Source organism: Panthera onca, chromosome C1, assembly GCF_046562875.1.
Source record: "Panthera onca isolate mPanOnc1 chromosome C1, mPanOnc1 haplotype 2, whole genome shotgun sequence".
In the NCBI taxonomy this organism is placed as follows: Eukaryota; Metazoa; Chordata; class Mammalia; order Carnivora; family Felidae; genus Panthera; species Panthera onca.
Window position 1 is genome coordinate 28,874,779 of NC_138346.1, and position 144,179 is coordinate 29,018,957.

General features: G+C 40.4%; 1 protein-coding gene and 1 long non-coding RNA gene across 8 annotated transcripts; one reads left to right on the forward strand and one right to left on the reverse strand.

Moving 5' to 3' along the window:
* Positions 1–3,294: 3,294 nt before the first annotated feature.
* CREB1 (cAMP responsive element binding protein 1) lies at positions 3,295–63,782 on the reverse strand. Of its 6 annotated transcripts, none has more exons than XR_009607284.3 (10): positions 63,537–63,768; positions 46,345–46,466; positions 40,498–40,644; positions 39,666–39,707; positions 33,553–33,653; positions 29,588–29,730; positions 24,990–25,172; positions 22,847–22,997; positions 8,996–9,563; positions 3,295–7,695 (listed from the first exon to the last, which is right to left on the reverse strand). XR_009607284.3 is itself a non-coding variant. In XM_060623215.3 (10 exons), the coding sequence occupies exons 3-10, from the start codon at positions 46,456–46,458 to the stop codon at positions 9,419–9,421; spliced, it is 1,026 nt and encodes a 341-aa protein (XP_060479198.1). In that variant the 5' UTR covers positions 46,459–46,466; positions 48,155–48,379; positions 63,537–63,769; the 3' UTR covers positions 3,295–9,418. The 6 variants fall into 6 exon arrangements, 5 of the variants coding, with proteins under 5 accessions (XP_060479198.1, XP_060479199.1, XP_060479196.1 ...); XM_060623215.3 differs by adding an exon at positions 48,155–48,379 and having other exon boundaries at positions 3,295–9,563; positions 63,537–63,769; XM_060623216.3 differs by having other exon boundaries at positions 3,295–9,563; positions 63,653–63,782.
* A 28,964-nt stretch (positions 63,783–92,746) lies between these two features.
* On the forward strand, positions 92,747–139,562 carry LOC132671860 (uncharacterized). 2 transcript variants are annotated; one of them, XR_009607282.3, is made up of 5 exons: positions 92,747–93,719; positions 129,963–130,047; positions 130,593–130,703; positions 132,753–132,960; positions 138,733–139,562. It is a non-coding gene; the product is annotated as an uncharacterized LOC132671860 (long non-coding RNA). The 2 variants fall into 2 exon arrangements; XR_009607283.3 differs by lacking the exon at positions 138,733–139,562 and having other exon boundaries at positions 132,753–136,006.
* Positions 139,563–144,179: the final 4,617 nt, after the last annotated feature.

Below are 144,179 nucleotides of genomic sequence, written 5' to 3' on the forward strand. Positions count from 1 at the left end.
TGTACTGCTACCCCAGAACCTCTATCTAGACATAAGCAGCGTTCTTTTTTTTTAATTTAAATTTTTAATATTTATTTCTGAGAGGGCGAATGGGAGAGCAGGGCGGGAGGGGCAGAGAATCTGAATTGGGCTCACGCTGATAGTAGCTGGCCCGACGCGGGGCTTGAACCCACAAACCATGGGATCATGACCCGAGTCAGAGGCTTAACCCTGAGTCATCCAGATGCCCCGAAAAGTAGCATTTTCAAGGTCTTTAACAAGAACGAGGCAACATGTTGCAGTGAGTAGGGAGAGCCTTGTTCTGGGAAAAAGAGAAACTGACAAGAACTGCATGAAATCAGGGCAGAACTCCGTTCTTTTTTTGTGACTTTAAAAATTGAGGATTTGTTAGCTCTGACGTTTCTTTCCAATCTTCAATCATGTTATGCTTTTCTTTCTACAGCCAGGAAGTGTTAAAACTTAACATTAGAAGACATGGTATGCTGAAAAATTAAGTTTCCTACCTGAGAACTATTTTTGTGGTAGAGGGGAAATCCCTACAACAGAGGTGTGAAAAGGGGGGCCTATCTGCTACAAAACCTTGTGTTGAGGCTGGCTCTGCCACTTCTAACTCCTAAAAATTACTTACACTATAAAGCTTGACATTAAAAAAATACCAACGTGATCTTTTTATTAATTTAGCAAATTATTAATGCTTAGGAAGCAACCTTCAAATATGAAAACCATACTTAATAAACATTCCCACTTCTCAGTATCTATCATAAAGATAAACTAGCTTCTATTTATACTGACTTGTGTGTATCTGGAAGAGTCAAAAGTAACAACCTACATGTTCACAAAAGAGGGTGCTTGTTAAACTATGATACATCTACACAATGGGATACCACACATCCGTTAGAAAGACTGAGGCAGATGTACATAAACTGAAATAGAACTGTCAAGACACATTCAGTGAAAAAGTACCATTTATGTAAAAAGGGGAGAGAGGAGAGAATAGACATTACATTTGCATGTATATGCACAGATTGTCTCTAAAAGGATACACAAGAAACTGCTTTTTACTGCTTCCCCATTTGTCCTATTTTCCAAACGTACATACTACTTAAGGAAACGAAGTTAAAAAATGAGGACACTATCGAGAAAGTGAAACGAAAACTTAAGAGAATGGGAGAAAATAATGACAAATCGTACTACCTGGTGAGGCTCTGGTATCCAGAATATGTAAGAAACTCATAAAACTCAACAACAACAAAAAACACCATTAAAAAATGAGCAAAGGACTTGAACAGACATTCTGAGCATTCTGGTTATCCTCCAAATAACCACAGACACATGATGATACGCGACATCGTTAAGCGTTAGAGTTGCAAATACGATTGACAACGAGCTAGCTCTTCACACCTGTAAAGAGGGGCATAATTAAAACCAACGTTGGTCAGCGCACGGAGAAATTGGGACACTCACGTATCAATCATCATTGGCAGGAATGTAAAGTGGTGCGGCAGCTCAGGAGAAATTTGGCAGTTCCTCAGAAAGTAAACATAGAACTACCATATGGCCCAGCAATTCCACTCCTGGGTATGTATTCAGAAGAACTGAAAGCAGGGACTCCAATACCTGCACGTGAATGTTCATAGCGGCATATTCACAAAAGCCAAATAGCGGAAATATCCCAATGTCCATCAGTGGATAAATGAATAAACTGTGGCATATATGACGGATTATTCAGCCATAAGGAATGAAGTACTGATAAATGATTTTGAGGCACCTCAAAAACATGCTAAGTGAAAGAAGCCAGGCACAAAAGGTCACATAGGATCCTGTACGTAAGAAACAATAGGTAACTATAGAAATGGAAAGCAGATTCATGGTTGCCTGGGGATAGAGGGAGGGGAAAATAGTAACTCTTTAATAGATGGAAGGTTTGATTTTGGAGTGACGATTTGGACCTAGATATGCAGTTGGTGGTAGCTAGCACAACGTTGAGAAGGCACTAAGTGCTACCGAATTATTCACTTAAAAATGGTCAATGTTGTTATGTGAATTGTACCTCAATTTAAAAAAAATAGCAAAAAATAGCATTGCAGTGCCTGGAAATACCTTTCCTCTTCACTTGTTAGGACCTCATCAGAATCCTAAGCCCCAGTTTGGTCAATATGCAAAAGAAAGATGTGGAGAAATGAAAAATGCACAGTGGAAGGTAACACTAAGGCAGTGGTTTTCTGGGATTTTGCCTTAAGCAGCGTAGTGGAATAGTGGCATCATTTACAAGATGGAAAAAGCCAGCTGAGAGATGAACGGATTTAGAGGAGAAATGAGAGGTTCTGTTTTGCAATCTGAGTGGAGATGACAAATAGGAGAGTGTAGCACCAGAGCTAAAATTGTGTGAACGTCTTAGAATGGTTTCTTCGGCTGTGTCCTAGAGCTTCCTGAGGACAGGTACTTCTTAGTGCTCAACTATTGGTGAAATAAGCAAGTAACCACAAAGGTATGGATAAAGAGAGGCACTCTATCCTTTTATTGGAGGCTCAAGCACCTGGACACGGGTTACAAGGAGGGTGACTAAAGGTCCCGATTTGCTCAGCACAATCCTGGTTTACACCTGTTGTCCCTATTAATGTCACCCTTTCACTCTCAAAAATGTCTGCTTGTACAATCACCTTAAGTAGTCACACTTTGTAGAAGAGAAAGAATAAAATGTGTGCAATTCCTTCAATACAATAGCAGGTGTAACAAGCTTAATAAATACGTCATGGCAATTTTTTAAAAAAGTACCTTAGGATAAATGCAACTGCTTATTTTCAGAAATTAAATCAACAGGAGAGAATCTTTTATTATGCTTTAAGCAAAGAGCAGATTAACCACACCTCCTCCCATTTCCTATGATCACAGAACTTTAGAATTACAAGGGGGCCTGACAAGTTAGCTATTCTCATTGTTCTTCCAATTAAAACATGTATTTTCTGACACTGGAGACAGCTGGTCATATGTCTCCATTGGTTTTCTCAATAGGGCGGTAACATCTCCACATCTTCAAATAGGCACTGTTCAATCTTTCTGAACAAAGAAATCTTGTGCTAAAAATGAGGAATACAGTAAAATTAAATAACTGAAGATATGTTCTGGTTTCTCAAATTAGTTTTCCGTTGCCGTGCAACACAAGCTTGTGATATATTCTAACATAAACTTTGCTCATTTAACAAAAGTAATAAACTGAAGTCCCAGAAAATACAGCTTAACACTACTGGCAGAAACCAAAATCGAGAGATCCCATCCCCAAAAAAGAGACTTACAGAGTTTTTAAAAGCATGTTTATGTGACTGCACATAAATGTGTGTAAAAAGGGCATTAGGACAGTTGATACCACAAAGATTACAGTAAGAAAAAGCACTTTCTGACAATATTTCACAAATTCACAAGGATCACTTTAATATACAAAGCAATTGCTACCATTCTGAACACAAAGCAGCTACTATGTACATAGTGTTAATAAAATGCATTATAACTCAGTACATTTTCTCTCTTTACACAGATAGAGCACAAAAAGATTTAGGTAAAAAAATTAAAACAGGGATGTTTCTAGAATGTAGGGAATTTTATTAGAAATGTATTTCCCTCATTATATTTACTTAATATTCAACTCCAATAGTAACATCAGAGTTAAAAATCGATACCCTGTTTTGTGCTGATAGTTTTGGGGGGAGGTATTCTTTACCCCAATCCTCAAGGAAAAATTAAAACAAAAACAAAAACACCATCTTTCTCTCTAGAAACTTCCCTGATTATTTTGTTTCTAAAAAGTCTCAAGTGATACATCTAGGTTAGAAATAATTCCTTTTTTGGGTGGGGAGGACAAGTGACATGTGGACAAATCAGTTGGGGATGACTCTACATGGAAAACTGCTAACTAGCACTCCTCTTTGCCACCCCTCCATAAATCCATACTCACAGAACAATGGTGACAAATTATTTCCCACTTTTAATATAAATAATTTTTATTACATACACAAATTGGAGTGGCACCTGGATAAAAATATGTCTATAAAGCATTTACCAATTCAATTTTAAAAACGTAAGAAAATAAAACCTCCCAAACACAAAGATAGATCATTTCACTTGGCCAACTAACATAAGATTACTATTTGCAGGGATTTTCTTCCTTCCCTACCAATTTTTCAACTATCTCAGATTGACTCTTACATTTCTGAGATGCTCCTCGGAAGCTTGGAAACGCCCATACTTCTGTAGGCAAGTATCACATAATGCCTGTATAAAGGAGGTAAAATCTGATTTTCCTACCATTTGCCCCTTTTCAAAGACATTTCCCAAAGATTGTTCATTTTCCTTTTACTTGCTGGTGAGAATAATTAAAAATGTATCAGGTTATATACCCAGCTAGGACCTGCACCCACAGTACCAGAATGCAGACAGGTCAATATTTTCTCTCTGTGCTAAAACAACTCTGCCTGTTTATATCATCTTCACAGGCTTTGTTCTATTTTTTTTTTTCTATTTTTATTTTTTTAAAAAATAAATTTCAAGCTAAAACACCTGAAATATAATCCCTCCACTCAAACGTTATCTGGTCCCTCTTAGAGTTTGCCCCCCTGAGGACACATACAAAGGCTTAAGCTACATTCACTAATCAGTACGAACTTATCAGAAGCATATGAGACAGATGGAACTTCAGCACCCTGTTTGATTTATTTGAAATTCTTCCATACTGACTCAGCTTCATGATATGTTCAACCCCTCAGGGATTAGTGCCTCTCCTAGCCATTGATTCGAGAAAGTCAAGGAAACCAGTTCCTAGTACATACAGTGACTGTGCAGTCAACTTAAAAAAAGTCAACGTATCAACATTAAAAGTATTCAAGATGTAGGCAAACCATCCAACAAAAGTTCTAGTTGTGCTTTGTACAAGAGTGAGCAAATGTATCCCTCAACTCTTCACCTCCAGGCAGCTTACCAAAGCGCGTTGCGCTTTCCCTTCTCACCGGACCTCAGTCCGATTTAGGTGTTTGATGGTAACAAAGCCAATTTAAAGTGAAAAAAACCTCAGTCAAATCATTCCATGTGGTCTCCATGATGATGGTAATTAACTGCCTTGAAAACTATTTTACTGTTCTAGATAAATTGATGGATATCTTGGCACCCTATAGACAACACTAATGTTGGAATGGGAACAGAGTCTCATTTAAAATTGAAAATAAGTATCAATTTACTCCAGTTGCTTTTCCTTCTATCTTTATCCATGATGTAAAAGAATCCCATTGGGTTCAAACTCATCTTTTAATTAACTGGGCTAGTCAAATCTAATTTCCTGTTACTTTTCTTTCACAGCTATTTATAAGGCTAGCCTTTAGGTGCTAAAATATTTTAATGAAATTTTCCATTTAAAAAAGTCACATGATTTGAAGAGAGGAAAAAGACATAAAAAGCCAGTTGACAATCAATTGATGAGGGAACTTTTCTCAAGTTGCTAACACCCAACAGGGTCATTTTTTAAAAGTGCAAGTTACACCAAACATTTACAAAGAATATAATGTAAATATAATCCAAATAAATATACAACTTTTGTATCAGGTCAACGGGAAACAGCATACCAAAAGTTTTCAGAGCCAAAAAGGCAACAAAATGAAGCCTCTTACAAATAACTGAAAAGGTGTGTAATGACTGTTCTAAAAACCCACTTTAATTCAAAAATCATAACTTTATATTCGCCTTATTTAATCCTGCAAAATGAAGCAGACTTTTTGATCTTCGAAATAAAGAGACCAATTTATGCTAATAAATTGACTGTTGCTGATCACAAAATTAAAAACATTTTTAAAATGTAAAGAAGAAATCTAGATTGAAGTCACTTCAAGTAAGTAAAAGCATCCTGGTTTAAACACACTGGTTGTTTCTTCCTAAGCCTTTGTATGATTCCACATGTCACCCCAAGTGGTCAAAATGATAGTAGGGATTAGGCCTGAGAGACAGAGATAAACTTCAGCCAGATGACTTCTGATCGGACAGCCTGCCTGACTGGTATTGTGCTTTCAGATTCTAGCACTGCTGCTGACCTACCATCAAAACACATTTTTCTGAAAAAAATCCCTGCTCAAATGAAAACACCCAAATTCCTCCCCCAGGATGAGTTTTGAAAAATCAGTGGTACCTTTTAGAAGCTATCTGCAAAATGTTCTTACCACTGTTATAGCTGCCAGAGACAAAGCATAAAAACCAAATACTTTGGGGGGCGGGGGAGTTTTCAAGTGACTAGTAACATACATAAAAGTATCAAGCCAAAGAAAACGAACAGTAAAAATAAAATACTTGGAAGAAAATTAGAAGACAAAAATCAATCATGAGTGCTGGAGTAATGCAGTCCAAGAAACTACCAAACGGGATGCAACAGAACACGCAAAGATGTAAAATTTCATCTGACCTCAATATAGTATAATACTCAGCATTCCTGACTTAGGAGCTCTCAGAGCTTCAGATTATATACTGTATGTATTTATATATATGTACACATATATTATACAAATGCCATTCCCCCCCCCCCCCCAATAATATCTAAACGAACAGAGCACCTATGACAATATGATGGTTGCCAATATGGTACTTGAGTTTGAAAAGAATGAAATTAAAATTAGATCTGATATCAGTTTTTTAATAAGGTGGACACATTGGATCTAGCCCTTTCTAAACCACTTTTCAGCTAAACACTATCAAAGTTTGAAAACTCGTAAGAGTAATATATCAAAAATAAACCCCTCCCACTTCATTTTATTAGAGTTAATCTGTCCTATAGATAAAAGTGCCACATGGCCCTATATTTGCAAAGTAAGCGATACCAAACTTGCTATTTTCTAGGCAAATCAGTAGCATATGTACAGATTCCTATGATGACATTTTCATTCCCTTTTGGCCAATATGAAGAGAAAAAAACATTTATTACTGGTAATGTGGCCATATATGTTCTTGGCTACAAGATTTTTTTTTTAAATTATGTCATTTCCTTAATAAAGATTCTCAAAGTTGCATGCTTAAAAACAAACACCTTTTTTCCAATTCTTGTTAAAAAAAAAAAAAAGTCTGCACAAAAGATGCTTAATTTCTATCTGTATAAACTGAAATTTTCAAGTCTCTTTATGGGTCTAAAACAGATTTAGCAACAGAATATATTTCTTACCTCACCATTAAGTAACTGACTTCAAACCAGTGCAATCATCCTCAAGGTACAAAGGACCTGGTGTTTGTAAAAACTTACAAATTCAACCAGCTAATATGGATGTGACTGCCTTGATTCATCAGGGACTAAGAGGACCACCAACTTTTCTAACTAAACAGAATGTCTCAACTTTTGGAAACATTTTACTTTGGAGAATACAACTTGCTAAATACTAGGCAATTTTCATTTATAAAGTTTATGACATTCAAAACATTTTGACTCATTAAGAAAGAATTCTAGTTTGTGAAAAGATTTGTCACTTTGCTTGGTTTCTGCTGAAGTTTTGGAAAATGACACATCTATGCTGGCATACAAATAATTTTTATGCTACAACTTTCCCCATTAGCTCAGCAGGATAAACATCAAACTTTACAGTCGTTTGAAAGCCTTCTTGAGAATCTGGTGAATTGTCCAAATATAAGACTACATCACTCAATTCTTAGAATGATGCTCCTTCATAAACTCTGTTCATCCTTGAAAAGAGACAATGGTTTGTTACAAACAAAAATAAACCATTAACAAATATTAATTAAAAACCTTACTTTTCAAACGGGACCCAACAATTAACACCCACATCTGTATATTTTGTTAATACATTAACAAACTTTTAAAAATAACCCATGACTAAATATAAAACATTAATTTTCTACACTCTTCTTTTAAAAGGAATAACCTTTTCAAATGAGAAATTATATCTAACATTATGTCAGTCTCCAATTTTTAAAATCCACCTTAGTCCTATTTTTTTAAAGGGTAACTTTTGTAAAGATTTATCAAGCTTAGTGAATGAGTAATTAATAATTAGAAGTAGTATTGGAAACAATGTATGATACATATAAATACAGACTGGTATAGTCAGGGGTTAAAACAGGTAGCTCCTTTGCAGAACAACAAAGGCTATACAGCATATTGGAAAGCTCAAGCACAACTATCCTTTTTAGGAGAAAACCAAAAAAAAAAAAAAAAAAAACTTTTGTAAGAATGACAATCCAAATATTGTAGTACAGCAGTCATTCAAATGTGTCTGAAGAAAATAACTCTCCTTGTGTACATCTAATACTGTACTTTTTATAACTATATCCTTACACTTTCATTAAAAAATTCACTAAGGATACTCTGTTAAAGTATGTTAATATGGAAAAGATTTAAAATCAGTATTTTTCTACAACACAACATTTTATAAACAAATATATCACTTTGTTTTATTTAACATCTTGAAGGCTTTCCTGTTGGTGGTATAGTGTAAGTGCAAATGGGAACAGTTTAATTAGAAATATCTTTTTAAGTAAATGAGTGACATAAGTATTTTTGAAGGCGATGACAAAAACATTTATTTAAAAACCTTGTTACGTAACTCAAGGGGCTGGTTTACTAATGAGCATCTTTTTACTAAGAATTTAGTACTAACTAAAACAAGCTTTGTACTTTTATTTACTTCAGTTTAATTTAAAATTCAAATACCATGCTTTTTCATTCAGTTGGTTACTTCTTTTAATGTATTCAAGAATGTTGAACACATACAGAACTGAAATAAGAAGCAACAACTGCCCTACGGAAGAGCTACAGTTAATACAGAAGGTCAAGGACAAGTTGTCAGTATTGAAGAAGAGAATGTACATAGAAAGCACTTCGAATTCATTCTTAATTTCTTCAACACCACACTAAAACTCTTTTTTAGAGGGTATATCTCTTTGCAATTTTACATAATTCACAATGAAAATGTGAAAACACGTCAATTTGGCAATCAACACTTCTTCATTGCACCTTACTTACTTTATGCATGCGGCCCACACATTACTTCAGCTCAAGAGGCTGGGGTAATTCTGTCCCTAAGGCAATCAAGGAGCTCAGCACAAACCTTGAAATCATTTAAAAAAAGATTTTCTTTTCCTCATTTCCCCCATCAATTTACAAGTAAACAAATTATTACTTCTTGAAGAGGGTGGGGGATGAAAAGCAGAAGTCTCTTCATGATTCCTGGTGCTGAAAATTTCTTGAGGGGAGACGTGGAGGCAGGTGTTGGAACATTCACAGTTTAATGCAAAAGCACAAATGAATGAAATTCTGTAGTTGCTTTCAGGCAGTTTTGCGCATAGAAAAAAAGAAATGTTTAGAAAATAAAATGTTTATTTTGTCTTTCTGCTTGAGGCCAAGCCAGTCCTTTTCCACCATGACAGGTGAAATTTAAATCCCAAATTAATCTGATTTGTGGCAGTAAAGGTCCTTAAGTGCTTTTAGCTCCTCAATGAGAGTCTTATTTTGGTTTTCAAGCACTGCCACTCTGTTTTCTAAACATTTCACATATTCTTTCTTCTTTCTACGACACTCTCGTGCTGCTTCCCTAGGAGCAAAGGAGGACAGGAAAAATTATGCAACATTTATTTCTATATCACTTATTTTGGCTTAGAATGCTTTTAGATATTTAGCTCAAAGCAACAAATATTTTAATATACATTAGGCATTTGAAAAAACTACACAGAAGGACTTGGAAATTGCCTCATGTAACATTTTAATATACCATAGATGTTTGATTTAAAAAAAGGACCCCGAATGTGAAAACCCCACAAACAACCCAAAGGGCTGAATGATCACTTAAAATTATATCACTGGTTATTGACAGGATCTGCCTCATACCTATAAAACTTGAAATTCTATAAATATCAATAACTAAGAAAATACCAAAGCTAAACATCAGTGTGCAAAACATCGTAAATTGAACAGAAAATTCTCACAAACTCATCATTTCAGGGCATTAAAAAAAGACAACAACAATCTAACATGAGTCTCTTCCACAAATGATGTTGAGAACACTGTATATCCACATGCAAGAGAATGAAGTTGGACCCTTAATTATGCCACGTACAAAAACTAATTGAAAATGGATTGAAGATCTAAATGTAAGACCTAAAACTATAAAACTTCTAGAAGAAAACACAGGAGAAAAGCTTCAAGACACTGGATTTGGCAGCGCTTTCTTGGCTATGCCACCAAAAGCATAGACAACAAAAGCAAAAATAAACAAATTGGGTCACATCAAACTTAAAAAATTCTGTTCATGAAAGGGCACAGAAGTTTTACAACTTACAAATCAAAACCACATTGAGATACCACCTCACATCCATTAGGATGGCTACTATTTAAAAAACAAAAACTTAAACAGAAAATAGCGAGGGTTGACAAGGATGAGAAGAAATTTGAACCCTGTGCACTGCTGGTGGAATGTAAAATTGCCCAGCCACTACAGGAAACACTACAGTGATTCCTTAAAAAACTAAAAATAGGATTACCTTGTGATCCAAAAATCCTACTTTTGGATATATATCCAAAGAACACAGGACAGGATATTAAAGAGATATGGGCAAGCCTCCATCCATAACAGCATTATTCATAATAGTCAACATGCAGAGGCAACCCAAGTACTCATCAACAGACGGATACACTGAAAAAATGTGGTACACATACAATGGAATATTATTCTGCCTTAAAAGGAAGGACATACCATCACACACTACAATGTGGATGAACTTTGAGGACATAATGCAGCAAAATAAGCCAGTCACGAAAAGGACAACTGTGGATTCCACTTATTTCAAGTATCTAAAGTAGTCAAACTCATAAAAACAGATAGTAGAGTGGTGACTGCCAAAGACTCACAGAAGGGGAAAAGGAGGGAAGCTGCTTTTAACAGAGGTTCAGTTTTGCAAGGCAAAAAAGTTCTGGAGATCTGTTGCACAACACTGTGTACATATTTAACACTACTGAACTGTATACTTAAAAATGGTTAAGATGGGGCGCCTGGGTGGCTCAGTCGGTTAAGTGTCCGACTTCGGCTCAGGTCATGATCTCACGGTCCGTGAGTTTGAGTCCCGTGTCGGGCTCTGTGCTGACCGCTCAGAGCCTGGAGCCTGTTTCAGATTCTGTGTCTCCCTCTCTCTCTGATCCTCCCCTGTTCATGCTCTGTCTCTCTCTGTCTCAAAAATAAATAAACGTTAAAAAAAAAAAAATTTTTTTTTTAAATGGTTAAGATGGTAAATTTTAAATTTTTTACCACAATTACAAAATTACTAAAAAAAATTTAACACTAAGAATAAAATATTTTTTAGCAAGCTATGAAGGCTAAACTAGTAAACAAACTCTTCTTTTAACTCTATGTGAGTAAGGACCATATATTATATGCTCAGTCACTAGGACTGGCATGAGGTAGGTCCTTATGACTAAGTGAACCAAGAGTTGAAAGCAGAACGGTCCTAAGTCTTTAAACAATGGAAAAAAGCAGCAATTTCTAATCACTCATTTACAGCAGTGGCAGTACTTAGGAGCAGTATTATTATCTTCAGTGTCCGGTTCTTAGGTTTAAGTGGTTACTTCTTACCAATTACATGGCCACAAGCAAATTATTTAACTTTAGTTACCAGACTGTAAAACAGGTAATATTACCTACTTCAAAAGTTTTATGAGGATTAAGGAGTTAATCTGCAAAAAGTGCATGAAATGGTGGCTGGCATTTCCTAAATGCTACCACATATGTGTTAGCAATGACTGTTTCTAGAGAACTCTAATGTCTTCGTGCCCACATAGCCTACTGGTTCAGAAAAAAGGAGCAAGCTGACTTTTGGAATAAAAAAAGCTGCACCTGATGATGTATTATCCATGACAGATACAGACAATATATGATCCACTGCATCACTGTACCACTGGTGAAAATTTTTTTGGAAAGAAGTGAAAAATGGCCCAACATTCAAATGCATGATGGAGATCACAAGTCGAGAAGTGCTACGAGGCCAAGAGTGATCTAAAGGGTCACAGTGGGCTTGATTCAGAGGTCAGGCTGGATGTTCTGTGTATGGGGTAAATTCTAACAAAGAGAAAGCCTGTATTATGTATATACACATTTACAAATCTCATTTTATCCAGGGCTGACTCATCTTGTTTTCCTTGCTTTCTCCTTCTCCATCATCTGAGAATTTACAGTCCACAAATGCTCATAGGAATGCTATATCTACATGCTAGTTTCCAAAAGCTAAACTAACATGATCCTATAGGTTAGTATCTCCTAACTTTGTCGTACAAAAATCAGTATACTATAGTGTTGTGAAAGATTAGACTAGGATTCTAAAAAAAAAAAAAGAACACTGGGCTACGAAAATTAACTTTCTTTCATCTAAGACTTCTGATCCTTTCCATATACTAATGTCAACTGAGACTCTTCAAAGAGCAATTCTAACTAGCATGTCCTAAACTGAACGTGAGTATACAATACTTTTTTTGTGGGGGGCGGTGGGAAGATACCAAATAAATTTCAAGTAACACACAGTCTTGCAGAACAATGCTCAAGTTAGGCTCAAGTTAGGCACGGTTTAAAATAAACAAATTTGGATACAGTATGACATATTAGCAAGAATCCTAAACTGAAAATCAGAAATATTGGGTTCAGATTCTGGCTTTGAAACTAACTAGTTGAGTAGCTTCCAATAGGTCCCATGCAAGAACTGTTTCTTCATCTTTTTTTTTTTTTAACGTTTATTTATTTTTGAGACAGAGAGAGACAGAGCATGAACGGGGGAGGGTCAGAGAGAGGGAGACACAGAATCTGAAACATGCTCCAGGCTCTGAGCTGTTAGCACAGAGCCCAATGCGGGGCTCGACTCACGGACTGCGAGATCATGACCTGGGCTGAAGTTGGCCGCTGGGCCGAAGTTGGCCGCTTAACCGACTGAGCCACCCAGGCGCCCCTCTTCCTCTGTTTTTAAAAACAGGACTAATCAAGATGCCTCCAACCAGGACTGTTAGGTTCGTATTAAGGAGTTTGCAAAATCAGGGAATAAACGTGGCATGTCATTCTAAAGCACCAATTTTGATTAACGGGTCAGAGGGGTGGCAAGCATTTTCATGTTAAAATAAGCATTACTGTATTTTGGAGTAGAATACAAAATACAAATGAGCTTTAAATAAAAATTTTAAAGAAATCCTTAGCTCGGAGAATGCTTCTTAAAGCTTCTCAAAAATTTCTAGCTAAATATTTTTTAAAAAACAGAAGAAAGTGATAGGATTCTCCCAGTGGATTGGTCTGACACAGTGTGAAGATTAAATTGACCACTGAATGTTTCTTCCAGTAGAGAAACAGGATTTTAGGAGTTTAAGCATTCATGCAAACAGATGGCTTATAGATTCTGAAATTGATGTGATAGGCATATTTTTAGAAAAAAGTTCTTTCACATAATGTGTCTCAACATCCTCCTCCATTCACTGACCTAATTCTTTGCCTCCATATGATACTCTTATTCTGTCTCACTTATTCTTTCCATTTTCAGCATCTTCAATAATTCCAAACTACCTGATTTTTTTTTCTTTTGTCTTCAAAGAAGTTTATCAATTGTACTTTTTCTTTTTTAACAACCAATTTTTTGTTTCGCTGATTTTCCTCTATTGGTTTTCTCTTCAGTTTTATTGATTTTAATTTGCTCTTTTTCCCCCCAGTTTCTTAAGATAGAAGTTAGGTTGGCAAACATTTTTTTGGCTTTTTGGACCAAATGGACTCTGTCACAACTACTGCTGTTGTAGCATGGAAGCAGCCGTGGGTAACACATAATTGAATGAACATGGCTGTGTTCCAAATAAAACTTTTTTTTAAGTTTCCTTGTAAATTTATTTGAGAGAGAGAGAGAGAGAGAGAGAGAGAGAGAGAGAGAGAGAGAATATCAATCCCAACCAGGCTCCGCACCGCCAGCACAAAGCCTGATGCACGGCTCAAACTCACAAACTGTGAGATCATGACCTGAGCCAAGATCTAAAGTTGGACACTTAACCGACTAAGCTACCCAGATGCCCCTCAATAAAAGTTTATAAAAACAGGCAATGAGGTGCAGTTTGCCAACCCCTGCCTGACACAGAGGATTCTTTTCTAATGTTAAGTGTTTAAGGATACAAATTTCCCCCTAAGCCCTGACTGAACTGTATCCCACAAATTTTTGTTGTTTTTTAATTTGCACTTAGTTCAAAATATTTCCTTTAAGACTTCCTTTTGACCTATAGATTTAGAAATGTTTGATACTTAATTTCCACACAACTGGGGATATTCCCAGATGTTTTATGGGCCAAGCACATACTTTGTATTATTTCTACTCTTTAAAAAAAAAAAAAAAAAAAAAAAGTATTTATTTATTTCGAGGGAGAGAAAGAGACAGCAAGTAGGAGAGGGGCAGAGACAGAATCCCAAGCAGGCTCTCCACCATCAGTGCAGAGCCCAACAGAGAGCTCAAACTTACAAACCATGAGACCATGACCCGAGCCAAGATCGAGTCAGATGCTGACTCGACTGAGCCACCCAGGCACCTCTATTTCTATTCTTTCAGATTAACAAGTGTCATAAAAATGCCAAATAGGTACAACTGGTTGATGTCATTCAGGTTGTATCTTTATTTTCTATCATTATTGAAGAAAAGAATGCTGAAGTTTTCAACTATGATTACAGATTTGTTCAATTCTCTGTTTAGTGTCATCAGCCCTGGCCTACTATATGTTAAAATTGTTAGGAACATACACCTACTCTAGTAGAATTAGAGGCCTATGATAATAATGATATTATTATTAGAGGCCTATAATGATAATAATTTTATCATTATACAATGTCCTTTATCCCTGACAATGTTCAACTTCCTTTAGGTTGCTATTTGCATGGCCTACCCTATTCTACCCCTTTCCTTCCAATCTACCTATGCTTTGTATTTGAAAGGAGATTCTTATAAATAATGTATAGTTAAGTCTTGGTTTTTTAATCTGGTTTGTCTTTTACTTGGGTTAGACCATAGTTAGCAACCTGTGACCCATGGATCAAATCCTCATAGTCTGTTTTTAATAATTTATAAATTTCTAGCCAGACTAACCAAGTAAGTGTGTGTGTTTGTGTTTGTGTGTGTGTGTGTGTGTGTGAGAGAGAGACAGAGAGAGAAAGAGAGAGAGACAGAGGGAGAGGGAGGGAGGGAGAGGGAGAGAAAAACCACAGATTTTCAATATTAGGAATCAAATCCCTACTAGTCTTCTATATCCATCAAGAAAACCAAAACCAAAAATCCAGAAGTATTTAGTTATAAATGTAACAAAATGTATGTAGGATCTATATGCTAAAAAATGTAATTGTATTCATAGAATGGAAGATACATACTTTGAAAATGCAAAGGAAAGAGAATAGTCCAAGCAATTCTGTAAAAGAGCAAAGTTGGAGGACTCACATTATCAAATTCAAAACTTACTATGAACTACACTAATCAAGACAGCATGGCATCAGTGAAAGCATAAACACAAAGACCAATGAAACAAGCTAGCCAGAAACAGACCCACACAAATACAGATACATGATTTTTGACAAAAGTACAACGGGAGTTCAACAAAGGATAATCTTTTTAACAACTGATGCTGGAACAAATGGATGTCCACACACAAAACATGAATCTTGATACACCTCACACCTTATACAAAAGTTAACTCAATAGGGATCATAGACCTAAACGTAAAACATACATTGTAACACTGAATAGAGATCAAAAGTAGAACTCTCAAACACTGCTGGTGGGAATGCCAAAATGATACAGCCACTTTGGAAAACAATCTGGCAGTTTCTTGTAAAGTTAGATATACACTTACCATTCCAGCTGGCCAGCCCACTCCTAGATATTTACTCAAGTGAACTGAAAGTTCATATTAACACCTGTATATATTTATAGTAACTTCATTCATAATGCTCCAAAACTGGAAACTATGATGAACGTCAAGGTCAATGGACAAACAAACCACAGTAAAATCATACGAGGCAGTACCAGGGGTAAAACCAACTACTGATCCACGCAAGATAATCAATGAATCTTGAATGCATTCTGCCAAGTCAAAGAAGCCAGATCCTAAAGGCTACACACTGTATGATTCCATTTATATGAGATTCTGGAAAAAGCAAAATCCAAAGGATAGAAAATAGTTCAGTGGTTTTGAGGGTATGGGAAAGGGGGTAGAAGAGGATTACCATGTGGGTATTACATGGGATTCTTTCTAGGATGGTATAACAGTTCTGTAAGGCACTGTGGGGGTAGAAACCTGGTACCATACATCTGTGAAAACCAACAGAAGATAAAAAGTAAACTACATGCAATCCCAGAAATGAATGAAGATGATGACAAATCTAACCATACTACAAGTGTGATATAACCTCACTGAAGAAGGTAAAGAAAAAAGGAAGAGACCCAACTCAATAGCTTTGAAAACACTGGTACTTTAAGGCTAAGAACAAAAAGAACTGCACATACTGTATTGTAATTGGTGAATCTGTTTCTCATGGATGTACAAGTTAGCAATTCAGTAACTATTTTAGGTGTATACTACACTTAAGTGTGTAAATATACTTAATGGGAAGCCAAGTTTCTGGTCAGAGAAAGAAGTTATAAATAAGCAAAGTGGAGAAGACTAAAATGAACCCTGTGGCTATAGATCAGAGTCAGAGAAGCTAGTATGAATTCATATTTATTTTAGTAATATACAAACACAGAAATTTAGATGTGTGCATACATCGGCTAGTACACATACATATTTAGTGACACCACCTTTTGAGAGGGCCCAGAAGTGCGATACCTGGTAGCAAAGAGCATATGTGATGCCCTCTTCTTGACTTCTATGTACCATTTTCCAATAAAAGGAACTTAGGAAGAAATGGTTAGTTCCAAGGCTAAGGCAGGGAACACACAAATAAGAAGCTGAATCTGGACAATCTTGTAGTGTCAGACAATAAGGACATGTTTAAAAAAGAGGGGACATGTCAAAAGGATAAAAGGAAACCAACTTGCAAGAGCTCCCAAAAGTCAAAGCTGGAATAATCTGAACATAACAAATAAATAGTATTAAGTTATAGTGCGAATTATAAAGTAAGTATCCACAATATATTTATTTATACATATAAGTAAGTAGGGAAGAAGGGACAGATTTTCCTTATAAAAGAATTCCAGTTAATAAATGTATTAGGGACAGGGGAAATAGAAAAACCCTCATCTGAATATCACTAGTGAATACTAAAATTAATGGGCAAAACTTTAAAGAGAAATAAGGTATCTGCACAGCCTTCAAGTCTCTCCCCTCAAATATACCAATTACTATGGTGGTTTTTTGCCTATGACCATAAATTCTTTGATATTCTCCTTTTTGACTTTCATCTCTCTTTGAATGTGGGCTAGATTTAGTGATTTGCTTCTAAGGAATAGAGTGTAAAACTAGAAAAATGGTAACTCTGCAGGAGACACCTGGACCCCACTTTAACCAAGGAATCAAAGTTAACATCACGACCACTAACAAGTCATACTGGTATGCGCTACCTCAATACAGTATGACAAGAAAGGCACGTTACACCTCTGTGGTATTATCCCTCCAAATCCATTACCTCAGTCTGTAAGAAAATGTCACATAAGCCCACCCAAACCGAGGGATATTCTAAAAGAAACCTGACCACTACTCTTCAAAAGTGACAAGGCCATGAAAGTCAAAAGAGAAAGCGTCACAGTTTGCAGGACATGAGTAGGCATGGTGACTAAATGCAGTGGGTAGGAACCCTGGACTGGATTCTGGAAGAGAAAAGGAATATAAGTGGAATAACTGAGGATATCTGAATAAAGTGTACAGTCTGTTTAATAGTATAGTATTATGGTATACAACACTACGTTGTATACTACACCATATAACATATTGACTGTGTTAATATAACATATAATATGCTGTCATATACCCACAATATATGACAGATGTTAGCTTCTTAGTTTTGGTAACTGAAGCCTGGTTATGTCATATGCTAAAATCAGAGAAAGCTGGATAAAGAGTATCTAGAATTCTGTACTACTTTCACAACTCTTCTGTAACCTAAAATTATTTAAAAATAAAAAATTAAGAACTATACATTAAAAATATATTATTTATTTTTGCACATATATATTAGGGAAAAAATTATACTCCAGAATGTTAACATTTTGGGTGGCACAATTAGTGATGATTAAATTTTTAGCTTATGTTTTCTAATGTGCTTGTATAATTAGCATATTTCACATGTGTCATAAAAACAAAAGTAGGGGTCACCTGGGTGGCTTGGTCAGTTAAGCGTCAGACTTCAGCTCAGGTCATGATCTCATGGTTCATGAGTTCAAGCCCTGCATTGGGCTCTGTGCTGACAGCTTGGAGCCTGGAGCCTGGAGCTTGGAGCCTGCTTTGGATTCTATGTCTCCCTCCCTCTCTCTGCCCCTCCGCTGCTGGTGCGCTCTCTCTCTCTCTCTCAAAAATAAACATTAAAAAATAAATAAAAAAAACAAACTCCCCCCCACCACCCGAACAAAGTGGGATTACACATACTCTCTGGTAACCTGCTTTTTTCCACTATGAACATCTTCCTATCTCAATAAAAATGCCATCTATCTATTCTTAAATTTATTTTTTTTAAGTTTATTTGAAAGAGTGTGCGCGTGTGAGAGAGCGTGAGTATGAGTGGGGGAGGGGCAGAGAGAGAGAGAATCCCAAGCAATCGCCAAGCTAGAAGCATGGAACCGGATGTGGGGGCTGATCTCATGAACTGTGAGATCATGATCATGAAACCAAGAGACGCTTAAGTGACTGAGCCACCCAGGCGCTCCCCTCCCCCCATCTATATTCATTCTTAAAGGTTGACTGTATGTGGCTGAATGTATACAATGTGTACAATGAACATGCCTTAATTTACATAGCATACACTTCAACTATCTGGAATTTTTCCAAAACTTTTTTTTTTTTTTTACCTCATTTCTAATTCATTTTCTATGAATTTGCCTATTCATATCCTTAACTCTCTTCTGACTTGTCAAATGTTCCTAGTTTGTTTGCTTTGCTACTGTATCTTTTGCTTGGCTAAACAGGGGTTTTATATTTTCATACATGTAGTCAAACCTATGTAACCTTTACGTTTATTACTTCTGCCTTTAGGAAATCTATTAAAATCCTCCTGCATTCTAAAATTATACAACAAGGATAGTGAATTGTATTACTGTCATAATTTTTTACTCCTCCCTCCCCAAGCGAAGAATACACAAGTGGATGCCATGTTCACCCCAGCAAGCAGATGATTTAAAAAGCATTGCCTTTTCCCCTTTGCTACACAAGTGACATGCTTTGTCAGAAAAGGTGCTTCTCCTTTAGTTGGGAGCATGTGGAAGAGGGCCAAGCAGCTGGCTAGCAGCTGTCAAATGTAATGTGAGGAAGAGGCTTTGTTGTTCTCAGACACTGAGATTTGGGGGTTTTTGTTATTGTTACTGCAGCAACAAAAAGTAAAATAATAACCATCTGTCCTTTCTTTTAGACTTCTTATCACTTATCTTCATTTTTGAGTAAATGGTAACTTGGACGGTGTAGAATTTAGGGGATGACAACTCTTCTCATCAAAGTTCCATTTAAGACAGGCTGTGTTTGAGGTACATAAGGGACATTCATCCTAGGGAGTATGCTCAGGACAGCGCTCCTCTAACTTTTCCACTGAAGTACCCTTACTGGGCAGAGCAAACTAGAAATGGGGATTCTGGGGACACAAGCCAAAATACCACTGCTGGTGTGAATTTCTTTTAAATTTCTTACCTTACAAATGTTTATTTTGCTCAAATTTTTGTGAACTAAACATTGGAGGAAAGCATTCCAAGTTTACTTCTTGGGGCTACGTATATCTCAGCACACTGGCATGTGCTCTGGTTTGAGAGGCACAGCATGAGAGAGCTGCAGGCTGGAATCCGAGAAGCACCATGCCCACAGGCTTTCGCGCCAGACATAATAGGCTCAAATCTCAGCTCTACCGAGTTTTTTTTTTTAAAGATTTTATTTTTAAGCAATCTCCACACCCAATGTGGGGCTTGAACTCACACCCCCAAGATGAAAAAGAGTCGCATGCTTTACTGACTCAGCCAGCCAGGCACCCCTGCACCAATTTCTTAAAAGGTGTGACCTTGGCAAGACAGTTAACTTCTCTCTGAAGTATAGCTCCTCTGTGAAGTGGAGATAAGCTTCTACTCATTGTAGGTAGAACTAATATGTAAAGAAACTAGGTACAGTGTCCAGCATAAACTGGCCCCTAATATTAAAAGTCCCTCAGAAAAAAGGTCAAAGCTAAAACATAGAATCAGGAGACAGCAACATATAGGTGATGCCTGAAATAAATACACGGGTATGAACGAATGTCTCAAGGGAAAACTTCAAAAGTAGTCAGAAAACCAGGTGAATAAACCAAAGAAGAGTTCAGGAGAAAAGAGTAGACAAAAATGTCAAATATTCCATAAAGGTAAAATGAAAAGAGAATACTAGATTGCCAAGTGAGAAGGAATCTGTATCTTTTAAAGACATAAGAGTGGTGTGGTGGTCACAGAAGCCACATTCTAATGAATGAAAGTTGGAAAAGTAGCAGCAGCAGTAACATGGGAATAAAGGGAAAAGGGAACCATAGCAGAGTCAATGGGAAGTTTCCTTATAGTGAAACTAAATCCAAGACAAAGTATTTTATTAAAGAGTCCGTGGTAAGTCAGGTAGCTTCCCTGAAGATCTCAGGCCAGCAAAGGTTGTTAGGAACTATAGCTATGTATGCCCTATCCCTAACTTGGGGTGTATGTATATGGGGGGAGGGGAGGGGGTGGGAGAGGAAGGGGCGAGACATAAATTACATGGATAAAAAAGGAAATTTAGTCTGCCAGCCAAATTAACAAGTTTTCATACATAGGCAGCTCTCTGCTATATACAAGAGAGAAGACAAGAAGCTAAACGGTGCTGCCTCCTTACCCACTAATTACACCGCCTCTTAGTCTTTTCTATATAAGGGGAAACATTTCTGTCCCACAGAGCCCAACTACACAGACACAACATGAAGTCCTTCTGTTGTTTTTATCATCAAGAGGGTTTATCTTCCATCTGATTGCTCTACTGTGTCTTGATTAGAACTGGTTTCTTTACTAAGCGCTACTGTTTTAAATTTTACAACCTGGCCTTTACTAAAGACTTCTTAATCAGACTTACTTCCAAATTTTTGAAAGGGTTAAACATTTCTTTACAAACATTTTAAAACTGAAAGGATTTAAATACAAAGTTTAATTTATATTTTAAAATATATTTAAATGAATGCAGCTTTTAATGCTTCTGTTGTAATTCCTAAGGAAAATCACAGACTGATGGAGCACAAATAAAATAAGCCACTTGGCATATTTTGAACTCTTTTCCTAATATCCCAGAAAAAGCCCTGCCATTTCTCATAGCTTAGATGTAATTTACTAACACTCTATAACAGCTAAGAATATTTTAGGAACAAAAGAGGCTGAACTGAACAGAAACAGGAAACTTCATAAAAACAAATATTTCGAGGGGTGCCTGAGTGGCTCAGTCAATTAAGTGTCGACTCTTGGTTACAACTCAGGTCGTGATCTTATGGTTCGTGAGATTGAGCCCAGCATCAGGCTCTGCGCTTGACGGTGTGGAGCCTACTTGGGATTCTCTCCCTCTCTCTCTCTCTCTCAAAATAAATAAATAAATAAATAAATAAATAAATAAATAAATAAGTAAATAAACATTAAAAAAAAATTTCAACTGAACATTGCAGTTACAAAGTGCCTTTAGGGGAATATGATATTTGTCCCATAGAGCAGCCCTTTGGGCAGGTGGTGGAATCTCGTTTTACAAAGAAGAAAACTGCAGCTGAGAGGGTTAATGTATTCTTCCAAAGTCATAGCAAAAAGGGCAGTCCAGGACTTGCATCCAGACAATCTAAATTCACTCCCTACATTTCTTTTATCTCATCACAGTGTTTGAAAAATCTTGGGATGAACAGCAGAGGAATATTTTCGCCAATATCAAATGTTTAGAACTTTATATATACCTTTATTTTCATTCTCTTTGCTTTGTCTTAAAGTCATTTCCATATTAAATCCTAAGCTAAATAAATAAAAAATACTAAAGTAAATATAATAAAAACATCTTACTGTTTTTTTATTGACAAAACTACTTACAGCTATGAATTTACTTTATGAGAATTACTTTACCCACATTTCATAGATTTTGATACGTAGCAATTTCATTGTTGAAGACTAACTCTAAGATTTTATCTAAGAACAAGGTATTAGAATTAATCTATTTCTGAAGAAACCTTTAGGTGTTAAACTGTTAATTTTCAATAAAGATGGTATTCATTAAAACAGTGGCCATCATACATTTACTTTATTACAAGTAACTTAATATAAATGAAACAATTTTAATATCCATACTTGAATTTCTTGATCTTCTCGAATAAGACTTGTCATGAAAAGAAAACAATATTTAAATAACCTAGCTAGTTGGTTAGAGCATAGTGAAAATATAGCAGAGTTGTGTATTAAATCTCTCATGGAGAAATTACACAAAAGAAAACCATGAGTAAAGATTGACCCATAATCCCATTAACCATTTCGTAAGTGCTGCTTATTAAATAAAGAAGTTTCAGCAACATCCATCAATTCTACCAGAAAAAAAGCTCAACACCAAGATCATATTCTCAGCAGACTTAAAAGACACACGTCTGGCGGAATCTGAAGACAACCTGACCTCCCACAATCTGAGTAAATGCATTGTATGTACCTGTTCTTCATGAGGCGAACCTCTCTCTTTCGTGCTGCTTCTTCAGCAGGCTGTGTAGGAAGTGCTGGGGAGGATGCCATAACAACTCCGGGGGCAATGGTGCTAGTGGGTGCTGTGCGAATCTGGTATGTCTGTACATCTCCAGAGGCAGCTGAGAAGAAAAACCGTGAACGTGGTGTAAAGACACTGAAGCACCGTGACTTGGTAAAACTACGCTGTGTCAATCATCAATCTAAACATACATTTTGGATTGCAAGGGAAAAAAAAGAAGGAATGTGATTGTAACTAAAACATTGAACTAATCAGCCCTCTTTGGGTCATTACTGACAAATAATTTCCAATTTAATGTATTTATTAGTATAGACACGTGGGTGAAAGAGGCCTTCACCTATGTCTTCTGGGTCTTGTATTTATCTTTCATTGGAATGCAGTTCTATTCTGTTAACATGCTTACCAACCTTAAGTCTAAAAGGTAAGTAGGGCACAGCTTGGATGATCTTCCTAGATAGAGTATACTCCTCAATGTCTTCCTTTGATATTGGTAAATTCATATTAAAAAATTTCAAGTAGACTCTTGCCACGACATAAAAACGACCATGATTTTTCATAAAATAGCAAAATGGAAGAGAAAATAAAGCATTATGGTCAACTATTATAAATTTCTAATTGAAACAAAACTGTAAGTATGAAAACGTGTACCACGTGATGCCAATTATATTACTTGTTTTAATGTAAATGCTAATGGCTAAATAAACCGAAGTTTATTTTTCTACCTAAATGATCTATCACTTGTGAAAAGAAACACAACCATTATTTGTCAAACTGCTTCTAGAAACAGCTTAGGAATATGCCCTCCTAAGAATAAAGAACCTAACACTATCTGAGAGAATTTAAAGGTCTGTATAAAATTAGCCATGTTAGTCATTAATTTCAATTAAAATGTGTAGTCTGAGTGGAAAAGATTTATATACTAAACATGTTACCATCTTCAAACTGACGTTCAGAATTCAAATTCACTGACATCCTGCTTTACAATTTTTGAGTACCTGCATGTAAAGTGAAAAGGTGTTTTACTCCCATTAATAAACAAAATATTATCTTCTTCAAATATTATTTGTTTAGTAATAGAATATATTCTGTAAATACATTAGGGCCTTTTAAATAAATGATGACTCTCTAGTTGGGTGTTTTAGGATTATTCAAAAATTATCATCTATGGTGAAGGGGTAAGATGGTCACTACCTAACAGAGGCAAAATATATTATTATTAATAAAAATATTTTAAGAAACAGATTTTAAAAGTATTTCCTCAGTATGCAAGTTTCAATCTGACATAAATCATACTCTTAAAATATTCAAATAGATTCAAAGAAAAACGGTCAACTCCTATCCGTAAAGATTCCTAAGACCAATAAATTATTTAATTTAAAAACTAAAACAAAGCAAAAAAAGCTATTTCTACAGTCATCAAGGATTTAACTACTACTTCTTCTCTACAGACCAGTAGACTTACAAACTGGTATAAGATATTTCAGAACATACTGTTTTCATTTGAAATAAAAAATGATGATCTTAGAAATGAGGATGTCAATTTCTTGAGTAAGAAGTAGAGAAACAGATTATTTAGTAAGTTCTATACCCGATGTGGGGCTTGAACTCACAATCCTGAGATCAAGATTGCATGCTCTACCAACTGAGGCAGCAAGGTGCCTGGAACCTCTGATGATTCTTAGCAGTGATTTAATAAAACTTTTATTTGACACATGAATAAAAATGAGGCCCAGAGAGGTGAGTCCTACTCAAGATCACACAGCAAAACTATGCAGTTAGATATAGAATCTAGCTTTCCTAACTCCTGATTTCACTATCTTTCCTTGTAACCTACCCTTGTTTCTCCTATCCCCAAACGCTGGAAGTGTTAAAGAGGTTATATTTTTTAAACTGAAAATAGTTGTTTTTATGCCATGACATTTGGGTCCAACTGGAAAAATAGAAGAGTTTATGGAGAACATTATCTATAATGAAAACAAAATTAACTACATTTTCACAGTGCTCTGCAGTATCATACTTACTTTATCTGAGTTTATAAAATTTTTACCCTTTCAAAGAATTTACCACACCTATGAATTCTGAATTCTCTTACCTTGAACAACAACTTGGTTGCTGGGCACTAAGATCTGCTGTCCGTCAGTGGTCTGTGCGTACTGTAGAATGGTAGTGCCCGGCTGAGTGGCAGCTGCATTGGTCATGGTTAATGTTTGCAGGCCCTGTACCCCATCGGTACCATTGTTAGCCAGCTGTATTGCTCCTCCCTGGGTAATGGCAACTAAAACCCAATGGATTTTATGGTTATCAGTTTAATTAATACCATATCAAACTTCTACAACACACTACATTCAGCAGAATAATGTGTAAGACCTGATCTAGGGGAAGTTATTATAGCAAATGACACGGCCAAGAAGGATTTGGTAGGATTTGGTAGACTCAAGTAACTTTCTGCTCAGGAGACCCATGTCCTATTGCTAGAATATAAACGCACTCCATGAACCATATTGTAATTTATAGTAACACCTGTTAATAATTAAAAAAAAAAATGAATGAAAAAATGTTAAATTCCTTTCTAAGTGGTTGGTTCAGAGGAGGTACCACTTTGTGATCCATATTTCCTTTATTCTAGTCTTAATTATGCAATATTTTAATTGTTTAATATTCGCTATCCCACTAGAAAGTAAATTTCTTGAAGGTAGAAAATGTGATTTTTCTTCTCTATTTTCACATAGTTAGCAAAGAAATGGGCAGTAATAGGCACCCAATAAATGGCTGTTTTAATACACAATTAAAGCAGTTCAGTAGCGCATTCTGTTCTCTAACTCAGCTAGCAATGCTTAAACTGTAACAAACGTCCACTCAGCAAAACTGATACATCCTGTGAGACTCATTTATCATAGAGTATCTCGCAAAGTTAAAAATTAGTGCTCAAGATCAATCATTTAGAAAAACTATTTAACTGCTATTTCTGTTACATATCCAAGCATCTCATACAGGATCCTTTGATTATTCACTAATTAACCACACTTGTCATTCACCTGTTATGAAGTAATCAACTTTGGCTCATACTAAAAGATATTTCACTTTATTAAAAAAAAAATGAATTCACCTTTATACTACAGTAGATGGAAAAGTTAAGAGAAAGAGGTAGGTTATTATTTTATTTGAACAAAGCAATCCTTTAGCTACCAGCATTAAGTTGGTGGTTGGATCCTCTCGAGATACTCTCCCTCTTAAAAGTTTTCCAGAAAGAGGACTAAAATCACAATATTACATATAAAATTGCATAATGGATTTTAACTGAATAAGTCAACATGTCTTATGCATTTTACTTTTTTATTTTGTCTGTTAGAAGGGAGTTATTTGGGATCAATTATCTCCCAGCTCTAAGAAACTAATATGCTGAGTCATCTGTATGAGCAACATTGATTAACTACTGTTCAGTCAAGAAATAGTAACAGTAAGTAGCTATGATTTGCTTTAGCAAATGAGAAATGATACCTATTGGAAATTAAGATACTGGCATTTATAATCCATCTACTTTAGCTAAGTCTGTAAGTTTTACTTCTCTTAGGCAATTAAAAAAAAGGAATATGTAAGAACTGTATTGAGATTAAAATGGCAGGTAACTTGAAAGAATCAGAAGGGGAACAATCAAACCACAATTTCTTCTTGGCTACATACCAATGAACTCAAGGTGGGAAAAAAGAAGTAGGAAACTAGGTATCAGCAGATCTGGGTTCTAGTCCAGGTTCCATCAGTACACTGTTATTTGAATCTGTCATCTCTTCTGTAAAAATATCCGGTTCTAGCCATGCTAACTACAACTATAAAAATCAAATGAAGTCATATATATGAAAGTACTCTGAAAACAAAAGTCTGATCCTATCAGACATGTTTTTCTCTGTACTATTTATTTATATACTTGATTATTCCCAAAGGATTTGGGATGGCTTTCAATAAAACTAAATTCATTAAAACAAGAAGAAAAAGATAGAAGTCAAGTAACTGATGTGTCTCTACCCCAGAGATTCTACCAGAAAATCTAGAGGAAGAATACAATTAAACATAAACTCAGCTGAGATTCTGAGTAGTTAAAGTGAACATGAGGAAAACATCATAGGTTTTAGTTGTATTTAGTGAAACAAAAGATTCAAGTTCCAAATGATAGACACTTGTGTTTCTAACTTAGAATTTCTCAAAAAAGACTTTATTTTTCTAGGAACAGTGAACAAAGTAATGGATAAAACTACTAACAGCATTAATTAAAAAAAAAAAAACAAAAAAACAATGTATGGAAGGAATACAAACTGGTGCAGCCACCGGGAAGGGAAATTGGGCAGGATGTGCTTTGATTCAACAATTGCACAATTTAAAAAAAAAAAATTTTTTTAACGTTTATTTATTTTTGAGAGGGAGAGATAGCATAATATGGGGCTCAAACTGGGAGATCATGATCTGAGCCTAAGTTAGACACTTAACCGACTAAGCCATCCAAGTGCCCCAACAATTCCACTCTTTGGATGCTATCCCACTGAGACCTTATCACATATATAAGAATGTTCATGTCTTACTGTTTAAAACAATAGAAATGTCCTAAATGTTTACCAATGTGTGTGTGTATGTATATGTGGGGGGAGGGGGGGCGGGGGATGTTTAAATAAAAGTTACATTTATATAGTGAAACACAATGTAGCTGTTGAGGAAATTATATATATAGTACATAAGTAATGTAGGTCTCACTTGTATAAAAATACTGTACATTGTAACATATTTATGTATAAATAAAATGAAAAAGAATGGACAGATATATACCAAACTCTTACTACTGGGGAGAGATGAAAAGGATTAAGTTAAGAAACATATAAATGTTGTATACGTGTCAAGAACATAATGTTAAATCAATTCCATCAAGGAAATAGGTGTATACTCTAAGAGAATAATGGATAATGCAGTAAAATTTTAAAAATCTCAAAGTATGAACTTTCTAAAAGTAGCAATTTTCAGTTGCTGGGACAGAGTGGTATGCCAAATTAAACATCTACATTTCTGAATTTCCCTTCCCTATTTGAGATTCTATATGCCTTTTCTCTAAAGAGCATACTTTCTAGTTCAAGTGAGATTCCCTGCACAACTGAATTACTGTTACTAACAGGAGTGTGGTGTATCCCTCAGGTTTCTGTTGAAGTACAGAGAAAAGTACATGTCATATATCAATGTCTCAGAACACACATCTTGAATACTTCAAATTATTTGGATATAAGGGTTACAAAAACCACATACATGTATATAGATGGTACCTGTTTGTCTCTGCCAACAAAGAACTCAAGAAGGAAAAAAGGTGACTGAACTCCAGTAAGCACAGTGTGGACAAGAAGCTTAGTCAAAAAAATGCTTTCCTTCTACTCACTTTCAAAAGTTTCAGCTTCAGGACAGCTAAAAAGTCTGCTACTTAGGAATATGTTTTTAATACAGTTGGAATGCAAATTAGTTACGTAAACAAAGGCTGAACTATGCAAAAACTATTAATTTGGGACTCAAACTTTTATACACATTCCTGACACAGACCACCCCTGGGCATTAGAAAATTAATGCAACAAGGGAGTGTCAATGAGTACATTTAATTTGCAATAAGGAAGAAAGGGGGGGAAACTACATAATGGCAAGCAATGGATTTTTTTCAACTTTATTTTGAGACAGAAAGAACACGTGTGGTAGGGGTAGAGAGAGAGAATCCCAAGCAGACTCCGCACTGTGAGTGTGAAGCCCAATGCGGGGCTCAGACTCACAAACCATGAGGTCATGACCTAAGCTGAAATCAGGAGTTGGACGCTTAACCGACTGAGCCACCCAGGTGCCCTTAGGAAGTACTGGATTTAATGAACACATCAAAATGAAGAAATCTACGTGTGAGGCACTTAAGGAGGCAAAAGATACTGGGAAAAGACAGAAAAACACCATTCACACAAATGCCTCTGATCAAACAAAAGCAGAGCTCAAAAGTACTTTGTAACAGATTTGGGGGAAAGATAAGGAGAGAGACCTAAGTGTCAGATAGAGACATGACAGAAATGGAAACTTTGATAATTTTGCAAAAGAAATCTTTGCCTTCTCTGAGCCCAAAGGCCAACTGTGCTCTAATTTTGGCAGTCCTTATGTTTATGCTATCATAATTCACTATATTACCTTTTACATTAAAAAGAATAATGATTTGAATGTGTTGGTAGACTATAACCAAGCCTGTCGACACCCACCACAAAACATTAAATACGATTTTAAAATGCTACTTTTAGAACGGAAAGTGAATAAAAATAAACCGTTTTTATCCTTAAACATAATCAGAGAATGGTTATGTTATCTAAAAAAGTATGTCCTCTATGACCATCATATATCACACGAGGACTACAATCTAGAGCTCCAAGCAGCGATTCAAAAAACTTTCAAGACTCTCCTGGTGTCCGCACAAAACAAAGGACCACCTAAAGGGCTAAAGTGCTTGGGTCATCCCAACAAAAACCCCGAAGAAAAGACAATACTTCTGTTCCAGAAGTCTGCATAGTGAACAGTAAAGGAAGTGAAATTGATCGCATCCAAGACTGAGGAAAGAGTTGGTACTTGCAGGATTCCTTTAAGGAGAATGCAGCCATTAGTGTTTTGGTCTCACTTTCCAAAGCAGAAATATCTTCTACTCACTGTACTGTCCGCTGCTCGTTTGGTAAATTGGAGTTGGCACCGTTACGGTGGTGATGGCAGGTGCTGAGGTCTCCTCTTCAGACTTCTCTTCTTCAATCCTTGGCACTCCTGGTGCGTCTGAAGACAAGTCATTCAAAATTTTCCTAGAAAAAGAGAGAACTGTATTAACTAAAATAAAAGTAACATTTACTGGCTAAATACAAATAACAGGAAAGGAAAATGAGTGGAAAGCTGCTAGTGCTTAGGACAGCAGTTTAAAATGTAAGAACAAGAATAAACCATAAACGGATGAGGAATCAATGTGTCAAAATGAAATCATATGAGGACTAGAAAAAACGATGAATTTCTCTTTAATTTGAATGTAAAGGGAAGCAATCATTCAAAATCTAGGTGTAAGCAGAGGTTAATAAACTTGATTACAGAAAAAAAAAGCACACACAAAAAAACAAAACAAAATAACCTTTTGTAGGGCAAAGAACACCAAAACCAAAGTCAAAAGATGATCAACAACACTAAGAAAAAAATGTTTACATATATTACAGATGAAGGAGCAATAGCCCCAATATATAAAGAACTCTTAAAAATTTAGACAGGGTGCCTGGGTGGCTCAGTTGGTTGAGCGTCCGACTTTGACTCAGGTCATGATCTCATGGTTCATGAGTTTGAGCCCTGCATCAGGCTCTCTGCTGTCAGCGTAGAGACCGCTTTGGATCCTCTATTCCCCTCTCTCTCTGCCCCACCTCACTCGCTCAAGCTCTCCTTCTCAAAAATAAACATTAAAAAAATTGAGGCCAAAAAAAAAAAAAAAAAAAAGAACTAAAAACCTGACTTTAAATGTCTCAACTTTCAGATTGGTAAAAAGTAAAAAACCTGTGAGAAAACAGACACTCTCATTGGTGTGAGTATAAAATTGGCGTACAACCCTTATGGAATGAATGTGATGATGTAACAAAACTATGTTTACACAGCAATCTTACTTGTAGGAACTCACCCTTAAGATATACTTCCTACAGTACAAAAATACATACACGTAAGGTTATTCATGGTAGCGCTGTTTGTAACTGCAAAATACTGAAGACTATCTATATGCCAACACGTTGGAGTGGCTGAATAAACTAGAGCTCATCCAGGTGAGGAGTAAAGCACATACGTTTTGTATACGAAAGAAAGTGAAATAACATATGTTTGTTCTGCTATTCTAGAAAAAACTCAGAAAGGATAAACCAGATAGAGTTTCATGAAATTACTTAATCTACTGGGGATGGGTAAGAAAGAAGTAAAAAAAGAAAAAACTGGGAAAGGGCACTTATAGGTGTGTGGATGTTTTTGTACAATTGTGACTTTTGGAACCATGTTAATGTTTTGCATATTAAAAAATAGTATCAACAAGAATGGAGGAAACATTCTAAAAAGGAATACAAATAAAAGCAAATTAACCTTATTGTTATTTCAAACGAGTAACATAATCACAGAGGAGGGGAAAAAACTCAACTCATGCAATTTTTGACATCTTAAATTTCTACATTCCATCCAAACTCTGCGCACACATTTTGAATAAGTACTGGTCTTTAGAGCAACATTTTTCAAACTCAGGTCACAACCCGTATGTGGATCATGGAAATGGTTATGTATGTTGTAACCAACGTAAAACAAAAAAACAACTGAACATCACACGTAATATGGTGCTGTATTATTTGCTTCAGATGCCTATATATGTGTGTACCTGTATATATATACACCTATGTGTATACGAATATGAATTTGAAATAATAGTATGTATACAGAGAGAAAACTATAAAGATTATTTCTTATTGTGGATTGTAGTAAAAAAATAAAAGTTTCAAAGCTACTACTTTAGACCTGCATATAATATAAATCTACTTCTCTCTTGCCTGAAGCTAGTAATCATTCTTGTCTTCTCTTTCCAGTTTCTAATATTGTTGCTCCAGACCGTCTTGGTCATTCTTGTATCACAGAGATACAATTCACTTTCTCTTAAAGTAGATTCAAGATGTGGTCTGAGCAGTGGGATTAATTCCTTCCCTTAATCTAGACATTAGGTTTTTACCAATGTAGCCTTATGGTATATTGGCTTTTTTTGGCAACTGTATGTATCTGTTAATGATAATTAAATAACATAATTACGTTTCTAAAACAATTTTTTTTTTTTTTTGAGAGACAGAGAGGGAGGGAGGGAGGGAGGAAAGGAAGCAGGGAGGAAGGGAGAGAGAGAGAGAGGGGACATGCTTGAGTGCAAGTGTGTACCAGGGAGGGGCAGAAGGAGAGGGAGAGAGAGAATCCTAAGCAGGCAGGGCTCGACCTCATGACCGTGAGATCATGACCTGACTGAGCCACCCAGATGTCCTGAAAACAAATTCTTAATCGAGAATCTTGCACTTGAAGAACTGGTTTGATTTTAAACTCAAGTTCAGAAATTCTGTAATTATCACCAACAGCTGACAGTCTGTTTCTCCGGGCTGCTATGATCCTTCAAAGTACTTGTTCTCCCACCCATTAGGGTATTTCTCCCCTAACATTCTGTCACTTGCAAAGGTGATGAGCTGGCTTTTCTGTTTTTCAGGTGAACTGCTGATAAAAATACCAAACCAGGTGAGACCAAGTAAGAGTGCTTTAAGATAAGAAAAACTTATCTTGAATTATCAACTAATCCCCATTTCTCCAATCTTACAAAAGCACATAATAAGGACTCTGTTAAAGATCTCATTGGAGTCAAGACATAAAAGCTAGGTTTCAAGAATTTATAAGCTTAAAACAAAATAACAGATACACAATGACTATAAGGAAAGATACAGTATTTCTCATGAATGTAGCCCCTTCTCTGCATGTGCGCATCTCAGGCATTGTTTATTTGATTACGAATTAAGGTGTTACTATTTAAGTGATCTTTGCTAGGATACGGGCTACAACAAAATATTTTCTTCCCACACAGAGCTCTTATATTATAAGGTCTACAACTAGAATCTACAGAATTTATTTACAACTATTTGCCTGGAATTTATAGACAGAGAAGCCAAGTGGCTCGTCAACACCTGGTTGGATCTGCTTCAGGATCAAATGTGTTAAAATACTAACACGGGATGTATTTTGAAGTTCAAATCTAAAACTAGATGTATTTAGGAAAAAAAGAAATGAGCATAAATGCATACAACACATACTTGGTAATATAAAATTTCTTAAGATCTCAAAATCAGTTTATTGGTATTCATTTAGGATCCCTCATTTAATTGAGAAAAGGGCTAGCATAGGAGCCAAGTGAAAAAAAAAATTTAACCATTCACTGAAAAACAGAAATACCTTAGGCTAATAACAAGAAAGAATATTAGAAGTTTGAAATTTATTAAACTCTCAAGTAAGCTTACAAAGATTTATGGAATGGCTCTTCCTGGAGATACTGAGCATGGAGACAGTTTCTACATATAAAAAAATGGTTTGGGTCCATGATAGAGGCAAAGCAACCTCTATAGCTGAACACAGAAACTATAGTAAGGTGTCCCTAAAATTAGGGAATATCAGCGAAGTGTCACGCTGCAATAAGGATTACATTAATAAACAGTTATTTACTAAGTACGATGGCGTGAGAAATGGTCTGCAAATGTGATGCTAGGTAGATAAACAGTGTAGTGTGTCAGAACTGACAAACTAGAAGTGCTATAATCCTATCAAATATTCCAAACTTTTTAACATAAAAGCAGCAGCTGGCATGGTTTACAAAAACAGAAGCAAAAAAGAAAAAAAAAATTGTTTATCCAGGACTGTTCAGAGTAGAAAGTTCTCTTACTCTGTACGATAAACTTCAACTTGAGAAGTAACTCAAGATGAAGAGAAGTAACCTAGACGGTCCTGAATTGAGCAGCTAATTGGTCTTCCGACATCTTTTCATCTGCAACTACCTAAAGCTTCCTGACATCTTTGATTCTGAATCTTTTAACTATTAAATTCCATACCTGTAGGAAGGCCTCCTTGAAAGAATTTCTCTTCGTTTTTGGGAATCAGTTACACTATCCACTGACTCCTGTGAATCTTCACTTTCTGCAATAGTTGAAATCTGAAAACAAAGAAGAACTTTATCTTGATAATCGAATTTAGTTCCCATAAAGTTTTTATGAACTTTAAGAAAAAATCAAATATAAAACGATGTATATAAACCTTGCACATGCTTCAGTAGAAAAAAATCAATTTTTATGGGAGACAACCACACCAATCACATTCTTCTCCCCTTTACTTATCCTATAGAAGTCAGTTAGTCCTAAGATTTTTTTGGTCAAAACCAAACTTTTGTGATATACAAATTCAGCTTCATCTCTTTCAGGACTTCATGTAACCAATCTTGAACGCATCAGTATTACTGTCAGTTGTTTTCTTACAATTGTCAGAACAAAACTACCAAGTGAAATAAGACTTCTGACATGAAGAAAAGAATAAATGACTAAATATTTGGTCATAAGTCTATACAGTGACATACAAGTATTATCCTTTACTGTTAAACACTTGTGATTATATTTATAACTGCACCAATAAGATTGGTGATCCCCCAGATGGTTGTTTCTAGCAACTTAGTCTACATACAGACCTTCAAAGTTTTTACTATGCAAAAACTCAAGGTAAAGAACTGTGTATTTCTGGCAAGTATCCCTGGACTGAAAAGTAATGAAGTTGAACAGAGATTTTACATGGGATAATGATAATGGTAACAGCAACTAGCATTTATTGAGAACTTACTATGTGCCAGGTACAATGGTAAAGCACACAATGATAAAGTATTATATTAATACTCACTAATACAATAACATCAGGTACTAGCTAAGTACAGTATTTAAACCCATTTCATAGATAGAAGAACTCAAGGTACAAAGAGGTTAAGTAACTCACCCAAGTCACAAAGCTAGGAAGTAGTGGAGCCACTGTCAATAGTTGGCATCTCAGTTTTAGACATCCTTACCAGCATCAAAATCCTGTTGGTTCCAATCTCACACCAGTTTTGTCAGAAGCAGCAACCCAGAGGTGTTTTTAGACCATTCTCAGACTACAGTTCACTCGCCTAGTAGGTAAGCCTGTCTGTCAAGATGATCTAGCCGAGCTTCTCTAGTCTGCTTCATTCAGCTTCCCTTCTCATCAGCAGGGGCCTCCTGCTCCTTCCTGAACTAGGTGTGCATGGTGCTATCAGAGTGAGAATTAGGTTTAATGAAGGCAAAAGAGTCTGTGTGGCTCAGCTCCATGTCAAAATTTAGGGCAATTGCAACAAGAAAAAACATATTCAGAGGAACCTGACAAATCCCACAGGTACTCTGTATGTGGTCTGGGCCTATGGGTTTTGGAGAGTGGGGGCTCATCTTGACAGGGCACTTTGTAATAGGCACTCACTCTCAAATGAAATCAGGTAAATGTAGTAATTTTTCACAAAATTTATCTACAATAAAGTAATGTGCCCCATCCAAACACTTTCAAATGTAAGAACTTTAAAGACCTACACATTAGCAGGCAACACTTAACAAATCCAGAAATGACAGATAAAAAGCTGTGTCAGAGGCTGAATTTAGTCTGTGATTCTCTGCAGAGTAATAATGCTACAGTTACAGCACAGAGAACACTCCCACTAATCTGTAGCTGCTGTAACTAGCCCGCTCAGCATAGTCTCTGCACAGACTTTCTCAGATACACAGCAGATGAGGAGCTATGAAAAGACCTTAGCAGAGTGTCAGGATTTCCAGGAATAACAAGACCCAACTCAAGTGGACAGCACTATCACAAGTGTTTACCTTCATTAATACTTCTCAGAACCTCAGTTCCTCTGTTCTTTCTGCCTCCTTTGCATGACCCTCATCCTTACAACCTTCTTGTAAGGACAGATAGTGACTTAGGCATACTCTTCCAAGTTGAAAGGCATTAAAACAACAGTTTTAAAATATACTGTATAAACTACCCATAAGGGAAGTTGTGAAATGAAATAAATTAATGCTGCTTTTTAACATGTGACCTTTAATCCTACCCCCCCCCCCCCCCAAACTCAGTGGTTCTATTGCTCTTAGCAGGAAAAAAGCCTCCCTTCCTCTGATCTGTAAGATTTTGTCAATGGAGTCAAAAGGAAATTAACTTATCACTATGTAGTGATTATAACCATTTTAAGGGAGTTCAGAATTACTCAATAAAAATAATAACAACAAGTGTTAACATTTCGTCTTTGGGAATACTATCCAGGGAGAACTTAAGAGCTATGAAGTCAATTCCTACGGACTATCTACCAAAACAAACAAAAACAAAAACAAAAATCCCATATGCACATTGGATCCACATTTCTGAGACTAATAAAAATCATGTCAAAACTCCTTTTTATAAATAACTATTAATTATAGGTTATAAATAGGTTATTATAAATAACTATTATTTAATAGGTTATTAAAAATAACCGTATGAAAAATTATATTCCAAACTACCACTACCACAGTCCAACGATAGAGACCCTTCCTCTGGCCCTTACCTCTTATCACCTCTCTTATTAGCCCTTTCCTCAGATCCTTATATAGGTCTTTAACCTTGGCCACTTAGAAGTTGAGACATTTTCAAAAAGTCAAACCACCATGTGTAGATGTAAAGTTTTAGATCTATATTCCTCAACTTTCTTTAGTTTATTAAAAACCTGCACCTCCTATTAGTAAGAGGGGAAAATCTTCCTATTTTGAAGTTATTTGAAATTTTAAAATGAAACATACAGTGCCAAAACCAAATCAGATGCTTTTTCAAATAATTATTAAATTAAATTATTAGTAAATGTAATTGAATATGCTTCATTAAGAAATCATTTAATATTTCATAACAGTGACTCAAACATCTGGTTCTAAGCTTGGGCTTTTTAAAACATGATTTAACATTTGGCATTGTTGAAAAAGAGAACTCATGAAAAAGTAAGTGCATTTTTGGCTGGGCTTACTAAATACTAAATCAGTTTTCATTTTCATCTATCAATTATACAAACTTTTGATGAGATTTACCTAGTATATTTTCATCTCCCTGGCTCTCAGTTATTGTATGCTAATAATAGGTGTTGCAATTTTATATTTATTTTAACAAATAAGTGCAACAACTACTGAAACTCTAGAAGACACCTGAATAGTTTAGAGAATTCTATTTACAGGGTCTAAAAGTATATAGATGTGAGTTTTTAGGTGACAAATTTATATGGTTTGCAGTTTAAAAAAAATAAAAAAACTATGAATACATTTCCAAACTTCTTTCAAAATGGTCTCTCCACGGCACAACTTTCTTTCAAAAACGTCACTTTATCCCAGGATAGTTGAAAGGGATTTCTTTTTTTCAAAAATATGTTAGGTAATATATCCCTTGCAAATCCTTGCTTACCATCACTGAAAAGATCAGAAACTCTGGAACATTTGTCTCGCAAAAAACAAACCAGCAACTCATCCCTATGTTAGATAACTCTTAAGTACTTTGCTGCAGGAGAGCCACTGAATCCCTGTGTTGCACAAAAGGTTATTATTGTTCCCATCATATTACAAAGTATTGTGAAGATTTTATCACGTTTCATCTAACCACTCTCCCTCTTGCTCTATTGGAGCACATCTTTTTACTATTCCTTGATATGTAAAACATATTCTTACTCCTAAGCCTTCAGACTTGCTTTTACTATTTGCATGGTTTAGCATTCTGCATTGGCTTCTGGTTTCTGTTCACTGTATTCCCTGACCACCCTACATAAAAGAGAACACCCTTCCCTCCACATTATCTATCCCTTTCCCCTGCTTCAATCATCTTCCCAGCACTTATCCTCACCTGACATATTTTATTTTCTCATTGTCTCTCTTCGCTCAAATGTGATCTTCATGAGAATAGAGAAGTATTATTTGTTCACTGCTGTCTTTCATAGCACCTAGAACAGTGACTGGCACATAGCATGTGATCAATAAAAATTCATTGAAGGAATGAATTTAATAATTTAAGGTAACATAATCCATAAATCCTGACATGTTTAAGCTGCACTGTATTAAAAATGCATTCAAAATTAACAAAGGAAAAGTGAAGATGCCACTGTTAACTTCTATCCATTTGCATAAATCCCATTATTTTGAGGGGATTCTGACATAATCTGTGAGACATTAATATATATAAGGATAAAGGTAGGGCACTAATGTCAAGTCATAAATGAAACAGGAGTACAGCATAACTTCTAATATTTGTAGACTAAAAAATATAAAGAGATGCTAATATCTAACTCTCACATCAAGAGAAATGTGTCTTGTAGATTTTGAAAAGGCTGTTCTACACTACTCGTATTTTCCCATCTAGAAGTTTGAGGGACCATTTCTCTCCTTGTTTGAACATCTCTTCTGATGTACACTACTTCCTAATTACTAATATACTAATCACAGTTAACCAGCTGAAATGGCCATTAAAGTCTAATATATTCTCCCTGGTTGTTTTCCTTTAAAGAAAAAAAATAAGATAAAAAATTTAAAGAAGTAGAAAAAAAAAGTTTGTGTCTCTCTATTCATAGAATTCAGGCTTTCAATGATAAGCATAGCCCACCTCAACGGAAAAATGTGCTCTTGAAAAGATGAATAAGTATTTCTATAAAGTTAACAGCCATGCAACCCTCAGATCCAAATTATTACTGTCACAAAGATTAAAATTAAAAATAGAATCAATAATTAAATATCACATATTATGACCAAAAATTATAATTTTAACAAATTTGGTAATTTTGGTGTATTCTTTATAACACACCAAACTCTCATTACAAGTGAAAAAGAGAAAGTGATGAATCTATGTCTTCTGACTAGCAGGTCAGGTTCTTTCTACTGTTATCAAGAAGAAAACATGAGTGGGGAATTAGTAATGGCACAGTATAGAAAATAGTAAGGTAGCATTCAATGAAATAAAAACTGAGACAAAAGATAGGAGACTACTGTTCAGTAGTGCGATTCCACAGAAATACCAAATACTTCGATTGTCACTGGGACAACACTGTCTCCATCTTGTTAACAAGTTCGGTCCCCAGTGTCTTTCATTATGGAAATTCATATACCTTGATTTTTTTTTAAGTTTATTTATTTATTTTGAGAGAGAGAGAGAGAGAGAGTGAGAGAGCACGTGAGAGTGGGGGAAGGGGCAGAGAGAGGGAGTGAGAACATCCTAAACAGGCTCTGTGCTGTCAGCGTGAGCCTGATGTGGGACTCAATCTTACAAACTGTGAGATCATGACCTGAGCCGAAATTAAGAGTCAGATGCTTAACAGACTGAGCCACCCAGGCGCCCCTACCTTGATGTTTTCACATGAAAACATTTTTTCCCCCCACATAAGTGTCCAAGCAAACCAAAAGCACCAGAACAGAATGAAGTAGAGGTAGGGAACAGTGGCTAAATGACTCAATAGTATAATATGGCTGACTGGATCTAGTATGTCCTTTGAGGACATTAACAGAACGCTTCCAGAGCAGAGGAGGCACTTCTCCCTCTACAAATATCAATCAGTCTGGCTACCATACTCAAGGAAAACACAACAGCTCTCCTCCACAGGAAGATAGCAAGGATGGTAAGGAGCAATCAGAGATATACCATATAATAAATGGCTGAAGGAAAACAGACATTTGTTTAGTCTGGGCATTTTTGTAAAGTAGAAGGGTGTGGGAGATAAGGGAGAGGGAGTGGTCCAACAGAAAAGGAATTAAATTTGCTTAACCAGTTTCTGAGGATGGAACTGGGACCACTAAATAGAAGTTTTAGAAAGGTATATTCTGGTTCACTACAGGAAGAACAGTTTAGCAATGACCCCTATTTATAAACTGTTTAACTCAGGAGACACAGCTTCCTTTCTCAAAGTAATGCTGGACTACCATTTGGAGGAGAGAAGAAAGGATACACAGGGAAATTAAGCAACGCACTAAGGGCTGGGCAGGTTAACAAGTTCGGCCTAGACCTAGAAGATCTCTAAGATCTTTACGCAAACCTTAAACTGCATGTTTATAGAAGGAAAAAGACATAAAGAATAATTTCTCACCTTCCTTTCTAAAAATAGTTCTCTCCAAATCTAGGACCTAGGACTCACCTGAGTTCCGGAGAAAAGTCTTTTTAAGTCCTTACAGGAAGACTGTGAAGCAAAAAATATGAAATGGGAGGCTGGGGTTATGGCCTACTTGAATGAACGTTCAAGTCTTTTTTTTTTTCTTTCAATAAGCTCACTGCAAAGATGTATACTGCTCTAGGTTCCAGTTCAGCAGTCACCTGCGGAGCTCTAGGTGCCTTTATTCCCCATGGATTCAATCCAAAGGAACAAGGTCTCCAAAGAATTAGGTAACGTGCATAGTGTAATCCCTGACCCTTAAGGTGAACTTTCTGAATATATAATTATTTCAAAGTTATATACTCCAACTTACATGCCTAGACATAGCTGGTTTTACAATGCTTTAAATGATCTCAAAATTCAGGTAATAGCTTAGGTAAGGTTATTAATTTTGACAAGGGTTTAGTTTTTTCCAATGGCACATTTAGAAAATAATTACTAAGTTATTATTTTTGTATCTTAATTTTCCTGAACTAAGGTATATCAGGTTAGTCTTTCCCAAACATTTCCACTTTATCCCACATAGTTAATGATTTCCCCAATCAATTCTTTTTCCTCCATATCTTAAGAAAAAGTCTTTTAATTGGGTCTGTTCTTGTGTATATATATATATGTATATATATATATATATATATATATATATATACATATATGTTCCTATACGTAAGGTGACTATACAGACGCAGCATATTCCTTACTGTAAAATGAAATAAACTTTGAACTAGATATGTATCTATTTTCATAACTACTGAAAGGAGAGAGATATGGCTATAAATGACAGTTACGAAAGTGGATGCAGAAGTTTTTATACACATACCTGAACTGTCTGGACTTGTGGAGACTGAATAACTGATGGCTGGGCCGCCTGAATAACGCCATGGACTTGAACTGTCTGCCCATTGGGCAGCTGTACTAAAGTTACGGTGGGAGCAGACGATGTTGCATGAGCTGCTGGCATAGATACCTATGGTGTTGAACATGGAAAAAAATTACCATCACAGATAACCTCCTTCGAGGTAGTCATGCTCAATATGCACCAATTTTTTAGCAGGAAAAAGATGACCTTTTTGCTAGATAAGTATTTCACTGGTGTGAAAGAAACTAATGATTAAATTTAATATTCTTTAAAAAAAAAAAAAAAAAAAGGACCATAAATGCCCCCTCCCTTTCAAATCCTTCCAAATGACAAAAAACCAAAAAACTATTTTAATGCAGTATCAAAATTTGTAACACAGACTTCCTCTGAATACCAAATACACTTTAATTGTATGGTGCTTTACATTTTACAATTTCCTACCTGCTTTCATGTCCAGTTTCTCCTTTTGCTCTTCGAAGAAATCAAGACTGGGTAATAAGGATTATCTCCATTTTAGAGACAAAAACATCAAGTGCTCAAGAGATTAAGTAACTTACCCAAGGTCAAGAGATATGCTAGCTTTGAAGAAATATAGAAGTCTTCAGAATATTGTGTGTTAAATAAGCCACATTCTAAAATATACCTGCTCTCAAACTTAGGCAAAACTTCTCTAAGTCTAGAACAAATATACATCTTAAAATATACAGCATAGTTTTCTCTCTTAAACTAACTACAAGCATGCCTTTCATTAGTGAGAAAGTATGAATACGTATTATAAACTCAAAGTTCCCACTCCCCCAAATCAAACTGGTATGATACTTGGTATTCTAAGGATTTATTTTCCTCTTGAAGGAATAAAAGCAGAATTGAGGGAATATAAGAGATACGAATTTTCTCCTGAGGCACAAAGGCAATTTTAATGAGTCAATATCCAGGTTCAAAGGGTTCTTATGTCATATGTGTCTATTAGATGGTATTTACTGTTCCTATGTTTGAATACATTCAGGGATTCATTATTTTTTGTTCATTCAGTAAACAGTTATTGGGGACCCAGGTGCCAAGGGTGGTGTCAGAACTGAAACTACAAACATGAAGAAAATAACTGGGGCTACATGTGTGAAGGCATCAGGAGAAGAACATAAATAAGTATAATCCAGTGAAATAATAAGGCTTGCCAAAAGAAAAATGAACACACTGAGGAGAGCTACCCACTGGCACCTAAGAGGAGGGGAGGCAAGAATGTGAATTTGAAACAAAGAATATACATTAGGTATATTATGACTCCCTGGGACAGGCACAGACTTTCAGGGAGAGAGGGATGGAAAGCAGTCAGCACTACTAGACTGACCACCTAAGTGTGTTACTTTATGAATGTAGGAACCGGGAAGAGAGAACACTGTAACAAAGGAAGGCTGGGGCTAGATGAGCTAGTCATGAAAAGCCACCTATGTGTCACCTTAAAGAACGTGCGTTTTTTCCTGAGACTGGGAAAGACACTGAAGAACTTTTGAACTCTGGAGTATCATGGTGAGGTTTGCATTTTAGATAGATCACTTCAGTGGCAGTATGAAAGATGTTCATTTCAGAGAAAGAAAAAAGTGGAGGTGAGGGGATTGAGAAAGATTATACAGTAGTTAAGGTGAGATGATAAAGCCAGAAGTAAAGCACTAGTGGTAGGGAGGGGGAATGAGAGAAGTGATTTAATGAAAATTCAGGAGGCAGACTAGAAAGGGCTTTATGAATGATTGGTTGAAGGAGGTGAGAGAGGAAATCAAGGATGACCCACATAATTCATGTTTGGGTAAAAATTGGTAAACTATGCCACCAACTGAAACAGAGAACACAAGAAGTAAGCTTTGGGGTGGTTGGGGGCGGGGCAAAGGGGAATGGTGGAATTGATCTGATATCCAAGAAAGTAGAGATTAAAACCATAAGCATCCATGTTTGGACAGTTAGGAAGTCCCTCCTTATTATCATTTTCTCTCTGACTGCCATAAATCTTATCTAGTTTTACGTGGTTCTCAAAATGTGGTCCATGGACTGCCTCCATTAGCATTACACAGGATGCCTCTTTACAAAGTCAGAATCTCAGTGGACCCAAGGACACTTTCCCCTGCACTTAAGTTTGAGAGTCACAGCTTAAGTTACTCAGAATATCTCCTCTTAGTTCCATACAAAAGCTCTTCTGATATTTGAAGTAATTATTACATCTTCTCTATTTTATAGAATAAACGTAGCAAGCTAACTCAATGAATAATCCCTATTCTACCCTGATCATTCTATATACTGGCTCCTCTCATCATAAGTTTACAAACAGTACAGATAGACAAAGTAAGATAAAAATCACTTCTGTTCCTACCATCCACAGCGAATCGCTGTTAATATTTTTTGCTGTAGATATATAGCTGTTTTTATAACATACTATCATGGAATCTATTTTATTTTTTGAATCCATTATAAATATCTTTCCATACCAGTAATAATTTTCTTTAGTGGTTCTAATGGCTGCACAATAAAATCACATACTTTGTTTAATAAATTCATTATTAGATATTTAGGTTTTCAAATTTGCCTATTACAAAAAGATTCAATGATCATCCTTTTACTTCTTTAAATCCATAAAAATTTACATTCTCATAGTCAAAACCAAGATTATTTTCCTTTCCACTTTAAAAAATCTCTGTTAAATTCTCAAAGTAAAATGAGGCCTCTCATTATTGTTTTAGATTGATTTTCTTCCTTTACTAGTTGGGCTGAAATTTCTTCTGTTCCTTGACCACTATAATCATGGATTTGACAATTTTTATTATATTCTGATATTAAATATGACAATAAAAAATACTGGGTATCAGACTTATGAAAGGAAACTATGACAAAAATGTGAAACGTATGTGTTAAGGACATGGATGAGCAAATGAAAAAAACTCTGTAATTAAGAATAAAAAAACCAAAACTATACAAATGGGAAGAGAAAGAAAATTAGCTTTCCTAAAGCTCAAACATCATGTCATTCTGTTCTAGGTCAATCCTAAAGGACTGCCTGATGAGGATGACAAATCAAACATACGCATGTAATTTTGCTCCTTCCTAATCTCCAATTAAACTTCATAAAATTGACTCTGTTTTTACAGGCATAATCACATGAGCAAAGAATGAGAAAGGCAACAGGAAGAGTTTTGGAGGCTGGAAAGATGGATGAATGGTACTAAAAAAGGCCAACTCATGAGGTAGATGCAGGGAAAGCCAGATTTGCACCACAAAATCCTTCAGAGGTTCAGGATCTAAGTAAGTCACCCTGGAAGGTGGAGTAAAGGGAGAGCTAAAAATAAGGAAGGCTGGTTGAAGGCTCTTTGAGAAGCAATTGGATCCCCTCTCCATAACTCCCTGTGGAAGAATAATTAATCTACTCCATGCTGACAGAAAAATGGAGATTTAATTTCTGGATAGGGGAAATTACACCAGACACTGCTGAAGGTGGGGTAACTAACTTTCAGTCTTCTTCTCTCACTTAGCTCCCAGGCCTTTACCCTGTAAGCAAGAGATTAGTAAAGCTTTCCCCGAGGAACTTAACCAACCACAAGGGGCTTGAATAAAGACTTGAAAGATACTGACATTGGGAAGGCCATAATCACCCTACACTGAAAGCTCACAACTTATAGGCATCAGGCCCCAAACATATCCAGAGCTTTGGGTACAGTTTTGCGGTCCCCTACTTGAAACCTGAGCAGACAAGCACAAATTATAAACATCTGAGGAAAGCTTCTTCTAACATTAAAGATGGAGAGACCAAAACAAATTGAAGGGCAAAAATCTATACAGAGAAAAATCTATATGGGGAGAAGAAAACTTAAAACCTAATTAATATTCTCAGAAATGAACGAAAATATTGCCTTTGTGAAACATAAACAGGATGCTATTAAAACACAAAAGGACAACAACAACAACAAAACACAAAAGGACTATTCAGAGAACAAAAGGAACTGTTGGAAACATGACAGCAGAAATAAAAAATTCAACAAATGGATTGGAACACGAAGCTGAAGAAATCTCCAGAAAACAAAGCAAAAAGACAAAGAGAAAGAGGAAGGAAAAGAGAGTTAGAGAAACAATCCTATAGTGTAGCATCTAGATCACAAGGATCCTAGAGAAAAAAATCTTCAACCAAATAATTTACATTGCTCAGAATCGAAGACATGAGTTTCCACTATAAAAGGGGCCATTGAATGAATATATATATATATATATATATATATATATATATATATATATATATATGGCACAATGGATGAAAACTATTTAAGCCAAGGTCCTAATAATGAAATGGTGAAGCACTGTGAAGAGATACCAGAGAGAGAAAAAAAGTGGTTTAGTCCTTTCAAACAGCAACACTGCTTGGTGATTGTGGATCAATGCCTTCAAACTTTGAAAGAAAAAGGATTTCTTTACCAAGACTTCTTTACCCAAACTTGCTTAAGAAACCACTGGAAAACGTGCTTTACTATGTCAAGAACACAAACTCGATTAAGAGAAAGACAGTAAGGGGAAAGGAATTTCCAGGAATGCATCATATAGCAGACTCAGAGGACAACCAGATCAGACACAATAGTGCCATCCAAGAGACAGATAAGTGGAAGGTTTTCATCACCAAGATCCCTGCTGGCACTGTACCTTTTTACCAGGCCAAATGGTTGGATAAACCCAGTGGATAAACCCAGACTCTCACCTCTGCATGTTTGCCTTGACCACGTTTTGATGAAGCCCTGGATTTTCCCCCTATGTTTCTGCACCTGCCTCATCCAAGTATTTACTTCACCCCCAGATATATTCTGCTTTGCCTTAACTCCTGAGGGGTGGAGGTGGGCCCTAGTAATCAGGAGAAAACAGACAGCAGCCCACTCCTTGTGACTCTCTCCTGCTGGAGCTCCAGTATTTGGCCCCCACTTTGGCTTAGTGTAGTAGCCCCCCCTTAGTCTGTGGTTAGCCCCCTATTCTCCAAGACCCATTCAAACTCAGGGACTCCCCTAGGAGGGCTTTTCAGTTCTTCAGGACGCTGAAGTTCAACATCCCAGAGCCTCTGCTAGGATTATATTCTTCTGGGAGCCTTTATCAGAAAGAGACAGTATCACACTCTTTTATCTAGCAGGTTTATGTCTTATATCAACTACCTTTCTCACTTATATGCAAATAATGGTTAGTATTATTTAAAATATTTGAGGAAAAATACACCAGAACAAAAAATAAGGATGAGAGAATATGACTTTAGAGATAGAATGTTTAAGACAAAGACAAAGTTAAAGAATCGTGAATTATATTTGAAGGATACAGGAAACAAACACCATTATCATCCTTGAAATTTACTTGTGTGTCAGTTTGTTTATCCTATTTTTTAGTTTAAGCACATGGAAAACTTAGCCTGTCAGATTATCTAAATTCCCATGCCTCAGAATAAATCTGTGTGATATGAAAAAAAAAAAACAAAAAAAAACCCAAATAGTTAACATTACCAGGTTTTCTTCCTTGGTTTAAGAGAGACAATCTACCCATTATTAAAATGTCATTATTCTGAATCAGGTCACTACAAATAGATAACTAGTGTTTAAAAATACGGTTTTCTGTTATGTTACTAAATTAATTGTATCATTTCTAAAATTAGGCTAATAATACTAAGTAAACAGGAATTTTGATACCCTAAGAATGTCTCCGCTCGTTCTATGCTTATCTCTATAATAAGAACTAAATCTTCCTGTCTGAAACATACTCCTCTTAGAAGAGACATAACTTGGAATCTTCTCCATGTATTTTATATACCTGGGCTAATGTGGCAATCTGTGGCTGGGCTTGAACTGTCATTTGTTGGTTTTCAGCTTCTGTTACAGCCGCATCTCCACTCTGCTGGTTCTCTGCTCCAGATTCCATGGTCATTTAGTTACCTACAATAACATGGAAGAGTGTTACAAGCACTACAGTGCTTTGTGCTTTTGTGACTTTAAAGGCAAATTTCAGGTTATGAATAGGTATATGTACTGGTTACATTAGCAAATGCACTCAAATCTAGTTCAAAAAAAATAGTAACCTAGCTGAAATACTGTCAAACTCATCCAAATCTGCTGAGCTGTATAAGTTCTAGTTCCTTCAAAAAGGAAAAAAAACAACCACCTGTCTTTTCACTTGTCACTTCTTCCTAACGGGACAGTATTCCATCTAGAAAGAAGAAGGGATTCCTCCCTTCCATGAATCTCCTCTATGAACAAGGGGAGGAGCGTACCAGTAAAACTGTAATTTTTTCAAACTGTACTAATTAGGTATGGAAAGAAGGTAGAGAGTAGAAGTGAGCTGATGACAGGGTCTATGAGATGTATCGGCTTCATGGTACCTCCTATGAGGGTATTCCCTCCTATTATAGGGAAGAAGCAGAAAATTATATGCTACTTCCACAGGAAATGTTGGGACAAAATCAGCCCGAGTTGTGGGGTATCGAGATAGAAAGGTGGGATAAACATCCACAGAGCCAAATTAGAGGCCGCAGACACTGCAAATATTAGTGTTCTGACTCCTCACCCTATGTGTAGTGTGCCACACTACACATGCACACATACAGGAAACAAAACTGAGTAAGTTAATGAAGGCTGCTCTTTTTTACTTTGGGACCCTACTTTGCTGGTATATTTGCTGGGTAATCTGGCACTGACTGGGAGCATAGGTAAGCAGAGAACAATCCCTAGCAGCAGCTACATGCTGAGGAAAGATTTCTGACAACAGAAATAAATTTCTGGTAATAATTGTGTCTAAAGGATTCACAATCAAAGAGATTACTTCTTACTTGTGTACCACTGTTATCATTTAGTGCCTGGCATATTACCTGTCAAAAATGAATTTACTAAAAATAATGACTACCTACTATGATTCCATAAATAACACAAAAGCCCCAATGCTTTTCCAGAATTTATTATATTTATTTTATAACTCTGAAATTGATAGATCATCAAAATTGTGACTGATTCTTATGTGATTATTACATGCCATCGTAATGTATAATATACGAATACATTTTGCCATCATTCAGAGTTCTAGAAAAAGTTTTACAAGTGACAGTTAAAAAAAAGGAAGTAAAAATATCTCTGTGGAAATGAGTATAAATAATATAGAAATATAGAATCCACAAAGGAGATTACAAATGAAAAGATCAACAGACTTAACTGCATAGTTATTTACAACATTCATATGACAAAAGACACTAAGACAAGTGCGTAGGGAGAAAACATCTGCATATATAATTGACACAGTAACATCTAGAATACAGAGAAACTACTAGTCAACAAGAAACTCCTTCCTTATTGACTAGTTCACAAAAATACATGCTCGAGAATATTCACTGTAGTATTTTTTGTAACAGTGAAAAACTGGAAACAAGTATCCATTATCAGAAGGACCATTAAAGAAATTACAACAATGAAAAAGGAGTCTGTACTATAACGACAGATAAAGCTTTCCAAGGCTGAGTGGAAGCGCAAGTCACAGAACACACCGTAAAGGAGAATTCCACTTATGTAAAAAAACAAGTCACACTGTGTAAAACACGCTGTATGTAGGCATCGAACAAGTATGGGAAGTTACATACTAAACTGTAAGCGGTGGCTCTGGACAGAGGAAGATGTGGTGGAACTGGATAGGATGACGACTTTCACCTTGTACTTTTTACATAGTTTAGCATTTTGTTTTCTTCCCATCAGCATCACTTCAGAATTACTTGTACAATTTAAAAGATTTTAATTCCAGAAGTCATGAACAACATTTTGAAAACTATGAACCAAAAAACCGTATTTCAATCATGATTTTGAGATACCTGTTGAAAAAAAATTTTTAATCTCAGATATTTTTATATGAAATTACCATTTTTATTAAATCCTGCCTCAATTGCTTACCCCATATTTCTAAACAGCAGAAATACTATTCTTAAAAATTATCAAGTAACTTTATGATCACTTGTGATAACTGAGTTATATACTTACAGTCTGTGCTCTTTTAAACTAAAAAATTTAAGAAAGACATTAACAACAAGGCAACATCAACAACAAAATGGTTTCTGTACCCTAAATGTTGTCCATACTTTTGGTCAGCAAGAAAATAGCATGTGAAAACCACCTAATCGCAATAGCATGCAAGTGAATCCATTTGAGGACAAGATTGAACTCAGTCAAGCTAAGTATGGGCAGAAATCCATAAATTTTTCTCCGTCTTCTCCCCCATGTCATCATTTTAATGCGAATAAAGATAAATATAACTTTATCATCATACCTCCTTTGTAGACAGAGTATACACCAACCATTTTTAAAAAACTTTATTCCAGGCCACATTTTTTTTTTTAAACCTGTGCTGTCATCTATATAGTTTCAATCCCCCATTTGATTAAAAGCAATCTAAGGTACGGATCATGTATCTTTTTTTTCCCCCCACTATACAACATCAGGACTACTTAATTTTTTTCTGACATTTGAGGTATAGAACATCTTTATAACTTTTTGTTGCAGAAAAGAAAATATATTATAATAAACAAAACCACTAGTTAACATCAATGATTATAGCTACAAGGACACATTCAAAATAAGAATGGGACTTTCATCCTTCTTCCCTTCCCAACTAGGTAATATTCTTAAAAAACAAAAACAAAAAGTGTAATATTTTCAACAGGTAGGATTCTCTCATCTAAACTGCCACTGTTTTATTTTCATTTCTTTCATCCAGGAAGACTACCAATCTTTTTCAGATATGGGGACAGCCTTCTTAATGTTTATAACTCTTAGCTTAAGGAGGTATCAACATCTCAAGCAACAGCACAAATACTGTCTTTCATCAGAAAATTCTCAATGTGCTTTTCTCAAAGTGTAAGTGAGAATTGTTTAAGTAATAACAATTTGTTTCGGATTAGAAACTCACTGACTGAACTGAATCAGACACTATTTTACCATCAAGGTACTGAAATAGCAGTCTCTCAACTAGACTAAACTGACACTTAAAGTTGGTGCATTCTTTCTGGACTCGGAAAACTTTTGCTCTTTTTTGTTTGTATCTTCAGGTGGAGAGAGAAGAGATGTTAGAGTATCATATGTACAATCTTCAATTTTGCTAACATCCCAGGAGCAGTCTAGCCAGAAGTGCAGTATGCAGACACAGGATCAATGACTACAGCCAATATGTGGGTGTCCAAAGTCGTTTGAAGAAAGGAGATTCTTAATTCATTACACAAATGAATGCTTTTCAGGAATACAAAAATTAAGAACGACTGAATACTGCTATGAAATAAGTAAAATATTAGGTACATATAAGCTCAGAGAGAATGTTGTATAAATACTGGGCCTGGAACATCAGTAACAGAATGGATCTCAGATATCACTGAAAATGTAGTATCAGCTTGACAGTCTGGGGGTTCTTCTTCCAATACTCTCACAATTATAAAACTCTGGGTTACTGATATTTAAAATTTGGAGATTTTCCTGATTTTTCCCTAAAAATTAATATAATCCTTTGGAAACCCTAAGTTTATAACAAATTTCAAAACAGTATCATGCCTAAAAGAATCAAAAATATTTAAGCCAATTCACAAGGATACATACCATTTTGCTATAATGTCTTCTAGAGTTCTGCCTCTCATTACGAAAAATAAAGTGAAGTGATTCTTTGCATTATTCACCCAATGTTCAGAGAAATAAACAATGCGGCTGTGAGTAGTGGGGAGAGGGAACCTAACACTTGGTGGGAAGCTGGATCTGTCACCAAGCAGTCACTGGAAAAATTAAACTTTTTGATTTTCAGTTTCCTCATCTATGAAAACAAGGAAGATGAATTAAAAAGAATTCTTTCAATTTTAAATGCTCTGACCCTGAGAAATGACACAAGATACATGTACACACACGTAATTATGCAGGCCACTTAATATAAATGAAGTATTTCCTTTTACTATATAATAATATGTACACAGTAAAAGAAGACAGCTCACTAGGAATAGGTCACCTAGCCTGCCTCTTGATCTTGGATTAGTACAGGGCTATTACCACTTACTGATTTATAAAATCATGAGAATGCAATACAACTTGAGATAATTAGCAGTACTTAAAAAAAAAAAAAAAAAAAAAAATGCTACGAGACCAGACTACTAGTCAACAAAGATTCTCTTTCAATGTTGGACAGCGTTTCTTTTATCATTACATTGCTCTGGTCACATTTATTGTTAGTTATCAACTAAATAGTTATTAAATAGTTTTATAGTCCCCTTTCTTAATTCTCAAAGAGGATAAAGAAGTTTTTCCTTTCCATCTTAGAAAGCTTCAAGAAATTTATCTAAGATGGTATCACTTTGTACCCTTTACATGGTAAAGACAGTAGATACTGAAAACTTCACAATGTAGTTTAGAAAAACATCCCAGTAAAGCGTCAAATGAGTGCTTCCATGACATTTAAAGGAAAGGAAAATGTTCTGCAATAGTCAAGAGAGTGGGGGAACTCCAAAGCAGCACTGAGGATGGACACAGAATTCAAAAATGTGAGGAAGGAGGGTAACTTTTCTGGTAAGAAAAATGGTATGAGCCAAGGCTGACATTATAGTATGCTTTTAGAGAAATGAGTGAATCAGTGGCTGGGGTCAGATTCTGTACAGAAGCAAGGAGAGAAGGCAAATGAAAACAGAATAGTCACTCTAAAGCTATCAGCAATCTCCTACTAGGACAAAATGAGAATTGAGAATGATGTCTCTTTAAAGTTACTGGGTTTAGAATTTCTATATTGCAATGAATTTCACTTCTACTCTATATAGCAATATATCCTGAGAGAATTCACCACAAGTAACTAAATAAAACCAACAACATCTCCAATTTTCACAACTTACATTATATACGTTATACTTTTATTAGGGTATCAGACCTGAACACTTACATGCCAGGCACGGTCAAATCACTCGGGAAAAAGAAATACACAAATTTTTAAAAACACTTTCCTTTTGTGGAACTTACATTCTAGTGTGTGGGAGCAGGGAGAGAAGGTAAGTAAAATGTATAATAAATCAGATGGTGAGAGGTAGTGTATAAAAAATAAAGCTGAGAAGGAAGTTGCAGGGATTTCCAAGATTCTAAAAGCTGACCAGTGAAAACGTCATTAATAAAGCAGCATTTAATTCACTCAGATTAGCTAGACCCAGTATATCATGTATACATTAGTGGTAATTTTTTAAATCAAATTGTCTGAACTTGTCAGGAATTACCTTCTAAATAACTGTCATAGGAATCAATATTATGGGAATTACCTGAAACTGAAATTTGGTAATAAATGAGTTTTAATGAAAATTAATTAATTAATTAATTAATTAATTCACGTACTTAGCACCTCTACAGAACTATACTGAATCAGGGACAGATTTCTGGCAGCACTATGTTCATATCTATGTGCCTCTGCCAACTTAAGCAAAGCTCAGCAAACAAGAAAGCAAGTTCATACTGTCACTTTTGCTGAAAAGTCATTACAAAAGGAATGAATGCTGCAGATTTTAGCTTGTTCTGCTTCCCAAAATATTTTGACCTTCAAGAAGTGCCCCAGTCCTTACAATCCTAAACATTCTATTCAGGTTCAACTTTATAAAAAATAAACCCATCTCCTCCACAATCTAGTTTACTTTTTAATTCCTTAAGTCTATGACCAATTTAATCCAGGATTTTGATTTATGAATAACGCGGCCATAACTAATGGAACATAAGATTACATGCTGTGATTTTTTTAAATGCAAATGACCTTAATTATAAATGAGAAAAAAACCTCACCCTTACCCTAACAAGTGGCTGATGCCTCCTAACCTCAAAGCCCAGGGATTTAAGGAAAGCACAACTCTAAAGTCTCCAGGGTAACCTCCTTGATGTGTAAAAGGTACATTTGGGCACATGATTTTAAAACTATATGATTATTTTGGGGCGCCTGGGTGGTTCAGTAGGTTGAGCGTCCCACTTCAGCTCAGGTCATGATCTTGTGGTTTGTGAGTTCCAGCCCCGCTTTGGGCTCTGTGCTAACAGCTTGGAGCCTGGAGCCCGCTTCAGATTCTGTGTCTCCTTCTCTCTCTGCCCCTCCCAAGCTCATGCTCTGTCTCTCTCTCAATAATAAATGAACGTTAAAAAAAAAAAAACCAAAAAACTATATGATTATTTTGTTGTCATAGTCAAATATATTACTAGAAATATTTTGCAGAAGTGTAAGTAGAAACATCTATGGCGATACTGAATACTCTCTACATGTTTTGTACCTCTTATTTCGTTTTTAGGATATTATGACTATTTAAAAAGCATTCTAACACATTCTTAACAACTCCAGCATGTCTTGATTAATTCTCTAAAGTGTTATGATTAATTTACTAAAGAAAGTAATGAAATGTTCAGGTGCTACACAAGACTTCGGCTTTCCAACAGTCAATAACTATGCTGTACTGCCGTTTTTTCTATTTTTTTTCCCCGTACATTTTTTGGGGATTGTTAACTTTGAAGTACTTGTCATGTCACTCTTTAATATGCTCAATCTAGTGGAATGGAGATGTATGCAATCAATACTGGAAATTTAGCAATGCTTCAGGTTTCTGATGCTAGTAGTAAATGGTCGTTTGGTATTAAAAATAGCATATCTTCACTAAAACCAGAGAGGAAAACAGCATATTCAAATGCTGTATGTGTATACATAATGCGTATATACGTATATATACACATTATAGGTATTATATAGGTATATATGTACCTACACACATACCCCCCCCTCAACAGGTACCAACTTCAACTGTAAAATTTTATTAGAATAATCACACCCTAACAAAATGAAATTATACATTTTTTGAAAAAGAGTATGAATGGGAAATGTGACAAACTAAAATAAATTGGTGTCTTTATCAAGTTAAGTAAATTCTAACACAGTTTTCAGAAACAGTTTACTCTGTGCTCCTACCAAGGTCTTTCTTCCTTAATTGGGAGAATAAATCTGCCTCTAGTCCAGATATTAGAGGAAGGCAAGAAGTTGTACATGAAGTTAATTCTGTGTGATTTGAACTCAATGAATTTTAAACATTTTTAATACAAAAATAAAAGCCTAAAGATTGCTTATATATTTTTATAATTTCTTTTTATCAGTAGTAAATATCAGTATAACCCAACCACCACTACCGAAAAACGAAGGCAGCATACAGGAAAGGGAAATCTTTTCAATTTTATTTAATAAAATTAACTTATTTATTGGACTCAACTCAGAGAAACTGCTTTAAAAAGTTAAATATTTATATTTTATTATTTATTGCAGTTTCATAATTACCACAGTATTTGGATGCTATTTTTAAAGTCATTTTTAAATGTGTAGCATGTGCTACAAGAAAGACACTGTTCTCAAAGTACTTACCACGGTGAATTAGAAAAATGTTACATGATTTATAGAAATGCACTGCACGATGACAGCCTTCCTAGGACTAATTCTATAGTACCTTTCAACAGAAAAGCTTTAGTGTTTTCTCAAACCAAAGTCATTATTTTTTAAGTATTGGCAAAATGTATTTGCCTCGCTTGCCTTCACGTAAGACTACTTATGGCTCTCAAACAAGCCTTCATGTATCTGGTCACCAAGAGACAAACAGTGTTGCTTAGCAAGGAAGCAACCATGACTGTGCATTATTTTAGATAACATTTTATCCCATTACTTCCCATTCTCCTTTCTTTCCCATGCAATACTGTTTACAGCTTTTTACACCTAAGCATTTCAAAGAAGTGAGCCTATATAAACTTCTACATATGAAGTTCCACTAAATGGATGTTTTGGAGCTGAATTTTTTTTAAAGGACTTAAGGATAAAAGGATTACACACCACCTACATGCAGTTACTTTTAGAAAAGCAATTTCTGTGTTGACTAAAGAGTGAAACTCTTAAAATTTTAAGTTGATTCATAAACTAGCTCAATGCTAAAACTGTAAGGACCCACAAAAGTTATGCTCTGAAGTTAAATATTTAAAGCCTACTACTTCATTTACTCAATAAAACCTGAGAGACTATGTGAAAATCACTACATTCAAATGGAAAATGAATATCCAAGTGTGTTTATAAAGTTAAACATTTATTATTTTGACAGCTCTGTTTTGAACTAAATTTTGAAATGCTATTCTTGGTGAATTATTTACAAATTAGACACGGAAGAGTGAAAATTCACTTTTCCTGAAGTGAGACGGCACATGTTACAGGAGAAGTCATAAGACAGGAATCCTGCTTTTAGTTCTGACTTCACAGATGGAGAACTAGACATGTTGAGAGATTTGCAAGGAATCTGCAAGACTGTGCAGGGCTGTACCACACAGCCTCCAATATTAGAAAATGTGAAGAATTCTTTGTATATTTGGCAATGGAACTGCATGAACAATTAAGCCACGTGCTAAGCATTTTTATTATGTTTTGCTCACTAGAAAAAGCCTGGCACCTAAGGGACCAAGGACATACTGGACTACACTGAAAAATTAGCCATGGTTGGGGCGCCTGGGTGGCTCAGTCATTTGGGTGGCCGACTGCAGCTTTGTGATTTCGAGCCCCACACTGGGCTCTCTGCTGTCAGCACAGAGCCTGCTTCGGATCCTCTGTCCACCCCTGCCGGCTCACGTGCTCATGCTCTCTCTCTCAAAAACTTAAAAAAATAATAATAAACATTAGCCATGGTTAAGCTACAAAGCTGATAAATTACAAACAGACAACAGCAAAGTTTTACTTAAAGATTCACTTCAATTTTATGTATCTTTATTTTTACTCCTAAAAGAATCAACATGAAGTCCAATCTTTCAGGTAGATGTATTATTTTAAGTTTATTTACTTAGAGAGACACAGCATGAGTGAGGGAACAGGAGAGAGGGAGAAAGAGGGAGAGGGAGGGAGGGAGGGAGGGAGGGAGGGAGGGAGAGAGAGAGAGAGAGAGAGAGAGAGAGAGAGAATCCCAAGCAGGGCTCAAGGGGCTTGAACTCATGAACCGCAAGATCATGACCTAAGCCAAAACCAAGAGTCAGACGCTCAACCGACTGAGCCACCCAGGAGCCCCTTTTTATAAAGCTTACTTATTTTATTTTACTTATTTATTTTTTACTGACCTGGTAGTGATTTCTGGTAAGGTCGTTTTGATTTATACAATCTTATGCCATTTCTCAAGTCTCAGAGGCAAAAAGTATTAGTAAGGCATCAGAGGTTAATGAAAACTCAAAGTGGAAAAACTTTTTAAGCTATGGGAAAATGAGCATAATTTCCTTGGCTTTAAAAAAATAAATCTTTAACTTCAGTAAGTTTTAATTATCTAAAGCATGTATGTCTGCTTCCTTTAATCTGTGCAACTCTACAGGAACTGTTTTTAATCCTGCCTTTCAAAGCTGTGACCATCCCAAGAGGGAATCATTCATTAAACAAATACGTTTTCTGTGCCTATTACATAAGAAGTGTTCCACCAAAAACTATGGGGACTACAGTTTAAAACAGACAAGAAACTTTCTCTCAAAGCGCTTACAAGCTAATAACAGATAAAATATGTGTTATATACAAAAGGGCTTGGCAATTATAAACTAATCGTTATGACCAGTTTGCCTATAAATTCCCTCCAAAAAATATTTAATAACAATGATTTAAAACCATAAACTTCCAGTTTGAAATGACAGAAATACAACAAATTATGGAAAAAAACAAATCATGTCTTTCTACTGATGTAGATCTAATTAGTAAGATAATGAAACCAGTATATTTTTTTAATACCTTGGCTAGAATATTTCCTCCAAGTGAACTTTTATATACCTATTTATACAACTACTATATAGTACTATCATTTAAAAACAAAAATTCTAGATCATTAATAAAGCTAGAAACGTGAAAACTTTCATCACAAAAAGACAATGCTACAAAAAAGTGATGAAGCCTATGCTTTACTGTTATTTCTTGCTCAGAGAAAAGGCTCTTCCAGCAAATAAATCATTTAAGTTCTCCAGAGCTCAGTTTAGTCATCTGCAAAAAATGAAGGAGTTACTCCCTCCCTTAATGGTAAAAGTTTGTTAAGCGTGAATTCCCCCAATATGGTAGAGTATTATGAGTAATACACTATACTCATACAAGCATCATAATAAATTCTTCATTAGAAATAATTCTCAAATATAGTGCTTCAAATTAAAATGTTTCATTCAAAGTTGTTATTTCTTGATTTATACCTCATTCTACTTCCATGTCTTCATTTTGGTTGTCCTTACCACTGCCTAGAACACATTGCCTTTCAATGCTACCTATCCAAGTTCTTCAGTATTCAGTTTAAATTCTGTCTTTCTCATAAAACTTTTCCTCACCAAACTCTTTCTCTTCTAAACTGTATAGCCCTTCAAGACAGTAGTGAAAAATTGATATTCCGTCATGTATAAATCCTTCTTTCTTACATGATTTTTGTCATTTCTACTATACTGTAGGTTCCTGAAGGTTCTCCAGCTTTACTGTTTACAGCAACTAGCATGACGCTTCATTTAACATCTACAAAAATACTTAACTGAATAAATCTTCCTATGATTATTTCACTCACTTTAAAGTCAATGGTCAATAAATGTTCACTGAATAAATGACTAGGCTGATAAACGACAGTAAGTAAAACCAAAGCATCATTATTATTCGTCACAGCAAACAAAGCTGCTACTGATAACTTTTAAAGAAATGATACCCCTTTAAGAATACAAATAGTTCGGAACAAGCAATAATTTTCACTTCAGTGATATTTCTCAGTCTCCTATTGCCAACCATCTACACAAATAGGGATAATGACCCTCAGAAATAATGGTTACTCAGCTTTGGCTGAATTACAAACATTTTTAGTTACATTTATATGGTCATAAAATCATAACCAGAAACTCACACAGATAACCAGCTCATTAGATATACTCTTAAAGTTGAAGAAAGCAATCTCAGTTTCAGAGAAGATTCACTAACCTTTCGGAAAGAAATTTCCTATTACCATTGGTGTAAGTCAACTTTCAGACCTACCCTCTACTCCTACACCAACATCATTATCAATTTTAACTTCCTACTGGATTCTCTCTTCTACAACAAAAGGTCAGTCTTTACTTCTCCCCTTGAGGCAAGAAACTCACCAATGATCCCTCAGACCTTTTACTCTCCCAATCTTGCTCTTTGTTAGATTATTCAGAGATCCTAGATTAATCCAACAACAGAAAGAAAACTGATAAATGCTTTTCATCTTTGTTCAGACAGCCCATCACATTCGTGGTAAACTCCTTTTTTACTTTTACCCCAGCATAAGAAAAAGCAACTCAGACATTTAAAAGTTTATCAAGAAGTACTACTTTTTTTAAATTGAAATTCATGAGCTAGCCCCAAGAACTGATTAAATATATATTGAAGGTAATTTTTCATCACTGGAGATGTAAAATACTGTCTTCTACTTATCTATAGGAATACATACCAGAATATGAATGACTAACCTTTTTCCCCCTCTTCTTTCTGATAAACTAGAAAACAGGTGAGTAAAACTCTAGGTAAAATATAACATAACTTATCTTTATGAGGCCACATCTGGCAGAGCTAAGAATGCAAAACAAAACAAAGAGGAGTATGTATACGTTAGGGGGGAGAAGCATTCTGAATGTGAAGAAAATCCAATGGCTACTCTTTATCCAAGTTACAAACATGTCTCAAAACCTACATTTACAGATATTATGGTACAGAATAAGACTGAAACCATCTTTTCTTCTTACGGATTCAGAAAGTTGACCAGGGTTCACCTCTTAAACCATGACACGTAAAACTGGCAGCAGAAAACAGTCATTTTCACATTATCAGTTTGTCCATTTAGTTCATGATCTTTACTTCTACCACAAAAGGCAATTTACTGATTTCAGCATACTGTGAGAAATCATTTAATTCCCTGTCGCCCACAGATGTGTTCCAGAAGGAAAATTTTCTGCCTTTGCAGATTTCACTAATCTACCTCCAACTCCCCAAACCTGTAAAGATTAGTGTTTTTACTAACTGAGCAGGTAAAAACAGAAAATATTAGTACTTAACATGAAATACTAGTAAATCCTCAAAATAATAGTAAGGCAATATTCTTACACTAAGAACTTCAGCTCAAGTAACTGGCAATGTGAGCAAACAAAAAATCAGATACACCACAACAGCTTCATTTAATGACTTGTTTTTTGAAAGATAAGGGCCTTAAGTGTGTCCCTGCTGCAGGATTATTAGTTATCATTTTCTTTCTAAGTTTAATCAACTTAAAATACTTACAGCATGTGTATTTTAAAGATAAATACACTAACAGCATGTAAAACGTACCAAATAGTTAAATGCTACCTAGAAGAGCCAAAAAAAAGAAAAAGAGAGGTACTGAAACCTGTTTTGTGTTCTAGCTGAAATGAGTATTACTTGGTCCAACTGGATGACCAAGGACTTACACACACACACACACACACACACACACACACACACACACACCATGTAAGCAGTAAAGTCTAAGTAGACAAGCATATAGACAAGCATTCTTTCTATTTATATATTAGCTATATTTATTGCTACTTAATTAGGTATAAAATATAAAACTCACTGATAATTACACTAAGAAATACTAGAAAATCATCAAAGAAAAAATTAATGTGAAAACAAAATGCCACAGGGACAAAGCTAGTACTCCAATCAGCATTAGGAGGTAGTAATATCGCATGAGAACAGTCTGCTTAAGTGGGAAAAAAAAAAGTACTTGAGGTGTTCTTTCTCATTTAGAGAAAAAACTATAGACACTTTTTTGGTGCAATAATAGAAGTAGTCTGTTCAGGGTGTAAGAATCTCAACAAAAGAGTTACATTCAGACTAAACTCATTTTGTGAGTTAACTCTTACCCACCTTACTTGCCTTTTCATGCACATCTGGATCACTTCACTAAAACTTTTAAAAACTGGACCTAAAAAGGTAGTAAGACAGTTCAAATAACCACTTCCTGTCAGAAACTGGTATTTCTTATTCAAAAGAAATGTCTTTCATTTAAAAAAATAAAGGCATAATGACAGATTCCCTTAGTTTAAAAGGTCATACAAGACCCAAAAATAAAACCAGTTCACTAACCAGTTAATAAACACAGGCACATCCATACGATGAACTGTCTCATTAAAAAAAAAAAAAAAAAAAATGAAGCCCTTAATATACTGAAATAAAACAATTACTCAGCTGTATTAGGTGAAAGAAAGCAAGATACAGGATAGTGTATTTAGTATATAATACCATTTGTAAAAAGAAAAACAATGTGCAACACAGGGCGGGGAGTACATACAATATTTGCCTTTACATGGATAGAATTAGCTACAAGGACAAATTGGTAACACTTGAGCAATGGGGATGAGAGTGAGGGTGTATCACATGACCACCTGCTGTATTACATTTTATGGTGAATCATGGACTATCTGAATGAATTACTAAAAAAATTAAATTGAAAATATAAATACATACATTCTGCCTTATTAGTCGTCATGTCCCCCAAAGTTTCCTGAGGATCGAGATAAAACAGTGTAATCCATCTCTGGAGTCTCTGTAGCTTTCGGCCCAGTGGACTAAACATACTACTACTACCACTACTGAATAATTTTTAATATTTTAGGCAATATTTGATGAGCACTTGTGAAGTGCCTGATATTTAATATGTATTAACTTATATAATATCTCCATTTCTATGAGGTAGAGTAGATTTATGACGAAGGAAACTGAGGAATGAAGAAATCTGAAGGTCCCATAGCTAGGAAGTTAAAATAAAGCTTAAAAATGAATAGCTATCATTAATTGAGTCCCTAAGGAGGTACTTTATAATTATCTCACAGCCCTATAAATTGGGCGGTATTCTAATTTAACAGGTAAGGAAACTAAGGTTGAGAAAGATTAAGGCACTTCCGTAGGTCACAAAATTTCCTGAGGGTGGGCACATGACAGCGGTGGCAACAGCAGGAATGAAACCCAGGCCTGTGAGTCCAAACCCCGTGCTCTTTCCACTAACTACATTGTCACAGTAAATGCTAACCAAATATTTGAATTACCACGAACTATTGCCTCAAGTGATTCTGTAGCAGAGATGAGTTCACACAGGACTAAGAAAAAAGAAATCCTTGCATTTTTTTCCATTTGCTGTTCTTAAATTCAGATTTGAGCTCCGCAGCCATCAGGAAAGTGACACTGTACATCCAGGAATACACGTTTGTAAGACTCTGCCACAGGCTGCTGTAAACAAGTCTTTATAACCGTCTCTACAAGTTACTTTATGGAGTAAGTGAAATTATAAATTTTAGCGATACATTGTAAGCATTAAGATACAATTTTCTGTACTGTGGAAAAACAGGAAAAGATTTTTTAAATGAGGTGAAGTAGGGAATACATACTTGGCTTTACTATGACCATATGATATCCAAAAAACAAAACCCAATGTCTTAGGATGAGAGCTAACGTAAAGCTACTTCTCTACAAAAATGAAAAATGCTGTTAATTAGATACAATCAAGAAAATGAATGTCAAAAAGCAGGAAAAGGAAGGTACCATTTTATGGATTGGGTTTCTAAGTTTCCTTAGGCTCTCAGGTGAGAAAAAAAAAAGTCATTCAAAAAGGGGTAACACCAGTTTTAAGTGTCCTTTTAACATTTTTCAGTCTGTCTCAGTCAAAGATTCATTTGCTTTCTGAATACATGTGTCCAATAAAAAAAAAAGGCGCAAGCATATTTAACTGTAATTTCTACTGACCTGGGAAGTGACATAAGTATAACTTATGGCCATGCTCCAAGTGAACATTCAAATATTAATGAATATAAAAGTTTGAAAAGTTCCACTTGGAATTGCTAAGAATTGCAGACTATCAATCTGTAAATAAAACAAAACGTAAAAGATCTTCTGGATACGAGAGGAAAAAAAATCCATCAGGACACTTTTTTTTTTTTTTTTTTTTAATTCACAAAGAGTCATTGTCACACATTCTCTGTAAGGGACAAATAGTCTACTCAACTGATGCTGGCTTGCAGAAAATCTTCAGGACACACAGCAAACTATCGCATCATCAATACTATAATTTCTTCAGTGTTTGGAAGTAAGATCATCTTCCCAATCCTTATGTAAACTCTTTACTGCATCTTAATGAAGTTTCCCAGCAATGATAAATTTCTAAGGTTTTTTTTTTTTTTTTTAAGACTTGCACTAGGATAAAGTAGGTTTTGGAAAAGTGACTTGGATACAGAAAAAAATCAAAAGACAGTGCTTCTATTACCAATCAGTATTTATTCTGAACAAGAAACCTTGTAGTATCCATCACAATGCTATCACACTATGACAGTAAGTATTTTCAAAACAAATAACGTGTTCATTTTTTGTATCACCTAAAATAACCGTTTGGGCTTTACTTTTAAATCAGGAAATGAGCCGTGAGTGCAAAAAGATTTCAAGAGCTGGCAACCGAAGTTATCTTTTAAACCAAACCTTTAAAGGCAGAACTGATGCAAACGAAGTCTAGGATGAAATTCCAACTTCTTAGGAAGGTATGACAAACTTAAATAGGTCATATTCCAGGTCCCTTAAAAACTGTCTTTTAATCTTTAACGTGTCAACGACTTTTCTGCGGTTCTTTTTACCAACAGGCAAAGAAAAAACAAGCCTTGTGGCTTCAACTATTGTCCGTCTCCTGCAAGGGTTACTTACTGCATGGGAAGCAAACACTGGACACTTCTAAATGCTTATTTTTAGATTTAGTATTAATCTCTTACTTAAGTTTAGACAGAGACATGTGGGAAGCTTGGTTGGGGGTGGGAGATCCGGAGGACCAAAACTCGGTTGGCATTGTTGGCCCCCAAAATATAAAAAATTGATGTAAAACAAAAGTGAATCGCCTAATATTCGTTTCAACGAAGTGCTTCAGAATGATAGATCTCAAGTGATTATTACCTTTTTGAAAAGGGTTAAAACCGAAACTGTTTTCAAACAGCAGCTTCCCTTTTACAGGATCCCAACAGTTTTTTAAAAAGTTTTACAAATGTTTTTCTTAGCCCCCCCCTTCCTCCCCGAAAGAATGCATTTCCATGACTACTGCCTTAAAAAAAAAAAAAAAAAAAAAGAGCGAGGGAAAAGAGTCAAAAATTATATTAAAAAGCACGGCTCTCACCATCTCAACTAAGCAGAAAAGAACAGAAAACAGTATGTCCCCAATGGGGTGGGAGCGGGGGAAAAGGGCATGAATAAAATACAGAACGAGAGGAAACCTTTGGTTTCGAACTTTATTGCACAAAGAGAGTGGAGAGAAGAGTAGGTCAGACGTTGCAGCGCTTCCCCTCGCGAAGCGGGCATGGCAGACACCGAGGCTACCGGGAAGGCAGGCACCTTCACCTCCTCTGCCCTCAACTGTCGCCTTCTTCCTCCTCCACCCCCCGCGGGCACCCCGGCGGCGCTGCCCCGGCGGACGGCCGGGCCAGATCGGGCCGGGCCGGGGGCGAGGCGGGCGGCGGGGGCCGGGCGAGCGGCCGGGCGGCGCGGGGGGCAGCGGCGGGCCGGGCCGGGCGGGCGGCGGGCAGCCTCCCCCGGGGCGGCTCCGGGCTCCCGGCTCCCGGCTCCGCGCCCGGCCCGGCCCGGCGGCGGCGGCGGGAACGCGGGCGCCAGCTCGCCGCGGCCGGCCGCCCGCACACACCCCCGGCCGCCGGCTCCCACCCCGCCCGCCGCCCGCCGCCCCCCGCCATGAGCGCCGCCGCTGGCTGCAGGCAGAGTCGCTGCCGCCCCGGCCGCCGCTGGCTCCAGTCCGCCGCCATTATTCTTTGTTCGCTGCGAGCGGCGGCGATGTTGTGGGGCTCGGGCGGAGGCTCCATCTTTACCGCGGCCCCTCCTGCGAGGGGAAGGCCCCGAGCGCGGGTGTCCGGCGCCTCCCCGTCCCCCCTCCGTCCCCCCGGCTCTCTCCGGCTCCTGCCTCCTCCTCCTGCTCCTCTTACCGGTGGTACAAGCTCCTCCGTCACTGCTTTCGTTCGCGGCCCGGATCTCGCTGGAGTTTTATTCTCTCCCCCACGTAACACACCGCGTCAAACTACACCTCCGCCGCGTCACTCACCAACACTCCGCTTCTCCCAGCCGCCCGGGCCACAGGCAGCAGCAGCCGCCGCCGACTGAGGAGCCGCAGCCAGGGAGCCAGCCAGCGCCGCCCAGTGCCGAGTGCGCAGCGGCCGCGCACGGAAACAGCCGAGCTCGGCCCGGAGGAGCTCGAGCGGCCCCGCCCCCCGCGCTGGAGGCGGAACTCGCCGAAGGCCTTCGGGCTCCTTCGGCCAAGGCGAAGGCGTTCCGCGGGGAGTGGGGAGGAGGCGGCGAAGGTGGGAAGGGACGGGCGGAGGGAGGAGTGGTCTGAGTCCCGCCGCGCCGTTTTGGCGGATAAAAACCCGGCGGCGGAAATTTGCCGGAGGAAGGTGTGTGTGAATGTGGCCCCGTGGGGAATTCCCTAGGGGTGTCGACGGCTGGGTGGAAACCCCCGCGCGGGCCAGCCCCTGCGGCGGTAAGCGGCGGGCTCTAAGGCGGCCGCGGCGGGCCGGCCTGGGCCCTGGGCCCTGGACCCTAGCCCCTAGTCCCTAAACGCCGTCGACCCCGGGAACTTCCGAACGCTGCGGGGACGTGGCCGACGCGCCGCGGGGTCTGGAACGCGGCTCGGTGCCGGAGTAGGGCGAGCCGGGAGGAAGGGCGGCGGAGGCGCTGCAAACGCCGCCAAGCCTGGTGCCCGGCGGCCGGGCCGGGTGCTGGGACCCGGGGTCGCTGCGCTGCCCCGGCGTTGTGGTAGCCCGGTGGGAGGGGTTTGCCCGGCCGGCGGCCTCTCCTCTGCGTGAGTGAGCGGAGAAACCTGGAGGCCGCCCGCCCTGCTCTTCGGTCTCCGGGGGGTAGCGGGGGCGGGGGGGGGGGGGCGGGTAGGGGGTTGTAGCTGGAGCTCCAGGGACTTGTGGCACCTCGCAGGGTGCAACCGGGCAGCCAGGCCCGGGAATGATCTGTTCGGTCCTCGGGGGCCTCCGAGCAATCACCTGTCCAGACCGAGGTTGCTCTTGGACACTCCGAAATATGACCTCCCTCCCCCCACCTGCCCGCTTTTTTTTTTTTTTTTTTTTTTTTTTTTGGCACCTTCCTGGCCGCCGTCTTTTCATAGCCGTTTTCCACCTCAGTGGTTTACACCCATTGTGCCCTTTTCTTCACCACCCCACTCCCACTCTAAACCCGACAGTGTGACTAACGTTCCCTCGACTACCGAAACTGCTATCTCAGAGGTCGCTCAAGGCCACGCTTCTGACTCTTTATTCTTTTTACTGAACTCTGCGGTCCTCTCCTAGGGCTCATGTCTATTATAATTCTCCTGTCCTCTATCTTTTGGAAGCTGAACGAGAGGGTTCAAATCTGAGCCCCACCCCTTACTGGCTTCCTGTTACAAAGAAGAGTTGCTCTTCCCAGTACTCTAGATCCCCTTCTGCTTTCTCGGGGACTTTGGGCTGAAGAGGGGTCCCCTTTCCTTCTGTTATTTTCAACCCTTCTTTCACTGCTGGCTTTTCTATCACTTGAACATGCTTAACTCTCTCATTTATTTAAAATGTTTCTCTCCTTCAATCTTTCTCCAGCCATGACTGCAGCTGTCTCTTCCCCAGGGGACATTCTCACATGTTCCATTCCTCAGCCCTTTCCAGTCTAGGTTTTGTTCCTACCACTCACCTGAAGCAGCTCTGAATTGTCACACGCAAGCTTCCGTCCCCTCATCTTACAAGACCTCATTCTAGTTTTTGACACTATTGACCACACCCCTCATTTAAATATGCTCTTCCTTCTGCTCTTATAGCAAAGTTTTCTTCTTATTTTTCTGATTGTTCTTTGACAATCAGCTTCTCCGTTATCCAGATACTGGAATCCTGCTGAGCTGAGCCCTAATGTGTACTTTGTCGGTGGTCTCATCCGCATCCAGTAGCTTCAGGTACCCTCTGCCAAAGACTGTCCAGCCCATAACTCAAGCCTAGATCTTGCTCTTGGACTCTGGATTCATATTCCTAACTGACCTTGCTACACTTCGTTTGGATGACTGCGCCATGTCAAACTCAACCTGTATATCATATTCCCTCCAAAATCCTCTTCCCAAAGCCCTTGGATTAGTAAAGGGATCTACTCAGTTCAAGACAGAAACTTAAGATACTTCTGACACACATCAGAACCCCCTAAACTTGTCTGCCTTAGAAAATTGGATTTGTGGCCTCTCTCCTTTCCTGTAGCCACTTTTCATTCTCTAGTATAAACAATCTTCATTCTTCGAAGTTCCTGCAATAACTACCATCTAGGTCCTACAGAACTGTTTCTGGGGTATTCCAATCCATTTGCCATACCGTAGCCATAGTAATATTTTTAAAAATATAAATCTGATCTAGTTACTACTCTGCTTGAATTCCTTTAATAGTTTCCCTTTGCTTACTGAACACAGTCTAAGCTCCTTATCATGAACACCAGACCCTCCACCATCTGGGCTTCTCATTCTCCCCAGCTCCCCCAGCTGTCTCCCTAGCTCTCAGCACTCCAGCCATATTATTCTTTTCATTTTTTTCTAGGCTGTTCCCTCTCTCTCTCTCTCTCTCTCTCTCTTTTTTTCCCTACTGTAGGCTCTCATTTCAAGGTATACGGTTGTTTTTCCCTACCCTCGAATTCTTTTTACTACCCACTCCCCCTACCAAACGGTAACTTCTCACTTTCTTTTCTGACTCACCATACATACTTATTTGTTTAATGTCCATGTAAGGTAGGCATTATGTCTGTCTTGTTTACCACCGGCTTTTTCCCTCCCTTCCCACTCCTAGCACCAGCGCCATTTCTAGAATGTAGCAGTGCTTGTTAAATACTTATTGAATAAATAGTGAATATGAGTGGTCCTGGGCAAAGTTTTTTTTTTTAATATTTTGGTGTTCAGATCCTTGCTCAGCCACTTACTAGCTATGTGACATTGGGCAATTAATTGTTCATTCTTGTGCCTCAGTTTTCCCATCTGTAAAATAAAGACGATCATAACACCTACATCCTAGTGTTGTGGTAATTAAATGAGACCATTGCCGGGAATGTGCGCTTGGACCAATGTTTGGCAGGTAGCAAGCATTGATTAAAATGTTGCCTATTAGTAGCTTTTCCTTGCAGATCTCAGCCTTGTGTCAAATACATTTTCAAAATTGAGCTCTTCTTGCTCTTCTTACCCCGTACGTAACGCCAAATTCTTGGAATTATTGCCTCATGGCCTATTTTTATCACCCAGCAAAATGGTCATTTTTTATAATTTGTAGAAATTTCCGCATATTCTTCCTGTCTGGTCACACTGACCTTCATGTAGGCTCTCTCTCTTCATATCGTACTTTGCTAACTTCGTAGGTGCCTTCTGACTGAAGGCCCACTTCCCTTCCTCGCCTGTGCCCTGCCTTCAGACCCACAGGCCTCAAACCGTGTATTCTTGAGTTCTGCTCTCTTGGCCTCTGTACTCACCTAACTTTGTACATTCAGTCCTCCATTCATCCAAGTGCAAGTTATATTTACTAAACTAAATCTGGATCCACTCCAGATTTGAAATCGAGTCTCGCAATTTAATCTGTTCTTCCCTACCATCTCCATGAACCATAAAAAATGAACTAGGAATGTCAAACTTTCAGCATCCATTTTCTGTCTCTGGGACTTAGAAGCTACCCTTATTTTCGACTCAGTTGTACCCCTGGAAAGTATCTATATTGGGGAAAGTAGAGAAGAGCACATAGATATAACTTGACTTAATGTAATATAGATAAGACATAGAAGTGCCCTCATAGAGATCCAGAAAAGGGGAAGGTCTCATGAGATGATTATAAAAGTCTTCAAGGAGAAAGTTATATCTGAGAGCTTTTCTCTAACCACGGCTTCCTTTTCCTGTTATTTTTCTCTATTATTTATACTGTTGAACCTAATTTTCACTTTCACTACAAACTCAAGTTCAACGAACCCTGCCTATTCTAATTCAACACCTCTCATGACTTAATTTGCTTTCCTACATAACTCCAAGGCCATGGTGATCCATTGCATTTATTCTAAAAGTATCTGTTAAATACCTGCTTTGTGCCATGTTTAGAAACTGGGGCTATAGTACTGAACAAAACATTGCTTCTGTCTCAAAGGTACTAAAATTTTCATCCTCTCGTCTTTCGGACATTTCTTTTTGTCCACTCCTTTGTGCTCCCAGCCAGTCTCATGGTTGCAAATACTAGGTCTATGCTACAACTTTCAAAATTATACCTTCCCTCCAAATCACTCCCCCAAACTCCAGGCTCATCTAAACAAGTACTTACTCACACCTCCACTTGGTTGTTGACTTAGCCTGGGTACCCCCAGAAAGCAGACCTGAGGCATAAGCTCTGTGCTATTATTTTATTTGGGAATATAATTCCTGGGAAAAGAGTAGGGAAAAAAAGTGTGTCAGGGGAATTGGTCAAGATTCTGTCAACGCAATGATAATGCTACCGTCCTCCCCAAAACACAGATACTTCCATTTTGTATGGGCCCGAACATGAAACAAAGCACTGTCAGGCGGTTACGGCCTGAAGTGTGTTGGCCATGGCAATGGGGACAGAAAAAGGCCAAAGGCTCCACAGGCAAGGAGACCAAAGGGATCTGAGATGCTATAGACATCTAACAGACACCTCAAACTCAATGTATCCAAATCTGAACTGATTTTCCCCCTCACATCTATATCTGACAGCCTTTCCTATCCTTGTAGCCAAGATTAAAAATCTTGGCAAGATTCTTAGTGCTTTCCTTTCTCTCATACCCCACATCTATTCCTTCAGGAAAATTTATTGTCTGTCCCTTCAAAATGCATCCCAAACCTGCCTGCTTACTACCTCCTCTGCAAGTGAGCCTAGTCTACAAGAGCCTCATCTCTTGTCTGGATGACTGCAATCGCTTCTAGAGAAGTTCCCTTCTTACCTTGCCATACACCAGCCACACTGCTGCCTTAGCGCCTTGGGGCTGTTCCAGTGCGTAAAATGTTCTTTTTCCAAATATGGAGAGAGCTCACTCCCTCATTTCCTTCAAGTCTGCTGACATGTCACTTTCTCACTAAAGCCATGATCGATCGATCGATCATCTATCTATTTTTTGCCTTTATTCATGAGGTTTTACATAGAGTTACTTCCTCATGCTGGATGGAAAATTACTGGAGCAAAGATAATGAAGCATTCCCAAGTCCTTGGCTGTCAAGTTGCTATTTAGAAGGGCGAAAGCAATTTACACTCCTTTGTATGTCCCACCTCAGTCCACCTTTACTCCAATTGTTTATTTATGGGCGAAAGAGGGTACCTCATTTTGGGGTGTTTTTTTTTTTTTTTTGACCATACTGTTTAAAATTGCAAATTGACACCCACCCCAACCACTCCCTTTCCCACCCCACTTTTCTGGAATCCCCATGCCCTGTTAATACTTTTTTTCTGTGGCACTTATTGCCTTCAAGTACACTATTTTACTACTTTTCATGTTTATTGTTGACTGACTCCCCTGCTAAAATACAAGTTTTCAGAAGCAGCATCTTTGTTTTGTTCGCTGATGTATCTCAAATACTGGAACCCTGCCCTGACATATAATTAGGTGCTCAATATATATTTGTTGAATGAATTTCCAACTTGCCTGTTGTTGGTATTAGATGGCTCATACTCTTCAGATTTATTTTCTTGGTTGCTTTTGCACTTAAATGAGGAGGTATATAAAAGGTTTTCTTATTTGGTAATTTTCTCATGATCTCAATGTAATAGATATCAACAAATATTTCTAGTTCAAGAAGCAATTGGAATCATTAATATCCCTCTTTATAACAGCAAAAAGAAAAAAATTGAATGGCCCAAATATCTCCAATACCAAATAGTTAATTATTTAATTCATTTTTTTGTCCCTTAAATGTATATGTACCTCTTTTTTTTCTTTCTTTCTTTCTTTCTTTTTTTTTTTTTTTTTAGAGAGAGAGGGCGCAACTGAGCAAGGGGCAGAAAGAGAGAGAGAGAGAGAGAGACATCTGAGGAGAGGCACAGGGAGGGGGAGGGAGGGAGGGAGAGAGAGAGAGAGAGAAGCGGGGCTCACCCGAAGCGGGCTCATGTTTTACACAAAGCAGGGTTCATGTTCACCTGAAGTGGGACTTGAAGTGGGAGAGGTTCCTTGCCCAGTCAATGCAGGCTTATGATCTACTGAGTTCTTCCCCTGCAGTGTAGAGGGATGCTTGAGGCTCTTCATAGTTGGAGAGTCAGTGCAAGTTATCAATGCTCACGAAGTCATCTTGTGATTTTCATCATACTTTCCAGATAGTTTTCCAACAAAAAAGAGGAAGTACTGAACTGTTACAACTATTCCTGGTCTGTTTACCAGTTATAGTTCTCCATGTAAATTAATACATTGCTTCTTAAAATTAATCTTTTTTAAAAAAAAATTGAATGTTTATATATTTTTGAGGGCGGGGAGGGGCAGAGAGAGAATCCGAAGCAGGCTCCAGGCTCTGAGCTGTCAGCACAAAGCCCGACACGGGGTTCACACTCATGAGTGGTGAGATCATGACCTGAGCCAAAGTTGGACATGTAACTGACTGAGGTGCCCCTATAATTAATCTTAAAGAACAACAACAACAACAACAACAAAACAACTCGTAACTTCACTTCCTCCTCCAGCTACTGTTGCACTTTTTTCTTTCCTTTTCTCTTTTTTTCCTCTCTCTCTACCGTAAATACCCTTGAAAGGGTTCTATGTTCACTGTCCCAGTTTCCTTTCTCTTATTTTCTGTTAAATCCACTCCAACTAGCTCTTGCCCCCCCAGCATTCCACCCGACTGCTCTCCATGTTACTTAATCCAGTGACCTGTTTTTAAGTCTTGGTCTCGCTTGACCTGTCAGCAGCCTTCAACACAGGTGATCCCTCTCCCCACTCCCTGTAACACTTTCTTCACTTGGCTTCCAGGACACTATGTTCTTCTGGTTTTTGTCCTACACTACTGGCCACTGTTCTCAGTTTCCTTTGCTCACTGACCTCTTAGTGTTGGAATGCCTCAGGACTCTGTCCTTGAACTTCTTTTGTTCTTGTACTCTCTCCCTTGGTGATCTCCTTCAATCTTACTGCATTAGATACAAGTAAGTTCACAACTCCCTAGTTTCAGACCCAGACTTGTATAACCAAGTACCTCAGCATCTCTACTTGGATGTTCGATGGACCTCTCCATTCTGTTATATCAAAACTGAACTCCAGATCTCCTCTCCCCTCAAAAACCTCTCCCTACAACCTCTCCATCTCAGTTAACGGCAACACCATCATTCCTATCGCAGAGGCTGACTCAGCATCTTTTACACCCCGTGTCCAAATCCTGTCATTAAATCCTGTTACCCTTTCTTCAACATATATGGGCCCTCTTCCCATCTTCTTTGATGACACCACTGTCAGCTTTGACTATGATTTTGTATCAGTCACCCTTAATTTCATTCGATTCTCAACATAGCAGCCAGAGCCATCCTTTTAAAACGTAAAGCAGACCATGCCATCACTGTCCAAAATTCTCCCACAGGTCCGTATCTCACTCAGAGTGGAAGCCATGATTCTTACAATTAGCCTACAAGCCCCATTACCTCCCTGCCCTCGCTCTCTGATATTCTTCCCCTTACTTTTCTGTTTGGTCATGTTGGCCACCTTGCCGTTCCTCAAATATCTCGGATACACTCTCTCCTCAGGGACTGTGCAATTGCATGGAATGCTCCTTCCAGACATTTCCACATCTTTCTTATCTCCTCAGATCTTTGCTCACATGTCCCCATTTCTGTGAGACCTTCCCTTACAACCCTGATAAAAATTGTTTACCCTACACCCCACCTCTCTTCTTTTGCCGTCCTTATCTCCCTTTGCCACTTAATTTTTCTCCATGGCACCTACCACTTTCTGGTGTGCTATCTACTTAATTCACTGTGTTTATTGTCCATCTAACCCCTCTGCGGCAGGGGCTTTTGTCTCTTTTTTCACTGCTGTGTCCTTAACATCTAGAACAGTGTCTTATATACAGCTAGTGTTCAAATATTTGAGTGCTGTTGAAATTCAGGATCTAATATTAATCTCCTGGCGTTGGTTGGCAAAACAGATCCCCTTCGGCCTGATCACCTCTGGGTGCGTCTAAAGATAAATGAGTTTCCGTATTGCAGCCTGAATCATGATGGTTCCCCCAAGGTACTGCCTTCTTGTGGGGCTTGATTTCAGCACGGCCACCCTCTCTGCCATCTCTGTCTTGGTTCTATATAACCTGAAAGAGATGAGGACCTCTTTGAAGCTTTCTGATTTTTCATGTCCCAGAGTCAGAACGGGGGATCTGGCCAGCAAGATTCTGGTTACTTTTAATTTCTATTTTGAGGACTGAATGGTAAGCTTCCAGTACTGCTGCATTCTCAGCTTCCTGTGACTGAACGCAATACCATGTAAACAAAGTCAATGGCCTCTTCTCCTCCTAGAAATTGCCAGAGGGCCGGTGGTTGGCATTTGAGGTCAGTAGTGGTAACAAGTGAAGATTTATTGAGTGCTTACTTTGTGCCAAGGGCTGTTCTATACACTTTGGCTGTATGAATTAATTTAATCCTCACAACAACCCAATGAGGAGAATATTAGCATTACGAACATTTTATAGATGAGCGAGCTGAAGCACAGAGGGGTGAAGAAATGTCTCTGAGGTCTTAGAGCTAGTCAGTGGAAAGGTCAGAACGTGAACCCAGACAGTCTGGCTTTAGAGCTTTGCTCTTAACCACTGCGCTCCACTGCCTGGTTGTAGAGGGAACAGTGGGGAGAGACTCTGCATTGGAAGGAATGCAAAGTAATTATGGTTTCTTCATTGTAATTTTACCATTCTGAAAGTACCATCGTAACCCAAACACTTCCCGCACCCCGCCCCCCCCTCGCTGCCGACATCAGCCTATTGCCACTTTCATCCATGCCACAAGAATCAGGCCAACTAGCTTCTAAGATATCATGCTTCCTAGGCAAAGAGTAAGCTCCCTGAAACACTCTGCCAAACCACTCCCTTCTCTCTTTGCTTCACTGGCTCCTACTCTTTAGCTGAGCTGGGAAGGGTATATCATTAGCTCCGAGTTCGTCCTAACCGTTCTCCCCACCATACCAACACCCCGGTCTGGTTTAGGCGCCTCTGGTTTTGTTTCCATCAAAGTGCCTATCACACTTACTTGTCATGATTTTAATTGTCTAGTTCCTTGCTGCACTATAATCTCTATGAGGGTAGAGATTACATCTGCCTTATTCATTGCAATATGCCTGGCATGATGTTTTTCACATTGGAGGGGTTCAGTAAAATTGTGTTGAATGAATAAAAGTGGTTTTTCTATAGAATACTATATCCATGCATCAAGGTGAGTTTTCTTATGGCGAAGCAAGTTCATCTAGCCTGAGATGGCAAAGATAATTTTCTTTTCATCTGCCTTTTAGCTTTTGGGTTTTCATGCTATCTTTGACTATGCCATAATGCTAGTTTCCAGTTGGTGTTTCTTTCTGACTCAGATTCAACTATCATTCAACTGCTATGTGATGTCTCACTAGGGTCTTTCACATAGGTGTACTAATTCAAGCTGAGATAACTTCCCTGAGTTTCAGTTTCCTCACCTATATATCCAAGATACCTGGTTTACTTGAACAAGATAAAACTGTAAATTTGAGGATGGAGTTTAGATTTAGAGCTTCCAATTCTAATTTTTTTTAATGTTTATTTTTGAGAGAGAGAGAAAGAGAGAGAGCTAGCAGGGTAGGGGCAGAGAGAGAGGGAGACACAGAATCCGAAGCAGGCTCCAGGCTCTGAGCTGTCAGCACAGCACCTGATGCAGGGCTTGAACTCACCAACCCTGAGATCAGGGCCTGAGCCCAAGTTGGATGCTCAACCACTGAGCCACCCAGGTGCCCCTAGGGCTTCCAATTATAACTGTTGCTTTCTTTTTTTCATATATAATGTTGTCTTCCTAGTCCCATCTCTGGTCTGTGTCTACTAGGCCCTAGGTAGCACCCACATTATTGAGTGACAGCCATATTCCATAATCTTATCATACGTACCTCCTCCACAAACCTTTTCTCCCCTCCCCTTGGTTCTGTTTTTTACATTTTATTCATTTCCTTTCCATTTCCACTCTGCTAGCTTCTCTCCCAGACAGTAGCACTCGGGGTTTATGAAAACATTGTCAAGCCTATCCTAATCTTATATACGCGTTGACGGCTTTAGTGACATTTGGTTATTTCTATTGTATGTTCTCATTACTTATATCTATTTCAGAGATACGAGAGAAGTTTGAGAGATTTGAACCAGGACACATACTATCTGGGCTCCTGATCAAACAAGATGATTAAACACACGCTTTGTGCTCTGTTCTTCCCTGACACTCCACAGGACCAGAATAAGAAAAGTATGAACCCTTGTGGTATAAACAGAATAATGCCACCCCACCCCCAGACACTCATGTCTTTCTTTCTGAAACCTGTGAATATAGTAGCTTACATGGCAAGAGAGACTTTGCAGATGTAATAAAGTTAAAAGATTTTGAGAAGGGGAAGATTAGTTTGGATTATATGGGTGTAATCACAAAGATCCTTATAAGGGCAAAAGGAAGGCGGGAGAGTTTGAGTCAGAGAGAGAGAAAAAAATTTAAAGAGGTTCTGTTTTGAAGATAGATGGTGAGGTCACAAGCCAAGGAATACGGAAACCTCTAGGAGACAGAAAAGGCAAAGAAACAGATCCTTCCCTATAGTGTTCAGAAGGAACGGAGCCCTGCCACCACCTTGATTTTAGCCCACTAAGACTGCTTTTAGACTTCAGACCTTCAGAACTGTAAGATAATACAGTTGCGTTTTGAGCCTTAAGTTTGCGGTGATTTGTTATATTGGCAATACTAAATTAATTCCGCTCCCTAAGGACAGAAAAGAACAAGAAAGGAAACCATAGGAGTTGAGAGAATCCACACATGTTTAGAAGATGGGATAGATGGAAGAAAAGTAACAGATGGAAGATGGATGAAGCTGACATCTGAGTGTCCACGGTGGCGGGGGTGGGGGGGAGGGGGGATATCAATAAGAAGGAAGTAATTTGTCCTATAGAAATCCAGAAGGTCTCAGGGATTAGAGGTCATACCTAATACATCCCATTTACAGAGCCCAGGAAAAGAGTACAAAGGAAGGCCTACAGAACATTTGGCTAAATATTTTAAGTTATAAATCCAGCTAATAAACCACTATCTAAAGTATATTCTGTCCTATCTTGAGAAATGCAGAGAAGGGACCTCCATTTGGGGGCACACCAGTGAATTTAAAGAAATTGTTCAGCATGAAACAGAGGAACCAACAAACTACTCAACCAACTAACCAACCAAACAGAAAACCTGCTACGTCTGATATATTGAGCTGAGAGTTAAAGTGATGGAGAGTTTTGAATGAGTGATATGTGCTTAAGACAACCACTAAGTGACAAGAACAGTGCAATTATTAACTCCAGGAAAGACAAAAAGTTGGGAAGAGGAGGAAAATTAATTATAGCCTATTATACAGCTCAAAAAGAACTGGAATACAAGGCTCTAAAAATATAACCACTAATTATTAATCTAATTAAAGTTATGATATATAATGAAAGAGCATGTATGTAGTGGGCATGCAGAGAGGGAGAAAAATAAACCCTCATTTCCATAATGCAAAGTGAATAATGCCTAAAGCAGAAATACCAAGTTACCACAATTGAAATATGTGTAGGGGGCGCCGGGGTGGGTCAGTTGGTTGAGTGTCTTGACTCCTGATTTCAACTCAGGTCATGATCCCAGGGTTGTGTGTTTGAGCCCTGCATTGGGCTCCAGGCTGAGTGTGGAACCTGCTTAAGATTCTCTCTCTCCCTTTGCCCCTTTCCCCTGCTTGCACTCTGTCTCTCTCTCTAAAATTAAATGTGTGTGTGTGTGTGTGTGTGTGTGTGTGTGTGTGTGTGTGTAGAGATATGGAGGTCAATTTCAAAGAATTAGCTAAAAAAATTCACAGTGACTATCTCTAGGGAAGGGTAAATATTCAGTGAGAAGGCTGTGGACTATTCAAACTATGAACATGTATAGCTTTGATAAGGCTAGATTCTTTTTTTCTTTTTTAAGTATATTTATTTTGAGAGAGAGAGAGAGTGCTAGCAGGGGAGGGGCAGAGAGAAAGAAAATCCCAAGTAGGCTCCGCGTGTCAGTGCGAGCCCAAGCTGATGTGGGGCTCAATCTCACAAACCGTGAGATCATGACCTGAGCCGAAATCAAGAGTCGGATGCTTAACCAACTAAGCCATCCAGGCGCCCAATAAAACTAGATTCAAAAAAGAAAAAGGGGGGTGGGGTGGGGAGAAATAAAAGATGATCTTAAGGGGAAAAATTATCAAAGATGCTTTCCTGAATTTGAAAAACATGAGCATGAAGATTGAAAGAGATGCAAAAAGGTCATGTCTGAGCACATGACCATACAGTTTTTAAAAGTTTTAACATTTTTTATTTATTTTTGAGAGACAGAGTGAGACAGAGTGTGAGTGGGGGAGGGGCAGAGAGAGAGGGAGACACACAATCCGAAGCAGGCTCCAGGCTCCGAGCAGTCAGCACAGAGCCCGATGTGGGGCATGAACCCACGAACTGTGAGATCATGACCTGAGCCAAAGTCGGACGCTTAACCGACTGAGCCACCCAGGCGCTGCAACCATACAATTTTAAAATGCCGGTTTATAAAAACAAAAGAGATAGTAAAAGCCTCCGGGAGGGACTGAAGATTCCTACAGAGGACTAGAAATGAGAATGGCACCGGCCTTCTCAACAGCATCATCGGAAGCTCGAAGACAATGTATCAATGCTTTCCTTATCTTGAGGGAAAAGTATTTCAAATACAGTATTCTGTTTTTAGACTTGTCAGGTTTTCACACTTTCTTAGGAAACTATTAGAAAATATGCATCATCCAAATGTAAACCAATAAAGAAGATCCGGGAAACAAGTGAGTATCTGTCAGCTTAGGTTATGAGACAGTCACAACCAACAGGAAAAGTCTCCAACAAAGTTGAACTTGTACTCACCCAATGTGTTCATCAGGTAGTTCTGTTGTCACCTTAGTGGGGCGGAGGCTGATGGAGTCCTCTATCTGGGACATTATGGCTAGTCTTGCGGCAGACGGAAAAGAGAGAAAGAGGTAGTAGATCTTACACTTCCACCTTGGAGTGACACATGCCATTGGCCAAAGTAAGTCACATGGTCACTTCTGAGTTTAACATGGCGGAGATGTACAGTCCTTCCATAGAGAGGAACGTCACAAGTCATGGCCTAGGCCATCAAGGGGGTAAGGAAGTATAATTCACCCCAGGGCAGGATTAGCAGATATTTTGAATGGTAATAAAATATATCCGAAAGGAAACCCCTGCATTGGAGAGAGGCAAAGGGAATACCAGGACAGCATCTGTGAGAAGGAGGAAGAGAGCTTCAGGCAGAAGGTCAGGTTGGGGGAGGGGGGGTTGGAAACTGGCACTGGTAGCTTTGTGACAGGTTTGACAGCTAGATGCCGGCCTCTCTGGGTGGGCACGAGAAGACAGAGTGGCGAGGTAAGCAGTCTCTTCGAAAAATTGTAATGTTTCGAAAACTGTTTCTCGTGTGAAATTTTTCGAATACAAATTTAAATTACTTGTTAAGTGGATAGTTTACCTCAACCGTGTCTTGTGTGTTTGTGCCTCTGATGTGCACGCATCCTGTGTTTGTGTTGTGTGGGATTGGGCGGTTCCTCTCAAACTGTAGTTGGGAATTTTTGTTAACCTGTCTGCCACAAGGTCAGAAAAGAAATTAAGAGTAAGCTATTATAAACGTTAATAGCAGGGCACCTGGGTGGCTCAGTCAGTTTGGGTGACTGACTCTTGATTTCAGCTGAGGTCGTGATCTCACGGTTTGTGGGATCGAGCCCTGTGACAGGCTCTGTGCCGACAGTGTGGAGCCTGGTTGGGATTCTCTCTCTCCCTCCCTCTCTCCCTGCCCCTCCCACTTTCCCTCTCTTTCTCTCTCTCAAATACATAAATAAACTTAAAAAAATACTTTAACAGCAACTCAACAGAGTAGTGTATGTCTATTGAAATCAATAATGCAAAATGTGGAGGTTATGTCTTATATTCTTAGTTTTTAAATTTCTTCTAGTAAGTCATTTCTACCCTCTTTTACAAACACCTGCATTGGACTGGATCAGAAAATTTGGTCCTTCACCACAGTGTTAGAAACACTGATTGAGGGGATAAAAGTAAAGCTCTAGGATGAAAATATTTAGAAATGCTGCCCTAGGACAATCAGCAAATGACCATGCTATACTTCTGACTGTCCTGCCCCCTCCGCATTATACTCAGAGAACTTTATGTAGAAAGAACAGAAGCATATTGAGGTCAGCTTTCCCTGTTCTTCTGTGACAACTTATTTGCGACAACCTCCTCCTCATCCATCTTGGCCCCTCAGTAAAGCACCTGGAAAGAACCCAAAGAAAACAGTTGTGTTTTCCAAGAAACCGTGGGAAAACAGCATTAGCAGGCCCGAGGTGAAGACATTTGACTTTCTAAGGATAACAAGCTTACTTTATGCAGTCCTATCCAAATTCTGCATTTTTGTCTGCGCTGCTCTCATGTTAACAGTCAAATACCTTAGGTATTAGCAATAATAATATAAAAAGATGGGGATTCTCTTGCCTTTTTAACTAGTTCCTTAGGTTCTTGCTTCTTTCCTTCGGGCTTTATGCTCACGCTGCAGGTGCCTATTCACAGGAAACAAAGAAGACGTCCATACTAACTGTCTTTGGGGGCTTCAAAAACTTGATGCTTCCCTGTGATTAAGTAAAATACAATTTATCATAGGATGCACCTCATAAATACCAGAGCACATTTCTTCTCCAGAATGGTGACATTTCTCTTCAATATATGAGCGAAAATGATGAAGTGGTCAGTAATTCTGTCGATTTTAACGCTGAAGTTCACATGTGTCTTGATAAAACACTTCTGGGCTCTGTCAGTTGTGGGTTAGTCATGAATGTTGTCTTGGTGACACTGGAAAACAACACAGCCGACTCATGTCCAAACAGGAATTGTTACTACCTACACTCAGGTAGAGGATATAGAGGTTTAAACCATGCCCCGAGGGGCATCGCATCTCTGCACAGTGAAAGGCTGTCAAAACCCGGTTAGCTTCTGAGAGAGGAGTCAGTGGGTCTCCTAAAACTAACCATATCGAGGTATTTGACCTTTGTGGTCTGGTACTTAGTGAGGGGCTCTCAAGTTTCTTTTTCTCACACAACACATTTCTACCAATAACATCCAAAGCTGATACCGGGGGGAAGGGGTGCTGTCCATTTTCAAAAGCTCCTCCCACCCACGTTTGAAATCCCTCCCCACCCTCCCCCCTTTTACAAGGAATTTAAAGAGTATTTTTATTTGAGTGTGTAATGATGATAGAGAAGGAGGGAATAAATCTTTTAACCCATACACATCTCCAGGCAGCAAATGAGAATAAGAACCCTTAAAAATTTCAGTGTCATGATTGCTAGTGTCCCTGCTCTGTGTAGACTTAGCAAGGAATCTGGTCTTGTCAGCTAAATTCTTATATTTCAGTATTTGACATACTTTTTTTTTTTTTTTTTTTTTTTTTTTTTTAGGGACTTGTCAATGATGATTTAGTGTATGTTTCTGCACGCTGCATCAACCACAGTGTTGCTTCTTTCAGGAAATACCTTCTTGCCAACAGGACTTTGAGGAGGACACATGTGCACAAGCGGATTTTATATCATTAGGGTTGTGCATTTGCAGATCAGAAAAGCAACTTTGTTTCCTCCTAATCCGTGGGTTGGAATGAATATCTTCACAGTTCTGAGATCCTCTTAAACTAGCAGGTCCCTTAGGGGCGCCTGAGTGACTCAGTTGGTTAAGCATCTGATTTCTGCTCAGGCCATGATCTCACAGTTTATGGGTTCGAGCCCCAAGTCAGGCTCTGTGCTGACGGCGTGAGCCTACTTTGGAGCCTCCGTCCCCCCCTGCTCCTCCCCTGCGCATGCTCTCTCTCTCAAAAATAAATTTAAAAATAATAATAAAATGAGAAGTCCCTTAGTAATCTATTCTCAAACTACAAATGAGGGTTATAAACAGAAGTGAAATGGAATTGAACTTGCTAGAATTTGGTGTGCTCACAGCCCTGGCTCTTGACAGGATGGCTTCTCATTCTAGGTTCATGGAGTTTTCCTATCTAGAGATGGACAACACCCCCCTGCCTCCCAGTACAATTACCTTGTGTAGCTTCATCTAATGAATCTGCAGGTGTTATCATCTAATATGTTACTCTCTAACACCCTGTAAATGTTACTCATTTCTATTCTTTGGCACAGTTGCTAAATCGTTTTTGTAACTGTGGTTTTGAGATGAACCAGTAGAATGCTTTTCTATTTGTGTGTCAGAGTTTCTCATACTTCTTCCAGGAAGGCAGAACTGAATCATTTTCAGGACTTTTTTTTGTTTTGTTTTTAATTGAGTTATAGTTGACATACTATTAGTTTCGCTTTTATATGACCTACTCTGTCATTGTCAGTCCAAGATTAGACAGATAGCGTTTGCTCTTGTGGCCTTCGTGATGCAAAGTGTGAAAAGACTTATGATCAAAACACTCCTTAAGCGGCTTGCTGCAGCCCGAGAATGTTTACTGGAATTACCCATAGCGCAGCATGAAGCCAAAGGAGCTTAAAAAACACCCTCCCTTTCTTTCCATGAGGGCTTGTCCTAAGTTGTGGCTTCACTGTCAGAGCTTGCTGCACACATACAGGCAGAGCTCCTCTCTTGTGGTAGGAAGTGTATCACCCATTCAGGCAGTAATCTGCCCAACCAGATAGACTCTAAGTGCCTCCAGGCTGGGGACAGAGTCTTACTCATTGCTCTCGTCCAGCACCTCCTTCTGTGCCTGGTTATTGACCTGAGCAGAGTGAACCAAACTCAACACCCGAAACACAGAACACAAGAGACTAGAATCAGAGAGCTGAGTGGAATAGAGAGGGAGGCATGGAAGATTTGTGCTAAAGATTGTGTTCTTAAAATTCTTAAAGGTGAGGATTTATTAAATAAGAGGCTGAGGATTTTTTCCAAGAAAAAAATGGCAAAGTACAAAGACTGTTTGGGGCATACAGGAAACATGGTAGTTTTCTTCACAATTTCGAGCTTTCTCTACAAAGGGCGGGGTTGAGGATGGTAACTACATCCCTAGGTTGTTATGAGGAAGAACGAGAAGATCCATGGATCTCCCTTAGCGCTGGGTCCCTGACCCACTGGGAGTGATTAGTGTTAGATATTCTTACCACCATATTCACTGCATGCAGTTAAAGGGTAGTTTTGTGTCTCGAATTAAAAAACTGCCAATTAAACTGTTACATGATAATTTCTTACCGTCAAAATTATTTTCTACATGTTGAAAGATTTTAGACTTATATAGACAGATTTTAAAAACCATGTTCCATTCTCAGGCCACATATAAAGAGGAACTCTCTCGCATGTTCAGAGTCTAGTTCGTTGAAATCACTTTTTGACTCAGAGACGTTGATTTCCGTGTGTTTTTTTCTTGCAATGTTTTCTGTGATAGCAAGTGTTGGAAATGAGAAATGCAGCATTCCTAAAACGTCTCATCTGCCGAATCCCAGATTTTCTCACCAACCACTGGCACGGACCCTCCTTGCACTTGTTTTGTCTTCCCAGAAAGTCCAGAGGGCATTCTCAGGCGACAACCAAATTCACATTCTTTCCTGAATTGCTGCATGTCACATCCTAACCGGCTGCTTCCATGGTCTTCCCCATTGTAAGAGTCGCTCAGAACACAATCCCTGGAGTCACTTTTGGCTCTCCTCTGTTTGTTACACCCCTCCAGCCCCACCAAGACTCTAAATCCAGAACCTGGCTCCCATCTGTCTTCCTCCACTGCTGCTTCTCTAGCCTAAGGCATCATCGTCTTTCACCTATAATCACCCCCAACAGGTTTTTCTGCTTTTGTCTTGGCCCTACTACAGCTCTGTCGTCAGCGCGCAGTGGCCTGAACAAATCTTGCAAGGCTAAGGCAGCTCTCCGTCCCTCCTCTACCTGAAACCCAGCAGTAGCTGCGGCTCTCACTCAGAGTGAAAGCCGAAGTCTTTGCAGTGTTCCCCTCCTCCCCTGGCCCTGCACAATGGATGCTCACCACTTCACCCTTCTCTTCCCCTCCTACTCCCTTCTGGGCACTTCCTCCAGACTCACTAGCCTCCTGGCTGTTTCTTAATCTCACCAGACATGCTCCTGCCTAAGCGTCTTTGCCCTATCTCTTCCCTCTTCCAGAAAACCGCCTCCAGGATCTGCAGACTTAACTCCCTCACCTCCTTCGGGTCTTTGCTCGTGTGCTCACTGAAGCAAGCCTCCCTTGACCACGTGAATTAATACTGCAGTCCGGGCCACCCCACCCTCTTTAACACACTCCACATTTTCTTTTTCCACAGCACTTGGCAGTGTAACATTCTATAAAATGGACTCATTGATTATGGTTGGTTGCTTGCTAGATTTCTCACAAGGGCAGGCATCTTTGATTTGTTCACTATGGTTCCCAAGTGCCCAGAACGGCGCCTCAGAGGCATCCATTGAATACTTGTTGAATTGTACTGAACTCTGATAAATCTGCTGACTGAGACCACCACAAGGTGCAGTGGAAATATATGGAAAATGGCCTGCACTGAGCAGGTTAAGAAAGACTTTGTGAAGGAGCTAATGTCTCAGCTGGACTTGTTTCTGGATAAACAGAGTGAGGAGACCCAAGGAACCATGGGAAGCAATGAGATCACAGATGCAAAGTAGTCCCTTGGGTGTTGTTTCAGGTGGAAATTTAGATCGGACTCAACTTATATTACCGTTCTGAGTAAGGAAGTCAAGCTCCATTGGGAAAACCCTTTGTAAACAAATGTGTCAATAAAGCTTAGGTCTGTCTGGCTGTACCTCATTATCACAGTCAGCACTGGTAACATTTCATGGTCAAACTGCATTGGCCAGGAATTTCAATCTGACTAGCCCCAATCTTCGTTTTGGTCAGTAGAGTGGCTGGTAATGAAATGATAAGGTTCTGCTAGCCAAAGTAGCAGTTAAGGAAGTTTATAATGAATATCTTTAGAAAGAAATGCAATGGCACAGAGCTTTTTCTCATTTGAGGTGTTCTTTCTGTGCACACCAGGGTTGCCTCAGAGATAGAGTCCTAGCTATTCAGTACTTGGGACACAAATCCACTCTCAAATCAGCTTTGTAACTTACAGTGTATGATTTATGTGTTCTTGACAATCTGTGCCATCTGGTGGCTTCATATTAAATAATATTCTTGATAATTAGACATCAAGCTCAGTTGTTTCTAGCTGTTGGAGGAGTGTATGTGCTGTCAGCATGTAAATATAACACATTTTAGAATTGTACATTCTTTACAATGCTTAGCTGCGCCCTTGGAATTTCAGTAGGCAGATCCAAAGCCCTTTCTGCCTTCCCAGTTTTGACTCTTTTCATAGAATTACCTAAGCTCGGTCCCTGGATGACATACATTAATCAATGTGCATTATTTAAATGACTACATCAAATAAATTTTGATCCAGAAGAAACATATGGCTTAAGCCTCAAGGTGCCGGGGAAACCGAACTTAGTGTACTTTTTTTTTTTTTTAAGTTTTATTGGGGGGGGGGGGCAGAGAGAGAGGGAGGGAACGGAGAATCAGAAGCTGGCTCTGCGCTAACAGCAGCAAGCCCAATGCAGGGCTCGAACTCATGAACTGCGAGATCATGACCTGAACCGAAGTTGGACACTCAACCAACTGAGCCACCGAGGTGCCCCTAAACTTAGTGCACTCTTGTGTCTATAAGATAGGACTCATCATAGTACCTATTTAAGCCTTTATGAGAATCAGTATGCCTAACAGGAGTTAATATATGGAAGTCTTTGTTTTTATTAGTAGATTTAATTTTTTAGAACAGTTTTGGATCCACAAAAAAAGGAAACAGTATGGAATATATATACCTATATATCCTCCCCTCACCCTGCCTCAAGCTCAGTTTCTCCTTATTAACATTCTGCAGTAGTAGGTATATTTGTTAACAATCAATGAACCCATATTGATACGTTATTATTAACCAAAGTCTGTAGTTTATTTGGATTTCCTTAGTTTTTAGGTAATATCATTTTCGGTGTTAGGACCCAGCCAGGAAACTCTATTGCACCCAGTAGTTGTGTCTCCTTAGGTTCCTTTAGCTGTGACAATTTCTCTGACTTTCATGTTTTTGATGACCTTGGCAGTTTTGAGGGATACCGGTCAGGTATACTGTAAAATGCCCCTCTTGTGAAATTTGTCTTTGGCACCTTTGAAGGCTTAAAAAAGTGTTGGTTATTAGTATTATTACTTCATATTCAGATTAAAATGTGGAGCAGAGGTGGGATGTTGAGGGGGAGGTAGTTTTGGTGGAAGGTCAGTGTTTAAAAGAAAGATTTATTTTGAGGCTTGGTCATTTTATCAGTGCTATTAAACTGGACAGATCTGGTTTGCCTACATCCACCCTTCCATCTGTCCATTCGATTCAGTAAATATTCACCAAGTCTATTGTAAGGGTAGACGTGTGTTAGATGTTGAGGACTGGATGACAAGGAAAACAAAACTCTCCTCATGGAGTTTCTGGTTAAATAGGGAGATAGTTAATAAGCAACTAAAGGAATAATCTGAAAGATAGCCTGTGACAAGCAAGGAGAATAAGACATTTGTATATTAAAGAATAGCTCAGTAGGGGAGAGGAAGGAGGACGACTTTATTAGGCTACTTTATTAGGATGGTGTATTAGTTAGAGTCAGAGCTGACTAGGAGGAACAGAAAACAAAAAACGGAGGCTTAAGCAAAATGGGAATTTCTTGGTCCTGTTCAGGAGGTCAAGGAGGTGGTCCAGAGCCAATGTGGCAGCTCCACAGCGTCAGGACTCTCTCTCCTTCCCTCTTGTTGTTCTGCTGTGCATGGCTTCATTCCCAAGGATCATCTCATGGCCTAAGACAGTTTCTGGGGCTCCGGCCATCACATCTGAATTCCAGCCAGCATGAAGGTGAACGACACAGACAAGGGGACAGCCATTTTCCCATTTTTGCTTACTTCTTGCTGACCTAAACTTAGCTGTGGCCTTACCTGGCCATTTTACCTAGTCTTTATCCAGGTGGCCAGATATTCCAGTTAAACATCAGAAGTGTGTTTACTACAGGGGCGCCTGGGTGGCTCAGCCAAGCGTCCGTCTTCAGCTCAGGTCATGATTTCAGGGTTTGTGGGTTCGAGCCCCCCATTGGCCTCTGTGCTGACAGCTCAGAGCCTGGAGCCCGCTTCAGATTCTGTCTCCCTCTCTTTCTGCCCCTCCGCCACTCATGCTTTGTCTCTCGCTTTCTCTCTCTCAAAAATAAACAAGTATTAAAACAAAACAAAACAAAACAAAAAACCCAAAGAAGTGTTATTGCTATGGAACAGCAGTTGTAAATGCATCAGAATCACCTGCAAGGCTTGTTGAAACACAAGTTTCTCATTCAGTAAGAGGCAAGAAATTGCATTTGTAGCAAGTTCCTAGGTGTTGCTGCTAATGCTGGTCCAGGACCACCCTTTGAGAACCACTCCCCTAGAAGATGGAGAGCGTGAGTGTTTGGGGAGCGGTCTCTGATTTGGAGCGTAACTTGGTCTTTGATCCTTCACGTGTTTGTACTGAGACAGATTATGCTTTCTGAGGTCAAATGTCTTTAATGTGTCAAGTCTGGATAGCTATGCATAATTTAGTCATTTTTGTAAGAGCTTGGTGTTTTGGTTGTCTACTGCTATGGAACAAACTACCCCCAAACAAACTGAATTAATCCGCTTGTGATTTTGGAGTCTGCAATTTGAGCAGGACTCATGGAGAAGACTTGCCTCTCTTCTCCATATGTGGGCCGGTTGTGACTAGGGCTGGAGGGTGCAGTACGGCTCCACTCACACAGCTGGGGCTGGGCGCCTTGGTGCTTCTCCAGGAGACTCTTTCTAGTAGTATAGGCTGAACGGCCTTACCTGGAGGCTTGGGGCTCCAAGAGGATGAGATGGAGATTCTAAGGCTTCTTAAGTCCTGAGCCTAGAAATCACACTGAGTCAGTCCCTCCTGCCAGATTCTGTCGGTCAGAGCGAGTCACAAAGCCAGCCCAGATTCAAGGGGAGAGAGGAAGTAGACTCCAACTCCCGCTGGGAACAAAGAGTGGCAAAGTCACCTCAAAAAAGAGCACGTGGTTGAGAGGGATTATTGTAACTGTCTGGCAATAGTCTGACATAATCGGGAATGAGGATGTCAATTTTATAATCGGAATCCCTTATACTTGTAACTATGAACATAGACCATTCATTGTATTTTATCCTTACCAGGACCAGGCACTTCCAAAATTTTTTGGTGCACCACTAGAAAAGAAGTGTGGCAAGATCAACAAGAGGTAAAGAAATACTCTTTGTGGAGATGTGTTTAGAAACACACACACACACACACACACACACACACACACACACACAATGTATGGTATCATATTACAATCAGGATAGCAATTACTTTTTACAATCAGGATTGTAGAAAGTCTTGTTGGTTATTGTAAAAAGTTTTCCCATGCCTTTATAGATATAAAAGTTCAAACACGAGGAGAACGCGATTTGGAAATAAATTCATAAGTATTTTCCTGTTGGCCTTCTTTAGGCACATGGCTATTTTGATTGAAAGTTGTGATCTCATGTTTTGAAAGTCAGCATTTAAAAAGTAATGTTCTCATACCCGTTCACTGTGAATTAATGCTCTAAAAGAGGTCAAGTTTACAGTATATTTTTATTTGTCGTATGATACAGGCTAAGGGTAAGAGCCTCTCCTCCCACCCCTAATGAAATCTCTACAGGTGCTTGAAATTTTATCGGGAGTGACTGTGTGTTCAGGCACTGCTCATCTTTGCCGGATTCTTACGTAGCAAATACTTCTGGGAAGGGAACGGTGGACGTAAGTGGCACTGGATTATGAATAATTTAGAGGAACAGTCTTCTCAGAGAATCCTGAGAGTCCTGGATGCCTTTGGAAGAAGGGGTTGCTGAAGGCAGGCGCTTGGCAGGATGGGGTGGGAGGGTGAAGAAGGCTAAGATAGAGTTACCAAGCCCCAATTTCTCTGCCTCGAACAGACTGCTGCCTAGGTGGCATGCATTAGGCTTAGGTGATGTTAAAATAACCAATTCCATACTGGCTTTTTATTGTGGAGAGAACATTTTGTTCCTATCATATGATATCATACATTCTGTGTGTGTGTGTGTGTATGTGTGTGTGTGTGTTTCTAAACACATCTCCACAGAGTATTTCTTTTTTTTTTTTTTAATTTTTTAACATTTTATTTATTTTTGAGACAGGGAGAGACAGAGCATGAACGGGGGAGGGTCAGAGAGAGAGGGAGACACAGAATCTGAAACAGGCTCCAGGTTCTGAGCTGTCAGCACAGAGCCCGATGCGGGGCTCGAACTCACGGACAGTGAGATCATGACCTCAGCCGAAGTCGGACCCTTAACCGACTGAGCCACCCAGGCGCCCCAAGAGTATTTCTTTACCTCTAAAATAACTCCAGCCTCCTGCTTTGAGGTCTTTCTCCTATAAGAACTTTCAGCTTTTGTGATTTTCCTTTGGCATGGAGTACCTCTTCCAGCCCTTCCTTCTCACCCTATTTTCCAAAGGCCAGCAGACAGTGCTGGCGTGCTCCTGGGCCTGTAAGGTTGCTGGCCCACTGTGGGAAAATTCCAGCTCGGGCGGGGACCATGCTGGTTGTTCACCAGGTGTTGAACGGACCGCAGAGCGGAGCTGCCCCACAGCCTGTGTTTTCCTCGTTTGAATAGCAAGCTTATTTCCGTCTTTGATTTTCTGAAGGGCACTTGGTCTCTCCTTTTCATGTGTGCCTTGGCCTGGGGAAAACTAATCCAACTCCAAAGCCCTGAAGAGTTACATATGAGGGAGCTGCCTTTGTTCAGGGAGCTAACACAGTGTGATTTTATTATTCCCGCAGAAAGCCAGGGCCTGCTTGGCGGTTCAGATGAAAAGCTCTGTGACTAACAGGATTCTTTCTTCGTTTCTTTCTTTTTTTGGGTTACATTTCTCCCATTAGCTGCCAGGTTGTTTCACAACATTTCTCCGGGCTGAAGTGATTTATCATGCAGGGGGAAAGAGAAGTGGGGACTGTCTGCTCTCCTTTTACCTCCTGCCAGCAGGGCTCCTGCTCCTGCAGGCAGGACAGGCCAACAGCCGTTACTTAGGTGGGGTGAGGCGAGAAAAGGAAAGTTGACTCACAGCGGTTACCGATCTGGAGAAGGCCCGGGATATGGGGCAGTGAGCCAGTTGGGGTGCAGTCTGCCTCCTGGTTCTCCCTCCTGGAGCCAAAGGCTCTTGGAAGACTGGGCTTTGTTTTGCAGCCAAAGTCAAGATGGAGGTCCTTCTGCTGTGGTCCTGGGGATCTACTCCATACGGATTTTACAGTGCGCCAGAGGCTGCTGACCTGGAACCGGAGTGGCCAGGCATTCTGTCTCTTTTAAGCCTCCGTTGCAGGCTTCCTCCCCGACCCCCTAAGCTGCTTGGCGGGATCCCAGGGGATACCCACAGGCTGTTGAAGGCTTCTCTTGTTGCAGTGTCCTGTCTTGCTCTCCTCAGTCACTCTTTTCTTCCCAACTGCTTCACGGAGGCGAGGCGAACATGTGTTTTTGAAAATAAGTGGCGGTCGGGCAAATCCAATTAGTAGCTTAGTGTCATGACAATAGCTGAAGAGCCAGGTGATAAAAGCCTCTCTAGTCTTGACAGCTTGCAGAGGTCCACCTGAAGACCAGGTGAGCCTTGGGCAAGGAATGAATTGGAGGAAGGCGCTAATTTGCTAACAAGGTGGCCCAACCAGATGTCAACCAGTGCAGAACAAATGTAAATATGGTCCCTGCCCCTGCCCTGTATCCCGCTTGGGGAAATCTGTGCTGATGAGTCCTCCAGCCTTCAGCCTCTGTGGGTGGGCTCCATCTAACCCCTAGAAGCACCGCAGTTTCTGAGCCGGTCCTGACGAGTAGAGAGTGTACCAGTGTTCTATAAAGGTGTAACCGGAAAAGAGAGACCATGCTGAGCAGTTGAAACAGAGGGAATTTAACGCAGGTAACTGTTTATACAGGAGGGAGGGGTGGAGAGCTGAGAACCCAAAGAACAGTAACAGCTGAAAGCCACAGTTACTTCTAAACTGGAGGCCAACAGGGGGGAGATGCTTGTTTACTAAAGCGGGGGAGGCATGAGGGTCGTGTGGTGGAAAACTACCTCGGGTCTGTCTGGTGAAAGCCGGAGCCAGAGAGGAGATGCCAGAGACACTGCCTTCGGCAGGGGGGGGGGGGGGGGCAAAATACCCCGGGAAACACAGCTCACAAGGGTCAGTCTCCTGGGATCCAGCACAGAGCCAGAGATAAGGGCTGACCCAGACAAGGAGGCTGTGTGTGTAGGTGTGGGGGGTGGGGGAGAGGGGGGTAGGGAGACATCACGAGAGAGAGCGCTCCCACTCAGAATCGAGTCTTCCTGGGAGCAAAGCTTGTGTGTGCAGTACCAGAAATGACTCCTGGCTGCCATGAAATGTACCACTCCTGTCAGCGGCTAGTACGGGAGAGCGGCTAGTACGGTCAAGAGAATTACTGTATATAGTTCTTGCTAGGAATGTGGGTCACATGGATGTATGCATTTATTCAAAAAGCACTGAACTATAATATTTAATCTATACCTCAATAAAACATAAAAGTATACACACATAAAGAACATCAGGCTCTGGAATCCCACTGTCTGTTTGCGAATAGCTGGCTCCAGACTGAATTGTGTCTCCTCCTTCCACCCCCCAAGTTCATATGCTGAAGCCTTAGCTCCCAATGTGACAGTACTTGGAGACAGGGCCTTTAAGAAGGTCACTAAGGTTAAATGAGTTTATAAGGGTGGACCCCTAATCTGATAGGATGGGTGTTCTTATAAGAAGAGAGAGAGAGAGAGGTGGCTCAGTCGGTTAAGCGTCTGACTTCAGCTCAGGTCATGATCTCATGGTTCGTGAGTTTGAGCCCCGCATCAGGCTCTGTGTTGACAGCCTGGAGCCTGCTTCAGATTCTGTGTCTCCCTCTCTCTCCACCCCTCTGTTTGCCCTCTGTGTGTGTGCGTCTCTCTCTCTCAAAAATAAATGAACACTAAAAGAATTTTTTTAGTAAAAAAAAAGAAAAAAAAAGAAGAGAAAGAGAAGCCAGTGATCTTTCTCTTCCCCACATGAAAGAAAGGCTGTACGAGGGCGACAAGAAGGCAGCCGTCCGCAAGTCAGGAAGAGAGGCTTCACCAGAGAACGACTCTGCCAAGCACGGCCATCTTGCTCTTTGAGCCTCCAGAATGCCGAGGAAATGAATTTTTGTTCTGAAACCACCCAGGCCGTGGTGCTGTGCTGCAGCAGCCTGAGCCGACTAATATACTGGGCTGTGCGATTTTGAGCAAATCACACATCTGTCTACCTTAGTTTCTTCCTCTGAAAAATGGAGATAATAAAAATTCCCCCCTCACGGGGTTTTTGGGAGAATTAAGTAAAATACGAGCACTTGCCATCCAGTAAGTAAGCACCTATCACTCTTGCTGTCCAGACCCTTGAACTTCTGCCTCGGTATCCCTGCCTGGAATTCTGGGTCCCACCTATCATCAGGTGCTGTCTCCAGCCCCTTAGCCTCACACAAGATCTTGCTGCTCTCCCTGTGTCCTCCTCCTGGCCTCCTCCAGCCAACATTTGGGGTCCAGCCGGCATTGCTCAGAACTGTCACCTGCCTTTCTTTTAGCTGTCTGTGCTCCACTTGGTGACACCATCTCCACCCCGAGAGTGTCATGTCCTTAACAATTACCCACTTTGGTCCATTTACCTAGTGGCTTGTGGCTGAGCCAGCCGTATCAGTTTCCCATGACCCCTTCCTTTCTGGTCCTGGTTCCATCCCACCAGCCTGGGTGCTTAGGTTGGCCCAGCATACTGCTCACCTCCTTGAGTGATGCAGGCTACTTGTGCAGACGCACGGGGCTGTGGCCGCTCTAGATTTTTCTGTCTAGAAATGCACTGGGCTGGAGAGGGGTGAGTGGATGAGCTTGCTTTTATTTGTATAACAAACATGCTGTTTTGTTTGTTTCTTTGTTTGTTTAAAACTTACACTGTGGACTTACTAGGGTTGGCTTTTGGGGAAATGGAAACTATGTGTGTGTGTGTGTGGGGGGGGGTTGGGGGGCCGTAGTCAGAGGCAGATTGGATACAACTTCCCAGCCTCAGTCCCTTACTGGGCACGTTGTTGCTAGTTTTATGTGGTCTGGGAATCTGTGGTTGGCTGTCTGAGGTTTGCTGGGTCGTTTGTAAAGCAGGGGATCTCAAGTTTGTAATGAATCGCGCCTATTAGTTTCCAGTTACCGCATATCTCAAGTTTAATGGCACAAAGCAACACACACTTATTAGCTCAGGGTTTCTGAAGTTTTTAGCCTCTTAAAATTGCATAAATGGTGCAAGCTGGTAAGAACAAGTTTAAACATCGAGAAGATTATAAAGTAAACATGATGCGTGTGTCCTGAACCTACTCTGTTCCAACTCTCCCAGAGAAATGATGACCCAGTCTTACTAGTTACTGTCAGTACATCTATCTGCATTTTTTTGCATGCTTAGAGGAACATATGCTCACACACTACACTCCCTCTTTTTTTTTTTTTTTTTTTTTTTAACAAGGATGCTCTCATACTTCACTTAGGTGGGACTTCTGTTTGCAAGTGATAGAAACTCTACCTCGACCATTTGGGGCAAAAAGAGGAACTCACTGGCAGAAGAATTTAAACCACAGGACTCAGTCTCTTGGCCTTTTGTCTCTGCTTCTCTCAGACCAGCATTCTCCACAAGCTGGAACTCTGGTCACGAGAAGCTGCCTGGCTCCCCACTCCAGGCTTCCCGTGCAGAGGGCTTATCCCTCGCCTTCAACTAAATAAAGCATTCCCAAGAAGGATGTTGATCGGTCATGAGTATCATTTAAGGTGTTTTTGGGAGGAACCTGGGTGGCTCAGTCGGTTAAGCATCTGACTTTGGCTCAGGTCATGATCTCTCAGTTTGTGAGTTCCAGCCCATCGTCGGGCTCTGTGCTGACAGCTCAGAGCCTGGAGCCTGCTTCGGATTCTGTGTCTCCCCCTCTCTCTGCCCCTCGCATGCTCATGCTCTGTCTCTGTCTCTCAATAATAAATAAATGTTAAAAAAAACATTAAAGTACTTTTGGCTGCAAATAACAGAAACCCCAAGAGCGAGTGACTTGATAGGGGTTTATTCTTTTCATGGAACAAGATGTCTAGAGGTACACGGTTGTTCTTGTAGCCCAGTGATGCCATAGATCTGGGTCAGTTTCTTGGCAATTCTCTTTGTCTTCCCCTCGGGGTTGCAAGGTGGGTACAGCAGCTGTAAACATCATGTTCTCATTTGACAGTGTCTTTTTTTTTTTTAAGTTTATTTATTTGGAGAGAGACTGAGACAGTGTGAGTCAGAGAGGGGCAAAGAGAGAGAGACAGCGAATCCCAAGCGGGCTCCGCGCTGTTAGCACGGAGCCTGATGTGGGGCTCGAACTCATGAAACCGAGAGATCATGAGCTGAGCCAAAACCAAGAGTCAAACTTAATTTAACTTAACTGACTGAGCCACCCAGGCAGCCCAGCTTCTCTCAAAAGCAAAATCTGAGACAAAGGCTTTTGTGATGGCAGGGAGATGATGGCAGGGAGCAGGGGTAAGGACTGAGGGAGTGAATCGGGGAAAGAGGGACAGCCAACAGAAGGATGCATTACTGACCTGCTGGCACCTCCCGAGGGGCTTATGAACTACATCTCAGGACTGTCTGCTGGGGGACAAAGAGGGAAACATTTTTCTATCCACAAGCTCCCTCCTCCCCTAACAAAACAATATGACAATAAATATATTTTCCAGTCAGCGTATGTGTATGTGGTATACACAGTCCATAGCCACATCATCATACAGATGAACCACACTTACGTATTCTATTAATGGATATTTACACTGGTTTTATATCAAGTTGTCATAAACATTGAAAGGGGCTCCCCCCCGCCCTGGTCTGGTCCCAGAACCAAGGAACTTTCATCCCATTTCGGGACTTTGGCACATTGAAAAAATACAGCAATATTTCATCTTGCCAAAACATAACTAATTCACACTAACCTATTCAGAGCAAAAATAGAAAAGAGGTAAAAATAGCTTCTAAGTAGCCAAATAGGTGTCAAAGAGTCACAAATTCCAGCTGGAATGGGCAGTCGTGTGTGCGATGTCACTCCAGCTTGGGCTGAAATCTCACGTACTTGTAAGAGACAGCTTTTTTAGCCTGTCCAATCTCACTTTGCTTACAGTTCTAACTAGCTTGGTATCCTAGTCACTATTTCCACAAATGACAAGGGGAAGGAAGCCACTCAAGGAAGCCACACTGCCAGCTCAAACCAGAAGGGGGACCACAGACGGCAACAAAAACAACACAGCAGAAACAACAACCCAAAACCTTTTTTTTTAAATGTCCCAAACATGCAAAAGAATACTGGTATTTTACCGACTCTGTGGAACAGGAAGAGAACGGAGGTTCACAGCCAGAAAGAATTGTCGCAATCACGTTTGGAGTGCTCTTTCCAAGGCGTGGAGATGAAGGATTTGTTTTTTGCTGTTGTATCTTTTCACGCAGTATTGATTCAGTACCATTGTTCTTGTTGCACAATATTTTGGAGAGATTTCCCAATATGTAGGTTTCGAATGATGAAAACGTTGATTCTAAAATCTCTGGGGAACATCACTGTCCAAACAACTGGTTTCCATGGAGTTTTAGCCGAGAAGTTTCAACCAGCAAATTGGTTGGGTAACCACAGAGAATGATTTCTCTGCCTCTCTGCACGAGGGGGTGATGCTGACCAGACTTCGCCTGTAAACCAGGGCGGTGGTGCTCCATTTCGTGAGTACGCGGGGACAGTCACTGGCCATCCTTGCACAGTGATGGGTTAAGGCAGGTAAGCAAGTATTGAGACTTTTATCCATCCTCCTAGAAAATTTCCAGAAATGCTAGAGGTGAGCTGGAATGGAGGGGGCAAGAAAATAGTCTGTCTCCAGGAAGAAAGGAATTTGGGAACTTTTTCTGCAAAAGTTCTATATATAACAAAATGTCACTCATTTCTTGCTCAGTTTGTCTAATTAGGAAATGGTTATATCCCAGCTGCGGCATCAGTTAACCAGGATATTAGTGGCTTCGTGAGTGTGTGTGCATGTGTGTGCTCCCAGTGCTCCCTTGAAATTTAGTTAGTAGCATTGACTAGAGAATTTTTTTTGCTTTGTTCCAGAATCTTGTTACTTATTATTGTTATTAATGTTACCACTCCATTTTGGCCATTCACTTCTTGCCCAGTATTTCTTCCTCTGTTCTTCCTGGGTGTTTTGTTTTGTTTTACATGTTGTGGTAGACCAAATAAGGGCCCCCTGCAAAGGTATTCCTGCCCAGACATGGTGTGTATGTTTCACTACATGGCAAGAGGAATGGAGGCTGCAGATGGAATGAAACTTGGTCATCAGCTGGCCTTAAAATAATGAGATTATGCTGGATTATCTGGTGGGCCAATGTAATCATGGGATTCCTTTACAGGGCAAGGCAGAGGCAAAAAAAAAAAAACCAAACAAACAAACAAAAAAAAACCCCAAAACAAAACACACACAAAACAAAACAAAACTCAGAAACAGGGAAATGGCACTGTGAGGAAGGCCTCCCACGGATGACTTTGAAGATGGAAGGGAGCCACAAGCTAAGGCATGTGCAGCCTCTGGAAGTGGAAAAGGGGAGAAAAATAGATTCTTTTCTAGAGTCTCCAGAAAGAAATGTAGCCTTGCTGACACCTTGGTTAGTCCAGGGAGACCCATTTGGAACTTCTGACTTCCCGAACTCTGAGATAATCAATTTCCGTTCTCTTAAGCCACCGAGTTTGTGATAATTTATTCCGGCATGTGTTTATAAATTACATTTAAGACGTATTTATGAAGTGTTTGCTGTGTGCTCAACATTGTGCTTGGGGAGAAGATACAAAAGTAACGGAAATGTTGTCACACCTTCTCACAAGTGATTGGTATTTCAGAGGATGAAATAAAGTTTATTTCTGTTCTACACACTATTAGCTATCATTATGTAATGCTCATAGTTGCATAGGCAACGTGATTGATCTAATCATCCATGTTTCTTGGTGCCTTTTCTGTGCCAGGCACTGTGTGTGCAATAAGGGAGATACAGTGCTGAACAGATACAGTTACTTAATATGACCAGGAAGAATTGTTCATTTCTACTACAACCCAGTCTGCTCTTCCTGCAATCTTTTCCTAATCTCCCAGTTCCTCAAACTCCAGATCTACAAAATCATTGGAGCAGAGGTTTTCAACCGGTGGTGTATGTGATTGCTGTGGTGGATGTGAAGGGGCAGGTGAAAATACAATGCCTAGCCCTGCCCCTGGAGATTCGGACCCAGTAGTCTGAACAACCATTGGGCTATAGGTTTTTTGGTAAAAGCTCCCAATGGAATTATTTACCTTGTTTTAGAGAGTGAGATAAATAGAGCCCTAATGGGCTACAAAAGAAATTACATGTTAAATATTTTTTTAAATCCTTATTTATTTTTGAGAGAGAAACAGAGAGAGAGAGAGAGAGAGCGAGAGAGAGAGCAGGAGAGGGACAGAGAGAGAGGGAGACAGAGGATCCAAAGCAGGCTCTGCACCAACAGCAGAGAGCCTGACGTGGGGCCCGAACTCATGAATTGTGAGCCAAAGTCGGGCGCTTAACCGACTGAGCCACCCCGGCACCCCTTGTCTTTTATTATCATATAGGTGGTATCATGTCATTTAATTACAGTGTAATATGATTATAAATTAACAAGAGAGTCACTCAAAATCTATACATTTGGGAATTAAAGCACATTCCTAAGTAATTCGGTTTTTGGATAAAAGAGGGAGTCAGGGGGCGCCTGGGTGGCTCAGTCGCTTAAGCGTCCGACTTCGACTCAGGTCACGATCTCACAGTCCGTGAGTTCGAGCCCCGCGTCGGGCTCTGTGCTGACAGCTCAGAGCCTGGAGCCTGTTTCGGATTCTGTGTCTCCCTCTCTCTGACCCTCCCCTATTCACGCTCTGTCTCTCTCTGTCTCAAAAATAAATAAACGTTAAAAAAAATTTTTTTTTAAATTAAAAAAAAAAGGGAGTCAGGGTAAAATCGCAAAATATTTAGAATGAAACCCCAAGGAAAGTAGCAGGTATCAAAACCGTAGAAAGCAGCCCACGTGGCATTCAGAGAGAAATTTCTCGCCTGAAGGTTATTAGAAAACAAGAAAGATTGAACATCAAGTACCCAGCTTAAAAAGATACAAAAGAAACAACAACAACAAAATCCCGAAGAACGGACGAGTTTGCAGACGTTTAAATACAGAAGCAAAATTAATGAAGCAAAATGATCTTAGTGGAATTAAGAAGACCCCAAATATGTTCTTTAAAAAAAAAATGAATGAAACAAACTTCGGTTTTAATAAATAAATGGTATTCGTAGTGACAGCAGCGACAGTGGTAGTAATAATTCAAAAACGTGTATATGATGCTCGGTGTCAGACATTTATTCCCCGCTAGGCATGCGTGTGCTTCCTTACGTTTCCGGGCCCTCTCACCCGTGAGTCAAATGCTGGCCCTTGAACTGTCAGCAGAGTAGCAGATGTGCTGGTCAGAGCCTGTGTGGGATACTGTCGCTCTGTTTTTTCCGCTCCCGGTGCTGCTGTGAGCTTGCAGGCCAGGTGCCGAGATAGTGAAGCAGCCTGGATGACTGTGTCCCCAAAGAAGGACGGGTACTCTGGGGAGTTGTTCAGTTGACATAGCACTCTGTGGGAACAAGAAATGTAACTTTCCTGGGCGAAGTCACTGGCTCACGTTTTAATGCAGCATAGCCTGTCTCCTCCTGACTGAGCCACGTTTCATAAAATGTGTGCGTTCTAGAGTACCTCTCGGTCATTAGATAGATAAACACCTACAACTTGGTCAATGTATTGTGAAAGTGTAGCTGCAGGAAGAGAGTGGAAAAGGAAGAAGCTGAACTCTTCAGAGTTTGTTAATTTTCCTGCTCATTGCCAGACAAATATGGCTGAAGTCCCAATCATTTACCGAGACCTACTGGCCCAGGTTGTTTGTGTCCACAAACATACATACACCTCAAAGCCTGTAGTAGGGAAGGGTTTCCAGACACCTTCTTCACTGTCTTCTGTTTAGAATATTGCTTTGAATTTGTTCATGTACTGTTGCTTTAGAAAGATAGTAAGACTCGCCATCAGCTCCTTTTTTGAATGTCTAACTCCGATAGGCTATTAATGTGATTTATCGCAATGAACTCGTTATAGCATTTTCTACCAAAATGAGAAACTGGAAATAAAATACAACTGACGGGTCCCTGCGTTAGGTGACTTGTAACTGAATTTGATCTGATTTCAATGCTAATTCTCATGTTCAGAGTGCAAAAGGGCAAGCCACTCATTCACATTCATTGAGACGCTAGTTCCGTATTATTTGTGTAAGTACGTTGGAAAGTCTCATATTTCTGAAATGTATGGAATATTGAAGCATGCAGTGGTTTGGCATATGAAGTCAGCTTGTCTGAGTTCATATCCTAACCCTAGCACCTTACTAGCTAGGTGAACATGGGCATTATTAAATCATTATTAAACTGAGACTCAGTTTCCCGTTCTGTAAAGTGGGAGCGACAATAGCTACCACCTCAAGGAGTTATGGTGGGGGTTAGAGGTGACCCTCCATGTAAACTGCTCAGTAGGTGTTGTTATGGATGCTGGTGGTGGGGTGGTGACGCTTATGACCGGGCAGGTTTGAGAGTAGTCCGGTCACACAGGGCTGGCCCTCAGGAGCAGCTCTGCCTCTTACTGGCTGGGCATCTTTGAGGAACGTACCCTCTCTCATTTTCCATTTTCTCACACATGAATGAGGATGATTATAGTTATCTGGTACACCTGTTGGGAAGATGAAATCAAATAGAGTATTAAAAATAGTGTTTAGCAAAGAGATGGGTACACAAGGCACTTAAAAAATGATAGCTATTATTATGAAAACCGAAAATTGGAAAACTGCTATTTAGTTTACCTATATAGTACAGATATCATTCAAACTAATATTCCCTCTTACCATGACCTTCCACTCCTTCCTGTGGCATTAGACATTGCGATTATTATTTTCTGAATTACAGGTTAGATTCTGATACCAAGAGTTCCAATATGCTATCTGATTTTTTTTGGTTTTATATTTTTTTAATACCTACGTTTCATGAAGTTTCATACTTGGAAATTTGAAAATCTTTTTATTGTCGTGATACAGACTTGAATTGTCCCCTCTGGGTTTCACTTGCAGTCCACGTTTTTTGCTTTTCCTCTTTTTTCTCCTTCTTTCCTTTTCCCCTCAGTCTTCCTTCTAATCTTTCATCCTTGACTTCTTCCCTTTCCTCTTTATAATTAGAGACACGTCCCCACTATAATCCTGGAAACTCCCTGTAACACGAAGGACTAGATCTGTTCTGTGGAACAGCAACACTGAGAAAGCAACCTCAAGTGAACGCTGACCTTTTTGGGTACCATATGTCCATTTAATGATCATCTACTCTGCCACACAGAGGCTACTATGGCGCCTATGGTTTTTGCTCTCATTTCTGCCTAAACTTGACATTCTTCCAATGCACTGTTAATTTCAGGTTGCGAACGTTGGATACTTTTTTAACCTATGCTTCTTTCTTCGATGCTACTATAAACCTATTAGCCCTCAATTGTCTCTTACTTACTAATTTTAAGTCTTTAAAGAAGATGACACAACCAAATCTAGTTTTGCAAAGTACCTCAACAATATAAAAAGGTATTATTGCTTTTGGGTCAAGTCCTGGCCATGCAGGGAAAGTGTTCCAGGCAAAGCCAACAATTCCTTCCTCAGTTGCCAAGACTATATCCATTTGTCTATTGGCACCAAGTTGTGGGCGAAGCTGAGTTATCTAGATTGCCTCCAATAAAGAAGATTCTCACTTTCTGAAAACGGTATGTTTCATTTCTGGAGAGGAACAAGTACCAATGGTGTTGATGCTACTGTTAATATTAACAGGTATCGTGTGGGGCTTCTTGCCTTTTCTCTGAAGAAGGGAAGGTCATCGTGAGGTTCGGGGAACTGTGCAGGGAATCCTTTCTCCAGGCACATCTGACAAGGCTCTTGGGAGAACAAGGGTGGGAGAGGCAGGAGCAGATTTGTGGTCAAGGGGGCAGAGTTGTGCCCATCCATTTTGGGGGGGCAAGATGGCATAATGGGGAAGAGCCCAGGCTCTGGAGGCAGACCTAGCCCGCTTCAAGAGCCAGCTTTACTGTTTGTTAGTTGTATATGACCTTGTATAATTGTCTAACTTCACCAAGCTTTGGTTTCTTCATCAATTATTTATTTTTTTTAATGATTTATTTTTTAAAAAGTTTTATTTTATTTATTTTGACACAGAGAGAAAGCAGGGGAGGGGCAGAGAGAGAGAGAGAGAGAGAGAGGGAGAGAGAGAGGAAGAGAATCCCAAGCAGGTTCCGCACTGTCAGTACAGAGCTCGACGTGGGGCTCGAACCTCGAACTCACAAACCATGAGATCATGACCTGAGCTGAAAACAAGAATCAGACACTTAACCGACTGCACCACCCAAGCGCCCCTCTTCATCAGTTAAATAAAAGCAATAATGGTGGCTTTCCTTCAGGGCTGTGGTGAGGATTGAGAGAGAGCATGCATGGAAACCATTCAACACCGGGCCAGGCACATGTTGAGCTCAGTAAATGTTTAGTATTGTCATGGCTGGTTTTAGAATTACTGTTATTGTTCCTATCCTTACTAAATTCTACAATTTAATAATTTAGGTGAGGGATGAGGGGTTTTTGCCTCTTCCAATCAGTTGTGTGATCCTTGACTTCCACCCCTGGCTTTAAAACAGGAATGGCTTATTTCTGCTCATGTGTTTTTGTTTTTGTTTTTTTCTGTCTGTTTGACTATAAAGAGGATAAATCATCATCTGTCCTTCCTTCCCACTCTTTTTCTTATCCATTTGAATACAATAAAACACCTTGCCTAATGTGGGTTTCGCGCTAAGCCACATAGACATCAGAGAAATGTGGTCGCTTGCTCCTGCCATTTGAAATGGGGATTTGGCTACAGTGAATCCCTGCTGATGAGAGAGAGTTGTAGAGGTCTCAGGGCCCTGACTGTTTGGGTCTGAAGGACTCGGGCTCTCGCTACCTCTAGGGGTGATTTCATTTTTGGAGCCTGGGGACTCTGATGGGCTGTTTTTGGTCTGGTGTCAGGGGACTCTGCAGACATCTGCGTGACCTTCCCAAAGGCCTCTTCCTCCCTGATTAGCACATGCTGGGGTGTAAGGTGAGTGTCATCTCAGTTCTCCCTGGCCTTTGTTGGCTGCATGGATGCTGGGAGCCTCCGGCTGAAACTGAGAGGTGGCCAGGAAACAAAGGTCTGACAATAGACGGAGTAAGGTCAGTAGTGAAGCTGCAAGGCTGAAATCATAATGTGTGCACCGGGATCTTTTTGGCTTAAGTGACCTGTGGTTGCCATATCACTTCATTTTGTTTTTATGAGTATATTTCTTTACTTACAGAGTGATTTCACATTGAGTAGAAAAATTCAGTCTTTTCCTCCCTGTGTTTTCCTTTACTGTTACGTGCCTATCACATTTGCAATGCCTCTGACACATCGATCACCAGATATGTGACCCCCACCAAGCAATTATCTGACACCAGTGGGTGTTCTACAGTTCGACTTAATTCTGATATTACTTACCTGGAATTAGGGTCAGATCCCACAGGTCAACAGTTCGGTCAGGAAACGCAGATTGTAGGTCCCCAGGCTACCCACAACTTCTATCCAATTGACTATTGAAGTTCTTATGGCCTCTTCCTCAGGTTTGATTAGTTTTACTAGAGCGGTTCACAGAACTCAGGGAAACACTTATGCTTAGCAGTTTATTGAAGGATCTGATGAAGGAAACAGGTGAAGAGCCGGGTGAAGAGATACATAAGGTAAGGTCGGGGAGGGTCCCAAGCTTCTGTCCCCATGGAGTTGGGGTGTGTCACCCTCCAGCACATGGATGTGTTCACTGGCCTCGAAGCTGCCTGAACCCCATTACATGGGGATTTCATGATGATTTCATGAGACATGATCAGTGATTAGCTACATTTCTAGCCCTTCTCCCTCCTCAAGAGAATGGAGGGTGGGGGGTGTGGAGCTGAAAATTCCAAGCTTCTAATCATGGCCTAGTCTCTCCTGTGACTTCGTTTCATCCAGGAGATATCCAGGAGCCCACCCAGATTCACCTTATTAGAACACAAGACATCCCTATCACCTAGGAAGTTACAAAGGAGCTCTGTGCCAATAATTGGGGGGCAGAGACCAATATGTATTTTCCATTACCTTACATGCACACATCAACTGGTATGATCGTCACAATGACCTTATTTATTTATTTATTTATTTATTTATTTATTTTAATATGAAATTTATTGTCAAATTGGTTTCCATATAACACCCAGTGCTCATCCCAACAGGTGCCCTCCTCAATGCCCATCACCCACCCTCCCCGCCCTCCCGCCCCCCATCAACCCTCAGTGTATTCTCAGTTTTTAAGAGTCTCTTATGGTTTGGCTCCCTCCCTCTCTAACTTTTTTTTTTTCCTTTCCCCTCCCCCATGGGTTCCTGTCAAGTTTCTCAGGATCCACATAAGAGTGAAAACATATAGTATCTGTCTTTCTCTGTATGACTTATTTCACTTAGCATCACACTCTCCAGTTCCATCCACGTGGCTACAAAAGGCCATATTTCATTTTTTCTCATTGCCATGTAGTATTCCATTGTGTATATAAACCACAATTTTTTTATCCATTCACCAGTTGATGGACATTTAGGCTCTTTCCATAATTTGGCTATTGTGGAAAGTGCTGCTATAAACATTGGGGGTGCAAGCGCCCCTATGCATCAGCACTTCTGTATCCCTTGGGCAAATTCCTAGCAGTGCTCTTGCTGGGTCGTAGGGTAGATCTATTTTTAATTTTTTGAGGAAACTCCACACTGTTTTCCAGAGCGGCTGCACCAGTTTGCATTCCCACTAACAGTGCAACAACAACCTTTTGAGGCAGTCAGGGGCAGTCTTGGCTCCTATGTAACAAAGAGGAAAATGGAGACTTTCCCTAATAAGTCTTCCTAATTAGGTGGCTCCTGGCTCCCGTTCCAAGTGTAGAGTGTTTTTGGCTGGGCTGACTTTATTGCTAGGTAAAGACAATGGTGTGGCTTGAGGTCCATTGGGACAATCTCCAGGCACCAAATTACTTCTACTTTTCTGTAGTGATTTTCTGAAATTCTATCATTTTGAGTCAATCATACCTTTGATTTAGCCAGTGTCTCTCCAAGCCCTCTCTTTCAAAATGCAAAGACTCCCTAGCAGGGGGAGATAAGTCATAAATGGCAAATCAGTTTGTCCAATTAATTTCTCTCTTGGCAGCCAGCTGAGACTCGGGTGGTTAAGGATGGAAATGTCGGTGGCAGATGGGGAGAAGGAACCTCTGGAGTTTGAAGCCCTGTCTGAGAAGAGCAGACCTCAGAGAGTGTATTGGTTTTCTATTGCTCTGTAAGAATGACCACAACTTTGTAGCTTAAAATAACACACATTTATCATCTTGCAGCTTCTGTAAGTTAAGAGTCAGGGCATGGCTTAGCTGGGTCCTCTGCCTAAGGTCTCACAAAAGTCCAAGCAAAATGCTGGCTGCGCTGCATTCTTTTCTGGAATTTTGGATCTTTGTCCAAGCTTACAGGGTTTGTTGGCAGAATTCGGTTCCTTGGACCTAGGCCTGAGACCCTCACTTCCTAGAGACTGCCTGTAGTTCCCTGCCCTGTAGCCCCCTCCACAGGCAGTTCACAGCACAGCGACTTGCTTCTTCAAGACCAACCACAGATTTTCTCTCTCGAGTCTCTGAGACAGAGTGTTATACAGCGTTAAGGCCACCAGGGGAGTGGCATTTTGAGATTTCACCTGAAAATCTGGATCTTGTTGGGCCCACGTTCTCACTGGGAGACAGCTGGTTGGTGAGTAGCAGGTGTCTACTTGGACATGGAAGGACTCTTTGGTTTCCCAGACTCCTTGCCTTCCTCCGATGCTGCACTCACACCACCACAATCTGTTCTAGTCCTTCCCTGTGTCTATTGTGGGCTTTTGAGTTCGTGACCCGGGATTACATTCTGAAGAGGCTGAGGAAATGTATGACTCTGGGAAATGGAATAAGGAGGCTGTGACTCAAGACGGGGGGTGGGGCTGCAGCAAACATGGCTCCACACCCCCTCCTGTGTCTAATTACAGCATCAAGGCAGTGGGACTGAACAAATCTGGGGTCTTTTCTTGGCTCTGTACTCACACGTATGGATGTCAGTCTATGATTTAGTCTCTTTGAGCCTCAGTTTCCTCGTCTGGAAATCCTCCCTTCCCCCAGAACTGCTGATTCAAATCGGGTTGGGTTGGGGCCGAAGAATCTGTAATTTTGACAGGTGCCCAAGGTGACCCAGTGGTCGGGCCACTTTGGGTGATGAGTCCATTCCCAACCGGACATTAGCCGGCAGCTGTGGGCTTGGGAAATAGGAGCCTTTTTTTTTTTTTTTTTGAGAAAGTCATTGACAGTTGGGGCTTACCCTAAGCTGGCTAGAACTCGGGGAAAGACTTCAGTTCCAGACAGAATATTCCATGGAAAAAATATTGAGAAGTTAAGAATCTGGGAAGGTGGATACAGTTGCCTGCTGGATCACTGTGAGGACTGGAAATTTGTGTCTTATGTCTCACAGTAGTTTCTAAACCGCTGATGGGGCAGGGCTACCCAGCAGCAGAAAGCAGGGGCTCAGTAAATGTTGGTTGAATAAGCGAAGCAATAAAAAGTAAACATTTGCCAGGATCCACCGGTCGGCATTCTCTCAGTGTGAACCTCTCCGAAAACACTCAGAGAAGTTCTCCTCTGTCTCTCAACAAGCTCCTTCTATTGAACTGAGTGCAATCTATAGAGAGATTATAGTTAAGGAGGGCCCCAATTTGGAGACAATCTTTTATTTCCAAGCCAAGAACAAATCAAGTGCCTCCAATGTCCTGGTTTGAAAATGCAAAGCTCTAATTTGTCAGTGAAAAAGAAATCCTTTTGGTTTCTGAGCTTCACATTCTGGAACATATTTTCCCAACCAAGAGGAATTTCTAGTAACTAACAGGTGCAGAGAGCCTCCATTGTAGGCAAACTTGGGTTCTATCATTTCAGGATCATGTTTGAAAATAGAAGGCAGTTTCAAGTAGTCTGATACAAATGCTGGTTGTTACAAAGCTTTGTGGTTAAGAGAACATGAGATTTATCAAACTGCACACTTTAATATTGGGCAGTCAGTCTCTTGTTTGTCAATCATTTCTCAATAAAGCCATAAAAACAAAAAGACATGAAGTGTAGAAGGGCACATATGCATTATGAAGTCCTGTTTAGGCTAAGTCTTTGCTTCCCTTAAAATATATTTTGGTCAATTAATTCATATATTTTTGGTCCCGTCTCTGTTTAACACACAACATTGGTTTGGTTTAATAACCCAAGAGAGCCTTTAAATATTTCATAGCTGATGGTCCTGATGAAAACTTAACTCATACCAAAGTTATTTTTTATTTATGGGCTTCTGAGGGCATCCATGGTGCTCCACGAAGCATGAGAAAGACAAGTTTATGCTCTGGGCCTTCTGTGAGTACTTAGCATTTAGAAAGCAGTGACAAGTATGAGCGTGAGTGGCTTTGTGAGTTATTTGGGGTGATAGCCTCCTGGGAGGAACGCCATGCTGTCCTGCTTGGAGCAAAATGATTACACAGGTATGGTCACCAGTCATTGCATTTGGAGTCATTTTTCTACAAGTGGTGATGAGCATTTAAGGGACAGAAGAATTGGGGAGGGGAGATGGGGAAAATAAAGGCATTTGAAATGAGGGAAACAGCATGATGAAGGCACAAAGGTGCTGTGTCTGGTGTATTTATGGACGCATTTGGGGAACAGAATCTAATGAGGCTGGGTAATGTGGTGAGCCTGGATTATGAAGGCTCTGGAGAGGGAGGCCGCAGAATTTTAGCAAATGGAAATAGAAGGTTTTCTATTGAAGGTTTCTAAGTACACAAATGCTATATAGTTTAAATGTTTTAATTGAAGATTCTTGTATATAGATAATGGTATAAGTACTCTTGTAATACATTGACCCATAGCAACCCTGTGATGTAAACACTCTTTTCAGTGTCTCATTTTTTAAGTGAGGAAACTTGGGCACAGGAAAGTGGTTGACATAGGATTTGAACCCAGGCTACTTGGCTCTAGAGCAAATGCATTTAATCAGTAGTGTGTTTAGGACTCCTATAGTGATAAGTCGTATATAAGGAAGGTTAATCTGGTGGTGATATTCAGGGTTAATTGGAAGGAAAAGACTCCTGGTGGTGAGCAATCCAGTTAGGAGGCTATGGCAATAATCTGAGGCATACCAGAAGCCATTCACATCTTTGCTTCTGGCCGCCCCTCCATCACTTGACTTCATCCGTCCCTACTAGTCCTATGCCGATTCCAGGCACCGTTATTTTCTGCCTCTGCTTCGCTCTTCTGCAATCCATTCTCCACTCTGCAGCCAGAGGATCTTTGTAAAGAGCAAATCCGAACAGATTGCTCCTTTGATTAAACTTTCCTTGTAAAATCTCATTCCTTCAGGAGCTGGCTCTCATTTTCTTCTCCAGCCCCATTTCCAGGCACCTGCGTCCTTTCGCACCAGTAAATGTCAGCTGTTATTATTACCCTGCCGCAACCCACTTATCACACCATTGTATTTGCTGAATGAAGAAAGTCAGTGAGTGGGAAGAGAGATTAAGAGATGGATATGAGTAAGAGGCAGATGTCTGGCTTTAACACTTCCTCTCCACCTATGGGCCTGAAGCAGAGAAATCCAGAGGAAAAGGATCTACCTTTCTATTCCGAGGCCTTGGCAATCTGGCCTTCCAGATCTCGTCCTGCAAATGCTGTCCTTTTTAGCAGCGCCCTCTTGGGGGGGAGGGGGTCTGTTTCCAGCCCTGCATCCTGTGCATCTCCCTGGTCTCCTGGCTCCCCTGCCCGGAAGCTTGGGGCCTGGCCATGCTCACTGCATGCAGCTCCAGCTGTAGGAAGCTGGCCTCGGAGCCCCCGCCCCTCTGCTGCCCTGGGAAGGGAATTCACCTCATTTCAAGGGAAAAGGAGAGGATGATTCAAAGATGAGTAGATAGTTTCAAGATGGTTGACTCAGAGAATGATTAAGAGGAGAAAGCCGGAGGGGTACAGAAGGAGGACAGAGGCTGGGCTGGTGAAGGGCGGGGGGCCTCTGGTGGCCGGCCACGGGGCTGGGCTTCAACCCCGTGCCTGACCTCAGGCACACCACCCAATCACCCACAGCCTCAGCCCGCTCTCTCCCTCGCTGGGGCCAATGACAGTAGCTGCTTTACAGGAGTATCAAGGAGATCAAAGAAAAAGTGGCCCTCAGGCACTTAGCGTGACGGCCCGGGGCAGGAAGCACCCTCTAAAAGTCAGCTGGCATTACTTTAAGTGGGCAGTGAGAACAAAAGTGTGTACTCTATCCAAGCGACTTCTCAATTTTTGGGTCTCAGGAGGGCTCCTTGACACTCTTAAATATTACTGAGGACTTCAAAGAGCTTTTGTTTATATGTATATCTTGTGATATTTGTTTACATTAGAAATTAATACCAAAATAGTTAAAGTATTTATTAATTCATGTAAGAACGATAACAAACCCATTATGGTACCGTATTTTTTAAAAATGAGAAATCATCATCTTTGCCAAGGTAAAAGTCCTTAGAAAAGTGGCATTGCTTTAGACTGTTGCCAACCTCCTTAATGTCTGGCTTCAGAGAGGACAGCTGGGTGATCACGCAGTCTGCTGCATCTGTGCCTGTCACGGTGCCTCTGGAGAATTCCATGTGTACTTGTGAGAGACTGGGAGTGAACGAGGCAAATAACGTCTTGGTGCTCTTAGGAAATAGTTGTGGCCCCAACGACTGGCTGACGGGGTCTCAGGTGCCTTTCAGGGTTCCCGGAACACACTTTGAGAACCACTGACCTAAAAGAGAATTTTGAAAAAAATCCTTTTTCAATTTGTGAAAAAAGATCGTGCCCAAAATGAGGTTGCACGTCATGTCCATCACGTGGGCAAAAAACGAAGGAGTCTGGCAATACCAGGTGTGTCTGAGGTTGTGAAACATCAGGAAGTCCCAGCCACTGCTGGGATGCTCCTTGCTCAACCGCTATTGGACGTTATCATCTGCTCTGTTCGTGCTGTACCACTCAGCTGTTCCACTTCTGAGAACTGAGGGACAGACTATGGTATCTTTATGTAATAGAATACTACACTTAAATACCACAGTGAAAGGAACGGGCATAGAACATGGAACACGGTTGGCCCTTTGGTGTGGTTTTGGACTGTGCAGATCCACTTATGTGCAGATTTGTTTCAATAAATACGGTACAGTACTGTAACTGCATTTTCTCTTCCTTATGGTTTTCTTGGTAACATTTTTTTCTCTAGCTTACTTTATTGCAAGAATGCAGTATATAATGCATGTAACATACAAAATATGTGTTAATCTACTGTTTGTGTTAGGTAAGTCTTCCGGTCCATGGTAGGCTATTAGCAGTTACATTCTGGGGGAGTCAAATGTATCCACAGATTTTCAATGGTACGGGGCACCCCCCGTGGTTGTTCAAGGGTCAACTCTACTCTAATAATAGTAATGTGATGTATTTACATAATAGAATGCTACAATTGAAGATAAATCCACTAGATTGGGGTGCTTGGGTAGCTCGGTTGGTTGTGTCTTACTCTTGATTTTGGCTCAGGTCAAGATCTCATGGTTTGTGAATTCAAGCCCTGTGTCAGGCTCTGTGCTGACAGTGTGGAGCCTGCCTGGGATCCTCTCTCTCTCTCTCTTTCTCTCTGCCCCTCCCCTGATCATGCTCCCCCCCACTCTTAAAAAAAATTTATGCACCCCAGTGTTTATAGCAGCACTATTGACAATAGCTAAAGTATGGAAAGAGCCCAAATGTCCATTGACAGATGAATGGAGAAAGAAGATGTGGCATATATATATATATATATGTATATATATATATATATATATATATATGTATGTGTATATATATATATATATATATACACATACATATATATATATACACACACATACACACACACATACATACAATGGAGTATTAAATGTGGATAGAACTAGAGTGTATTATGCTAAGTGAAGTTAGTCAGTCAAAGACAAATATCCTATGACTTCACTCACATGTGGAATTTAAGATACCAAACAGATGAACAGAAGGGAAAGGAAGAAAAAATAATATAAAAACATGGACGGTGACAAAACATAAGAGACTCTTCAATATAGAGAACAAACTGAGGGTTGCTGGAGGGGTTGTGGGTGGGGGTATAGGCTAAATGGGTAAGGGGAAGACACTTGTTGGCATGAGCACAGGGTGTTATATACATAGGGGACGAATCACTGGATTCCACTCCTGACATCGTTATTGGACTATACGCTAACTAACTTGGATGTAAATTAAAAAAACAATAATCAATAAAAAAATAAATTCACTAGGGCCATGTTAATATGAATAAATCTCAAAAACAATGTTGAGCAAAAACTAAGTAACAGAGATGCAAGTCCAGAGCGCCATTTGCATCCAGTCTGAAAATATGCAAACAAACCTATATGTTACTGATGGGTACGTACATATGTAGTGAAGCTATCGAATCATGCATAGAATGAGAAAGACCAAATTCAGGGAAATGGTCCCACCTGAAGAATAAGGATAGGCAACAAAATCAAGGAGGAGTTTTGGGAGGATTTAACTGTATCTGTAGTGTCTTATTTATCTATTTTTAAAATCTGAATTAAAAAAATAAATTTCTGTTTAAGCAATTATTTGCTGGGAAAGAGTATGGCGAGAAAACGAGCCATGGCAATAAAAATTAACCATCTGGCAAAAGCCTGTGGGCAATGACCAACAAATTCCTCACTCACGTTGATTGTGTGGACAGGGTCCAGTTAGGGGCAAGTGAGTTCCAAAGGCTCATTTGTAGTTGGTTCTTCAACGTTTAGCATGGATTTTCCCATAGAAACAGTTGAGCAAGTTGCCTAAAGACCTAGACAAGGCTGGTCTGCCCAGCCCACAGAAACCCATGAACTTTGCAACCTGCCTGACCCACGGAAGGAGATGAGCAGGGCTGAGAAGGAGTTCCCTCAGAAAGTTTCCTCTGTCTTGGAGAGCTGGGAACTGATCCTCCCTGGGAGCCTTGGCCTGACCCTCCCTGGACCTCCCTTCCAGCCCAGTTTGGGGGTCAGGGATTCTCACACTTCTGAGCCAGTCAAGGTTGGTGAGGTAGGATCCCTATTTGGCAGGACAATCTGGAGTATGTGTTTCTGGGGGTGGATGGCCTTGGGGCCAGGAGGTACGGGGAGGCCAACCTTCCAGCACAAACCTTTGAGTTGAGACCACTCTTTATCCTCATCAGCTTTAGAGTCATCTCTCACTGACTTTCTGCCAAGACCTTTTTTATTTCCTCTTTCACTGCCACCCTGGTTGTTTCAGACCCAAGATTCTCTCTTCTCTCCTCTGTTCCATGGAGGAAAAAGCCTCCTCCTGGGGCCTGCTATACAGTCAACATTCTGCTGCTGGTGACTCCAGAATTTCCTTATAGGAGGGCTGAGGGGTGCTGGTTTGGTTGGAAGGAAGGGTTTGAAGTTGTATTTATGCACCATTTTATTTTTTTAATTTTTATTATTATTTTTTAAATGTTTATTTATTTTTGAGACAGAGAGAGACAGAGCATGAATGGGGGAGGGTCAGAGAGAGGGAGACACAGAATCTGAAGCAGGCTCCAGGCTCTGAGCTGTCAGCACAGAGCCCGACGCGGGGCTCGAACTCATAGACCGTGAGATCATGACCTGAGCCAAAGTCGGACGCTTAACCAACTGAGCCACCCAGGCGCCTCTATGTACCATTTTAGACAAGACGGAGGCAACACCGGTTGTCCCTAGTCAATAGGGTGGGGGCTAATGGAGAGACGAAGGCTGAGGCCAAGTTACTGCCCCAAGCCCCAGTCTTCTTAACCAACTCAATGAAAGTCGATTCTCTTCCCTCTTTTCAGTGTCTAAAGCGAGAACTCTGCTTGGGGGTTTGGGGGAAAAGGGAGAGACTAAAAATAAAAGATGACGGGAAAGTAAAGAATGCTCTAAGAGGAGCGCCTGGCTGGCTCAGTCAGTCAGGCTGAGTCACAACTCTTGATCTCAAGATTGTGCATTTGAGCCCCATGTTGGGAACCTACTTAAAAAAAAAGCCTACTTAAATTAGAAAAAAATTTCTCTAATAGAGTCTCATATGTGTTGGCCTTGATATTCATTGAAACGTATGTCTAGTTCATTGGAAGTACATTTCTATATTACAAGCTTTTATCAATAGCAATAGCATATAAAAAAAGATACTATCCATCATTCCAACCTAAGTGCTCTCATTTTTGGACATTCCCTTTCAGTCCTTATTACATGTTTGTATGGCTGTAGATTATAGGGGCACAGACTTTTTATCTTAGCATTCTTACTAATGAATACACGTTTCTCTATGCTCCTATGTACCTGTCACATTTACTTACTTACAGTAAAACCTTGGATTGTGAGTATCTTGTTCTGTGAGTGTTCCGCAAAAGGAGCGAACATTTCTCATAAATTTTAACTTGATAGACAAGCGATGATTTGCAATACGAGCAGTACGTGATGTCAAATGTCACATGATCACAACTGGGCCATGGTTCTCTCTCCCTTTCTCTCTGCCTCTCTCTGTCTGTAGGATTGTGGGTGATCGTCTCCCATGCTCAGATGCTTGGTCTCAGGCCACAGTGTTTGGCTGAAATCAGTGATTTTTCAGAACGTTGGGAGGTGCCCACAACCAGCACTAGGGTATTTTTGGTCACTTCAAAGCACCTACATACAGTCCTTTGCTTGTCCATACAAGAGTAAGCTTAGGAATGCCTTGCTTCATTCTAGGTCAGGCTGCCTGCAGATAGAGACCCTTTCTTCTGCTCCTTATTGCCAGTTACATTCAATATAGTATATGACAAGTTTATTAATACTGTGCTACAAAAAAGATTCCATTCAGCCAACAGATAGCAATGATTCCGTTAGTGATAGTGGAAGTTGTCCTACACAATAACTCTCCTCTCTCTTGTCTCCCTCCCACCAGCCACGAAGGTTTTCAAAAGTAAGTTCAGATTAATTTATTTTTCTTTAAATTTTGTATTTTCTTCATTATTTGGTATTATATTACAGCATTATAACCATTTTTATATGAATATTTTTGGGGTGTGGGATGAATCATCTGAGTTTCCATTATTTCTTATGGGGAAATTTGCTTTGATATACAAGGGCTTTGGATTACAAGCATGTTTCTGGAACGAATTATTCTTGCAAACCGAGGTCTTACTATGTTTTTCTTTTGGAAGCTGTTCCATTCCCCCCCCCCCCCCACCAGCTTTATTAAGATATAACTGACACATAACATTGTGTAAGTTTTAGGGGTCAACACGATGATTTGGCGTACATATGTATATTGGGAAATGATCACTGCAATATGTTTGGTTAACATCAATATTTTTTTCTTGTGATGAGGACTTTTAAGATCTACTCTCTTAGAAACTTTCAAATATACAATACAGTAGTCCCCATGTTGTACCTTACGTCCCCAGGCTGTACATATCTTATAAGTGGATGTTTGTACCTTTGACTACCTTCATCCATTCGCCCCACCCCTCACTCTACGACTCTGGTAACCACCAATCTGTTGTTCTCTCTAAGTTGTTTCTTTTTTGTTATTGTTGTTAAGATTCCACAGACACACGCTTTTTTTTTTCTCAATGCCTAGTAATACTTCGTTGAGTAGATATTAACGGATTGAAGAAAAGGTACCTGAGTTCTAACTCAGGGAGAACATTAAGACCTCATAGAGTTAACTAAAGGAGTAAAGGAGGCAATAGATGTAACATATTTACAATAGCATCTTAAAAGAATAAAGGCTAACTGCATGTTGGCTGTTTTTATCTATAACCATATCTTCACCTTTGTTCTTTTAAAAAGCCCCACCCATTTAAGGGAAGTCAGCCTCTCCAGGGACACCCTACTACGTCTCCCCCCCACCCCCCACATTTAGAGACCCAGGTTCACACGGGTGATAATTCTGGATCTCAGCCTAGCAAAAGGACCTAAGTAGCTTCATTTCCATTTCAAGAAAACACCTCAATTCACTTCACCTTCCCTCTTCACCACGTAAGAGTTACTTTGGTGAGGGGAAACCTGGGTGGAGACCAGAGCAGGGGCTCTGGGAGGAGGCAGTTGGAAAAATCTTGGGGCTATGCGTTCATGCTACGACAAATATTTTTTAAACAACTGGTTTTTTGAGCCAGTCACTGAGCAAGGCTGCTAGGCCCTGGAAATATAGATGAAAGATGTTTTTTGCTCTCAAGCTGCTCCCTGTGTAGAAAGGTGTGAAATGCGGAAAGAGTGCAGGAGAAGAATGCACAGCTTAAGAGGTCAGGGGGCTGCCTAGCCCACACCGGCTGATGCTCCAGCTGAGCTGGGTACGGTTCCTCGAGGAATTGGTCCATTTAGGCAATTACGCTACATTTGAAAATGCAGGAACCAGACCACGAAGGACTTGTGCGCTGTGTGTGGTAGAAGGCTTCTCTTCCCTCCCCCAGCAGGCCATGGAAGAAACTATGAGGGACAGAAGGAGTGAAGAATGAAGGTTTACCCCTTTGTCCTTCCCCACATTTTCCTTGTTTCTCCTCGACTGCCCCCACAGAATTGTCCTGCAATAGCACACGGGGTATAGTCAGGGAGGAGAAGGGAGAGGAGAGCCAGGAGGAAGAAGTGCCTAAGAACACAGGTAGAGGAAAGGGGAGTTTTGGAGAAAACTGGGTGGTGTAGTCATCTGTACTTAGGGGCTGTACAAAGAGTAGCCAGAGACTGCCGGAGAGAATAAATTTCCCATACCACAGAGCAATTCGTCCACCCCACACTTTGTCTCCTAGTTATTTATGAGTTTATGGAACTTGAATAAAGACCAGGCAAGTTTTTCTGAGTTTGCTTCTTCATTTACTACGTCTATGTTGGACTATTTTTTCCTATGACCAAGTTCAAAGTTAGGTTGACGGACTAATTGAAAGCTGGGGAGGACTCACGTTGGCGGTAAATAAAGCAGTCATTCTGATAAATTCCTAATCTCAAGCCAAGTTTTCTCTCAACAATGAGGCACTTAAGTACAGTGAGATGGTGTTTTTACCTGAGATATAGAGTTTACCTGGGGATATATTGACATTAACTTCGTAAAGTTTTTTTTAACGTTACCTTTATGTTTCTAATTTTTTAACTTCTGTGAAGTTGAAAATATATATAATATTTTAACAAGTACTGAGCTTGACTTAAATATTTTTTCCTTTGCTATTTGAGGTTATTAGGGCTGGGCGGTGAGCAGAAGACTATTTGAACATCGGAAAGAGCATGCTGATTCCTTTAGCAATACTTTTGAACAGTCTTTTAATGGCCTCCTTAGAAGTTCTATGAAGACTTGAGTGGAACAGCTACCATTCAGGAGTGATAAAGATATCAACGCTAAGAATACACTACGTAATGTTGCAAACCCACTATGGTCTAGAAGATCCTGTATGTCATGCTAGGAGTTTATTTTGGAGCAAAAAATGGAAATTAAAATCAACTGGAGAAGCCAAGTAGGAAATCATTCAAAACCTCATATTGAAGAGACCTTAGGAGGAAAATAGCATGAGCAGTGATTTCATCAAAATGAGGTGTAAAAAATAAACAGATGGGGGGACATGGCAGGAAAAAAAAATTATAACAAATCTGTTTTTCTTTCCAGATACTTTCCCCAAATAGCTAAACCTGTAAAAGTTACATAATGCACAATTAGTAATGCTGCGTTGTACCCCTTTCGGTTTTTCTTTCCCTTTTTCTCATATGTCTACCTGTGATCATGTAGGCGGAATCAGAAGACACGTACTCCTCAAAACCAGGAAAAGGACAGAAAGTTCAGACCCAGTAAGCCATCCCCGTCAGTTAGGATTTAGTTCACCTGCACGGAAGAGAGACCTGGTTTCTTCAGCTTACACAAAGGACATTGGCGTTGTCCTCACAGGACAAAGAATCTGGGCGGGCCGTCCAAAGCAGGTGCTGGTGCCTGAGGAAGTCACTGAGGACCTGGGCTCCTTCCAGTCACCGTGGTTTCACCAACAGGCATTGTGTTTATGCTCTAGCAAGTTAAACAAGGAGCAAGTGCAGAGTGAAAGGCAGAGGCCCTAGCCCCTGCCCCAGACGGTCCCCTGGAAGCCCCGCCCTGTGATTCTTGCTTTCATTAGCAATCAGCCAGCACTGATTTCCAAGGTCACCTCTATCCATAAGGGAATCTGGGAGAGGGGAGGGGTACTTGGCCACCCCCAACAAAATTGAGTTCTTTTGATAATGAAGAAGGGGGTATGCTTCTATTCCTGATTTTTAAAGTATTTACTTTACCCCATTTGCCATTAAATGGAAGTTAAGGTTAATCTATTTCTCTTATGACCTTTCATCTTCTGATGCCTCTGATAGTAGACATTCAACAAATAAATGTGGGTTGATTGATAGATTGATTGACTCATTATACTAGTAATTGCCAGGCATACTTCATGTCAGTATACTAGGATATTTACAAACAAAATATATGTTCCTGCACTCAAGGGGCTTATCGGTGCAATTTCAGGCATTCATGTACATAAAGTAATTAGAGAACAATCTCGCTGGTACAAAGGGTATATTATCTTCATTTGTGTGTGTGTGTGTGTGTGTGTGTGTGTGTGTGTGTTTATTTACTTATAATGTTAATGTATCTGTTGAATAGGACTTGGTTCCAGGGGTGTTTTCGTTAAGTTGTTTGCTTAAATATGATCAGTCCTGCTGGAAAACATAATAGCAGCCTTAGACACTTGGATTCTCACTGCATCATCACTTGTGGGATGGTCACACAGCCTTTCTACTTCTCAGTCTCTGTATAAAATATAGAATGCGGTAATAGCTATCCGGTATAGGTATTGGGTAAGTGAGTGCCGACGTAAGACAGTGAAGGACGTGCACGGGCTCATAAATCAGACTATCCAGAATCTTTTTCCAGGTCTGTCATTTACTAGCTTGTAACCAGGGATATATGCTTCAGTTTCCTTATCCATAAAGTGGGTGATGGTGGTCCAAACTACAGAGAGCTGATGTGGCGATTAAGTGAGTTAATATATGCTGAGTATTTAGAAAGAACTTGGCATGTAGTAAACAATAAAAGTTAGCTATTATTATATAATTTTTCTTTTTTTTTAAGTTCAGTTATTTATTTAGAGAGAGAACGGGCATGCGAGCAAGGGAGGGGCAGAGAGAGAATGCCAAGCAGGGTCTGCACTGTCAGCATGGAGCTTGACGTGGGGCTCGAACTCACAAACCATGAGATCATGACCTGAGCCGAAATCGAGAGTCAGATGCCCAGCTGACTGAGCCACCCAGTCGCCTGTATTATATAATATTTCCAATTATTTATCTAAAAGTAAAATAGACTCCATGTGGAAGTATGGGCTTGCTTTTCTCCCATGCACGTTTTCATGGGTGCTTTCTGGTTATTTCCTCTCCCTCCTCTTCCTCCTCCCCCTCCTCCCCCTCCTTCTCCGTGCATGTTCAGCCTGTGTCTGCTTTGACATCTTTGACTGGGCCCGAGGGGGACATCGGGAGCAGCTAAGATGGTTTTGAAGGCTGGAGAAGCAGCTCTGCAAGCTGAGTGCCCTGAGCCAGTGTGATGGGCTCTTGAGCTGGGTGCCAACCAAAGTAAGGCAATGGGACCTTCCGGGAAAGATGCTAACTTCAACTGTCACTCATGTCCGCTTTGGGATTCTCCCGAGGTCTCTTGACCCTACCCTGCCGTGGTTTGAAGTAGATTTTATTAGGCTTTCATTAACCCTCACGTCTGTCTTTTTTTTCTCGTTATCTGGCGTCTAAGCGGCTACATGAGAGCCAGTGCTGCGTACTTGGCCGGCATTCTGCCCAGCCCTCCCTTGAACACGCATTTCTCTTGCACCAAATCCCAAAAGTGAGGTCAGGGGTTTAGAGGCCCAACTCACCTTGTTCATCAACACAGCAACGCGGCTATTTTTGTGTTCTTCCCCTTCTTCAATTTCCTTTTGAACCGGAATTGTAAATAAGATGCTCTGTGACCCATGGGTCAAAAAGGGAATAATCGGGCAAATAAATTTTGATTGTAATGACCATTACGAACGTAACGCATTAATAATGAATATCAAGGATTCAGCTCAAAGATGTTAAAGGCAAAGTCTCCATGAGTCTTTTTCCTCTCTCTCCCTTCCCGTTCTTATTCCGTAACTCATCTGTAGGTGGTGATAGGGGTTTTAAAAGCAAGTATAAATTTTCATCCCCCCCCCCCCCCCAAATAACTGCTAGTTTTTATCCTGAATAATATCCTTGACTGATGAAACCCGTTTTGTCTTGTACTATTTGCAAACAAAAAAGAAACAATAATCTACACTAATAAACAGATATGAGAAGGCATTTAAAATCCCTTTAATTTGCCTAATTAGGGAACTTTCGGGAGAGTGGTTTTCAAAGGAAAACAGTTATGGCATTTGTGTCTAAATATATCTTCCTGCTTCTGTTCTACTCCAACCTGAGTGTTTTAAAAATTCTCATGTAGAGCTGATGTTCCTTTGTTAAGGATACTGTTTTTTGGAATAAGTTTTTTTTTTTTTAATTCCTTTTTATTTATGCAACCCTGAGCTTCCACGTTTCTTGGTGAGAGTGTTTCTGAGTTTCAAGGGAGTGATGTCTTGTCACAGCATTATCTGATGTTGTGGGTGTGGGTTTTATTTTATTCCAGCAAAGCATTTAGCTCATTCTCTCTCTCATCTTCCTGAGCAAAGAGAAATGTAAACAGTGACAAATCGAGCTCTTCATGACTCTTTCCCGGATTTTTCTTCTGTGGTGTCACCGTCCACAGAGTTCAAATACATTGGGTATTAAGAAGAAATAATTTCGGGGCGCCTGGGTGGCTCAGTCGGTTAAGGGTCCGACTTCAGCTCAGGTCACGATCTCGCGGTCCGTGAGTTTGAGCCCCGCGTCGGGTTCTGGGCTGATGGCTCAGAGCCTGGAGCCTGCTTCCAATTCTGTGTCTCCCTCTCTCTCTGCCCCTCCCCCGTTCATGCTCTGTCTCTCTCTGTCTCAAAAATAAATAAACATTAAAAAAATTAAAAAAAAAAAGAAGAAATAATTTCATTCGATAGGGAGCAATTGATATTATGAAAAGGAGTAGCAAATATTTTATGAAATACCAACTTATCAGGTAATTTAAATTTGCTGGATATGCAAGGCCTCTCCTCTCTTAATTATTAGGCACAAAGTTGATAACCTTCATCTTGTAACTACAGAAAGACACTTCTATATGAACTTAGAGCATTTTTCATTGAAGCAAGGCTTCTCAACCCCTTCGCCGCGGGGGTCATCACATTCATTCTTCGCTGTGGGGGTTTGTCTTGTGACCTACAGGATATGTAGGAGCATCCCTGGTCTCTACCCACTAGATGCCAGTAGTGTCCCTCCCCCAGTGTGACATCAAAAACATGTCCAGATATGGTCAGATGTCCCCTGTTGGAGCGAGGGGGAGTGCCATATCTCCCTGAGTTGAGAAGGGCTGGTTTACAGTGATCTTCAATCTGGGAGTGTAGTGACAGTTTCTCTACAAAGGGCAAAATTATTAGAGCATGTTGAGAATCAGAAACCCCACATTGTTGATATGGAAGCCCAGGCACAGAAGTTTATGTGCTCTTGGGGATGAAAGGGGGAATTGGAGATTAAACTTCCGCAGTGCTTGGATCAGTCTGCCTGATCGCTTCTGATCAGACGAATACTAGGATGGGGAAGGCAGAAAACAGCTAGTTGTCCCTCTGGTTAGTTCAGCCTGCTTGCCAGCTGGCACTATGTTAAAGATACTTCCCAGGAGTTTTCGATGTTTAGGGTTCTAACATTACATATACATGAACTATAAAAAAAGAAATTTACAAATGGTTTTAGTAGAAATCAATGACTGCTCACGTCCATTAAAATAAAAAATGTAAGAAGTTTTATGTCCTTGCTCCCAACCTTTGTCTTTTTTGTTATTGTTTGTTATATATATATATGTGTGTGTGTGTGTGTGTGTATATATATATATATTACACAGCTAACGCACGTTCATTATAAAAACAGTTAAAGGTAGATGTGAGCCAAAGGGGGGAAAAACCATCCCAAATCCCATGCTTAGAGAGAACTAGTATTAACCTCTTGGTGTATATTCTCCAGAGATATGATTGTATAGCTTCCTTTTTCATAAAGCCCACTCTGAATAACACTTTAATATTTACTTGATATCTACTGCTGCATCATGGTAATGCTATCTTGGTCTTTATAGGATACGTTTCTTCTGTAGACTCAGATGTCTTCTGATTTATGGTTATTGTTGCAAAATCCCAGCGAGGTAGAAGGAACAAGTATTGTTATCTCTTATTTATGAAGTATTAAAAGGTAAAGAGGGTTTAAGTGGATTACTTAATGCCACAGAGTTATCAGGGGAAGAAGTTTGAATAAGATTCCAGGTTTTCTGTTTCCTAATTCAATGTGCTTTCCATTAGTCTGTTTTAATTATTTTAAGTATAGATTTATATAAAAACTGTCTTTACCAAAACTTCAGGTGCTTTAGGGATAATTTTTAGCCCAGACAATGCCCGAACCCCTTACGGGAAGTTGTAATGATAAAGGGAGCCGGTGGAGGAAAAGCGTACATGAGATGAAAAGAGATATATCAGAATTAGTGCTCATAAACTTGGCCCTCCCCTCCCTCAAACCGGATTGCCATTTAAATGTGCTGAGCCTTGTGGCTGCTAGAGAGTAAGTGTGTGCATCACAATTCTCTGAACCAGAGCAAAACGGTACATATAACCACAAGGTCTGTAAGGCACAGACACACATTATAAATCAGTAAAATGGGCTGGGTATGTGTTAGGGAGAGGTGGTGACTGTGACAAATGGCGGTGTGCATGTTCCCTCCAAAGCGGACAGCCACTCCTCAGCTCTAGTGGGAAAATGCACCCAGTGCTGTGAGGCCTCCTGATTTTACGGAAAAATCAAAACTAGGATTTTAATGGAAAACATCTTGATTAAAAACAAACACTGCCATCCACACCAGTAGATTAGCAAGTCAAGGGTGCCTTGCAGGCCTAGGTGTATCCTTGGCACGCTCAAATATTTTTAAAGTTCCATCAGGAACAACAATGGATCTGGTGGGTGAAAATCTTCCTTTCAACTTGGAAATGTTCCTCAAGAGGGAACCTGAGGGTGGCTCGATTTCTTCTTCTTTACAAAATGCTCCCCGATTTTGTCTCCATTCAAGACATCTCCTCTCCTAGGGCTGCTGTCTACCCACTGTCCACATCACGGCTCCCGCAGAGGTGTGCCCTGTCATGGGACAGGGGCTGATGGCACAGGCTTGGAGGCAGCAGGCTTCTGGTTAGTAGTTCTGAGACCTGTCACTCAGTCTAAGAAAATTGCCTTGCAGTGTCTACCCTTGGTTTGGTAAATCTTATCTGACAGTCTCCTCCTGGTCTGCAATTTCTCTGTAATTTCAGGTGATCTGTCCCTGCAGGAAACTAGAAGGTGATTTTCCATTCACAACCATGAACAGTTGTTTTTGCCTAAAAATGTATTCATGAACTGATTTGTTTCCTTCAAATATAACAAAACCTTCTCCCCGGAATAGAAGGGGACAGTCATTTCCGTCAGATTGTGTTCAGATTAGAGACATTCAAAAAAAAATTTCCTGCTCTGGAGTTCTTCTAAGTTTTCTGTTATGAGAAAAACATTTCTCCCTGAAGAACTGAATTCAGGAGCCCAGCAGCACCATGATTTATTTTCCATTCCCTCCAATGCCCTATAAAACACATGCAAAAACGGCATAAACCAGTTCCAGATATAGATATAAAAATGTGCAGAGGGTATTTTGTTATGTAAGTTAATGTATTATATGCACCTATATGACGGTAAATGGATGCAAAATTCTTCAAAGTATGGGAGAATAAAGAACACGAAAACGTCCAGGTTTTTTTTTCACAGAATCATGTTATGAAGAAGTTGGCCATGAGAGGGCAGCATTGTCCACACAAATCACAGGATGGTTACTAAATTTGAACCTCACAGATACTGTTTTGAGTTTCAAACATCCACCATTTGGTTTCAAACACAAGCAATAATAATAGAAGCAACATCCTTTATGCTGGAAATGTCACAATTTTTTTCAATAAAACATCTTTATCTTATGGCCTGGGCAGCCATTAGGTCAAAGCTGTCCTGATCTAACAATGGCATTTATCTTTTTTCTCATGTTTCTTTTTTCTTTTCCAGCGGGTCTCTTTCACATTCTGTTCTGTTTCTGTGGTTTGATGACTTCTTTTTAAAAATCACCCTGCTCTTTTAAGATCCTGGCCACATTGTTTAACCCCAGGGAGCCTCAGCTTCTCTGTGAAACTCCCGGGCAGTCTGGGGTGGCGGATAAAACGCGGAGTCTGCTGTGGGCAGACGGTCTTGCGTCTTAGACCCACCTTTCCCCATCGCGATCGGTGTCTGCCTCGCACAGCTCTTGTGAGGATGTGCTTTCTAATGGATTTATAAATGCCTGGAACATAGAAAGTGCTCAATAAACATCAAAGGAACAGTGTGTTTTCTTTTAATTGAATGAGTTAACATTTAAAAATCTGGAAGGACTGCATACAATTTCTTACCAATCCAGTCTCGTCCACGCATGTTACTTGCCTGGCTTTCACGGACGCTCAGGTTTCTGTAGGTCCCTGGGTCCATTCATTATCTTCAGAAAATGCACCCTGGTCAGCGAGGACAGCTGAAGGGAGGAAAACTTTATTTTTGCCCCAGACTGCAGAAGATGATTGCACCCTGGCCCAACAACGCTGCAGATTCTTTAATCTGAGCAATCCAAAACCCTTAGCGCGGCAATTTATCTAATTTGTTTCTTTTGTCAGATTTCATTCTGAGGTTGAAGCTTTTGAAAGACCAGGAGAGGGCATTTCCTATGCGAAGTTTGGTTTCCCTCCTTCCTGGGTGGCAGGTTGCAAGGTTGGGATTGTCAAACGGAGAGAGGACATCCCGGGTCTGACCGTAGAGCCAAATGTCACTAGTGGCAGACTCAGCAGAGACATCCTTTCTTCTTTTTGCCCATTTACTTTCTTCAGCCCTCCTACCCTTGTGTGTTCAGGTTTTCTTAGTGTTGGTTTTAACCTTGAAAAAAAACTGTGATTTTTTTTAAATTTTTTTAAATTTTTTAACGTTTATTTATTTTTGAGACAGAGAGAGACAGAGCATGAATGGGGGAGGGTCAGAGAGAGAGGGAGACACAGAATCGGAAACAGGCTCCAGGCTCTGAGCTGTCAGCACAGAGCCATAGGCAGGGCTCGAACTCCTGGAGCGCGAGGTCATGACCTGAGCCGAAGTCGGCCGCTTAACCGACGGAGCCCCCCAGGTGCCCCAAAACTGTGTGATTTCTAAAATAAAGATATAAAGGTTATTTCCTCACGGCAGGAGGCTGGGGAGAAAGCTTTGCCCTCCCCAGGAGCCCGGGGTGGGGAAGGATTTAGTGATCCTCTCATCAAGACTGCTCTAGAACTACTCTAAGTTACCGAAGGAAAACTGCTCATTTATCTAACCCTTTGCCATGAAATGTTCAGAGACGAGTGTGCTCGTTGGCACCTGCTCTCAAGGTGGCGGCAGACACTCAGAATGGTGTTTCCGTTGAACTTCCTGCCTTTCTGCTCATTGAAAAACACAGCACATCGAGGGGCTGCTGCGAGAACACTTTCCAGCCTATAAATCGGGGCTCGAGGAGATGCTTAATTAAATCAGTTCAGAGGTTACAGGAAGGAAAAGCAAACCTCTCCTCCCAGAGTTGACCTGGTTCAAGGAATGTGGCAGTGAGAGAGAACTTGGAAATGTGTTAGTAGGACTAATGCAAATATACCAGAATCAGGCACTTCCTTGCCAGCCTAACAAAGCAAGAGCATAAGATGCAGCGACGGACGACTCGGGCTTTGACCTTCCAACTTCATTCTGTGTGCAAGAAACACGGGTCTGACGATGACTGGAGAGGCTGAATGGCTGTGTTTCAGTTTACAGCACAAAGGACAGGCTTTCTCTTTTTTTATGTTTTTTTAATTTTATTTTTGAGAGAGAGACAGAGTGTGAGTTGGGGAGGGGCAGAGAGAGAGGGAGACACAGAATCTGAAGCAGGCTCCAGGCCCCGAGCTGTCAGCAAGAGCCGGATGCCGGGCCTGCACCCACAGACTGTGAGATCATGACCTGAGCCAAAGTCGGACGCCCAACAGACTGAGCCACCCAAGAGCCCCAAAGGACCGGCTTTCTTAAACGAACTTAATTTCTACAGCATCCTGTTATTTGCTGGCCAGGAATTGGGAAATCTTGAGTCAGTCCTATATCAGAATTCTGTGTTGGAAGGGGCAGATCATTAACTAAAACCTGCCAGTTCACGACTGGGGAAACCTGGTTAGAATTTAGGATTGTAGACTGTGGAGTGGGCAACAAAGGAAAACACGTCTGCACACAAGGGGAAAGGAACAGGCTGCATTCAGGCTGGAGTACTGACTATGTCACCGACTCGGCATGCCCGGTGCAGGAATATTCCACACAACCCAGCTGGTCCCTCCTTTCTCCTTGAGCTCTCTCTGAGGTTCATGGGCACACGAGATCATGTGGCACCTGTCAATAACCTTCTCTCTGCATGTCACCTCTACTTGAAAGATAGGATCATGTGACTGAAAGAAAAAGAGCAGGACATAAATGTGGAGTCTCGGCATTTGGTTTTAGCCAGAAGATAAGAAAGCTAAAGCAGTAACTTGGGTTCAGATGCCTGGGTGGCTCAGTCAGTTAAGCATCTGACTTGGGCTCTTGTCGCGATCTCACAACTCATGGATTCGAGCCCCGTGTCAGGCTCTGTGCTGACGGCTCAGAGCCTGGAGTCTGCTTTGGATTCTGTGTCTCCCTCTCTCTCTGACCCTCCCCTGCTTGCTCTCTCTCTCTCTCTCTCTCACAAATAAATAAACATAAACATTAAAAAAAAAGTATGCTGGGTTCAGTCAAGTCAATCAGCACAGGATGCTAGAACCTTGGTCGTGGTTGTATGGCTCAATCTGGAGCACACGTGTTCCAGTGATAAATGTCATGTGGGGAAGGAAAAAAGTTTTCCTCTACTTTCTTAGGATCCCTGGTTGGGTCTGAAAATTAAAGTGACAAAGACAGATAAATGGGAGAAAAGCAAACATTTATTTAACATCAATTTTATGCGACACAAGAGCCTTCATAAGAAAATGAAGTCCTTCAGAAATGGTTAAAATTGAGTGTTTCTATGGTAGGTTGGATGAAGAATGAAGAGTCATGGAAAGATACGATAAGGCAAAGGGTAGGAGCTCAATGGCGTAAACTGTGGGAAACTTGGCAAGGTCTGTTGGTTTGGGTTCTTTTCAGTGTCCCTCCATCTTGGGAGACGAGGACACTCCTTTCCTCCACTTATAGGGAGGGCACCTCTCCCGTGACGCTCTTATGTATGACCTCTTTCAGGGGGGACGAGGAAGTTAGAGAGTCCCTCCTACACCTGCTGTATCTTGAACTCCTATAGCTTAAATATATCGAACAGACCAAGGTGCGTATTTTAGGGTAGCACATCCAGAACGCCATCAGTCATGATGCGAAACAAAGGAGTCAGTCCTCGGAATCATTACCCACCCCCTCACATCTATAGCCATGTATTGATCACACTTGTTTTCCATTCATAATTTTCCATGACTCATTATTTCCCATGATACATCCATATCCATCCCGTTAGCCCCTTTGGATCTATTTGTTAGCTGGATCAATTCTTGTTAGGACTTTAGGTTAATAGTCAGAGCAGGACGGAAGGAGAGCATTGGGGCAGGAGTTTATTCACACCTCCTGTGGCTGACTAGATGGGCTCGCCACCCCCCTCACCTTTCCTATGTCATTTCTCACTCTCTGGCACTGTCTTTGTTTCCCATGCCCCTCCTCCTGTTTTCCTGTTCCTTACAGGAGGCAAAGGGGGTCTGAATGACACAGCCGGGGTGAGAGAGGGCAAATGTTTGCCTCATGCTAAGCAGCTACCCCTTCTCTCCATGTCCTCACTAATGAACAGCCAAGAAATGAACAGATGAAGGATGAGAAGTGGAGAAATAAGGACGGAAAAGTCCAAAGGTGTGTGGGAGGCCTGGAGAGCAGGGGAGCTGAAGGCAGGGATTTAAGATCTAGAGCAGGGATGACACTGGGTTTGCCTTGAGCAGCCGCCCCCTCTCTCTGGCCTCAGCTGTAAACTCAGGGGCCAGCCTCGATGGGCTCTAGGTCTGCCCAGGTACGACCAGGGAAGCCGTGGTTTGCAACGGGAAACTCCCGCAGCACACTTTAAAAATTAATTTATTAAAAAGAAAGCTGCCTGTGATCTGTATATTTCTACTCCATTATCAGTGCAGTTATATATGAGTGACTTATTTGAACCAATGTAAAAAAGAAAAAAAAAAAGCACCAAAAGGCAGAAAAATGAAACAGGAGATGATACCACCAGACTCATTCTGGTAAGTGAGTAATTTGTTTATTCCTTCGGTACTTGGGGTTGCCACTAAATCTGGACTGGAGAAGCCAGTAAATATTTTTAATGTGACAAGAATATCAGAGCATTCTGTGCAAGGCACACTTTGTTACTCCAAGTTTTATTTCTTTTTTTATCATTAGCCATAACCTTTTGGGGCCTGATCTCAACCAAGAGCCACATGCAATCCTGAGAAGGGTCAGAGGCCAGCTAAAGCCACCGCCACGTGCTGGGCCATCTGCCAGTAATTCATGTGACAGTGGTCAGGTCCCTCCAATATGTTGCAGATTTGTGACACTGTTCAAGGATATTTGTTTTTATTGTGGTGTTACCATATATATCTTGGGCTGATCATGGGGAGGGGTTCAAAACCTCTTTAGACCCATACACCCTTTCCACCCAGCTGATACCATTTGCTTTGTGCATTTTGATCCACCTGCTAGCAAGTGTATTCTCTTCTCTCCAATGCATTAAGTAAAGAACACACACACACACACACACACACACACACGCACCCATCTGCCCATCGTTGTGAAAACCTAATAAAAATAATAGCAAAGAAAGGCAGGGTTTATTTAATTTGGGTTAGACATGAGCAACATTGATTTCCTTGTCTCAAGACAGCTCATATCTTGCAGAGGTTCTATAAAACTCCTAAAAGGCAAAGTAAAGCTGGAGAGGTTCCCTTAGCGACTCCTACCTGGCACACAAAGAGTTAAACTTAAGGGGAAAAAAAAATTGAAATGCAATCCTGGCTCATGTTACCCATTAGCTGGGTATATTGACCAAACTTATAGTCAGATAATGCAAACAATAACAAAGTTATTGATTGAAGAGATGTCAGGCAAATAGGTACTTATTATGATGCTGCTGATAAGCTCGGGGTCTCCCTCACGTGACAGTGACAGAGGCCTATTGATTCTGCAGTTGGTCATCCGTGGCTTCCAGCTGACACGGAATCTGCAGGCTGCTTCCACACGCAGGAGCTAGACTTCCCTAGCGTGGGGGGGTGGGGGGCGGGCGGGGGGCGAGATCACCTAAGAGAATGCCACCAAACTCTGGCTGTGGGGAAAGGAAGGGGTGACTCTACACCAAAAAGGAGCCCGTGAGCAAAACCTTGCAGTGCCAGTGGGTCACAGAACACGGTGGGGCCGTGTCCTCCGTGGGCCACCTCCCTCCCCCGCGACCGGAGAGCACACACAAGGGCAGGTCCTTAAGCAGCTGTCACTAGCGCTGAGCTCTGAGCTGACCAGTAGGGGTGCGGAAGACAGATGAGACCCACAGACCCTCCCCACTGAAAACCAAATGTTTCACCTCTCCAGCACATCTGCTCCCCAACCTGGGCCTTCCAGTTGGCAGGGAAATCTGGCCAGACGTTCTATTATTGCTTCTCCCAGCATGTGATCAGCCTGAGGCATTCATGGTTGATTGTCTAAATTTTAGATGTGAACCAGCAAAACACCGTCTCTCTTAGCGCTTTCAGTATTAGCCGATTATATGGCTGTGGAAGAGATGGAATAATACTCATTAGTTTTTTGGATGGCCTCGCAAGAAAAGGATGCTTGGTGCCTGCCAAACAGAACTGGTGATTGTTTTGACACTTGAGGGTGTGAGGGAGAGAGAGGGAAGCTGGTGTGGGAGTGTAGTGTAGAGGATGAGATGAGGAGGGGGTTATTTATTTCTTACTTTCCCATAGATGAGTCCGTAGATGATTTGCTGGTCTCATATGTAACGGAACAAAACACTTTGTGTTCATCATAACTGGTTCTTCTTCATGCAGAATGACACCAAGGTATGGGATATTTACGCAAAGGTTATGCTCTAGGAAGGAAGAGGAATTTCATTCATTCATTCATTCATTCATTCATTCGATATCTACTGAGGGCCTACCACGTGCCAGGCTTGGTACACAGAGCTGGGTAGAGCAGTTGAACAAGGTAGCCAGTCCCTGCCCCTTGTTGGCTTCCATCTGATGAAGGGTGGGGTGGGGGGGGGGCGGTGGGAAGCGGTGTAGACACAGGTGGTGCGCAAACACGTTTAATTACTATTTTGGGAGATTTAGGTTGTTTCCAATTTTCTTGCCTCCCCTAAATAAACGATGGACCCCTTTTGGGGGTCTTGGAGTCTTCTGTGGGAAAACCGATACTGGTTTTAAAGTCATCCCTTTCTGAATTGGGATGTCCAGCCTTACAGATGTTGTTTTTTGAGACTTCTTTCTCGGAGTTATGTTTCAAAGCTTCCTTTTAATATCCTCAGTCCTTTGAGGGCGAATCTAATTTGACTTTTAGAAATAGTCAAGCATCATCCGGCCTTACATCTGGTGAACGTGGCGAGGGTGAATCATCACCATCTTCTTTTGTTGTGAAGAATGTGTGGCTATACAGTAACGCGACTGATTTTGGGGTCGCGGGTAAGGCTTTTCAAAACATTCTAGAAGCAACTCAGGGGAGGACTTCTAGTGTTTTCAGCACCGGCAGCATCTTTGCTGTAGGGAAATGGAACAGACGGCACGCGGGCTTTGACGTCAGAGTGTCCCGGGTCTTGCCTGGATTCCTGTGCTGCCTCCCTGTGAAGCCAGGTACTTGGCCCTCTATATGCCTCAAGTTGATCATTTGCAAAATGAAGCTAATTTTACCCATCACACAGACTTATGATGAGCGTTAAATAACATAAAATAACTACCAGTAAAGCATCTGGTACAGTGCCTGGCCTATGGCAGTTGTTATTATCGATAATACGTGAAGCACTTCCCAGAAGGAATACATTGAAGGGAACTACTTTTTTTCACCCCCCGCTTAAAACTGTAACTTCCAACATTTTGTAAAAGATATCAACTCCATGCTCAGGATAGTCGGATATTATCCGCTTGCTGCCCCAGATCCGCTCTCTACTTTTTTCCAACCTGCTCTGTATCCTGTGTGGACTGCATTGGGCAGACCCGAGTTCCCCAAATTCTGGATGGATTCAGACGAGGGTGGCACTGACAGGTAGGCAGGAGAAGAGAGTGGGGTGTTCATCTGCCCAGCTCACTTTCCCAGAAGGTGCAGCCTTCTCCCCGAGGCCACAACTCTCAGGTCCCAGCCCCGCTGGGCGGCTCCCTCCCCCTCTCACCTAGGGCAGGTGACGGTTCTGAAATGCTAGCCCCAAGGTGCTTCGCCGTCTTTGTGGGTTTCTCTTAACCTTACCCACACTCACAAATAAACTCTTCATTAACTAACTCTTCCTTAAGTTATCCTAGCTGGATCGCTGACTGATACACATAGTTAGTTTCTGGTTTTGGTCTAGTCAAGCCCTAAGGTTGCGATTAAAGTGATTTGATTGTGCTGACTGTGTCTGGAAAGAGAATAGGATCTTATAAATTTTGAGCTATGCAAAAAAGCAGAATTTCTCAGAGATGCTGAGAGCAGTCTTCAGAAATGCATACGCCTGACGCTGTTTGCTTTCTAGGCAAACCGTGGGATCTCCCTCTTCCCTCTGTCCTCCAGTAACGTTACACATGTCTTCATGTTAAGTGCTTGCATTGTCTTATTCTGACAATAAGGAGCACTCAGAATAAGTAATGCTCCTCAGTGAGTCACAAATGGAATCCGTGTCAGCCAGTGTCGTGAAATGGATCTATAACTGGCTTTTTGTCCCTCAATTTGAGATGATCTAATTCAATTTCTATGATTTATAGCTTGGGAGAAGACACTCTCTGTCCCCCTCCCGAACTTTCATTCTGTTTCTTATTCCCAAATTTCCTGGGATCTGAAGGGAATTCATTTCTGAAGGCAAACGAGCCTATTACCACAGCCTACTGCTAATGATTGTCATTTTGGTTTACTATTGCTGTTAACACAGGACATGTGAAGTGTCACCAAAACCAATCTGCGTCTCTGCTATTGAGACGAAATTTCTTTTGTAGGGCAAACAAACAAGTTTTTTGAGAAGTTGAAATCATGAGGACAGTGTAATGGTTGGTCTGGTTGCCGACATGAACTAATTTTTTTTTAAAGATTTTTATTTTTGTAAATGTTTATTTTTGAGACACACACACACACACACACACACACACACAGTGCAAACAAGGGAGGGGCAGAGAGAGAGGGAGACACAGAGTCTGAAACAGGCTTGAGTCTGAGCTGTCCGCACAGAGCCCGATGCGGGGCCTGAACCCATGAACCAGTGAGATCATGACCTGAGCTGAAGTCGGATGCTCAACTGACTGAGCCACCCAGGCACCCCAACCAACATGAACTAATTTAAGGATGAGCGGAGGGCTCTGGTAGCTTCTGTAGTGGCCACTGCCCAGCCTGCATCCTTCTACCAGGCTGGCACATTATCTCCAGCTTCCCTTTCTCCAAGGAATTGCCCGGGGCCAACAGGAGCCGCTGGACAGGAGGCTACTGTCCTCTCCAGCCATCCTGTGGTAAATGATTAACATGATGGCACAGAAGGCAAAACTCCTTGCCTAAAGGGCTGCACCTCGGCCGGGGCCTCCCTTCCTTCGCTCTTCCCCACTCTGTCCCTTTCACCTTCTGACAGTTTTCTCTTTTGAGTACATCCTCAGTGAATCATGCACCCCCTTGAATTCCCATCTCAGGCTCTGCTTCAGGAAGCCTGGCCCTTCTCCTGATCTTATGGCTGGAGAAATGGTAAGTGTGAGAGGTGGAGAGAGAAAGGTGCTCTTCCTCTGTGGTGCACGCAGTGGATTTGACAGCCGCTGCTTCTCAGATGCTCTTGGGATAAATAGACGCCATTTTGATGACTGCATATGGCACGTCAGTGGACCAAACAGTTGTTTGAGCTCTGACTTTCACCGGGAGTGAGAAGACTTTAAACATCCTGACCCTCAACTGTCTCTGGATAGCTTATGTCACCAAAATTCTTGAGTCAGAGACACTGGTTGCCACTTGCTCTGCTGAGAGCATTTGGCCAGATCTTTCGTCCATGAGCCTTTGGTTGTGGTCCTAGGTCCCTGGTGTTTTTGATGATTTACCAACGTGGCCTTGGACTATCTGGGAACTCCTTGCTCTTCCTTTTTTGGAAAGTGCCCTCTCCCTTCCTTTTTGCCAAATCGAGCCCCTCATCACACAGAAGCCTAAATCAATCTCTGAGGGACCCTGTCTCTGTGGCCACTCTGGGCACTACTGTATCCCGCTGACATTCATGAAGCCTAATTCTACAGAGCTGTACTCAAGTCGAAGGCACCTGTACCCTTCTTTTAAAAAAAAAATTTAAAAAAATGTGTGGTATAACATACATAAAAGACCTACATCTCAAGCATGCAGGTGGCTGAATTTTTACATGTGTGTTTTCCCCAGAAACTGCCACCTGGATCAAGATCTAGAACGTTTCCAGCGCCCCATGCTCCTTCTCAGTCTATTATCATCCACCCGCCAGTAAGAGGTAAGCACTCTTCTGACTTCTAATTACAGACTAGGTGCGGCATTCTTGGACTTCATATAGAATGGAATCATGCAGTATGTATTCCTTTGTGTCTGGCCTCCTTCACTCATTGTTATGCCTGTGAGAGCCACCTCCTGTTTGTTCTTTTGTTTACAGCTTTTCTTGTTGCATGTTTTAATATTCTGTATGTTTTTGCCCTGTTTCCCCTTTTACCTTGCATACTTCTTGGAGTATAGGCTGTATCTTTTATGTATTTCCTATATGAGCATATCGTGGACGTTTACAAATATTCCCTGGGTGAATGCTGACTGATTCCTGTTCATATGGTACTTAGTGAAAGCAAGCTTTTGTCTTCTCTTCCTGTTGTATGTGTAGTTGAAGTCGTGTCTTCTCTTCCTGTTGTATGTGTAGTTGAAATGGTTATGTCTGGGGCTGCAGCACGTTTTACTGTGAAGTAACAACAGTAATAAATATTTATAGGACCTGTATCCAAGGCGTCTATAGTGACTTGCAGTTTCTAAGTTCATCTTTTCATTTTCTCTTAGAGCTTGGCAGGAAAGCCACCGAGGTCATTCTGCTGAAGGGGGGAGGCTAAGATGTGCTGAGGTGAAGTCTCCGACCCCGAGTCCTAGCGAACCTTAGTGGCAAAACTGAAGGTCTCACCTAGTTTTAGCTCATTCTCTCTCTTGGATTCAATCCCATGTTTCTCTCATCCCTGTTCCCAAGGCAAGAGATGCATTAGTACAACCACAAATATTAGTAGAGGTTTAACGTTTTGGAATCCTGTCATTATAGGAGTTATGTTACTGCTTCATTCTATGTGTGTGGGGGTGTTACCGGCTTGTCTTTAAACTTATTTTGTCCTCTAGCTTTTGTGATACTCTTTAAAGGCGTTACTTTAAAATAAATCAGATGTAGGGGCGCCTGGGTGGCGCAGTCGGTTAAGCGTCCGACTTCAGCCAGGTCACGATCTCGCGGTCCGTGAGTTCGAGCCCCGCGTCGGGCTCTGGGCTGATGGCTCAGAGCCTGGAGCCTGTTTCCGATTCTGTGTCTCCCTCTCTCTCTGCCCCTCCCCCGTTCATGCTCTGTCTCTCTCTGTCCCAAAAATAAATAAAAAACGTTGAAAAAAAAAAATAAATCAGATGTAGGAAGTTACAGATTTACCGACCTGATAAGGGGAGGGGTTAACTGATGCCTCTCCATGGTAAAGGTACCTGATGTTTTCTGTTTCTGGGGAATTCAGTACACTGGAGACCATAGTTCAAGAGAGGCCAGAGTGCTGACCAGCTTCTTGCCACATCTTTTTGGGCCACAATCTTTCTTTGTTTCCTGTGGATCACATGTCCTCTTTATAATAGAAATGAGTGGGGAATAGGATTCATTCGATAAGAAGAAGAGTGATGCCCCCCTTGGCTAGATATTTGAAGTCCTTTATTGTTATTTGATCCACAAACACACGCAATAGTAGATAACATCCAGTGGGCACTGGCCAGCTACAGGAGCTATGGAAATTTGAGAGTTTTCAGAGAACTTGTAAGACTAAAGTCAAATCTATCTTCCCCTTTTTTGTCTTAAATTTCAATTTCATTTTCATTCATGTCGTTTGATCTGTGGTCTGTTGTGGAGGGAGGAAAAACACTTTTTCCTTCTACCTTTCTAGGTTTTCAGCTGGGGCCCCCGTAACAACGGAGAGACGAATATTTGTTTAATATTTTACTATAAGTTTCATGTGACACGGGAGCCTTCATAAGGAGATGAAGACCTAAAGAAAGGGCTGGCCCTCAGTGTTTTTATGCTGTAGGTTTGATAAAGAATTGAAAGTTATGGGGAAATGCGATAGGACAAAGGGGTACGAGCTAAAGGTAGTAAACGGAGGGTAGTAAACTTAGCAAGGCCTGTTTGTTAAGATTCCTGGTCTTGGAAGACAAGGTTGTTCGTTTCTTCCGGGGATAGGGAGGGTGCCTCTCAACTGAGAATCGTCATTTTTTAAATTTTTGTTCATTTTTTTCAGATGGGGGAGGGGCAGAGGGCGAGAGCATCTTTTTTTTTTTTAATTTTAAAATTTTATTTAAATCCAAGTTAGTTAACATAAGATGTAATAATGATTTCAGGAGTAGACTTTAGTGATTCATCACTTACATATAATACCCAGTGCTCGTCCCCAAAAATAGCCTCCTTAGTGCCCATCACCCATTTAGTCCCTCCCTTCCCCCACCCCTCCAGCCCCCCTTAGTTTGTTCTCTGTATTTAAGAGAGAGAGAGGGGGCGGGTGGAATCTTAGGCAAGCTCCATGCTCAGCACGGAGCCCGATGTGGGGCTCAGTCCCATGACTCTGGGATCATAACCTGAGCCGAAATCGAGAGTTGGATGCTCAACCGACTGAGCCATGCAGGCGCCCCAACCTAGGGTCTTATCACCTGCTTTAGGGGAGAAGGGGTAAGGTAGTGAATCCTTCCTACACTCGGTGTTTCTCAGATTCCTTTAGTTTAAGATATTCAACATGCTGAGGTGCCGTATTTTGGGGCAGTATGTCCTGAACCCCATCATTTGGTACATTAAAAATCTCTTGATATCATCAGTATTTCATTACTTGTTGACAAATGGACTGAAATGGGAATTTATCCCAATTTCTAGCTTCTGTCTGTTTTTTTTTAATCAGCCTAAAATCATGCCTGGGATAATTGTAATTTTTTCTTAACTTCTAGGGTGATTTAACAAGAAGCTTTAAGAACAACAATATATATTAATGGCAAATGGGCTCCCAGTATTGAGATCTGTTTAAGTGTTTTTGATTCTTTAAGCTCACATAATGAAGGTACTGAACTAACAAATAAATAACTGTTCTTGGAAGAAAACCCCACATCAGAGTAAATATTAACAAAGGATCTGGTTATGGCACACATTGAACTTCAGGTAATTATGTTCTTTATTTCGGAAAAAAAGTTCAAAATGCCGCATAGATGCTCAGTCCAGGCAGGAAAAGGCTTTACAATTTACATTGTTCATGGGATGCTGTGACAATAAACAGAATTGCTCTTCTGGAAGCATCTGTTAAGCCAATTACATGGCAAATTTTCAAGTTCTAGAATGGGTAGGTTTGCAATTGGTGAAAACTTTGATAACCAAGAGAAGACAGGATCTAGAGAAGAGAGCAGGTGATAAACAGAATCCTGATGGTGTCTATGTTTTAATGCAACCTGGAAATTAGACACTTTTACATGCAATATTTTTTTTTTCACATAACAGTTCCCAAATAAACAGTTAAAGTGGTTTTAGGTGATTAAAGCAATATAGAAGATTAGTTTTGTTATGTATAATCACCTTTGCTTCTCCTTTATTGATGAAAAGAACTCTTCTCAGCGGGTTGTGTTATCTATTTTAGATGTTGCCTGATCTTGTTTTTTAAATGTAAATCAGCTTTTAATCTTTTTTTATGTAAATTTGATAGCCCGTACCAACAATTATTCAGCTTTGTTGCAGCTCCCTCTTTAGAACTGTCTCTGTTTTATGTTTAATTGTCCTAATTGTCCAAATTTGAATAAACCTGGAGAACAGCAATGGAGATCATTACTTGTTTTTAAATTTACAAAAAGGTTTAAGCACTCCTTCCTGAACTTCCCTTTAATTCTTTACACTGTTAATTATGATCTGGGAGATTGGAAAACCTTGTTATTGTCCCCAGAGCTGCTACTCCAAATTATAGGTTTGTTTATTTTTGTTTTACTACTTTATATCAGACTTCTCCTTCTTGTGAACATGATAAAAAGCTCATCAGAGAAAATTTAGATTCACTTTTTAATCAGTGCAGGATTTTAGCAAGGGGGTATCTACATGAAGATATACATTATGTATTTTTAGAAGTTGGAGCCCGTAACTATAGTCCAGGAAAGGGAATTCATCCATTTCATATCCATCTATCATCCATCCATCCATCCATCTATCTTTCCACCACCCACCCATCTATCCACCCACGTAGCCATCCAACTAGCCATCAACTTATGGAGGGCTTGAACTGGATGACACATCAATTCAATGAGATTATGTTCTGATTTAATAATTTTTAGCAAATGAGTAGATTAGATTCTAAGTCAAAACTGAATTTTTAAGTTTATTTATTGCATAACTTAATTGGAGAAAACAAAAACAAAAGAAGGAAACCTACAGGAGTCTTATCTCTGTTCACTGAGGTTTTTTGCAGCTTGGGGTTTTATGCTTTGATTCAGATCAAGGCGGCCTTGGTGCGGAGACAGAGCAGTCGATTGAGCAGTTGAGCCTGAGACACTGTGTGTCTGATCGATCTGTGGCCAGCCCACCTATGTCCGATATGTTTCTGTCCCATGCACCTATGTCCTGTATGACGTCTCTCACTGGGACTCTTTCCTACCACCACTCTAAAGAGAAGCCACTTTCTCGGGTTTAGAGATGCTTGGATTAAGCAATGAGGTATGTTAATTTCTGGTCAATCTCACATGCCAGTTAGTGGGTTCAGATGTCAGTGAGAGAAATGTTTCATGTCATATAAGCTGTCACATATAGCTACACAGATAAGTAACTTGACTGGTTTTTGTGGCCAGATCTCTTCAGGATTGCCTAAAGAGACAGCACTGCCATGACTTGAGCAAGTCACTGAAAACTTCTAAGGTTAATTTTCTGTCCTGTGAGGCCAGGGGTAGGAATAATTCTCAGGGGTGCAATAGAAGGAGAACAGACAAGCGCCAGTGTTTTAAAGAAGCTCCATTATCATACACAAGGTCAGATCAAATGAAAATGAAATGTTCTCTTGCAGCATCCCTGACTTTCGGCAAGTGAATTCTAGTCATGCTCTGTATTCACAGACAGGAAATGTCTATTCAGAAGGAATGAATAATAGATAACTACTTTCTTTGCTTTACACCTAGTTATAATTCTACAACTAACATAATATTAAATGAGTTCCCTTCCTCCCAGTGATGTTTCATATTCGAGTTACATACCGTAACCTCAGAACTCAACAGCGTGAAAAATCAAACAGCTGGGGAAAAATGCATCTTTAATTTTCCCACCAATTTACCACCCCCTGCCCTCTTGCTCCAGATTATCTGCCCAGTTCTTAGGCAAATGCTATGTTCTCAGTCCCTCTATTCTCATAAAGATGATGGGCCCCAGCCAGTCTTAGCTCCAGCTTTTCAGATCCCGTTTTTATTTGCTGGGTTTTAAAAGCAAGGTTTACTTTCACTGTGGCACGTTAAATACCTCATTTGCTGAATCATACCTCGAATAAATTTAACAAAATTGTTTTTGCAATTGCAAAAACAGTAGTGCTCATTTTTAGTGTTATATAGCTCATGAGTAATAATTTATGTTTGGTAAAAAAATAGTAATAAGGACCTAGGATGGGGTATAAGAATTGTAAACTATGTTGTTCTACACGGTATATTAATAGTAAGAATAAAGAGAACCAGAATCAAAGAATGACATAACTTTGGGAAGAAATCATAGACATAGTTTTATTGACTGTTCATTGAAAAAGTGAGGGGACAACAGTTCGGAGAGATGAAATGACTTGTTCAAGGTCACACAGCTGGTTAGCTCCAGAATTGGCCCAAAACTTCACAGTTTTTGGCTCCTGGTCCAGCACACTCTCCATCACAACATGCAGCCTCTTAGTTTGTTGGTTTTGGGTCAGAAATATAATTAACACAGGGCAGGAAGCCTAGATTATGAAAAAGTTGGAGGGGAATCTAATGAAAACCAAGCTTTGTGAAAGTCGACCTGTTTTATGATATATTCATGGTGTCTGACTGCATTTGGAGTTTGGTGAGTGTCTCTTCTTTCCTCTTTGACCTGCTGGTCCTCTTCCTAAACTGGTGATTTAAGGGTCTACAGAGAGTACACAAATTCTTGCCGAGTGGTGAAAGTAATACAATACTAAATAACAAGAAACAAACATGTACCGAGAAAGTAAAAAAAAAAATAAAAATACTGAAGAGAGTACTATAGGAATAAAAGTAGCACTTCTGTGGGGCGCTGGGGAGGCTCAGTCGGTTGAGTATTGGACTCTAGATTTTGGCTCGGGTCATGGTCTCAGGGGTGGTGAGATCAAGCCCTGTGTCTGAGTCCATGCCGAGCACGGAGCTTGCTTGGGACTCTCTCTCTCCCTCTCTCTCTGCCCCTCCCCTGCTCACGCGTGCTCTCTGGCTCTCTCTCTCTGAAAATAAATAAACTTGAAAAAAAAGCAGTACTGTTGCAAGAATTCTGATATGAGGTGAAAAGCAGTGGATGGGGAACCCTTGTTCTGTAGGTTTAGTTGTGATTAATAAGGAAAAGTAGTATTTGGTGTTGAAGGGGAGTGGAGTATACCGCCTCAGAATGGACCCCTTTAATTTTTTTCTTTTAATGTTTATTTTATTTTTTGAGACAGGGAGAGACAGAGCATGAACAGGGGAGGGTCAGAGAGAGAGGGAGACACAGAATCCGAAGCATGCTCCAGGTTCTGAGCTGTCAGCACAGAGCCCGATGTGGGGCTCGAACTCACGGACCGTGAGATCATGACCTGAGCCGAAGTCGGACACTTAACCGACCGAGCCACCCAGGCGCCCCAGAATGGACCCCTTTAGCATGTGGATTACTTTGAACGGAAGGCAGTCAAGAGCCAGTAGACTCAGGAAAAACTTCTACCTATCCCTTACCAGCCATAATTAATTAATTAACTAATGTTTATGTTTATTTTTATTCAAGTTCGTTAACATACAGTATGGTCTTGGCTTCAGGTGTAGAACCCAGTGATTCATCGCTTACATATCACACCTAGTGCTCATTCTGAAAAGTGCCCTCCTCGATGCCCATCATCCATTGAACCCATCCCCCCCCACCCCCCTACCCCCCACAGCCCCACCAACCCTCAGTTTGTTCTCTGTATTCAAGAGTCTCTTATGGTTTGCCTCCCTCTCTGGTTTTATCTTATTTTTCCTTCCTTTCCCCTATGTTCGTCTGCTGTGTTTCCCAAATTCCGCTTATGAGTGAAATCATGGGATATCTGTCTTTCTCTGACTCCTTTTGCTTCGCATAATACCCTCTAGTTTCATCCGTGTTGTGGCAAGTGGCAAGATTTCATTCTTTTTCATTGTTGAGTATAAAGAAGATACAGTGTGTGTGTATATATATATATATCTATATATCTATATATATATGATGGAATACTACTTGGCCTTAAAGAATTTAGGTAGGCGTCCTGGCTCAGAAAGAGAGCTATTACCAGAGATAGGATTTTTTCTTGAAAGACCTACCTGCATGGCAGGGAAAACATCTGATTACTGAACATGGGCTCTTGTTATCTTCCTGTGAGTTGCCCCCCTCCATACACACTTGGAAGCCCCAGACCCCTATCACATTCCTTAGCTCAGGATGGCACACAAGCCTCAATTCTCTGACTGCCATTGAGTCTCATATCTTTGGAGGGTTTTGTTTGTACAGAATTACATTTAGGTTTTTTTGGTTGTTGTTAACTTGTCTTATGTTGACTTAATTATTTAGACCAGCCAAGGAACCTAGACTATACTGTCAAATGATAATATAAAGGTATTGCTGCTTGAAAACCAAAATAATATGGACACAAAAGGGGCGGGGTTTAAGACTCTGATGCAGACCCATTGGTCCCACAGAGATGCAACAGAGATCTGAAGGATTGTAAATTAACAACAATCCCACATAGAATCCTATATCCTGTTTAAATATATATGCATCTATATACACACGCACATAAGTATGTGTATGCATATAATGTATATGCGTGTATGATGCGTGTGGGTTTGGTTTCCATCCTGCAGGGTGGAATTCTTTAGTTATATGTGAAAACCCATTGATAAAGAACATCCCCAGGAATTGCTTGAGATGCCAAGTGGGCCTCCTTAACAATTACAGTCAAGATACTGAGAGAGGAAGGCTAGAAAAGTAGCACTCTTCCAGAATGGCTCATTCCTCCCAGGTTGGGACTTCCATTACCCCTCTCTCCACCCCTACCTAGTAATAGCCAGTGTCTTCTCACAAGGTCCTGGGCTACTGAATTTTCTGTCTTGATAGACACTCTTGAAGAAGCTTCTATGCTTCTATCAGTCAGCATCTGTGTAAAAATTATCTTCCTATATCTCTCTTCAGAGGTGTGATTTTGTGAAGAGAGAGATGATGAGGCTGTTATCTGGCCCTGGTGACACAATCTCTCATGGGATCGCCTCAGTTAAGTCACTCTATCAGAGTGAGGAGACTAGAAGTTTTAAGTCCTCCTAGATATGATCATTTTTTTTAAACATGATTATTCTTTTGGTTATTGACTGATATTACCAATTCCAGTTGATATCAGAATGCCATCATTCTATTTTTTTTAAATTATTTTAATGTTTATTTATTTTTGAGACAGAGAGAGACAGAGCATGAATGGGGGAGGGGCAGAGAGAGAGGGAGACACAGAATCGGAAGCAGGCTCCAGGCTCTGAGCCATCAGCCCAGAGCCTGATGTGGGGCTCGAACCCACGAACCATGAGATCGCGACCTGAGCTGAAGTCGACGCTCAACCGACTGGGCCACACAGGTTCCCCAACCATCATTCTATTTTAATATGTATTTCAAATTGACATTTATATATTATTTTTGTATGTATTTTTATTTACTTTAACTTCTATTGACTTAATTTTTTGCATTCCCTATCCTAAGGAGTTCCTTCATGGTATCTAGTTACCTGGGAGGTTGAATTTTATTCGGAATGCTGATTGGTGAGCACAGAGTAAAATTTGCCTTGGGAAGATATTTTACATAAACTCTGAAAAGCCAGATGAAATATCTCTACTTCAAACTGAATACATTGCTGTGACACCACAGAATGGAATCCCCAAATTCAGTCCCTTTTCCATCAAAAGTATGAGTTCCTTTGGAGTAGAGAAAGTGATGAGGAACGAATCTGATGAGCTATATGTGATGGGCGGAATGGCCTCCAAAGGTGTCCAAGCCCTGCTCCCTGGAATGTGTTTCCTTGCATGATAAAAGGGGCTTTGCATCTGCAATTATGGTTATGGATGTGGATAATCCAGGTGGGCCCTTCGAAGCAGAGAACGGTCTCTGGTTGGAGTCAAAGATATGCAGTGAAATAGGAGGCAGGAGAGGGAATCCAAGAGAGAGGCTCCAAGTGTGAGAAGGGCATCAAAGTGCTGTTACCCGCCCTGAGCACAGGGAGACACCTGCTGGGGCGAAGAGAGGTCTCTAGGAGTTGACGGCAGCTCCTGGCTGACAGCAGGCGAGCAAACAGGGACTTCAATCCTACAACCGCAAGGAACGAAATTCTGACAACTGAAAAAGCTTGGAAGTAGATTCTTCCCCAGAGCCTCCAGAAAAGAAAGCAGCTCTTGATTCTGCCTTGTGAGACCTGGAGCAGAGAAAACCCTTGAGCCCTGCTCTGCCCGCACTTCTGACCCACGAGAAGTTACAAAATAATAAATGAATGTTATTTTAAGCCTGGAGATGTGTGGCAATTTGTTACTGTAGCAAGAGAAAACCAAAACACTGTGTTAGTATGTTCAAGTTCAGTCTAAGAAAATAATCTGAGAAAAACAACACAGTTGTGTGTGTGAACCCCACCCCCCCAAACAGAATTGGAAGGACAAGGACAGTAAAATACCAGGTAAGGTCATTCAAATACCAACTGTTATTTGTAAGATAATGAAAAGCAAACATCTGGTTCTTTGCATAATTTTGATCAAAGGAACATAATATGTTTTGCACACGTTTGGAGGAAAACCAGCTGCGTTAAGATTTTCATCAGGGAACAACTAATGTCAACCTGGGATCCAGGATGAGGAACCTCTCCCTGTGTGATGATGACAAGGAGGTGAATGTACAAATCTAATTTGGGCGAGTAAGTGAGCAGTCACAGAGTGCCCAGCAGAAGATACAGGCCACCTCAGGGAGCCTGGGTGGCTCAGTCAGTTGAGTGTCTGACTCTTGACTTCGGATCAGGTCATGATCTCACGGTTGTGAGGTCGAGCCCTGTATTAGGCTCTGCGCTGAGTGTGGAGTCTGCTTGGGATTCTCTCTCTCTCTCTCTCTGCCCCTCCCCCTCAAAATAAATAAATAAATTTAAGAAAAAAGAAGGTATAGGTCACCTCAGTCCACATACTGGGTGGAAACCAGGGTGAAGTCAAAAGAAAGAGGGAAGAGAGAAGGACTTTTCTCGGGGCGCACTTTTCATGCGCATCTGTCACTTTCAGTTGACAGACTTCTGCTGGCCCTTCCTGTTGGCTCCAGGCTTGGACATCTGAAACAGGGCTGGCCCATCCACGGATTGCTTCCTATCTTGCCATAGAGATTGGCTCCAGATGTGACCAAAAGGTAGCCCAGAGAGCACCAGGACCTTCTCTGGGACTGAGGGGAAGGCGCTGCTCTGTGCTGGTGTCGCTAACTTGGTGAGATAGGTTCTCAGATTGCTGGTTTCCTCTGGTCCCCCATGTGAGGAAGGCGTATCTGGGAGTGAAGTCAGCACAGACCGAGTAGGACAGAGATGATGGAACAAGGCACACACCACTAGGTCCAGTGCAATCTCTGCACTGTGCCAACTTTCTCAGTCGCTTGGCTTAAAGTAATTGGAGGTGGATTTTTGTCCCTCGGTATAGAAAGGGTCGTGACAAAACTGTCTCGTTTTACCGTGTCAGAGCAGATGACTTGCAAATCTCATTACTTCTTGATTTGCCTTTAGAGCATCCACGCTGGAGACAATTTCTGACACTCAGACTTGAATGTGTTTAAACTGAACTAAACATGACCCTTTTTTTTAAAAAAAAATGTTTATTTATTTTTGAGAGAGATAGAGAGAGACAGAGCGCGAGCAGGGGAGGGGCAGAGAGAGACGGAGACACAGAATCTGAAGCAGGCTCCAGGCTCTGAGCTGTCAGCACAGAGCCCGAGGCGGGGCTTGAACTCATGAACCGTGAGATCATGACCTGAGCTGCAGTCGGACACTTAACTAACTGAGCCACCCAGGTGCCCCTGAACTAATCATGACCTTTACTCTTCTTCCTACCATTCATTGTGATCCTCCCCCCCATGCACCTGACCTTACCTCTTTTTCTGTTAGGGTTGGGGACATGGTTGGATAGTAAGCACTTCTTGATTCTTTCTTCTGTGAACGGCCCTTCTCTTCTTTGGGTATTTGTTTCTCCCACACTCCAAATGAATTTGGTGGCTCCTCTACCCGAAATTGGCGCACCACTCTCTAGAAACTATCCTGGGTCCAGGGATGGGCACGTTACCCAAGCTGGTTTCTGTCACTTGCAGCCTTACACAGTGCTGGCAAGTCAAAGTTCAGATATCTCCCGTGCCTCCCTCCAACCAGCCTGCTCATCCTCAGGTCCTTTAGTTTGGTGAGATGTTTTCTATCTCCCCTTTTCTCTTCTCATCTGGATTCACATTTTACCTAATTATATGAGAAATAAGTGTGCAGTGAAGATGTAGAAAATAAAAACAGGAGTGACAGAAAAATACAATTCCCTGCCTCTAAGGGTTTATACGATTAGATTGGGCTCACCTGTATAGTCCCTGTCCATGACCTTAATTACCTCTGTGAAGTCCCATTTGCCATGCTAGGAAACACCCTCGACAGGCTCCAGAGAGCAGTGCTGGGACATCTCTGGGGCCCATTCTCCCTTTGGGGGCCACATCTAGCTTATCAATTTGGTTCCTTATCACTTTTTCCCGGCCAAAGGAACTCATACTCTTGATGTAAAAGTGTACTGAATTTGGGATTGTCATTATCTGGTCATCAGAGCAGTGTATTTGGTTATGGAGTAAGGATATTTCATCAGGGTTTTCTAGAGTTTGCATAAAATATCCTCCCAAAGCAATTTTTACTCCGTACTTACCAACCAGCATTCTGATGAAAATTCACCTCCTAGGTAACTTGATGTCAAGAAGAGACTTCCCAGGATAGGGAATGCAAATAATTGGGTCAGTAGAAATTAAAATATATGTTAAATATAAATGTAAAATAATAAAGAAATTAAATTATAAATATAAATCTATTATCTATAATGATAATTATATAACACATAATTATAATCTATAATTAGGCCATTGGCATACTATGCTGACATTTTGGTTTATTTCCCTTAAGTCAGTTTGCTTATGTATTCATTTATTTATTCAATTTTACTTTTGTTTATTCTTATCTGATGCAATCAGACCCAGTGGTTGGTCAGCTCATCAAAATATTCAGTTAACTTGATGTAATGGAAAGTAAATTCGGTTTATAGTAGGAAGACCTCAGTTATTCTGAGCAAATCACTTAATTGTGATATGGTAGAAAGATGCCGGGATTTGGAGCCAGAGGATCCTGGGTTTATCTCCAGCTCTGTCACTTTCTGTGTAGCCTTGAGGCAAGTAAAAACTTAACTAAGGCACTGAGTGTAAGATTCGTTGTCTAGAAAATGGGATCAAGGATAGATACCACCTGGCAGGGTCGGCCTCCAAATCAATGATAATGTGAGCAGAGCGGGTATTACTATGCCCAGCACATAGTATGCACTCAATAAATGGTAAGAATAACTAACAAACAAACTCAGTTAAACTAGAAATTACAAAAAAAATGATAAATGCATCATATGAACACATGGCATACACAGCACAGTCTCACCTCTATTCTGATGTAGGGCTGAGGCTTCTTCTTTGAGCATGAGTCTGCTGCATGACATCTGCATGGTCTCGCTTGCATTAAATGCATCTCTAATAGGCCACAGTTTCCAGTTTTTATCTGTTTAAAGTGGAGTGAGAATGTAGAACCACTTGCAAAGCAACCTGAGTCCAGAATTCTAGAATTTTATTTATTTCCCCCTGTTCTTGCATGGCTGTGTTTCCCGCAACTGACTGATACAATTTCCTCCAATAGCCAGCCTTCACCAAGCCTTTCTAATGATTCGAAAACTTTGTTTTTGTAAACACAACTCTCTTCACACACACACACTTCATTGCTTTCCATAATTGGTTAAATCACACGATTGCAACAACAAATACAAATGGCATTAACAGTTTTGGGATAAAGGAGTTCAGTTGAGGGGTGCTTGGGTGGCTCAGTCAGTTGAGGATCTGACTCTTGGTTTGGCTCGGGTCATGATCCCAAGGTCATGGGATTGAGCCCCGCATCAGTCTGCTTAAGATTCTCTCTCTCTTCCTCTCTCTCTCTCTCTCTCTGTCCCTTTCCCCAACTTGCAATCTCTTTCTCTCTCTGTCTAAAATAAAAAAAAAAAGGAGTTTAATTTATAGTAGAGTGTCTTAGAGAGGAATCTACTAACACAATTTCATTCATTCATCCACTCATTCATTCAATATTTGTTTAGTGACATCTCTATGCCAGACACTGACTATTACGTCAGGCACCTGGGAATATAGGAATGAACAAAACTGACAAAAACATTTGCCCTTCTGGAGCATCCATCTAGTGCTAGCATGCAGAGTGCTGGGCCATCACTCAGCACATTTTACCGAGGGAATAACACCATTGGCTAATGAAATAAGTTGGTCAGTTAAAAGCACCCCCGCCCCCCCACTGTATTTTCCCTTGTTCTAATCCTCCTGCTTAACCTGAGGTGATTTCAAACTCTCTTTGTCCTTTATGCCTTACATCTTTTTTGTTGTCAATTTCTCCCAAAGTTTTCTCTGCAATCGCTCTTGGCAAATTACAGGGAAGAGTCACCTTGTGGGTATCTCCACCTCAAAAATTTTTCTTTTCCAATGCATCTCACGAGCAGATGCTAGAATCATAGTCTTTGGGAAGTATTTTCGCCATCACACCCTGAACTATAGGGCTGGTTTCATGACCGGCGCATTCATGCAGGGCTCCAGGCTCAGAAGGGTTCCGCACTCGATTTAATGCTCTCCTGTCATGGTCTTGAAATTCTTAATAATTTTTGAACAAGGGACCCCAAAGTTTTGTTTTGTACTGGGCCCCGAAAATTATGTGGCTGGCCTGCTTAAAGGACCAATGGTAGCTTGTTCATTTTGACCCTGTTAAATCTAAACTCTTCTTCTGCCTACTCCCTAAAGAGAATGCCCACCCATGAAAGCGACAGCTAACCTCTCATTTTAACCTCTCCTTGATGGAATCTTCGAGGTTAGCCAGA

Excerpts from the sequence above, each read along its gene's own strand:
- CREB1 (XM_060623216.3), bottom strand. The coding sequence starts at position 46,458 with ATGACCATGGAATCTGGAGCAGAGAACCAGCAGAGTGGAGATGCGGCT. Across the intron at positions 40,645-46,344 it reads AGATTGCCACATTAGCCCAG|GTATCTATGCCAGCAGCTCA; the intron begins GTATATAAAATA and ends TCAACACCATAG. Across the intron at positions 22,998-24,989 it reads CAACCAAGTTGTTGTTCAAG|CTGCCTCTGGAGATGTACAG; the intron begins GTAAGAGAATTC and ends TTTTCTTCTCAG.